Source organism: Hyperoodon ampullatus (assembly GCF_949752795.1).
Source record: "Hyperoodon ampullatus genome assembly, chromosome: 9".
NCBI lineage: Eukaryota > Metazoa > Chordata > Mammalia > Artiodactyla > Ziphiidae > Hyperoodon > Hyperoodon ampullatus.
In genome coordinates this window covers 10459073-10597083 of record NC_136922.1, presented here as the reverse complement: position 1 = coordinate 10597083, position 138011 = coordinate 10459073, and the positions used below count along the sequence as shown (strand labels likewise).

Below are 138011 nucleotides of genomic sequence, written 5' to 3'. Positions count from 1 at the left end.
CACAGTGAAAGCACTGAGTCCTAAACACCAGGAAATTCCCTAGAAAAACAATTTTTAAATTAAAATTATATCTGTATACATTTTATTGTTTCAGAAAGGTAAAATGAAGTTTATAGGAAATTTACTATTGCCATTCAGAATAACAAAGTATTCTTGGCATCTTTTCAATCTAAAGATTGAAAATGGATTGATCCATTTTAATATTATTTCATCTGTCAATATCGATTTCCGTGTAACAGAAATAAAGTAAAATTTATATGTAGAAATTTTACATTTAGACTTTGCTTTCATGTGAATTCACTTGAATTTACAGCCAAAGGCTTTTGAAAGCTGGATTCTTTGACATTGATAGCTTTTAGCAGTTTCAGTGGCTGTAAAGGTGGGACATCATGGAACTCTTCCCCATTCTGTCAGAAGGGGGCAGCAAAGCAAGCCAAGAGGAAATTTATAGGTACCAAAAAAAAAAAAAAAAGTCAGGAAAGGCACTCAAGAAAATTTAGAAAGCTATAGCCCAAAAGCTTCTTGGGGTGGCTTCACCGTTTTAGAGTGTTTGTGAAGTCCCTAATGCCAAGTGCCCCCCTTTGCAAGAGTCATATGCAAATCTTAAGGCATCAATACACCTTCATGCAGACTCAGGCCTATCTAATAAAAATTATTAACCTTGCTGAATGCTTACCAAATGCCAGGCCTTCTGCTAATCACTGAATACATTATCTTTCTTTTTTTTTTTTTTCAATACATTATCTTTCTTAATCTTCACAAAAACTTTGCCAGATGGACATCCCTGTTTTATGGATGACTCTGAGGAATACAGACTTTAGATAATTTAAAGTCACACAAAGTAGCAAAGCCAGAATTTAAACCTAGCTCCTGTTACAAAATTCTTGCACTTAATTACTGACACTACTATATGCCCTAGTTTTCAGAGAAGCTAGGAGTGTAGGCTTTAGCAGGCAAGAAATGTGTGTGCTAGTTAACTGACTACATTTGACTACGTAAGTCAAATGTCACTAATAGGCTTTAAAATACACAGCTTGAAAACTGATGAAGGGAACTTCCCTGGCGGTCCAGTGGTAGGGACTCCACACTTCCACTGCAGGGGCCGTGGGTTCAGTCCCTGGCCGGGGAGCTAAGATCCCATGTGCCACATGGCATAGACAAAAAAGGAAAAATAAATGTTAAAGAAAACCGATGAAGGCCATCTGCGTGCTTTTCCTTGGTATCTCTGTTTACTTCCTATCCTGCAGTAAATTTCTAGGGCAAAAGTATGGCACAGGAGTCAGAATCTGGAATTTTACCAACTTGGTCAATTTTAATTTTATAGTTAACTTGGTAAGCTATTGTGGCAGGTTGTAAATCATGGCTACAATATTTTCAGCTCCTCCCATCAAGGTGGAGTTTGTTTTCTAGTATCTGGGCTGGCCTTCTGCTTTGCTTTGACCAATCAAATGCAGCAGATGTGTTTCTAGGCTGACTCTTTGTGTAGACCTTAAGAGGACGGGCTGCTTCAGTCTCTTGGGTCCCTGCTGGCATGTAAAGAACCTCAGGCTAAACCACTGAACAATGAGAGAATGATGAGGAACTATGTGAAGAGCTAATCCTAGCCAACACCACGTGGAGAAGTGTCCAGGTGGCCTTCCTAATCCCCAGAACTGTGCGAAATAATAAAGTGTTGTTTTAAAGACATTATGTTTTACTGTAAAGTTTATTATGAAGCAATATACAACCAAAACAACTACAAACATGGAGAACAGAAAGTGCATAAGTCAAGTCTCAAAATATTTCATGTAGATTCCACATTTTACCTATTATCACTTTTCCACGGTTCATAGGTGTATATACAGTTGGTAATGAACTGAAAATGTCAAAACGCTGTAGCTAGAAGCCAAGGAATTTCCAAAGTCTTAAATAATGCCATACATAATTAGAAATATACTCATTTAATGAAACTCTGTAAGCAGCTCCTAGGGCTGGAAAAGCAGCATCTACCTGAGCTCTAAAATAAAAGGGCACACTAGCAGTCCTTTTAGCAATTATGTTCTTTAAGGCTGTAGTGATATACTTAAATTTGTAGTGTGAAAAGTCTTAAGCCCAAGGTTGGGAGTTAGCAGAGATCTAAACATCTGAAATCCTTCCCTTTCCTTATATGACTAAGAACAATCTTTTGAGATTTTCTACTAGATAGAGCTGTATCCATTATTTATGTAACGAACACTCATATGTTGCTGACTATGCCCATATACTGCTGTAAGTGACTCCCTTAATGAGTAGGTACTACCTTTAATATCCATTTATAGATGAGGAAATCGGTACAGAGAGAAGTAAGCTGTCCAAGGTTCCAATGCAGGGGCATTTTGCTCTCTCTGAGGGATGGAGGGGGAGGGGGAGGAGGCGGACATGGAGTTAGGTGGTATTAGGTATTCAAATAACAGCCCCCTTTAAGTGACTCTTCCCAGAGAAGTAGCTGTGAGAGCAGGGAGGCTTGTGCATGTCATTTGAGGTCCATGACATGGCTCCAATCGTAAAGCTTCATCTGCCACCACTGGCCCCTGCACCCTAAACTTCAGCTATAGAAAACTTAGCCCCCAAATATACCTTGGAGGAACTTCCCTGGTGGCGCAGTGGTTAAGAGTCCGCCTGCCAGTGCAGGGGACATGGGTTCCATCCCTGGTCTGGGAAGATCCCACATGCCGTGGAGCAACTAAGCCTGTGCGCCACGACTGCTGAGCCTGCGCTCTAGAGCCCAGGAGCCACAACTACTGAGCCGACAAGCCAAGAGCCCATGCTCCGCAACGAGAAGCCACTGCAATGAGAAGCCTGTGCACCGCAACGAAGAGTAGCCCCCGCTCTCTTCAACTAGAGAAATCCCACATGTAGCCACGAAGACCCAACACAGCCAAAAATAAATAAATCAAATATAAATAAATTTATTAAAAGAACAAAAGCAGAAACAAATATACCTTGGAATTGTTCTCCTCTGTGCTTTGCTCATCTGGTCCCACCCAACATCCAGCCCCTGCATAGAACCCTCTTCAAATGTAAAAGGGGAGTTATATACCTTTCAAAGTCCACCAGTAGTGCTTTCCCCGTAAAGCCTTCCTAATTCTCAATATATTACTCTCTTGACTTCTAGAATCAATTGCTCCTTCCATCATGTTTCCTTAGGTCTAGAATTCTTTTTTTTAAAATTTATTTATTTATTTATTTATTTTTGGTGAATTGTTTTTAGGAAGACAAGGTAGCATTTTGATTTCATAAGCCACTTGGAATCTGGAAAAAAAAGAACTTATATATATATATATATATATATATATATATATATATATATGCTTGAGTATTTGCTTTTAAAATTAATTTAATTAAAAACAAATGTAATAACACAATGTCAGCACCTAGTCCACAGCGAGGGTGAAAAGAAGTTGGTTTCCTTAGGACCAAGGAGGCGCCCTTGCACCTGCAGGACAACTTGCTCCATCCATAGGGAGGAATAAGCTTCCTGTTACAGCTGCAACTGCTAAGCAGCTGGCCCTGCTGTGGTTTCTCCCAGACGTCTTTCTAGATACCATGTGGCTGACAGGGTCTTGCTGCTCTGACTGGGTGTCAGGGCTGAGCCTCTGAGGTGGGAGAGCTGAGTTCAGGACATTCGTCCACAAGAGACCTCCCAGCTCCACGTAAAATCAAACAGAGAAAGCTCTCCCAGAGATCTCCATCTCAATGCTAAGACCCAGCTCCACTCAACGACCAGCAAGCTACAGTGCTGGACAACCTATGTCAAACAACTAGCAAGACAGGAACACAACCCCATCCATTAGCAGAGAGGCTGGCTAAAATCATAATAAGGTCACAGACACCCCAAAACACACCACCGGCCGCACTCCTGCCCACCAGAAAGACAAGATCCAGCCTCATTCACCAGAACACAGGAACGAGTCCCCTCCACCAGGAAGCCTACACAACCCACTGAACCAACCTTAGCCACTGTGGGCAGACACCAAAAACAACAGGAACTACGAACCTGCAGCCTAAGAAAAGAAGACCCCAGACAGTAAATTAAGCAAAATGAGGAGACAGAGAAACACACAGCAGATGAAGGAGCAAGGTAAAAACCCACCAGACCAAACAAATGAAGAGGAAATAGGCAGTCTATCTGAAAAAGAATTCAGAGTAATGATAGTAAAGATGATCCAAAATCTCGGAAATAGAATGGAGAGAATACAAGAAACGTTTAACAAGGACCTAGAAGAACTAAACAGCAAACAAACAATGATGAACAACACAATAAATGAAATTAAAAATTCTCTAGAATGAATAAATAGAAGAATCACTAAGGCAGAAGAACGGATAAGTGACCGGAAGATAAAACAGTGGAAATAACTACCGCAGAGCAGAATAAAGAAAAAAGAATGAAAAGAATTGAGGACAGTCTCAGACACCTCTGGGACAACATTAAATGCACCAACATTCGAAAGATAGGGGTCCCAGAAGAAGAAGAGAGAAAGAAGGACTGAGAAAATATTTGAAGAGATTAGAGTTGAAAACTTCCCTAATATGGGAAAGGAAATAGTCAATCAACTCCAAGAAGCACAGAGAGTCCCACACAGGATAAATCCAAGAAGAAACACACCAAGACACATATTCATCAAACTATCAAAAATTAAATACAAAGAAAAAATATTAAAAGCAGCAAGGGAAAAACAACAAATAACATAAAGGAATCCCCATAAGGTTAACAGCTGATCTTTCAGCAGAAACTCTGCAAGCCAGAAGGGAGTGGCAAGACATACTGAAAGGGATGAAAGGGAACAACCTACAACCAATATTACTCTAACCAGCAAGGATCTCATTCAGATTCGATGGAGAAATTAAAATCCTTACAGACAAGCAAAAGCCAAGAGAATTCAGCACCACTAAACCAGCTTTACAACAAATGCTAAAGGAACTTCTCTAGGCAGGAAACAGAAGAGAAGGAAAAGACCTACAATAACAAACCCAAAACAATTAAGAAAATGGTAATAGGAATACCATGTTGATAACTACCTTAAATGTAAACGGATTAAATGCTCCCACCAAAAGACACAGACTGGCTGAATGGATACAAAAACAAGACCCATATATATACTGTCCAGAAGAGACCCATTTCAGACCTAGGGACACATACAGACTGAAAGTGAGGAGATGGAAAAAGATATTCCATGCAAGGGAGATCAAAAGAAAGCTGGAGTAGCAACTCTCATACCACACAAAATAGACTTTAAAATAAAGACTCTTAGAAGAGACAAAGAAGGACACTACATAATGATCAAGGGATCAATCCAAGAAGACGATATAACAATTGTAAATATTTATGCACCCAACATAGGAGCACCTCAATACATAAGGCAAATGCTAACAGCCATAAATGGGGAAATCGACAGTAACACAATCATAGTAGGGGACTTTAACACCCCACTTTCACCAATGGACAGATCATCCAAAATGAAAATAAATAAGGAAACACAAGCTTTGAATGATACATTAAACAAGATGGACTTAATTGATATTTATAGGACATTCCATCCAAAAACAACAGAATACACTTCCTCCTCAAGTGCTCATGGAACATTCTCCAGGATAGATCATATCTTGGGTCACTAATCAAGCCTTGGTAAATTTAAGAAAATGGAAATCGTATCAAATATCTTTTCCAACCACAATGCTATGAGACTAGATACCAATTACAGGAAAAATACCTACAAAAAATATAAACACATGGAGGCTAAACAATACACTACTAAATAACCAAGAGATCACTGAAGAAATCAAAGAGGAAATCAAAAAATACCTAGAGGGCTTCCCTGGTGGCACAGTGGTTGAGAGTCCGCCTGCCGATGCAGGGGACATGGGTTCGTGCCCTGGTCTGGGAGGATCCCACATGCCGCGGAGCGGCTGGGCCCGTGAGCCATGGCCGCTGGGCTTGCGTGTCTGGAGCCTGTGCTCCGCAACGGGAGAGGCCACAACAGTGAAAGGCCCGCATACTGCAAAAAAAATAAATAAATAAAAATAAAAAATAAAGTTAAAAAAAATACCGAGAAACAAATGACAATGAAAACACGACAACCCAAAACCTATGGGATGCAGCAAAAGCAGTTCTAAGAGGGAAGTTTATAGCAATACAATCCTACCTCAAGAAACAAGAAACATATCAAATAAACAACCTAACCTTACACCTAAAGCAATTAGAGATAGAAGAACCAAAAAACCCCAAAGTTAGCAGAAGGAAAGAAATCATAAAGATCAGATCAGAAATCAATGAAAAAGAAATGAAGGAAACAGTAGCAAAAATCAATAAAATTAAAATCTGGTTCTTTGTGAAGATAAACAAAATTGATAAACCATTAGCCAGACTCATCAAGAAAAAAAGAGAAAATATTCAAATCAATAGAATTAGAAATGAAAAAGGAGAAGTAACAACTGACACTGCAGAAATACAAAGGATCATGAGAGATTACTACAAGCAACCATACGCTAATAAAATGGACAACCTGGAAGAAGTGGACAAATTCTTAGAAAAGCACAATCTTCTGAGACTGACCCAGGAAGAAACAGAAAATATACACAGACCAATCAGAAGCACTGAAATTGAGATTGTGATTAAAAATCTTCCAACAAACAAAAGCCCAGGACCAGATGGCTTCACAGGCGAATTCTATCAAGCATTTAGAGAAGAGCTAACACCTATCCTTCTCAAACTCTTCCAAAATATAGCAGAGGGAGGAACACTCCCAAATTCATTCTACGAGGCCACCATCACCCTGATACCAAAACCAGACAAAGGTGCCACAAAGAAAGAAAACTACAGGCCAATATCACTGATGAACATAGATGCAAAAATCCTCAACAGAATACAAGGAAACAGAATCCAACAGCACATTAAAAGGATCGTACACCATGATCAAGTGGGGTTTATCCCAGGAATGCAAAGATTCTTCAGTATACGCAAATCAATCAATGTGATAAACCATATTAACAAACTGAAGGAGAAAAACCATATGATCATCTCAAAAGATGCAGAGAAAGCTTTCGACAAAATTCAACACCCATTTATGATAAAAACCTTCCGGAAAGTAGGCATAGAGGGAACTTACCTCAACATAATAAAGGCCATATATGACAAACAGACAGCCAACATTGTTCTCAATGGTGGAAAACTGAAACTATTTCCACCAAAATCAGGAACAAGCCAAGGTTGTCCACTCTCACCACTACTGTTCAACATTGTTTTGGAAGTTTTAGCCACAGCAATCAGAGAAGAAAAAGAAATAAAAGGAATCCAGATCAGAAAAGAAGAAGTAAAACTGTCACTGTTTGCAGATGACATGATACTATACATAGAGAATCCTAAAGAAAACTACTAGAGCTAATCAACGAATTTGGTAAAGTTGCAGGATACAAAGTTAATGCACAGAAATCTCTTGCATTCCTATACACTAATGATGAAAAATCTGAAAGAGAAATTAAGGAAACACCCCAATTTACCACTGCAACAAAAAGAATAAAATACCTAGGAATAAATCTACCTAAGGAGACAAAAGACCTGTATGCAGAAAACTATAAGACCATGATGAAAGAAATTAAAGATGATATAAACAGATGGAGGTATAAACCATGTTCTTGGGTTACAAGAATCAATATTGTTAAAATGACTATACTACCCAAAGCAATCTACAGATTCAATGCAATCCCTATCAAACTACCAATGGCATTTTTCACAGAACTAGAACAAAAAATTTCACAATTTGTATGGAAACACAAAAGACCCCGAATAGCCAAGGCAATCTTGAGAAAAAAAACGGAGCTGGAGGAATCAGGCTCCTGGATTTCAGACTACGCTACAAAGCTACAGTAATCAAGATAGTATGGTACTGGCACAAAAACAGAAATATAGATCAATGGAACAGGATAGAAAGCCCAGAGATAAACCCACGCACATATGGTCACCTTATTTTTTATAAAGGAGGCAAGAATATACAATGGAGAAAAGACAGCCTCTTCAATAAGTGGGGCTGGGAAAACTGGACAGCTACATGTAAAAGAATGAAATTAGAACACTTCCTAACACCATATACAAAAATAAACTCAAAATGGGGGGCTTCCCTGGTGGTGCAGTGGTTGAGAGTCCGCCTGCCGATGCAGGGGACATGGGTTCGTGCCCCGGTCTGGGAGGATCCCACATGCCGCGGAGCGGCTGGGTCCGTGAGCCATGGCTGCTGGGCCTGCGCATCCGGAGCCTGTGCTCCGCAGCGGGAGAGGCCACAACAGTGAGAGGCCCGCGTACAGCAAAAAACAAAAACAAAAACAAACTCAAAATTGACTAAAGACCTAAATGTAAGGCCAAATACTATAAAACTTAGAGGAAAACATAGGCAGAACACTATGACATAAATCACAGCAAGATCCTTTTTGACCCACCTCCTAGAGAAATGGAAATAAACACAAAAATAAACACATGGGACCTAATGAAACTTCAAAGCTTTTGCACAGCTAAGGAAACCATAAAGAAGACAAAAAGACAACCCTCAGAATGGGAGAAAATATTTGCAAATGAAGCAACTGAAAAAGGATTAATCTCCAAAATTTACAAGCAGCTCATGCAGCTCAATATCAATAAAACAAACACCCCAATCCAAAAATGGGCAGAAGACCTAAACAGACATTTCTCCAAGGAAGATCTACAGATTGCCAACAAACACATGAAAGAATGCTTGACATCTCTAATCATTAGAGAAATGCAAATCAAAACTATAATGAGGTATCATTTCACACTGGTCAGAATGGCCATTATCAAAAAATCTACGAACAATAAATGCTGGAGAGGATGTGGAGAAAAGGGAACTGTCTTGCACTGTTGCTGGGAATGTAAATTGATACAGCCACTATGGAGAACAGTATGGAGGTTCCTTAAAATACTAAAAATAGAACCACCATATGACCCAGCAATCCCACTACTGGGCATATACCCTGAGAAAACCATAATTCAAAAAGAGTCATGTACCACAATGTTCATTGCAGCTCTATTTACAATAGCCAGGACGTGGAAGCAACCTAAGTGTCCACTGACAGATGAATGGATAAAGAAGATGTGGCACATATATACAATGGAATATTACTCAGCCATGAAAAGAAACGAAACTGAGTTATTTGTAGTGAGGTGGATGGGCCTAGAGACTGTCATACAGAGGGAAGTATGTCAGAAAGAGAAAAACAAATACCGTATGCTAACACATATATATGGAATCCAAAGGGAAAAAACAAGGTTCTGAAGAACCTAGGGGCAGGACAGGAATAAAGATGCAGACGTAGAGAATGGACTTGAGGACACCGGGAGGGGGAAGGGTAAGCTGGGACGAAGTGAGAGAGTGGCATGGACTTATATACACTAGCAAATGTAACATAGATAGGTAGTGGGAAGTAGCCACATAGCATAGGGAGATCAGCTCAGTGCTTAGTGACCACCTAGAGGGGTGGGATAGGGAGGGTGGGAGGGAGACGCAGGAGGGAGGAGATATGGGGATATATGTATATGTAGAGCTGATTTACTTTATTATAAAGCAGGAGAAAAGACACCACTGTAAAGCACTTATACTCTAATAAAGGTGTTAAAAAAACATAATGATATCCATTTCTAAGAACATGAAAACATGATTTAAAAATCACTGTATTCTACAATGGACTATTACTCAGCCATAAAAAAGAACGAAATAATGTCATTTGCAGCAACATGGATGAACCTAGAGATAATCATTCTAAGTGAAGCAAGTCAGACAGAGAAAGACAAATACATGACATCACTTATATGTGGAATCTAAGAAAACGATGCAAATGAACTTATTTACAAAACAAAAATAGACTCACAGATATAGAAAACAAACTTACGGTTACCAAAGGGGAAAGTGGAGGGAGGGATAATTAGGAATTTGGGATTAACCAATGCACACTACTATATATAAAACAGATAAACAACAAGGATCTACTGTATAGCACTATAGCACAAGGAACTATATTCAATAGCTTGTAATAGCCTATAATGGAAAATAAGCTGAAAAAGAATATATATATATACACACACATGACTGAATCACTTTGCTATATACTTGAAACATTGCAAATCAGCTATAGTTTAAAAAAAATCACTGTATTCTAAATAAAACATCTTTTGGCCTAAGGCAGTGTTTCTGAAACTTTTTTTTTCCATTATTGCCCTCCCCATACAGGAGAAAATTTAAATTAAATTTAAATTCTTCCTAGTGAGAGAAATAAGGAATAAGATTTTGTTGGGTAGAGTTGAGTTTTGGAGGGGCAGAATCCACTATCATAGCTAAGGGTCTTCTTGCCTCCAAGAACGAAGTTTCAGAATGCATGGTATAAGCCCATTAACAGAAAACTGCAAATTCAAGATTCTGCCCAACTAGTTTTAGACGCACTGATGGGCCAGGTGTCATCCCCTTGGCTGTATCTGAAAATATCAAGATTCTCAATGTGCTTCTCACCCTTAGCTCACCCTGCTGGGAGTGTGTTTTGGGTTTTTCCTCATCTTTAAAATGAGACAGTAGTTTCACGCTCTATCATAGTTTTAGGGACAAGGGAAAAATTTGAAAATATTTTGAACATTGAATCTGACGTTTACTTTATGGAATCTAACAAATCTGTTTTCTTGAAAGGAGATCTCTGATAATTTGCCTTACCCATTAATTAGCTGAGATGCCTAATGGTGTTCCTTCCCTGAAAGACTCTCTGCCTCCTTGTTCATTCCTAAGCATACTAAGTGTACTTTAAAATAGATATTTGTTTTTATCCACTTCCAGAAAGGCTGTAATAGGTGTTTCCCTTAATGAACACCATAATTTCCTTTTACCAAAGGATTGTTACAAGGATTAAATTATTTAACATACATAAAATGCCTAGCACAATAAACTTTCTCTTTAGTATAAAACACACGGACTTCCCTGGTGGCACAGTGATTAAGAATCCGCCTGCCAATGCAGAGACACGGGTTCAAGCCCTGGTTCAGGGACATCCCACATGCCGCAGAGCAACTAAGTCCGTGCGCCACAACTGCTGAGCCTGCGTGCCTAGAGCCCGTGCTCCGCAACAAAGAGAAGCCACCACAATGAGAAGCCCACGCACCGCAACGACGAGTAGCCCCGGCTCACCACAACTGGAGAAAGCCCCCATGCAGCAACGAAGACCCAATACAGCAAATAAATAAATAAATAAATAAATAAATAAATAAATAAATAAAACACGAAGCCATAAATTATGAAAGAAACAATATATAACCAACTGAAAAGCAAAGAGCTTATTGTCTAAGTGACTGAAACTATTGTTGACATAACCACAATACCATACCATTGTCGCATCTAAAAAAATTAATAATTCTTTAATATGATCAATTTTCCAAGTATTATACATGTTCAAATTTCCCCGAGAGTCTCATAAAATGTTTTTGACAATTGTTTTGTTTGAATCAAGATGCATACAAGGGGCTTCCCTGGTGGCGCAGTGGTTGCGAGTCCGCCTGCTGATGCAGGGGACGTGGGTTCGTGCCCCGGTCTGGGAAGATCCCACATACCGCGGAGTGGCTGGGCCCGTGAGCCATGGCCGCTGAGCCTGCGCGTCCGGAGCCTGTGCTCCGCAACGGGAGAGGTCACAGCAGTGAGAAGCCCGCGTACCGCAAAAAAAAAAAAAAAAAAAAAAAAAAAAAAAAAGATGCATACAAGATTCACACACTGCATTTACTTGAAACACCTCTTAAATTTCTTAATTTTAGGTTCCCCTCCCTTTTTTTTTCCTTTACCATTTACTTGTTGAACTGTGTCATTTGTCCTATAAAGTTTCCTACACTGGATTTTGCTGATTGCATCCCTGTGGTGGTGTTAACATGTGCCTCTATCCCTCTATTTCTTGTAAACTTGATAGTTGGATCTGGTGGCTTTCTCAGATTCAGGTTTGATGTTTTGGGCAAGAAGGCTTCATAGGTGCTGCCATGTACTCATTACACCCAGCAGAAGGGCTACAGTGTTTAGTAATGTAGACACTCAATGGTAATGTTAGATCAGTGAGTGCTGTCAGGCTGATTTGTTCATCAGAAAGTCTCCAACATTCTTTCATTTAATGCCACCCTCTTCTTAACATGCCTTCTTGGGCTTTAGTATCTAGAAGGCTAAAAATGCATTTCTCAAATTCCCTTGCAGCTAGAGTTATTGATGTGATATAAATTCCACCACTAGAGGCACTTATGTAGAGTGAACTAAGTGGGGGAGGGGCAGGTTATGAGGCATCTTCGTGACAGGGTGTATTGTAGTGAAGGACATATGGCTGTGGAACCAGTGGCTGTAGGGGTGGCTTCCCCATTCAACAGGTGGCCTTCTAGAATGGCCTGAACAACAGTCCCTTAATAGCTCGGTTCTATAGCCTGGATTTGTGAGTCACTCCTGAAGCTTAGCCCGCAGGCTGTTTTTTCAACCCTGCCAACCATTTGTAATAGACCATGTAATAAATCCCTTTTGGCTTAAATTACTGAAGAGTAGATTTTGTTTTCTGCTTTGAACCCTGACCAAGACAGCTCCTCTAAGAAAAAGTATTTTCAGCAGTTGTCAAACAGTTGCCTGATTTTATTTTTAAAAGTGAATTTATTAATAGTTAAACTTGTTAACAATTGCCTGAGTATGTAAAATAGATATTCTAGGAAGATATGCCTTTTTAAAACAAAAAAATCATTAGCAATTTCATATTCCCATTGTATAAACTTTCTAAAAAGAAACATGGAAGTGCTTTTCCCCCCCAGTTTTATTGAGAAATAATTGACAAACACTGCTGTACAAGTTTAAGTGTTACAGCATGATGGCTTGATTTACATATATTGTGAAACGATTACCACAATAGGTTCAAGTGACATCTATCATCTCATAGATTCAATAAAAAGAAAAAAATTTTCTCCTTGAGATGAGAGCTCTTAGGAGAGCTCTTAGATGAGACTCTCCTAACAACTTTCCTGTATGTCATACAGCAGTGTCAGCTATAGTCATCATGTTGTACAGCACATCCCTAGTACTTAGTTATCTTATAACTGAAAGTTTGTACCTTTGACCACCTTCCTCCAATTCCCCCTACCCACAGTGTTTTTTAAAAACATTTAAAAATTAATCCATGTTAAGAAAAATTAATCCATGTACATTAATGAAGACAACTTTATTGAAAGGTAATTTAAATATTGTCTTCACAAAATTTTAATTCCATAATGTGAAATAAAAAGTATAAATCTTCAGTCTAGTAAAGAGATTTTTATTCAATATTTTACTACATAAATGTTCAAACACAGAGAAGTTGAAAGAATTATACCATGACCTATCCAGTGACCTAATTATATATATACCTGTCACCTGGACTCTATAGTTAACATTGTTATATTTGCTTTATTACATACCTAACCATCTATGCATCCCTCTATCATACATTAATCCACCTTATTTATTTATTTTTTTTTTAAAGAAGATGTTGGGGGTAGGAGTTTATTAATTAATTAATTTATTTTTGCTGTGTTGGGTCTTCGTTTCTGTGTGAGGGCTTTCTCTAGTTGTGGCAAGCGGGGGCCACTCTTCATCGTGGTGCGCGGGCCTGTCACTGTCGCGGCCTCTCTTGTTGCGGAGCACAGGCTCCAGGCGCGCAGGCTCAGTAGTTGTGGCGCACGGGCCTAGTTGCTCTGCGGCATGTGGGATCCTCCCAGACCAGGGCTCGAACCCATGTCCCCTGCACTAGCAGGCAGATTCTCAACCACTGCGCCACCAGGGAAGCCCCCATCTTATTTTTTGATACATTTCAAAGTAAGTGGCAAACATGAGTACACTTCAGGCCTAAATACTTCAGCATAACAAAAGGATTTTTTTTTTCCAGATATAGTGTTTGGGCACTGAAGGGCTTCCCAATGACACAAAATGCATTAGAAAGTAAACTAGTCTATAATGTCCTGAACGGTCAAGTCCTGGCGAAGATCTAGGGAAGAGTTGCACGGAGTGTAAATGGCGTCAATCAGAGTGAGAGGCTCAGTCTGAAATCTAGCGAGACTGCAACGCTCTCTGCCGTTACCCTCAGAACTCTCCTCCTCTTTTTACAGTTACGTTAATTATAAAAGAGAAAACACGTGACTGGCCTCTCTCCCCCTCACACGATTTGTGCTAGTGAAGGTAGCAATTCTTTAGACCAGAATCTCAGAAAACTTGATGGAAATCGAGATGTTATATTTGCATCATGAACTCAATGTTAATTTGGTTATTGTTACTCTCCATGAGGGCGGGGGCTTAGTTTGTTTTATCATTTATCCCCAGCATGTAGAACACTGCCTGGCACATACTAGTGTTCCATACATATTCACTGAAGGAAGGAGTGAATTCAAGTGCTTGATTCCAAACATAATCTTTACATATTTCAGGCCAGTACTAATGAAAGAAGTTTTTCTAAAATAAAAATAAGCCTTAAAATAAAAGTAAGAGCATGGGTTGGTTACCTAGAGCTGGAGCTGCAATTACACAGAAGGGACCATGTTTTCCATACGTGCAGCAGGAACCTCAGCACCAGCCTACCGTGCACCCGCCGCTGAGGCTCAGCTGACTTGTGGGGCAGGTTGTGCCAAAGCCCATGGCTGGACAGAAGCAACACTGCCTTCTTTTCTTTTTTTTACTTTTTAGTCTTTACTGAATTAATTACAATATTGCTTTTGTTTTCTGTTTTGGTTTTTTGGCCCCAAGGCATGTGGGATCTTAGCTCCCCGACCAGGGATCGAACCTGCAGCCCCTGCACTTGAAGGTGAAGTGTTAACCACGGGAAGGCCGGGGAAGTCCCAGCCCTGCCTTCTGATTGGGGACCATAGGAAAACTTCCCAGAACTGTTCGGGCACTTTGCAAACACACCCTGGGACTGCCCAGAAACAAATGCGAAGTTTGTCTGTAAATCAGTGGGGGCAAGAGTCGGTGGAATTTGAATTATTACTGTTGATGTTACTCTCCTCTTGTACCTTCAGACTGGTGATACTTGAGGAAATTTAAATGTGCTGCAATGTTAAAATTACCTTTTTAAGGTGATAATTTTCTTTGAGATCTCCTTGACCTGGAAGAGCATTTCCATATTCAGCACAAGTTCATCAAGCTAGCACACATCTCAACAGCTACTGTGAGATTTTTTTAAAATATATTTTTGTCTCTTCAAGAGAATGAGAGACAAATTATTTTTTATTGTGTCTGTAGAGAGAGCAACATAAACAATAATTTCAAATCTATCAGTTTTCCTGTGAGAGATCACAATGGCGGCCTACCGAGATGGGAATCAAGGGACCGGAAAATTAGAAAGATTTAAAAACCATAAAATTACCTTGTATTTTATACTCAAAATAGGTATGTAGAGAAATTTTATGCCATAAGCTATAAAAGGTTAAATGTCCAAAGCAATCTCCTGCTACAGCTAGTGCTACCCTCTCACTAAATAAACATATGCTCTGCAGGTCCCCACAAGATTTTCAAATAGCCCAGTGACGACTGTCATTAAAACATACCTAAGAGAAATCACATTCTTCCAAGTGAGATATCAGAGGCTCCCTGCCACTTGGAAGAATGTGATGAATTCAAGCACTGGATATTGGTGGAAGGTGGTTGACTGAGACCAAATATTCATTTGCTTTTTCTAAGAATGTTGCTTCTCTATGTCAAGGTTTCCACTAGCCACTCGTACATTCAGAGAAATAAGAAACATGCAGTGAGGGACACTTTCATAAGAGTAAACGTACCCAACTGAATTGAATTTTCTTTCTCTCTGCCTTTATGACTTTCCTATTTATTTTGATGTTAAGATGTCCTTTTTGTTAGCAGTGGTGATGAATGATAGTTTTATATTTTCTTGCACTTACCTTGGCAAAAATGAAAGTAAAAAACTCCATGTTAGTCTCCGAAATTATCTTGAAAATTTAACTGTACATGAAAGTCCAATGTCTAGAAAAACCAAGAAGTCTCTTCCAAAATAAGATTCTGCAATGCAAAAAATAAATAAAATAATCAACAACTCTATGAATTCATTTTCCCTACTCAGGTGTTGGACATGAAACTGAACAAGTTGAAAATATTGGTTGGTAGGGCAGGAATTCCCCCATTTTCAACCCCCTAAAGCATCTCAAATTCCCTCAAGGGATGTAATAAAATTAACGAATCAAGATAGCTTCTGAAGTCAACTGCCTAAGTTTAATTCTTAGCTCTAACATTTACCAACTGTATTATCTTGGTCAAATTACTTAACCCACTCTGTGCCTTGATTTCCTTATTCACAGAATGGAGATAATAATAGTATCTACATCATAGGGCTGTTGTGAAGATTAAATCAGTTAATCCATGTAAAGATTTCATCATCACTTTTTCATCATCCTAAACTGAAATTCTGTACCTACTAAACAATAACTACCCATTACCCCTTCCCCCCAGCCCCCGGTGAACACTATTCTACTTTTCATCTCTATGAATTTGACTAATCCAGGCACCTTATGTAAGTGAAGTCATACAGTATTTGCCTTTTGTGCCTGGCTTATTTCACTTAGCACAAAGTTTCCAAGGTTTACTCATGTTGTAGCATGTATCAGAACTTCACTCCTTTTTAAGGTTAATAATACTCACTTCTATGGAAATACCACATTTTGTTCGTCCATTCATTTATCAATAAAAATTTAGGTTGTTTCCACCTTTTGGCTATTGTCACATTACATATTCTTAATAAATTACTTGAATTATTTATTAAGTTATAATTGACTACTTTTGGGAGGATCTTACATGCAAGCCACAAAATCAAGCAAGAATTTACTCTGAGTTTCACATCTCATCACCCCCAAGTAATTGGATTGTGCTGATAAAATTACTGTGATAGCTCTTAGTAATTCATCTTTGTGCAATATCATTGCAAGTCACTTAAGCTCTCTCAATTTCATCATTTTTAGAATAAGAACAATAGACACCAAAAGCAAAAGCAACAAAAGCAAAAATAAATTCAAGTGGGACTACATCAAACTAAAAAACTTCTGCACAGCAAAGGAAACCATCAACAAGATGAAAAGGCAACCTACTGAATGGGAGAAAATATTTGCAAATCATATATCAGATAAGGGGTTAATATCCAAAATATATAATGAACTCATATATCAGAAAACAAATAATCCAATTAAAAACTGGGTAGATAACATGAACAAGCATTTTTCCAAAGACGTACAGATGGTCAGCAGGTACATGAAAAGATGCTCTACATCATTAATTATCAGGCGAATGCAAATCAAAACCACAATGAGATATCACCTCATATGTGTCAAAATGGGTATTATCAAAAGGACTCAAAGATGATGTAGAGAAAAGGGAACCCTTCTGCATTGTTCGTGGGAATGTACATTGGTGCAACCGCTATGCAAAACAGTATTTAGATTCCTAAGAAAATTAAGAATAAAACTATCATATGATACAGAAATTCTACTTCTGGGCATGTATCCAGAGAAAATGGACTAATTCAAAAAGATAAATGCACCCCATTCATTGCAGCCTTATTTACAGTAACCAGGATATAGAAACAACCTGAGTGTCTACTGATGGATGAATGGATAAAGAAATTGTGGTATACACATATATATATATATGTACACACACACGCGCGCACACACACACACACACACACACACACTGGATTATTCAGCCATAAGAAAAGAATGGAATTGTACCATTTGCAACAACATGGATGGACCTCGAGTGCATTATGCTAAGTGAAATAGTGAGATGTCAGACAGAAAAAGACAAATACTGTATGATCTTTTAAAAATGTGGAATCTAAAATATGTATATAAAGCTAAGCTTATAGATACAGAGAATAGATTGGTGGTTGCCAGAGGTAGGGGAGTGGGAGGTGAAAGAAATGCATGAACTGCTTTTTAAGTTTTTTTTTTTGCCACACCACGCATTTTGCAAGATCTCAGTTCCCCGACCAGGGATTGATCCCAGGACACCGCAGTGAAAGCCCCGACCACTGGATGGCCAGAGAAGAATACACGTATCTGCTTTATAGGGCTGTTATAATACATGCAAAGTACCCAGAATAGTAAGTACTGTATAAATTTAAGTACTGTATGACTGTGTAAATGTAGTTTTTGTCATTATCAATTTGTCAGTTCAGTTATTTCAGGTACAATGAATAATGCTGGCTGCCCACCCAGTGTCTATGTTGCTCCTCCTCCTTTCTAACAGCTCCTTTGTTCAAATACCTACCCCTTGTCCTTGTATCCCATGAGATTTAGAGATGCTAGCCAAATTTCTAGCTCCAGGGAACTTATGTTAGCCAATAAAAATCCTATGGTTTAGGCCAGTTGGTGTGTTTACTTATTCATATCACTTGCAGCTGAAAGCATCCTAATTGACACAGATCAATTTTAACTTCCAAAGAGAATTCTAATACTAGACTGATTTCTGGTATTGAAGTTGGAGAGAGAGATCCATGGAAAGGGGAAAAAAGAAAAAAAAAAAGGATGAAAAAATGCGAAGGATGTGATTCTTAGATTATGTATTCAACAAATATCAAATGTATATCATCACCCAAAGATTACCAAAAAAACAATTTTTTATAAGAATGGCAAGAGCTAAAGGATGAATGAAGCAGTCCTAAAAATGTTAAAATCGTACCAGAATGAGGAATATCACGCATTTCTGCTTCACTGTGAAAAGTAATAATCAGCTAAATGAAGGAGAGAACATGCAGTTCTCCATCTCTATAGACAGAAGGGAGATTTATCTGGATGTAATTATTAGCATAAGGGGTACAGAGATAGTATGAAGTTCAGGCGGAAAGTAACTTGACCATTACATAACTGCTTAGGGAGTAAGTATTGGGTTGGCCAAAAAGTTCATTTGGGTTTTTCCATATTACAAAAAACTGAACAAACTTTTTTGGCCAACCCAATAATATACCACAATCATTGCTATTTACCTTGCCCCTGGCGAACTCATTATTATGAAAAAATGTCTTAGTTTTCTCATTCTACTCTGTTGTACAATAAACAATTTCTCTGGTCTTTGTTCTGAGTTCCTTTCACCTGGCCTCTAAATCTTTTGGAATTTTCTGAATGATAAGAGTGTCTTTGTTATTCATGAGTCCCTTGGATCACATCTGATTTTATGCTAATGACATGGCTCAGGATGGGGCCTGGTTACCAGGAAGACCAACCCTGTGTTTAGCAGGCTGGGGCTTTGAGTCAGCCAGAGCTCCAGAAAGGGGGGGAATGCTGGAGATGGAGTTCAATCATATGGCCAATGTTAGTTCCTAAGTAATGAAACCCCAGTAAAAACTCTGTAAGCTAAGGCTCAGTGGAGTTTCCTGGATGATGAACACATTGACATGCTGAGAAGGTGACATGTCCTGATTCTACGGGTAGAGGGAGTGAAAGCTCCGTGTCCAAGACCTTCCCAGACTTCGATTTTAACACATTATAATTTTCTTATAGCAAGTTAAACACTTGGTGTTTTTTTTTTTTTTTTGTTGTTGTTGTTGTTGTTTTTCAGGCTGCACCGTGCAGCATGTGGGATCTTAGTTCCCTGACAAAGGATCGAACCCCCTGCATTGGGAATACAGTGTCTTAACCACTGGACCACGAGAGAAGACCCAAAATACTGGGCTTTATATTTCTTTATTTGTATATTTTTCTCTCCTGTCTAGACTGTAATGTCCTAAAGGGCACTGATGGAGTCTTCTAGGATCCCCACAGTGTCTAAGATCAGGGCCCAGTGAAACAGGGGGCAGGGTGCAACCTTTAAAGGAATGACATAGCCGAGGGTATGACATAAACTGGTTAGAATCAATTAGGCCCAAAATGGTAGAAGATTTGACTTCCAGTAGAACTTGAGCCTCACTGTAATACATTAGCATGCTAAATGACACACCCACCAGCAACAGGACAGTTCTGAGGCTGACCATAAAAGGCCAAAAAGTGGGTGGGGCCCAACTCCTGGAAATCCCCGTCCCTTCCCCAAAATAGGTGGAATACTCTTCCCACTTGTTAGCCTATGAAACTACCCAGCCCATAAAAATGAACCACCCCATATTTTGGGGCCAGTCTCCTTTCCGAGACAGACCACATTCTGTCTGTGGAATATGTACCTTTCTAAATTAACTTGCTTCCGCTTCACTGTGGCTCGCTCTTGAATTCTTCCCTGTGTGAAGCCAAGGACCCTCACTTGGCGGCCCATCCCAGGGACTCACTTGAGACCTGGGACATGACCATCCTCTTGCACTGCATTTTTCCTGCAACACTAGGGATTAGAACCCTGAGGGACTAGGGAGGAACCAAACAACAGTCTCAACAAGCGGACGCTAACGCTCTTCTTCACAGCATGGCTGAAATTCTTGCTTTTTGGAGCATTCTTGGTGTTTGCTAGTTTCTGAGCATGGTTCTTCAGCCTACTGAAAATACGGATATCTTTCCAATAAATTCCCCTTTGCTTAAGTTGGCTGAAATTGGTTTACAGTGCTTACAGCTGAACTCTGATAGGAGAAAGCAAAGGCAGCCTGCTGCTTCTGCAGGTTTCAGCAACCTCTCCTGGTATCTAGCCATCTGAATCCTTTCCAGTTCACATCACAGAAATACTCTGAATTATTCAAGCCTTGGGGTCCTTGAGACCCAAGCACTAAATTCCACATTTATACCAATGGTTCATGGAACAATCTTTGAAGGAAAAATACATGGAATCCTCTTATGAATTTAACATTTAACTTTTAATATGCTACTGAGTTGCAACAAACATGGAAATACCGATTAAGACAGCCATGAGTGAAACAAAGCCAAGTGAGATCCAACAAGTATGGTTGGTGTCAAGTTGGATAAGTCTTCTCAATGCTGAAATGAGACAAGTACTTAATAGGACTGTATTAAGGCATATATGAGAAAAAGGAGAAAAGCAATTACTTTTGCTTTATTTGGCACTGGCCAGGCTTCAGTTGGATCAAACTATATTCAATTTTACATGCCATGTTATATACAGAAAAAAAAACTTGGAGAGTGTTCAGAGAACAGCAACTGATTAAAGGTTTGTTAAATTAGACCTATGAAAAGTTGTCAGAAGAACTGGGCATGTTCAGTCAAATGCAAGACATCTGGGCAGGATGAACAATTAAAGTACAAGTATGTGAAAAGATGGTTCCCAAATCTGAGGTTTAGGTTAAACAGAAAGTTAAAAATCATGGGATTAAGAACATAAAAGTCCACGGAAGTATGGATTAAATATTGTGAAAATCTTAAACTAAAAAGCTTTTAAGAAATTGATGAATGGAGGTATCTGTAAGTTAGAATTCTGCATATACTATTATTAAAATAAATTTAATTTTAGGGCTTCCCTGGTGGCGCAGTGGTTGAGCGTTCGCCTGCCAATGCAGAGGACACGGGTTCGTGCCCCGGTCCGGGAAGATCCCACATGCTGCGGAGCGGCTGGGCCCGTGAGCCATGGCCGCTGAGCCATGGCCGCTGAGCCTGCACATCCGGAGCCTGTGCTCTGCAACGGGAGAGGCCACAACAGTGAGAGGCCCGTGTACCGCAAAAAAAAATAATAATAATAATAAATTAATTTTATACTTAAATAGAAATAACCTAGAAAATAGAAAAATATTTTGATGGATTGCATTTAAAAAGTAAACAATATCAGATCAAGTATGAAGAATGTTTTTAAGGAAAAATGGTCTATCTGGGGGCCTTCTTTGGGACCCAGGTTTGCGAGAACAGAGAGGAGCTCTGAGATTAAGTCTCTCAGTTCCTGAATGAGGGTAATTCCTTTGTGTTGGTGTGTTGGGGGGGGGTGTTGGTGGGGGGGCAGTGTCATCAGCAGCCTGTCTGGCTTCTTGAGGTTCAACCCTCATTAAAGACTCCCCAGAAATCCCCACCATGAGATACATGATTCTCTGCAGAATGGTCCCTGTTAATTATCCTTTCTCTTTGTCCAATAGAAACAGTTCCTTTTCTGAAGTAACTTCTGCTATTTTTAAAAATATTTATTTCTTTATTATTTATTTTATTTTAAAATTTTTGGCTGCGTTGGGTCTTCGTTGCAACATGCGGGCTTCTCTCTAGTTGTGGCGCATGGGCTCCAGAGCTCGAGGGCTCAGTAGTTGCAACGTGTGGGCTTAGTTGCCCTGCAGCATGTGGGATCTTAGTTCCCTGACCAGAGGTTGAACCCGCGTCCCCATTGGAAGGCGGATTCTTAACCACTGGACCACCAGGAAGTCTCCACTTCTGCTATTTGGAGGTCTTGTTGGGCAAAGCATGTAGACAAATATTTCTTCTCCAGTTTACACTCTTTATTTCTTAAATGCAGAGGGAGAGAGATGAAACCAGGAAGTTCGTACCACTTTCTTTTACTTTAAAGTTGCTTTATTAGCCTCATAATGTGTTTTTAAATTAGATGTAGATGTTCTAACAGTAATCTCATTTAAGTGTCCTAGTTTTCTCTTTCGGTTTGGCACCTGAATCCTGCATCTATTTGTTTGTTTATTAAGATTCTGACACCAATGAAAATGTGTGGGTTTTCTCCCCACACCAACCAATTCTCAGTCACCAGCTGGGTGTCCTACAATTCAACACAGTTCTGACACTATTTACCTGGAGATAGCATCAGATCCCACAGGTTAAGGTTCACTCCCACCAGGCTGCCCCCTACTTCAGACACTAATCACAGGTCCAGGTGGTTACCTGTGCTTCTAACTGACTGGCTATAAAGAGGAGGTTCCCACAACGCCCTCCTGTGGTTTGATTAATTTGCTAGAGTGGCTTATAGAACTCAGAGAAACATTTTATTCCTAGGTCACTGGTTTACCGTGAAGGGATTTAACTCCTCCAAGGAGCCCTAATTCTTTCCTTCCTTTATACCAGTTCCACAGTACCTGCCTACAACACACCTGACAAAAGTTAAGTATCAATTCAGTTAATGCCAAGTTCTCACAATTTTCTTAGACCATAAATGGGCCTAGATCCAAGTTGTGAAAGTACGTAGCACCCTCAGGTCTGCAGTATCTTTGAGGATACCAGACCGGCAGCTCTGGTGATAGGAGAATAATATGCTCTACAGTTTCACAGGGCAAAGTCCTGACAGGACAGTCTGATGAAGCTGTTAACAAGATCAAAAAGGTCCCAGACAGCACTGGGGTCTGTTGGGCCTGTGGAAGACCAATAATTATTAGTGATAATGCAAACATGGTATTTGTAATATATTTAACAACTGGTGAAACCGAAATGAAGAGTGTTAATACGGATGTTCATTGTACTAATCTCTCAGTTTTTTTATTTAATTAATTATTTTATATAATCTTGTTTTTTTTGGCCGCACCGCAAAGCTCATGGGATCTTAGTTCCCAGACCAGGGATCGAACCCAGGCCCTTGGCAGTGAGAGCACAGAGTCCTAACCACTGGACCACCAGGGAATTCCTTCCCAGTTTAAAAAAATAAAAGTTGGGGTACTGAGTCTTAATTTCTTATTTGGGCCCCTTTTTCCTAATCCGGCTTCATTATACTGTTTTGATGTCTTCTTGACAGTAATTTTCTTGTTGCCATTATGTTATTACTATGTATGCTTGTTGGATAAATTAGATAAATCTTCAAGAACTAGACAAATATTTTAATGATTGAAAACCAAAATAAATACATCTTACTACAATTCAGGCAAGCAAAGTCTTCTTTTAAGTTATCACACAGTTAACTCTTATTTTTTAGACTTTAAATATGAACATGCAATGCATTCACATGGCTTAATATTCAATAGATACAAGAGGACATACAACAGAAGTTTCCCTCTCATGCCTGTTCAGGCCCCTCAGTTCCCCTTTCCAGAGACAACTAATGCTATTATTTTCTGTGGATCCATCTTCCCAGGAACAAAGAAACGTGTTTTAAATTTAATAAAAAGACATAGAAGAAAGCCAAAAGGTGATACAGGGGACTGTTTCTGGTGTTATGCTGTAAGCATTCTAAATTTCAGCAAATCTATAGAAATACACTTGTGTTATATTTTTCACTAGCAAAATATGGTCAGGACATTCCTGTTCACAAAAGATGCTGTACAACACTGGACATCTGGTTTTTATGTGACTACTCCTAAACAACTGCCTACAATCAGTTCATTGGCTCCACTGCTGGTTTGCAGCCTGCAGCTAACATGTTCCACGGGCACAGAGCGCACAGTAGTCAGGCGCTTACGGTTCAGGCCAATATCACATAATAGCAGCCTTTAAAAATGTACAGAAAAAAAATCATCTCATTTATATGGCATGGCAAAGAACTGAGTCTCAACCACGTGCATGTTCAAAGATTCAAAGCTTTGAGAGAAAAATACACGCCAAATAATAACCCTGTCTGGTGGCACCCCTCTAGTATAATTCCATAGCAAAGTGGGGTGGAATTTATCCAGATAAAAATATACATCAGACTATAAATTAAAAAAAGAAAAAAGAAAGACTGATGTAATAGTATTACTTTTAATAGCAGTATTTACAATAAATTAGAAATTATGTCCTTAGTAAATATTTAAACTCATGATGAAAATTTTGAACGTTAACTTAAAACTGTGTACGGAGGTGCATAGTTTTTTCAAATTCTTGGAGAGACACAAAACACATTTTTGAGGCTCACTGTTCTAACCTATAAATATTGGACTCCCAACCACTTCCGCCTCTGTGGGGGACCTCTGAGTGAGCGCTCCATTCTGGGCTTTAAAGGGGAAGAATGATTGACGGGGAGGGTGAGACTGGGGAAGGCGGGCATAATCAGACCAGCAACGAGTATCTGGTAAGGTCTCTGCTCAGTGTGGCCTCGTGATTATCCTCTCCTGGTGGCTGGGCCTGGTGCTGCCCTTTCCTTTGTTACAAAACTCACCACAAGGTCAACAAAGGCTGAGGGAGCCCTGAGGCTCAGGGGCCTTCAATTCACAACTGCATTATCCCAAGTGGACGGCGCAGCTCGGTTCTGCGTTATGGCTGAGGAAGCCAGAGCTTTCTCCCTGTCCGTTCTCCCCCTTCCCCTCCTCCGCTGCCTTTACATCTATTAGAGTGCACGAGGCACTGTTGTGCTCTGCTGACGTCACGCACACTCAAAACAAGTGTTGACTACCAAGTACAGAAATGGTGAAATTGGTCTGCCAGAGCTGGGGAACCTGGTGGAAAGGATAGTTTCCACCCCTGGTGAGATGCGTGTACATTTTCTCCTCAGGTGGATATGGGGGGATCAAAGATGCTAAGCTTCTCTGTCATCTCACTCTCTTACTTTGAGAAACAGTATCAGACAACGCCAGCGCAACACGATTCATTTCTGTGCACAGTGCCTAATTTTATTTTTTCGAGGGGCTTCTCACACCTTGCTGACTTTAAGAACCATCATTTGTGTTCCATGTTCCACGTTAGCGTCTGAGCCAGTCTCTATTCAGTTGGCCATTTCTCTGCAGCCAGGACTCTAGATACAGCAGATTGTCTGAGGTTTCTCAAGTTTGCTCTGCAGGTGATGTTTGCTTGGGTCTTATCTCAGAGTGGTGTCGTTCTACAGGGGGGCCTGGCCTGGCTGCTTTTGGCTCAGTCTATGGGATTGGCTGAAGCTTTTTGGCCCTTCTCGCTCTCTTCTGCCTTCTTTTTTTTGAGCATTCTTTTCTTTTTTTATTTATTTTCTTTTTTATTAGTTTCTGCTTTATAACAAAGTGAATCAGTTATACATATACATCTGTTCCCACATCCCTTCCCTCCTGCGTCTCCCTCCCTCCCACCCTCCCCTCTTCTGCCTTCCTGAAGTAGTTAAAACTTCAGAAGAGTATTTTTTTCTTGAACACACGTGCAGTGGTCTTTTTACCTTCTTACATATCTTCACCACCTGATAAGGCAACAAGGTGAGCCCAGAGGTCATTGGTTGGCAGAAGAGGAGGGGGCTGGGTGGGAAGGGGGTAGCTAAGGAGGAGGTCTGTGCCAGGCAGGGGCAGGATTATCTGGGGGTGGGTTGGGGGATAGAGGGCATAAAAGGGAAAGAAGAGGAGGAGCTTGGGTAGGGTCAGCTGGGGGTTCTGGGGAGGCCCAGATGCCCTGGCTAGAGAAAGTACCCACTAAAGAGCCTTCCCACACTGACCCGCTACCCCTCCGCATCTCCCCATGTTCAGTTCTGGTTGTACACAAGGCAGAGAGGGTGTTTCCCCATGAAACCATGGGGCTTCATTCCCCATGGTTCATTCTACTGTCTCCCACCCTTCACTGGCACCTAGTATTTTGGATATCTTACCTAAAATCAACAAGATACAGGTATGGCCGCCTGATCTGAAAAACCTAGGAATTAGGGACTTAGAGGAAAGTGTTTGAGGCATGGTGTCCTTCATTGTCAGTTTAGACAAGAAGGCTTTGAAATATAACTCAGGAAAAGGTGGGAGTGTGTGCATGTATGTGTGCACGTGTGTGTACTAGGGTTACTCATTCCCAAGAAATAAGATTAAAGTTATGAAACAAGATTAAATTTTGGTATCTGTCTATGTATCTATTTATGTTTACAGATACTGTATGTAAATACCTTAGGAGGTCAGATGGAATCTTTGGAATGAAATTAATCTTCAAAGAAGCAAGGAGTTTTCACTTCAAATTCTGGGATGGCAGATAAGCAGAGATCAGAAGTAGAAGCTCCCCTCCAGACCAGAGCTCACCTTTCTCCCCGTGTGCACCCGTCCCCTCTACAAACAGCACTAATGACAGATCTGTAGACAGAAGGTAGACTAGTGATTGACTAGGGCTGGCAGGAGAGGAGAGGAAAAAGGGGGTGACCGCTAATGGTACGTGGCTTCTCTGGGGTGATGAAAATGTTCTGCACTTAGATTGTGGTGATGGTTGCACAACTCTGTGAATATGCTAAAAATCACTGAATTGTTTAAAAAACCACTGGAGTATGATTGAGTTATATTAAAATATGATTTTAACTACAATTCTGGTTCAAGTCGGCTGACGGACAATGCATATTTATCTCTTCTTCCCCAAGAGACCCCAATACAATGATAATGAAGCATTTGTAAAACCACAAAATGAAGAGAATGGTAGAGGCTATACCTGGCTGAGAGATTACACTTCTGGAAGAAGGAAATCTGGTGGAGGAATAGCTAATGAAGAAAGAGGGCAGGGAACAGTGCAGCAGAGAAATGCAGAGAGTGGGGCCGAGGGGACAGCCACTCCTTTCTGCAGAACCTGGCAGTATCTCAGGAATGGGAAGCACCAGGTCATACCAAGAGCAAGGTAGTGAGAGGATGAGTACCCTAGAACTCAAAAGGAGGATCTTGATACTATTCTACCAGTTACGTAGAGGGCTTAGGCAAGGGGGAGAGGGAAGGGAATAGGGCGGTGATCTGGCTGTTAATTATTTTGGTTATTATTATTATTATTATTCCAGCAGAGGCCTGCCCACCTGGAGCTGGGGTTCCTTTAAGATCCAGGAGAATAAATTGGCAGTTATACAGGAGCAGACTGAGTTGCCTCATTAAAAAGGCTGCAGAGACTGGCAAATCTTAAGACAAAACTTGCCTTCACATGGGGAACTTTGTCTACGGCATCAACTAAATTTAACTCTTGCTACAGCTTCACTTTCTCTTACAGATTAAAAGATGGAAAGTGGTCCAGGCAGCCATTCCAAATTAAATTAAATCTTAAAATTCCAACAGTAGAGATCAGCCTTATTTGCTAAGGTTTTAGAGAGTACAACCACATACAATGGGTGGGAATAAGAGGGGAAGAATGTTTGGCTCAGTGAAAGAAATAACTTCCTAACAACTAGGGCAATTCAAAAGTAGAACAGACTACTCTGAGAGGTAGCACATCCCCATTCACTGAGAACCTAGGTGCTGATCAGTGTTATAAAACAACCGTTAGCTTTGCAGCTCCACTCAAGGTTATTTTTAGTATATGTTGGGAAAAAGAGAGTTTTGTCTTAATGTCCCTCTGAGTTCTCCACCAAGCAATCACTCCTTAGCTTCCCAAAGACTTCTCTGCTAGTACCAAGACTCAACTCTGCTGGTCACTCCCTAGAACTATGGGTAGAGGCCCCACAAAACAAGCTATCCCCTTACAGTAGTGCCAGAGGAGGTGTGAGAGGCGCAAGCCTTCTATAAAAGTCACCTTTAGTTTAAGTTGCATGGGTTTATTGAGCATAACAACATTTTAAAAATGATTTTCCCTTGCTTTTGCTTCTGTACGTGTGGTAAAATCTCTTCAAAGGGGATACTCACTGGGCATAAGTTGCTGTACAGTAGTAGATGACCAGAATGTTTCTCTGCCTTTTTTCCTCCATGGCATTGACTTTTTTACAAGAGCAAGTCTGTAATCTTGCAGAATAACCCACATTTCTGATTTTCCTTGCGACCTCACTTAGGATGGTCACTCCCTCAATAATACAAAGACCCAGGAGAAACTTTGAAATTATTTTCTTCAAGGGCTCGATTAAATTCTTTGCCAAAGGTTAATTTCTTTTGGGGCTTGGTCTGAGGGTTGAGGGGCAGTGGTAGTTCTAGGGATACAAAGATAAATCAGATACATTCACTTTGCTAAGATGCTGACGAGGTGAAATGCACAGGAAGTTAAACCCATTGAGCTTGGCTCTAACACACAGTCATTTAGTGATTTCTTTGATCTCCTTGTCTCCACCTCTACTGCACTCACGAACCTGGGTTTCCCTTCTTCCATTTTTGCTCGCCACCAAACAATTCCTCACACAGTTGTGAGTGATCTTTATAAAATGTAAATTAGATCCCCCAGTTTTTAAATTTTTTTTGCGGTACGCGGGCCTCTCACTGTTGTGGCCTCTCCCGTTGCGGAGCACAGGCTATGGACGTGCAGGCTCAGCGGCCACGGCCCACGGGCCCAGCCGCTCCGCGGCATGTGGGATCTTCCCAGACCGGGTCACGAACCCGTGTTCCCTGCATCGGCAGGTGGACTCTCAACCACTGCGCCACCAGGGAAGCCCCACACCCCAGTTTTTTTTAACAGGACTTGTTGTCTTCTAGATCTTGCCTACTTTTCCAACTTCAGCTTGTACTCACTACATCCTAGGTATACAGGTATTCCTTCAGTCATACACAAATACTTCTGTAGTGTCTATTATTTAAAATATTGTTCTAGACAAAAGAGAAAAATCTTTTCCTCATGGAACTTAACTTTCTTCTTGTTCCTTGAACAAGCCCACCTTCCTTCTCCCTCAGGGCCTTTGCACAGGCTATTCTCTGCCTAGAATGCTTTTCTTTACACTTCCCGTTCCTTTTCTGACTATTCTATTTAAAGTAGCTTCTTCTGGGGCTTCCCTGGAGATCCAGTGATTAGGACTCTGTGCTGTCACTGTGGTGGCCCTGGGTTCAATCCCAGCTTGGGGAACTAAGATCCCGCAAGCCACATGGCGCAACACCCCCCCCCGCAAAAAGTAGTTTAAAGTAGTTTCTTCTACTCCTGCTGTGGAACTCCATTTATTTCCTTCATAACTCATACCAGGGAGTATGTATGTGTGTGTGTGTGTATACATATATATAAAGAGTTTTTTGTGTAATACATCTATTCTCTAAGGCAGGGATCATGTTCATTTAGTCTGCCACTTTAAACTTAAAACTTAGCATAATGATTGTTAGCACATGGTAAGGGCTCAATAAACATTTGCTAAAAGAGTAAAGACTCTAATTATATTTTTATTGAAAAGAATCACTGATGACCAATTATCTAAAAAGCCTGTTATTTATATCCTTTTATACGTACACTTCAGAAAAAGGTAGGTAAGTCTCTAAATTGTGATTTATGGGCTGTCAGATTGGCCACCTGACCTATCTTGATCTTAAAAAAGTTACTCATCTAATAAATACCGTGAGTGTGAAAACTCTAATTCTGAGTCTCCACTGCTATCTCCTCTCCACATGGTGCTACTTTTTATAATAATCTAAGCAGATAAAAAGTGTACATAGTTCCAAATATTTATCAGCTTACAGCAATATGATTGTAAGTCACGGGTGAGGGAAAAAATAACCATGTACTAAACTGGACAAACAGGTTTTTGAGTTTATTAGAGTCCAAAGGTAGCAAAGGTGTAGTTAAATGAATAGAGCAAAACCAAAAATTGTTAAAAGAATGGGGTAAAAGCATAGAAAAGGAGGTCCCTTAATGAGAACAGTGGATATTATATTCTTGACCAAGTAGATATAGGTCACAGAGTGCTGTGTTGGTCACAAAGGGGACCAAATTAGAGACGACGGATGGATTCTTATAAATCCAACCCCACTATGGGAAAGCAACTCCAAGCATAGGCCCTGTGATCATAGGTCAGTAGCATATTTGTTATTCCTATCACGTAAGTTTCTTTTCATTCTGCTAACATATTAAACAGTGAATACAGAATATATATTCACAAAATACAGAACTTCCAGGCTAGATATAAGAAACAAAGATTTAAAACATCAAGGGTCTATATTTGGTCTTATGTGATGGAGTAAACTGCCTAATGTAGTTATTGCATATTGGACTTCCACATAAGAATTCATTTGAAGAATGGATTCTTTTAGAAAGTCCGAAAACTACTTGTCTAAAGGATGGCAGAACTATTACAATACATGGGGATTTTTTTTTTTTGTTTTTGCGGTACGCGGGCCTCTCACTGTTGTGGCCTTTCCCGTTGCGGAGCACAGGCTCCGGACGTGCAGGCTCAGCGGCCATGGCTCATGGGCCTAGCCGCTCTGCGGCATGTGGGATCTTCCCGGACTGGGGCACGAACCCGTGTCCCCTGCATCGGCAGGCGGACTCTCAACCACTGCGTCACCAGGGAAGCCCCATGTGGATTTTTTAAAAGGTAGTATTTCAAAATGCTTTAGTTGATTTGCAAAAGTAAGGCCAAAAATTATCAAATATTCCATGGCCCACAAAGATCTAAAATGCCCAAAATATAATACACAAAATATACTTTGTATTTTAATTAATTAATTAATGTATTGCTGACTTCTGGATTTTGCTGACTTAAAAACGGGCTTCAAATAGGTACATCTGAATTTAGGGTATTATTCCTGGCCTTGAAAACTCTCTCAATCACTCTCTTTTGGAACCTCAGGCAAGTGACTAACATATGACTTATATAAAAAGGACTGGTTGTGCTTAATACTTGAAGATTATATAGCTAGAATAATGCATGTTTTACCTACAATTCTCCTTGCACTGATTAAACTCTTTACAGCTTATGACTTCTGTTGGTAGGATCCTGTTTCTTAGTTCCATTTCTACCTAATGGGATTAAACGATACTTTTTTTTTTCTTAAATGTAACTTTTTTTCCCTAAAACTGTTGCATATTATCACCGTCTGTTTTGAACTAAAGGTATTTCCCAGTTCCTTCTTCCTTTACCATAAACTATACCAAACACAAATGCAAACAAGTTATTTGCAAACTATAATGTTTTAAAGAAGGAGAGTAAGAACTGGGAAGTCAAGAAATCAATTCAAGTTAAGTAAATTACTGAATTCTGAGACTGAATAATTACAGGACATAAATAATTTGGACTCTTAAACATAAACCAACTCTTCTATTGCTCCCCATCATCTAATCAGGGTCTCTAAACTTTCCGATCCCGTAGCATGGGCTCGTTTTCTAGGGCTGCCGTAACCAAGTACTACAAACTGGGTGGCTTAAACAACAGAAAATTGTCTTACAGTTTTGGAGATTAGGAGTCCAAGATCAAGATGCCGACATGGATGGTTCCTTCTGAGGGCTATGAGGGAAGGATCTGTTCCATGCCTCTCCCCTAGCTCCTAATGGTATGCTGGCAATCTTGGAGTTCCCTGGCTTGTAGAAGCATTACCCCCAAATCTGCCTTTATCTTCAAGGACACCATATTGGCTTAGGTGCCCACTCGACTCCAATATGACCTCATCTTAACCAATTACACCTGTAATGACCCTATTTCCAATTAAGGTCATACTTTGAGATACCAGAAGTTAGGATTTCAACATAAATTCTGTGGGGGGGACACCATTCAGCCCATAACACACCATAATACATGTATATTTATTTATTTATAAATGATTTACATCCAGTACTGCAGAAAATTATATACACTATAACCCCTACACAATTAGAAAATTTTAAAAAACAATACAAAGGTAAATATACTAGAAGTAGTAATATGTTCTTTATGAACCGTAACAGGTTGCCTTGCACACACTCTGGGTTATACACATCTCACCAGTTTCAAGGATAAGGTCAAGCCCTTTGACCTGGTACATCCCACCTTCTAACATCTGCCCTCTGCGTACCTCGCCTGCCTCTCCTGGCACCCACCACATACCTGGCATTCCAACCAACCTAAAGTATCTGCAGTTTCCCACATGTGCCAGGCTCTTTCTCGGTTCAGCAACTCTGCACTTGCTGTTTCCTGTTACTGGAATGTGCTCATTCTCTTTGCTTCCCGTGAACACATCGTGAACTCTCAACCATTTTCTGAAACTCAACTCAAATGTTATCTCTGGAAAGCCTTCACAGACTGCTCTAGGCAGCACAAAGCACTTTTGCAGGGCACGTAGCACCTTGTTCGTAATTGCAAATTTGTCTACATATACATTTACATATATATTTATACATTTCATGTGGTTCAACTTAATATTTCACTAGACAACAAGTCCATTGAGAGCATGGACGCTATTATTCATTTTTATATTTCCAGTGACTAAAATGGAGTTTGACATAAAGTCCGTAATATATGCTTCTTGACAGTAAGGGAAGGCTTACACATATACCTTCCACTTTCAGATTTTCCTTTTCAAGAATGGGTAAATATTGACTTGATCCTTCTTATAAAATAAACCATTGGTTTAAGCTTCATTGGCTTTATTTAGTTCAATAGTATTTTAAATTACTTTCCCATGCTTTTGTACCTCCATGTGTGGTAAAATCTCTTCAAAAGAGACACTCATTTTTTAAAAACAGAGAAAAAGCAGGAAGAAGCTATGTAAGTATTGTTTTGTAATCGATATAAATATGTTTTACAATTTACTGTTTTACTTTCAAAATATTTTTATGCTTTTGAACAAAAAATACAAGTAATCATAAGGAATATAAACAGGAGCGCTAAATAAAGAGATTAGTTGTATAAAACGAATATGATATTTTAAATTCCAACAATATTTTAGAGAGCTAATGTAAATCTAATTTTAGAATTTCAAATTTTTCCTAATTTTATTCAGTTTGTAGAAAAGCTGTGATAACTGAGATAGCATTTAAGCATTACACAGAGAGTTAAAAAGCATGGCCTGCAGAGGTATTCAGCTAGAGTTAGGAAGCAATACTTGGTGAAGCCTGCGAGAAATCAGAAGGAAGTGAAACACAGTTACATGAACATTTTCCACTCTTCCTCATTAAGCCCTTAAATTAACAAAATGCATGCACTGAGTCTTCAGCATGCCAAGGCAGTCATGAGCAACACCTTTCACGATCTGGTTCTTGTCTATTTTAGAGACTCCTCTCCTTTTACGGCATTTCATGCCCCTTATACTTGAACTACAATGAACTTCTCACAGAGAAAACCACATTAAATATGTCGTTATTACGTATCTTTTTCTAAATGCTCTTTCCTCAGCCTCAAAAATCTTTTTCCATCTTTTTGCCTTCTAATTGTTAAAAAGTCAGCTCAAATATCATCTTCTCTGGGACTTTCTTCCTCATTTCTCCAGCTAGTGTTGTGGACCTGCCTTCTGCATTTTCACTGTACATAGTTCATGCCACCACTGCATTATTTTAACCATAGTGCTATAATTCACCTGTTGACATCTATCTTCTCAATTATATTATCACACAGTGCTGGGTACACCACAGATACTCAATGCCGTTTGTTATACAAATAAATCAGTAAGAAATGTAATGACAGTCTTGAATAACAAAGCCCTAATGAAAAGCTTATCTGGAAACAGAAATTGTGACTACAGAGTGAAGCCTGTTCCACGAGGACAGAGACCACGCCTGCCTTGTCTACTGCTGTATTCCCAGCACTTAGTCCACTGCCTGGCAGCATGTGGATGCTTTGTAAGTATCTACTTGAGAGCTTGTTTGGAGGTCCTAGCAGGCGAGCACAGCTACTCCTACACCCTTGACCTAACAATGGTCCACCTCTATCGAGGATGGTTGTCCTCTTCGACCGAGCGCACAGCTTTGGGAGGGACACACATGCAGTAGTGAGGGAGGGGATACCTGCCTAGCCAGCCAGATGGGCCAGATCAACCCTGGTGGTTGATGGGGTGACAGAGGTTGCAGCCAGATCACCCTCACATCCTATAAATATTTACTAACTAAATACTTAATGTATATGGAAAATAAGAAAAAGCAGACTACATATTAATTGAAGATAAACTGAAGGGCATCCATAAAGAGGTAATAAGAGAAGCACCTCTAGCATAAGAGATAGTATATCAAGGACTAAAGAAACTGTAGAAAACAATAAGACTATTGATTAGCAAAAATTTTTTTTTTTTTTTTTTTTTTTTTTTTTGCGGTACGCGGGCCTCCCACCGCTGTGGCCTCTCCCGTTGCGGAGCACAGGCTCCGGACGCGCAGGCTCAGCGGCCATGGCTCACGGGCCCAGCCGCTCCGCGGCATGTGGGATCTTCCCGGACCGGGGCACGAACTCGTGTCCCCTGCATCGGCAGGCGGACCCCCAACCACTGCGCCACCAGGGAAGCCCCAGCAAAAAATTTTTTAAAAAATTACTAAACATATTACAAACATGAAAGAATACTGAGGGGGAGAGGCAAATATAAGTTCATGTAAATATGATTTATGTTTTCAGTTAGTCAGAGTGGTCATAGACATGAGCCTGACCACAGAAATAAAAATAACAACGTCCTTCACATCTGCAAAAGATTCTGTATCATTTGCCACTATGCATTTGGGTTTTCCTGTTTAATACCTCTACCTGGGGCATCAAAAGTGGTATTTAATCTCCAAATGGAGTTAGTTATTCATTTACAAGCATACCACATTATGACTGCATACCTGTAATTTATATTGGTGATGCATTATTTTAGGCTTGCTTTCCTATGATACACTGAAGCACTTAACTTGGTATCATCATCAAACAATATTTAAGAGGACCTGTGTGCCCCTAATACCTATGCCCACGTACTTACAGTTCACTATGAAGAAGCTGAAATCTCTAAATGTCCATTCCACTCACACTATTATATTTTTTTTTGGCCACGCCACACAGCATGTGGGGTTTTAGTCCCCTGACCAGGGATGGAACCCATGCCCCTTGCATTGGAAGTGTGGAGTCTTAACCACTGGACCACCAGAGAAGTCCCTATACCACTCACACTTTTGACCTAGATCAAGGTGATGGTCAAGGTACACTGGTAGTATTTGTAAACTCAGATGGCAAGATTAAGACTTCAGGGCAAACTCCACCCAAGGTTATAAGAAGTCTACGCATAGAAAGCTTACCCTCTTTGCTTGGCACTTGGAATTGCCCATCTGTGCTGGCAAGGTTGGATGTGGCAACCCCTGACCCCAGGGTTCATGCCGTGGTAGTCAAGGTTTCCAGGTACCTGATTTGTACCTCCTTTTTTGGTCCTCTTTCACTAACAGATGTAAAACTCCCAGTGAATTTATTCTAGAATTTAGTATTTTCTACTTATTGAAATCAAACATAGGGATAAAATGGGGCAAAGACTAGGATTAAAATCCTAAAGATAGAAATTACAATGTAAATAGACTTAATCAGAGCTTGGCTTGGATTTAAAAGTTAACTTAAAAAGTGGGTATTTATTTGATGGTTTTTTAGTTTAGCTGTTTTAGTTATACATCTATTTTTCAATCTAATGGTACACAGAACTAGTCGTTCATCCAAGGGGAAACAGGAAAAGCTAGCACTTGCACCTGAGGCAAGATGCATGTCACTTCATGGCACTGTTCATTAATTATTCAGACAAGCTTTTCAAATTAGAATCTGTGAAACCAAAATATTGAAATGATAACTTTGTGACAGTCATAGTTTTGTAATTTCCTGGCTCTACTGACAAGTGCAGCATTTGCACAAAATTGTTCTTCTGTGGGTCATCCTTTCTGGGAATCTGTTAGACCGGCTTCAGGATATTCAGGGTACCCAGACTTTGTCTGGGAAACTGAATTATAAAGTGTCTTGAGAAGTTCAAGCCACTGCTTATATAGGTCTGTCTGTCCCTACCCTCTTCCACTCTCACTCCTTCCCCGAAAAATACTCTTGGCCTAGTATGAGATAAAAGCACTTGTGTCTACCAGCACCCTAAGAAACACTGCATCTTTTCTGAATGTGTATTTTTGAAACCTAATTTAATTAACTGAAATTTCTAAAAAGGCATGATCGATGTTTAGATTTAAAATTTTGACACTTTAGACTTCTGCTTCCTCTTGCAAGATAGGCTACATTAGAAAATTAGTTTAGTGTCAGGATGAACATGGAATTCCGGTTCATTTGTGAAAAATTCCTTGTAAGGCTTTTCAAAGCATAGGATGAGGTAAAATGTCCACAAACATGAGGCTTACACAAGACACTCAGTAAACATTATCCCCCTACCCACAGTGATGGTCTGAAAGTGTGGCTGAAACAATGAAGCAGAGAACGGTTATTCTGGAGGTGAAGTTTTCCTGTTCAAGAACAAAGTAAAGTATAAGCGGCAAATGAAATTCACAAATTGGGTACAGGGCTGGGTTTTCAATCTAGAAATTCCATGAATTTATCATCTTTCTTTACACCCTTTGCCACACTTAGGTTTCAAAGTCATAATATATACTTTACCCTCTACCCACCAATTCTTAGCTAAAATAGTTCCCTCTTTCCAGAAAACTGACTAGTTCCATAAAACTTATGCTTGTCTTTTTAGAGCTTTACAACACTGAGTAAGGCTCCTGTCATACATTTTACAGGCTTCTTTTCCCTTTCTTAAAAATAAGTATCAGGGCTTCCCTGGTGGCGCAGTGGTTGAGAGTCCGCCTGCCGATGCAGGGGACACGGGTTCGTGCCCCGGTCTGGGAAGATCCCACATGCCGTGGAGCGGCTGGGCCCGTGAGCCATGGCCACTGAGCCTGTGCTCCGCAAGGGGAGAGGCCACAACAGTGAGAGGCCCGCCTACCGCAAAAAAAAAAAAAAAAAAAAAAAAAAAAAAAAAAAAGTATCAAAGGAGTTCCCTGGTGGCACAGTGGGTAAGACTCCTTGCTCCCAATGCAGGGGGCCCGGGTTCGGTCCCTGGTCAGGGAACTAGATGCCACGTGCATGCAGCAACTAAAGAGCCCTCAAGCCACAACTAAGGAGCCCACCTGCCACAGCTAAGACCCAGCACAACCAAATAAATAAATAAGTATCAAAATGATCTGATGTCCTTCCATACAAAAACTCTGGCAGCAAAATTAACCTGCCAAGAGATGTTACAGATGGTTTCTATTTACTCTGTTTGATCCCTTTTATTCTTCCTGCCTTCTTCCTGCTCCGTGGTGGCTGCTGACTCTCCAACGAAGCCTTTAAGCAGCAGCCACTGCCTCACCTACAATTTTCAACTTCCTCCAAACTTGATTACATACGCGAACTGGAAAGGCTGTGATTGAGCAAGCAGTTAAGTCATATTTGTTGTAAAGTATCAGTGGTTAAGAGGTGAGAGTTCAACTCACCTGCATTGTTGAATTAGAAAAATATGGGCTGAAAGTTTCACATCTTGATCATTAAGGCCCTTTCTTTTCCCCCTTAACCCAGTTCCAGGCAGGAGAGAAAGGGGGAAGGGCAAAGGGGTTAAGGGCCCCCTCCCACCCTGAAAGGAGGTGTCCTGAGAGCCTCACCCAGACTTCCATGACACCACTGCCATCCCTAGGAATAAGGGAGGTTGGGCAGTCTACATTTTTGTTTGTTTGTATTTTTTTACCTAGGCACGTTGCACCTGAATGCAGTAAAGTTCAGGTAGTAGGAAGAAGGGGGAAAACAGATACTAGACATCTCTGCCACAGACATACTGAGTTTGAGGTGCTTTTGATATATCTGTGGAAGATGCTGAGTGGTTAGGTCACAAACACAGAGGACCAGCCAGGTTTACAGATATACGCTGGGGAGCTGTCACTATAAAAAACAATTTACTGACATTATGGGCATTTTTGAGATTGGCCAAGAAAAGAAATAATGTGAGGGAAAAAATGCCCTTAAATTGAAACTTGAGAGTCTCCAGAGGATGAGCCTATAAAATGTTGTGAGAAGGAGCTGATATGATGAGTCTGAAATGTTTCTGAGATATTCAAGTGAACTAATAGTTGCACTTGAATTTGAATGATAATTTTCTCCTGGTGTCCCCACATCCATCCTTTATTTATTAAAATTTTTTATTTTGGATACTATGTGGCTAAACAAATGCTATTCGGGTACTTTGACTTTTTCTTGTAACCTGATCTCATAATAATTAATTGCCTTTTATTTTTTTAACCGGAGTTACTTTAATTATTTCTGTATGCAACACCTCTACTTACAACACAGAGTATATCTCAACTCCGGGACCTCAAATAGGTTGTTTTTTACCTCTTAAATTTAAGAATGATTATAACCAGGGTGAGGGAAAAGATTTACATAATCATCACAGAGCCCAATGTTGGTGGATGCCAGAGAAATTAATGGTGAATCTATGGTTCAGTGGGTTCCTTTGTCATATATGTATACATGGATTCAAACTTGAGAGGGATCTTATTTGTCAGCAGAAAAGGCAAAAATATAATGTTATGCACGTTAATACGTTTCCTTTTCTATAGTTAATTCCAATAGTTCTTTTAACAGGTTAGGTGTGGACGGATGCAATGCTGGTCAATAGGTTTTTTGCTTCAACAGTATAACAGAAAGTTTTCAGATGAATACAAAGAAACTGGTCCTAGATATTATGTTTTGTTCCAGTTTGACAGAGTTCTTTTTGAAGTTTATTCAGAGTTGCTTAACTCCAAGATTCTGAAGACAGCTATGGAAGAATCAAAATTGACCCTCTTACTCCTGTTTCTACTCTGTTATCTAAACAGACCTTTCTTCCTACAGGACAAGATTATGTCAGTGTTTTTCTTACAGCCCTGACCATCCCTGTATGAGGGAGACACCCATAAAATCTCATGCTATAAACCTGGCATTGTTTCACTATTCAGATCTGCAGCTAGAGCTATTCTGCACTTTTGGAAAAGAGTTATAGAAATGTATTCTGAGTTGTATGAATTTTCAATGCATCACTGTACTAATATCAATACATTAAGAAAGAGTGAAACTAATAAACTAAGAAACAGTCACTATGACTGAAATGCACATGTATAACTAGATTCATCAGAAAGCTAAAATTTTGACTTTTTTTTTTTGGCTGCACCATGTGGCATGTGGGATCTTAGTTACCTGACCGGGGATTAAACCCGCACCCCCTGCAGTGGAAGCGTGGAGCCTTAACCACTGGACTGCCAGGGAAGTCTATTGATTTTTTTGTGGATATACTGCTGCATCACTATAGAACTATTTTATTAGTTTCTGGTGAAAAAACAACTAAATTAGTTAATCAAAATTCAGGCTGAGTCATTAATTGATTTATCCATTCAATAACCATTTGGTGGGTGTCTAATGTATACAAGGCATTTGCTAGATTCCAGAGACACAGTGGTGAATAAGAGTGAATAAGAAAGATGTGGTCCCTGTCCCCATGGAGCTTACTATTTACTGAGGGAGACAAATGATAAAAAGCAAGGAAATAATTTTAAAATAATTATAAACTGTGATTGGTGCTCTGAAAGAAAGAGAATGCTGTGACAGAGAATAATGAAAAGAGGAAGGCCTGTAATGACATCTGAAAGAAGAGTTAGACGTGGGAGGGAAGAAGCGTTCCAGGCAGGGAACTAGCCTGGGCCAAGGGTCTTAGGCAGGACTGGGCATGATCAGGGAACAGAGAGAAAGCCATGTGACTGATGCAGCAGGAGCAGAAGGGAGTGTGGACGAGATGTTCAACTATCTTTTCACATGGTATAAAGGCAGAAATCAAAATCCTAGAGCAAGAGTCAGCAAACTATATATTGCAGTCCAAATCTATCCTGCCTATTTTTATAGTTTTACTGGAACACAGCCATGCCCACTCATTAATATATTGTCTATGGCTGCTTTTGCGCTACAAGCAGTAGTTGCTAGAGAGACATGTGGTCTGCAAAGCCTAAAATATTTACTATCTGGCTCTTTACAGAACAAGTTTGCTGGCTTCTGTTAAGTGTGGACTAAATTAGAACTGACAACATGGAAGCTGAAAAGATCAGGCTTTCCTAAAGCATAGAACCACCCTTTATAACTGGTCAATGTTGACTGACAAAAGAAAGACACATAAAGATGTGCAAGTCAGTGTGATAGAGGTAGGACTTTGAGATTTCCATGCCAGAAGGGTAGAAGGGATGTCTTTAAGGTTAATACAGGGTTTCATAAAGCAGAGGGGGGGACTTCCCTGGTGGCGCAGTGGTTAGGAATCCGCCTGCCAGTGCAGGGGACACGTGTTTGAGCCCTGGTCCGGGAAGATCCCACATGCCACGGAGTGACTAAGCCCGTGCGCCACAACTACTGAGCCCACGCTCTAGGGGCCGCAAGCCACAACTCCTGAGCCTGCGTGCCGCAACTACTGAAGTCTGCGCGCCTAGAGCCCGTGCTCTGCAAAAAGAGAAGCCACTGCAATGAGAAGCCCGCGCACCGCAAGAAAGAGTAGCCCCCGCTCACTGCAACTAGAGAAAGACCGCGCACAGCAATGAAGACCTAACGCACCCATAAATAAATAAATAAATAAAGAAAGAAAGAAAGAAAGAAAGAAAGCACAGGGGGTCAGGAACCTGGACAAGGCCAGAGGATAGTATACTGCAGAGCAAAAATGCAGTTAGGCTCAGGAATATTGGAGGACATTATACACAGAGAAAACCAGATTCTAGGAGGACAGCTCTAAACACTGCTAACACACATTTACCATGGCTACAAGTTCACATATATTTGCTTAGTATCTATCTATTCTAGCAATTGACAAAGGAAGGGCCCTGAGTTAACAAACAAACAAAACTCTCAAAGGCTACCTTATCCGAAGTTAAGTCACTTTTTTCTAGATCAGAAGTCAGACTGGCTTATGTGACCCACAGATATGTTTTGTCTGGCTTGCATAGTTTCTTAGGAAACCTCACATTAAAAAAATCTAGATATTTAGCAAGTAGGCCTGCTTCATTTCCATATAGGGACAATCAGCAATGTACCTTGTAGATAAGGCACATAATTCCCAGTTTCCACAGTCCTCACCACTTCCTATTATATTATAGTCAACCTGCCTTATTATTTTTTTAACCTATCAAGACCATTTGATTGTAACCTCTGATCCTCATCTTATCATAAAGATCACAAACTGCTCTTTATATACTTCTTTTCAACATTTGTTTTCTAACCATGTCCCAGATACTATGCATACAAATATAAATAATGCATCATCCCTGCTCTTAAGGAGGCTCTCAGGCTAGAAGCAGAGACCACTGAGTTAAATGCTCCTAGGCAGAATGATGATGGCACAAAGGAACGATCAACTCTGATTTGGCAGGTCAGGAAGCACAGTACTAGGGAGATGCTTGAACCCAATCTTGGAGGGGTATGACAGGCAGAATGCTCAGAGCGACAAAGAGTGCCACTCTTTCGGCAATTACACATAGTTCAGAACAGATGAAGCAGAGGAAAGCTGTAGGAGAGTGAGAGAGAAAGGAGTGCTGGGGTTATATCAAGAATGGCTTGGGCTTCCCTGCTGGCGCAGTGGTTGAGAGTCCGCCTGCCGATGCAGGGGACACGGGTTCGTGCCCCGGTCCGGGAAGATCCCACATGCCGCGGAGCGGCTGGGCCCGTGAGCCATGGCCGCTGAGCCTGCGCGTCCGGAACCTGCGCTCCGCAGCGGGAGAGGCCACAGCAGTGAGAGGCCCACGTACCGGAAAAATCCAAACCAAAACAAAACAAAAGAATGGCTTGTATTTACACTGGAAAGTGTGACTTTTATCCCATATGCCAAAGGGAAATAGTGAAGAGACTGAGGTGTAATCAGGTTAATATTTTAGAAATATAATTTTGGAAGCAGCATGGAGGATAGTTTAGAAGATGGAAGACTTACAGTTAGGAAGGGATCATTGACAAAATCCAAGCTGGCTTGAGGCCTGAAGGCAAGAGGCAGCAGTGGGAATGGAGAAGAGAAACTGGCTAGAGACAGTGACTGACTAACGCAGAGGGTGAGAGAAAAAAAGAAGTCAAAGAAGACTCCCAGGCTTGTAGCTTGAATGATAAGGTGGATAAAAAATGCAGGAGAATGATACATGGGAGGATGAGAATGCATGGTATAAAATCTGAGATGTAAGTGGCTACAAAAGCGGCAACATACATTTAGCATCTGGATAAGAGTCAGGAATCAGGCAGAAGGTCAAGGCAGGAGAGGAAGACTTGGGAATTGACAGCACTTCTGATAAATCAGAAGACACTGCTATGCCTAATACCACATAGAGGTATTCAGAGTCAGATAAAGAGCAATGACATATTCCTAAGAATCCCCAACTCCCCAATAAAAATTAATTAAAAAAATAAAATAGCGTATGAAAGAGAGAAAAAAAAAGTACAGTCTGTGTCCTCAGAGGGCAGCCAGGTGTCAGACAAGAAGATGGAGAACCAGGGTACAGGGTAGTATGTTTTCAATACAGCTGTTAGCTGTTAGAGGAGGAATGAAAAGAGGTGGGAGAGATAATAAGTGAGTAAACAACAAGCAAGAAAAGGAACCAGCAAGTTAGGAATCTAGTCTTGACAGGGAGAGAAGGCTTCTCCAAGGAAGTGAGGCTTAGCTTGAGCTGAGATCCAAAGGATGTGATGTCTCATAGGTACCCCATGTTCATCAGGCCCAAGATCAAAGAGCATCCCAAACTTGTCAGTCACTCTTCCAGTGTTTCCTAGCTCAGTGAATGGTCCCACTGTCCATCAAGTCACACAGGTTAGAAATGTAGGAGGTATTAATGACATCTGCCTCCCTTATGCCCATTATCCAAATCATCACATAAGCATCAGGTAAAGAGAAAAGCAGTCGGGTAGAGGAAACAACATAAATAATATTCCTAAATTGTAAGACAGTATGGTGCATTCTGGAAATTGAAGACCTTTTACTTTGAGATAGAAGAGGAAGGGGCTAGATCATGATGGGTTTTGTTGGCCAGTTAAGGATTTTGTTCTTTATCCTAAGAGAAATGGAAGCCACTGGGTCTGAAGCAAAGAAAGTGACAAGATCAGATTTATCTTTTGAAAAGTGCATTCTGGGTAGAATGGCAGGCAGACTGGAGAAAACTGGAGTATAAGAAGACCAGAAAAAAAGGCTACTGTAGTCATCCAGGCGAGAGGGGTGGTACTTGGAATAGGGTACCTACAATGGACATGGAGAGAAGTGGATGGTTTTAGTGGTAGGAGAGATTATGCCAGTAGGAACTGGTGACGGTAGTGGGAATTCTCTCCTAGTTCAATGTTGTTAGGAATGGCTGATTACATGGGAGAAAAGACAGATACTTGAGCATGTTTTGTAACAGTACTGCCCTTAGACCTGAGTGAGTACCCTCCTCCTGCTGCCAAGGACAAGGAGTCCATGAGGTCAAGGGGCCATGTCTGCCCCTTGAGCCTGCACTCCTCTTTCAGAGTGGCTAGATCTGAGGGCAGATGGAGCAGCGGATTACACGTCACTATTTGCAGGGGGTGCAAGATGTGGACATAGCTTGGACATGCTGGGTGAGGTGGGCGAAGCAGCTGGGAATGAGAAGAGAACAGGGTCAGTGTGAGGACTCCAGAAGTCTGAGAATTCTGAATTTAAACCTGGCTTTCCAGATCGTTATTTAAGTAGATTTGCCAAGGTAGGAGAGTAGAATATATTTTTAATAATAGTTTGTTATCTTGATTTATAACTGAAATATTTAGACACACGGTCTGTGAACCTCCATAACCACACTCTTGCTCAGGCTCCATAAATTTAGGGTCTGCCTTGATGAGAGTGTATAAAAGAATCTAGTGCAATTAGCAACGAATTCAGGTGAGGGTCCACTTTAGCTGGGCCCTTAAGAAGTCAGATTTTCCAGACTTCTGCAGGGAAGATAAGGGTATAAATGGTGCAAATTTACAGGCACTACATTATGTATATAAGAGACACTCTCATATCTGGAGGGCCCACAATTAAGACGTTATTTTAATTGTAATGATTTCAGTGTGATTTTGAAAAGCTTCTTAAATACAGCCGAAGTTTAGAGTGCAGAAGTGTTCTTAGTAATCATGTAATCAAATATACTCACTTAATAAATGAAACAGAAGTTCAGACAGATAAAGAACACCCTGACTGAGGTCACAAAGCTAGTCAGTAGCAGATGATTTCCAGCCCCATAATCTCTGTCCACACTTTTCAGTAAGACATCTACTGTCAGTCAATTCCAACTACACAGCTTACACTTGCTTTCATTGCTATGCATTAAAGTACAGTGAACAGTTTTCATTACTTTAAAAATTTGACGCACCTCAAAAAAAGTCTATAAACCAACATTAAATTTTGACTCCAAAATATTCTTAAAACCAATCCCCTTTACCCCTCAAAAGTGAAAACAAAATAAAGAATTCCAACTTCATGAGGTCACGAGAACTGGTAATTCTGGAAAGTTACTTTTACTTGTTTTCCACAAAGTTACAGGCAGCTTAGGGCACCTTTTGGGACTCAAAATATCCTCTGACTGGTCATCTCCTCATTTGACTACTTTTATTTTTACATCCATTCCTTTGACTTCTTGGTCTCATGTAAGACCTTAGAGTAAAATTATAATCGTACTCTTCACTTGGTTGCAATTACTGTAACCCATCTCCTCAAATTCCTTATCTTCTAAGCTACAAATCAAAGCACGCGCGCTTAGAAAACATCGAACACTCAGACTGCTAACTAAACGCTAAAATACACACTTAAAAAAAAAACTTGCTTTTCAAACATCTATAAATATCGCTAATGAATTTTTCTTAGCGAATCTGAGTTACAACAATGATAATAAAATTAAAATCTTTAACGGTCTAATCACAAGAGCTTAAAAAAAAATTCTCCAGGAGAGTCTTACCTTCAAGCTCGGTAGTAATCCGAAAGTTCTAGGTGTGCAGAAGTTATCTCCCTCAAAGCATTAGAGATGACGATCTTAGCAAAAGAGTAACACATCTTGTCAGGACACCAAGTGACTTTTAGCTCCTCCCATCAATCGACTACTGCCTAACAGAAGGAAGGATTTAATTTCCGGCAAAATTTTCTCCTCGGAGCTGAGAATCTGCGAAATTCGGCTTTCTGAGCGGGAAAAGGCAGGGGAGGGACCGAAAGGACCCCCCAGGGAAAAAGGAAGGGAAAGTGGTATAAGACAAAGTCGACGAGGCAGAGAGGAGCGCGGGGCCGGGGCAGACTTTGGGGTCTGGAGTTGGGGTTCTCTCAGACACTCACTGGGCACCCGCGTTCACGCTGACGACAACTGGACGACCCTCCCCTCACAGCTTGCTCCGCCATTAGCCGCGCCCCGCGGACCTGTGACCTCCAAAACTGGTACGCTTGGCGATTCCCCCCACAACTTCGGCTCCAGACTCGCGCTTTTGATTGGTTCTTAAGATATCCCTCAGCGTGGCTCGCCCAATGGAGGGCCCGGCCGCTCCGCCCCTTCCCTGCCCCCTGAGGAGAGCCCGCCCCTGCCCCGCGCCTGGGAGCGGAGGAGAGTAAATACAACAGGAGCGCAAAATGGCGGAACCGCCGAGCCTAGTGCACTGCGACCCCGCCGCCGTCTCGGAGAAAGAACCGTTTTCCAAGCTGCAGCCCCCCTCCCGGGACCCGCCGGGTCCTCTGTCCGCCAAGAAGATCCGGACTGAGGAGAAGAAGACGCCGCGGAGACTGAACGGAGAAGGAGGCAGCGGCGGCAACAGCAGGCAGCTGCAGTCTTCCGCGGCACCTTCGCCTCAGAGCTATGGCAGCCCTGGGTCTTGGAGCTTCGCCGCTCTGTCTGCTGCCCCTTCCCCGTCCTCTGCTCGGAGCAATTTCTCTTTCTCCGCTGGCACGGCCGTCCCCTCCTCAGCCTCTGCTTCCTCGTCCCAGCCGGTGCCGCGCAAACTGCTGGTCCCTCCTACGCTGCTGCACGCTCAGCCTCACCATCTCCTGCTGCCGGCCGCCGCCTCCTCCGCCAACGCCAAGCCGCGCAGACCCAAGGAGAAGCGAGAGAAGGAAAGGAGGAGGCACGGCCTCGGCGGGGCGGGCGAGGCCGGCGAGGCCGGCGGGGCAGCCCGCGAGGAGAACGGGGAGATGAAGCCGCTGCCGAGAGGTGGGTGCCGGCGCCGGGTGGGGGGAGGGGAGGGCGCCCCGGGTCCTCGCCACCCGCTCGCGCCTGCGGGGCCCAGGCAGGGGGAGCGCGGGGGCCGCTTTCGCCAGCCTAGAGGGGGCGGGAGGCGTCCAGTTCTCCGCCGGAGACTTTGCGGTCCCCATGGGGACAGGAAATGGAGCCTGTAATTTCGGTAGCACCGAGGGGGATGGCTGAAATCTATTTTCTGTATCGTTTCTGCCTCGATAATGCGCGGCAGGATTTGTAGAACCCGATGTGGAGGACCCGCCTAGGTGTGTTTCGCTACGGAGGGAGGTGGGAGGGGATGGGATCTCGAAGGGTTTGGTCCTGTAGAAGATGCTTGATTACTAGACCGTTTAGACGTGATCACGGAATTTGTATTTGTGACACAGGCTCCAGCGCCAGAAAATCCTGTCAAAAAAAGGGGTGTGGAGAGCATTGGCGTCAGCTGGAAGCTGCCAGAGGCCTGAGCTTTTCCTCCCTATTAGGGAAATGAGGTAGTGTGCAGGGCCCGGAGTGTGCTGTTTCATGAGGTACCCTCCCTCCACCCTCCTCTCCGCTCCGTATTCTTAAGTGTTGCGAGTGGTCCTGTTTGAAATACCAGCCTGCAGAATTTTCAGCCATATTCTTTTTTTCCTGCAGCAAATGATAAAATCAAGAGCATTGACGTTTTTTGGCCAGACCAAGTACTTGCTGCAAAAGGTTTTAGCATCAGAGAAAGGCAAATTCTTAAGCGTTCTTTTCAGACACGACTGCGCGGTTTTCTTTTTTTTTTTTTTTTTGCGGTACGCGGGCCTCTCACTGCCGTGGTCTCTCCCGTTGCGGAGCACAGGCTCCGGACGCGCAGGCTCAGCGGCCATGGCCCACGGGCCCAGCCGCTCCGCGGCATATGGGATCCTCCCAGACCGGAGCACGAACCCGTATCCCCTGCATCGGCAGGCGGACTCTCAACCACTGCGCCACCAGGGAGGCCCGCGGTTTTCTTTTAAAAAGTAGGCTAGTCATATAATTTTCAGGAAGTATTTCTATAAAATAAATGGTCCTACCTATTTAGATGTTTGATACACAGTTTTGACAGTGGTACAACGTGGAAACTGGTTGAAAATTAGATCTTTATGTGATCAAAAGCTTAAAGCACGTAGTGATCTTTATTATAAATGTACATTGCTACACAGTATTGTGAAAGTATTTTTGTTGGTTTTAGGAAAAACGAAATGTCGAGCAGTTTTAGCGTTGCTGATCTAATGGTAGCTTAGATCATGAAAACTTCTCCGTATGTTTGAATTGGAATGGCATATTTTTTGCAGTTTTTAAAAATGTTGTGCACGAGTATGTAGCAACAGCGTTACTTTTTTGATATTTTGCCTGTAGCAAAGCTGTGACATCTAAGCATAGGCATCAGGTACTCTGGCACAAGGTAAAGGATCTCTCAGCTTTGGAGAGTGTTGTTTCTAGGAAAGTGGTTTTGAGGATGGCATTTGTACTACTTTTAGTCTGAGATTTTAGGTGATTAGTATTTTAAAGCAATTTTGTTTTAATAATTACATTTAAAATTTGAAAGTGCCTGGAAGTCAGCATTTGCAGCTCAATATCAGTCTTATTTGTGATGTGTAAACAGTGTATTTGCACTTCTGAGTTCTTTGAATGAGAACGTGAATATGGGTATAACATTGTCGATGTATTGGAATGGCTGAAAATACATAAGTAAGCATTCTTTAACAATTCTCTGGAGCACATAAATTGCTTTTAAAGTGAAACGGCTGTTAAAGAGAAAGTTTTCTAGTCTTTGAAATTACATTTAGAATTCTCCTTTTGAAGGCTACAGCTTACATTATTAAGCCTGAATATAAGCAATGATAGCTTTTATTCCATGATTTATGTAGGTTTTTTGAGTAATGACTAGATGGTAACACTATGGTAAGATTTTCTTTTCTTTCTTTTTTCTTTTTTTTTTTTAATGGAAATGCTGCTATTTTATAGAGAAATAACTAAAAATCAATGAGAAGGATTGCTTTTCAGTGTCTTGGTGATACATTTAATGGTGAAAATCTTTACCTCTTAATTTGGGAAGTACTCATATCCTTCTGAAGTTCAGATTTAACTGAATTGAGGTTCTGTTTTATCCAACTAAGAAAATTTTTAAGCAACAGAAGTATTAAAATAACAAAGTTATATACATGCATTTAATATAGATATAATTGCAAATATAAGAGTCCTAATTTGCAATACATTTCTCATTTTTCTGCGTTTTTTGTGAAAGTCTTAGTGAATGGATGACCACGTGTCTGTAGTTTTAGGTATATACCTCTTTTTGGTATTGCTCTAAGTTGGATAGTTGATAGGATAGCGCATAGGATAGTTCAGTGACTCCCACAATTATCCCATAGATCATTGAGTGACCAGTCTTGATCAGAACTGGAAATTAGTTATAAAGACACCAAAGCAAGAAAAATAAATCCTTCTCTCAAAAAACAAACAAAACCCCCCAAACCATCCAAAAGATGCAGCCCCCAAACTCCATTAAGCAATTAAACTCCTGTATTTATTTATTTATTTATTTATTTTTTTGTGGTACGCGGGCCTCTCACTGTTGTGGCCTCTCCCGTTGCGGAGCACAGGCTCCGGATGCGCAGGCTCAGCAGCCATGGCTCACGGGCCCAGCCGCTCCGCGGCATATGGGATCCTCCCAGACCGGGGCACGAACCCGTATCCCCTGCATCGGCAGGCGGACTCTCAACCACTGCGCCACCAGGGAGGCCCTCCTGTATTTATTTGTAGTAGGTTTTTTTTTAAGTCTTTAGTCAGAACTGCTAAATTTTTACATTGACTACCATTCGAACAGAAGTTATTTGGATTAAATGAAAGTGTGTGTATGAAAGGCAGGGCATTTAGTAAATGTTGAGTCAGAAGCATGATGATTTTTTTTTTAACCCCAGAGTAAATAAAAGATGGGTCAATCCAGATAGAGGAAGGATCATTGACAGTAGATCTGAAAGTTAAGAGTGATGAACAGGAAGGTTATAAAAGCATACCAGTCTAGGTCCATTTAGCATAAGGGCTGATGCCTTCCAGACCTAAAACCTCTGAGGCCATCTAATCATAGTACTGTAGTCCACTTGCGTGACAGCCTGAGTCATCAAGTAAAAGTTAAATTTATTTCTTATGAAAAGAAAAAGTGCAAAACATTTTAGATTTTTTTAAAATTAGTTTTATTTTTTAATTTATTTTTTATTTTATTTTTTAAAATTTATTTATTAATTTTGTCTGCGTTGGGTCTTCATTGTTGCCCACGGGCTCTCTCCAGTTGTGCCAGCAGGGGCTACTCCTCACTGCTGTGCGCAGGCCTCTTACTATGGTGGCCTCTCTTGTTGCAGAGCACAAGCTCCAGGCGCCTGGGCTTAAGCCCTTGTGGCTCATGGGCTCTAGAGCACAGGCTCAGCAGCTGTGGTGCATGGGTCCAGTTGCTCCACGGCATGTGGGATCCTCCTGGACCGGGGCTCGAACCCGTGTCCCCTGCATTGGCAGGCGGACTCCCAACAAGTGCGCCACCGGGGAAGTCCTAGATTTTTAAACCTATGAAATAAAAGTTTTGGTGTATAAAGAGGTAAACTACTAAAGAGTTCGCAGCCCATTTTCCTGTAAGACTGAATAAATTATTAACTGGTAAATGTGGAAGGTAAAAGCGGACATGTGCTGAAGGTGTCCAACATTTAGAATTACAACAAACAGGGACTTGTGTGGCGGTCCAGTGGGTAAGACTCCGTGTTCCCAGTTCAGGGGGCCCAGGTTCAATCCCTGGTCGAGGAACTAGGTCCCGCATGCATGCTGCGACTAATAAGTCCATATGCTGCAACTAGAGATCCTGCATGCTGCAGTAAAGATCAACTAAAGATGCCACATGCTGCAACGAAGACCCCGTGTGCTGCAACTGAGACCAGGCATAGCCAAAATAAATATAAATAAATACATAAATATTAAAAAAAAGAATTATAGCAAACAATAAAACAAACATATTATTAGATAATAAGCTGCCTTAACTGATTCCAGTAACCAATAAAACTTGTATAGATCTTCTAATTTTTGTTAGCGTTTTTGCTTTGCATTTATTACCTTATTTCCTTAAAATGACCCTGTGAAGTAGCCCAAGACAAAACCAGTGCATTTCACTAAATTTTTGCCTTGAAAGTGTAGTTACAGAATTTAATGAAAATAGAGGCTTTCCTTAGAATTGAATAATTTGAGGTATGTAATTATCAATGATTTTAAAGGGATAGATGTTAAAAGATTTTTCAAACTAGGCTTTTCTTCCATCTTTCTGATACTGTTAATTCTGCAATTTCAGGTTAAATTCATGTTGAGAGTTTTCATCATTCCAACCACATATTTGTCACTGCTGAGATAGTAGTTTACTATGATTTCGTTTTCTCGTGTAACCTTTTGCTTTTCATGCCTTGTTTATTCATTTGCTTAGTTTTGTCTTTCTATATCCTCCAGCAGCTCGGTAAAATGCTTCTCAGTACAATTTTCCACATGGTCAAATCTGTCACATAAACTTACCACTTCCACTTATTCCTGTAGTCATCCCTTCTGTAGCTGTCCTTCCTGCTTTATTCTGGATTGTTTTCTGTTTAGGCCTGCTGCAAAGCTGTTATCTTGGGACATTCTGGGAATTTTTTTCACTTTTGTTGAGTCCCTTTTTTCCTGGATCCCATGCCTTCCTTTTAGTTTATTCCTTCTTTTTGGTTTCTCTACTATTACTGTGAAAGAGTGCATGAGATATTTTGGGGGGGTTTCATTTTTACCCTCACACTTGACTGTTGGGCTGTTGAGAGATTTCTGTATTGGAAATCATTTTTCCTTAAAAGTTTGGAGGTGTTCCTTTATTGCTTGGCTTCCAATGTTGATGCTGAGAAATTTGATCTCCAAAAAACTGTCTTTTGTCCTATCCGGGAGATTTCAATCCTTTCACTGAATTTTAAAATTTCAGGTATCTTTTTAAAAAAAGTGTTTTATGAGCTCTTCTCTATTTCTGTATTATAGCATCTTGTTTCTTTTTCAGGGGTACAGCATCTTCTGTTACCTCTTCAAGGATATTAATTACAGTTTCTTTGACATTTTCTTCCCTGCCTTGCATTGTTTTTGGTTCCTCTTTTTTCTGTTTGTTTTGGTCTCTTTTTTTTGTTGTTGAAGGCTTTCTTCAGATCTGTGTGATCCTCAGCAGTTCCTTCATATTCAAGAGAATGTTGCAGAACTGATTGAAAGCTCACTGGGCATGCATGAGCATAGCTTAGTGACTAATGAACTCCCTTGTTTTTATTTTTATTTTGTCTTCTCTAGGTGGTGGGTAAGAAGGCTTTCAGTTTCTTCAGATAATGGTCCTTCGTTTTTCTGTCCGTCTGCGTAAGTGGAATAATGGAGCGAGGAGAGGATTGGCAGGAGTAATGAGTATTGATGGCAGAGTTCTAGTGCTGGGTGGAGGAAGAAAGCTACTACAAGTCTCACCCGTTTCTAAATTTTCACTTAGTCTCCTTGTTTTCTTACCAGCACTCGCTTCTCCCTTCTTCTGTGTGTGTCGCCCCTGAGGCTGGGGCCACGCTCTGATTCAGTTTTGCTGAACACCTCTCATTCCCTTAGGAGTGTGGGGGTGGGAGCGGGGGCGGGGGGTGAAGCAGTGCGGTTCTGTCATCTTGCCTTTCCCAGCACCTCCCATTTCTAAGCCCTTCTGGGGTGCTGCGGAGTAAACAGGGTTGTTTGTCATTATTTCTCTCTATAGGGACTTACCTTAACCTTCTTGCATTTATGCCAGGTCATTTACCATTCCACCATCGACGTTCTGTCTTTATAAATTATATTTCAGGTTACAGTTACAGTATCTCCTAGTTACCTTAAAGGTGGAATTTATGTTTCTAGTTCTTTTTCTCCCTATTGTTGTGGTATGTTTTTCAAGAAGACATCTTAAATTTTAGCCTTATTTTGATTTGTTCCTATTTGTGGGACACTGGTGAAATCACTTAATCTTTTTGAGCTCATACTCATCTATTATTATTGGTGTCCACAGCATGATTGTTAGAATTACATGAGCCTGGTATATGGTAGGCATTTGTAGGGATATTAGTTCCTAACCATTCTTTCCTGTATAACACATTGGACACGTTTAGTTTCACTGAATTCATGGGTATGTATGACCTGTATAGTTTTCCCATTGGTATCCTGGTTTCTGAGAATTTTTGGTATTAGTATGAACCATACTAACTTGCTGAAAGAAGTTTATATGTCAGAGGTTTACAGTTATTACAGTAAATGTCATTAATTTTTCACCATCCTCAAATGAATTAAAGTTTTAAATTACGGATAAACTACTTAAAATAGGATATTGAAAAAATAATGATACTTTTTCAGTTAGAGTGTTAGAGTAAAAAGAATTCTGCTGAAATAATTGTGGCTTATATAAAATCTTTGTGTGTGTGTGATTAAGGAGAATTAATAATGTACACTCTTACCAAATAAACTAATTTTTTTATCACCTTAAACATTTTTATTTCTGAAGGTACATTAAACTTTGTACATTTTTTTGAATTGTAGATTTAAAATATTTAACTTTTTATCATGAAAAAATTTTAATTAATACAAAAGAAACTAGAACAGTATAATTTTGGTTTTCTCCTTTGAGGATAATGAAAAGGTCAGAATTAGTAAATTCTGTCAAGCTTTTTTGAGATGGGCCACAAGCTGATGCAGTGAGTACTTAGGTGCAATTTGTGCTAGAATATAAGCTTCTTGAGGACAGAAACAACAAAAATAAGAACAAGGGTTAACACTTATAGAACTATATACTCAGCACTTTATATAGATTTTTATTTAATTTTCACAACTTCTTTAAAGTTTAGTTAGATAGTAGACTTTTGAAAGTGCTTTATGGAAGGTCAGAATAATTTAAGTGACTTGCTGAAGGATATGAAATAAGTAGTAAATCTAGGTTTCAGATCTTTAGATAGTTTGACCTCAGAGCTCTCTCTCTAAACTGCTGTGCAAACCATGTTAATATTTTTAAATCTCCTTCATCCAAAATTGTACCTTGCATTGTGAGATAGTTTGCCAAGTAAATGAACTGGGCTTTGATGGAAAATTAGGACTTACGTAAATGGAGATGATAGAGTCAGGCTTGTTAGGCAGGAGGGGTGGTATGAGCAAGATTGTAGAGACAGTAGTGTGTCTGGCACGTTCAGTGGTCTGTGAGAAGAACCATTTGGCTGGGATTGATGATTTTGTACAGAGTTGCGAGATAGGACTGCTTGGCAGTTGAAAGTCTGCCATAATCTGCTTTCTATTTGTCTGGATAAGGAGTTCAGACTTCATTCTGTGGGCAACAGCAAGGCACAGTTTTTTAGTAGGGTGATAATGTATTCAAACTGGTATTTTAGGAATATTACTTTAGTAGCATTGTATAGGAGAGATTGGCTGAGAAAATTATAGAGTCAGGGGTATTGGAGACTACTGTAGTAGTGAAATGAAGTCATTTTAGTGGTGAAATGATTGGTACTCCTGGACATGAAAAGGAAGATTTTAAGAGGGATTATATGATAGAGCATCATGGTTTTCAAATATATAGCAAGAAAGGAGAATTTACATGTTATTTTATGCTTTCAGATGGAGAGAATAAGCATTTTTTGAAAAAATGTGGGTATGCCTGTAAGAGAACTGTTTCAAAAAGATGGATGTGAGTTTGAGATGCAGGCAAGTACCTTATTAAAGTTTTGTTATCAGATGCATGTCAAATTAGTAGTGAGTCCAAGGGTGAGGTTTAAAAATGTTGCTCTGTATGTAGGAGATTCTGTTCAGTTAACATGTGTGCTTCAGTGTGTGTATGTGGAGGGCTTTTTCTGTGAGGAGCAAATAATCTCAGATCATTAATTCTTAGGTAACCAGCTGTTCACAGTCTTGAAAAGGTCTCTAAAAACTCCAAGATTAGGCATGGTCCCTTAACCTTCACTCCACTCAACAGTTTAACAATTTACACTCCATTTGTCCTTCCCCTTTTAGCGTCCCCTGCCATTTTCCTCATCTCTGCTGCAGCTATTTTAGCATTTGGTTTAGTTTGGGGCCCTTTTACAGTAGGAGTCTCTCTGGCTTTGCTAATGACCCTGTTCGTTTTCTTATGTCTGTTGGCTTAGTCCAGAGGTTTAGATCTGTGTGTGTATGCAGTTGCCTCCTTGACATGACCACTATTAGGTGGTCCATAGAACCGTAAGAGTAATATGTTCACAACTCTTTGTCTTCCTTACCCAAATTTGTCTTTCCACGTATGCTCCTTATCTCAGCGCTCAGGTTTGAAAACTGAATTCTCCACTTTAACTTTATCACACCTGTAGCCAGATCTTTTTGCTTCTAGCCACTGTCTTTCACATCTATCTACTTTTACGCCTTCCTTTCTCTTAGTATTCGTTGAAAGCTAATTATCTCTAGCCTAATTATCTCTAACCTCAATTATTGTATAACTGCTTCCTTATTGGGCTCTCTACTTCACATCTATGATCTTTCATTTCATTTTTCATTCTACAGCCTAAGTGATAACTAGAGATCCAAATGCCTATTTGATGTCTCTTTTCTGTTTATGAGATGATGTTCAAATTCCTTAAAATGTCCCCTAAGGTTCTGGATGATCATATCCTCGTTCAGCTCTTCAGCTTCTCCTCCGTGCTCCTTGCTCCCTAGAACTTTCTCCATCCATTATCCTTCCATCTCTGGTTCCACACTTCTCCTCCACTGAACTTACTCATCTTTCAGGCCTGAACTTGAAGGGGAGGCCTTTGCTACTCCCTGGACTAGATTAGGTCCCCTTGCTGTCTCTTCCCGTATCACTTTGCCATACCCTGACTTTTTTCACTTCATTTTTAAAAAAATTTTTATTGGGGTACAGTTGATTTACAATGTTGTGTTAGTTTCAGGTATACAGCAAAGCAAATCTATTATATATATATATCCACTCATTTTTAGGTTTTTTCCCATATAGGCCATTACACACTATTGAGTAGAGTTCCCTGTACTATACAGTAGGTCCTCATTAGTTATCTATTTTATATATACTAATGTGTATATGTCAGTCCCAATCTTCCAACTTATTCCCCCCACTTACCCCCTGGTAACCTTAAGTTTATTTTCTACATCTGTAACTCTGTTTCTGTTTTGTAGATAAGTTCATTTATAGCCTTAAAAAATGAAAAAAAAATTTTTTTTAATTCTATTTATTTTTTTTGTGGTACATGGGCCTCTCACTGCTGCGGCCTCTCCCGCTGCGGAGCACAGGCTCCGGACGTGCAGGCCCAGCAGCCATGGCTCACGGGCCCAGCCGCTCCGCAGCATGCGGGATCCTCCCGGACCGGGGCATGAACCCGCGTCCCCCACATCGGCAGGCAGACTCTCAACCACTGTGCCACCAGGGAAGTCCTATAGCCTTTTTTTTAGATTCCACATATAAGCAATATCATATGGTATCTGTCTTTCTCTGACTTCCTTCACTTAGTATGATAATCTCTAGGTCCATCCGTATTGCTGCAAATGGCATTATTTCATTCTTCTTCATGGCTGAATAATATTCCATTTTATATATATACCACATCTTCTTTATCCATTCCTCTGTTAGTGGACATTTGGGTTGCTTCCATGTCCTGGCTACTGTAAATAGCACTGCAGTGAACAATGGGGTGCATGTATCTTTTCGAATTATGGTTTTCTCCAGATATATGCCCAGGAGTGGGATTGCTGGATCATATGGTAGCTCTATTTTTAGTTTTTTAAGGAACCTCCATATTCTGCATAGTGGCTGTATCAGTTTACATTCCCACTGACAGTGTAGGAGTGTTCCCTTTCCTCCAAACCCTCTCCAGCATTTATTATTTGTAGACTTTTAAATGATGGCCATTCTGACCGGTGTGAGGTGATACCTCATTGTAGTTTTGAGTTGCATTTCTCTAATAATTAGTGATGCTGAGCATCTTTTCATGTGCTTTTTAACCATCTGTATGTCATCTTTGGAGAAATGTCTCTTTAGATCCTCTGCCCATTTTTTGATTGGGTTGTTTGTGATATTGAGCTGCATGAGCCGTCTGTGTGTTTTGGAGATTAATCTCTTGTCGATTGCTTTGTTTGCAAATATTTTCTCCCATTCTGAGGGTTGTCTTTTCATTTTCTTCACTTCATTTTAATCACATGTTTAGTTGTCTTCTTCACCAGACGGTAAGCTCTCTGGAATCTGGGGCTGTGATTATCTTGTTTCAGGTCAGGCCTTCAACTTTTGGGTACTTGATAACTTTGAGAAGTGAATAACTTACACTACGTTACGGCTGTTTTTGCCTCCTCAGAAGAGATGTCTGATTGTTGTTCAGGAAAATCTTGGCAGGTTATTTCAAATGTGCAAACAGCAGAAGGTGATAATGGGATGAGAAGTTGACCAGCTGCTCACAAACAATGGGCAGATTGTTAGGTGAGCACAAGAGGCAGGTATTAATGGCATGATAACTAGAAAGAAAATGAACTGTGTGGATAATAATAATTGAATGTTTGACTAATCTTGAATTACCACAATTGCTGTTTTATATATTCTAACCTCAAAAAATTAAACTGACTACACATTGTACAAACAGGATATTTTATATTTTTAATCTGAGCTTGTTTACAAAATCTGTAATGCAATTATAAATGAAAACCTTTGCTCTGTTTGGAATTTATTTAGACATAAAATTAGGTAGGAATCATAATTAATTTTGTTCCAGTAATTAGTTTTTAATACCATTTACTGAATAGTTTTTCCTTTCCACACAGATATAGAATGCCAGCTTTTATTACGTACTACTAAAAATCAAAAAGTTCCCTCTTTGAAATGCAAATCAAAACTACAATGAGGTACCACCTCACACTGGTCAGAATGGCCATCATTAAAAAGTCTACAAATAGGGACGTCCCTGGTGGCACAGTACTTAAAAATCCGCCTGCCAGTGCAGGGCCACGGGTTCAAGCCCTGGTCCGGGAAGATCCCACATGTCGCGGAGCAACTAAGCCTGTGCGCCACAACTACTGAGCCTGCGCTCTAGAGCCTGCAAGCCACAACTACTGAAGCCTGCATGCCTAGAGCCCGTGCTCCGCAATAAGAGAAGCCACTGCAATGAGAAGCCCGCACACTGCAACGAAGAGTAGCCCCCGCTCGCTGCAACTAGAGAAAGTGTGCACCCAGCAACGAAGACCGAATGCAGCCAAAAACAAACAAACAAATTAATTAATTAATTTTAAAAAGTACAAATAATAAATGCTGGAGAGGGTGAGGAGAGAAGGGAACCCTCCTGCAATGTTGGTTCAATTGGGTGCAGCCACCCATGTAAATTGGTGCAGCCACTATGGAAAACAGTATGGAGGTTCCTTAAAAAAACTAAAAATAGAGTTGCCATATACTCCTAGGCATATACCTAGACAAGACTATAATTTGAAAAGACACATCACATGCACCCCTATGTTCATAGAAGCACTGTTTACAGTAGCTAAGGCTTGGAAACAACCTAAATGTCCCATCAACAGATGGCTGGATAAAGAAGATGTGGTGTATATATACAGTGGAATATTACTCAGCCATTAAAAAAGAATGAAATAATGCCATTTGCAGCAACATGGATGGACCTAGAGATTATCATAGTAATCAAAGTAAATCAGAAAGAGAAAAAAAATACCATATGATATCACTTATATGTGGAATCTAAAATGCGACACAAATGAACATAACAAAATAGAAACAGACTCACAGACATAGAGAACAGACTTGTGGTTGCCAAGGGGAAGGGGGGATGGGGGAGGGAAGACTGGGAGTTTGGGATGAGCAGATGCAAGCTATTATATATCGGATGGATAAACAAGGTCCTACTGTATAGCACAGGGAACTATATTCAATATCCTGTGATAAACCATAATGGGAAAAGATACGAGAAAGAATATATGTAACTGGGTCCCTTTGCTGTACAGAAATTAACACAATGTTGTAAATCAACTGTAGTTCAATAAAATTTAAAAAAAAGTTCCCTCTTGCCACTTAGTGCTCTCCCACTACTTCCACTCTGGGGGTGATCTGTTTTATGTCCCAATGGTTTTGCCTTTTTCAGAATGTCTTTTAAGTTGAACTATCTAACTTTTTTTATGTTTGGCTTCTTTCACTTAGCATGTTGCTTTTGAGTTGTTACATTAATCAGTTCATTCTTTTCTATTTCTAGTAGTAGTTCATTGTATGGAGACACCACACTTTGTTTTTTCGTTTGCCAGTTGATGGACATTTGGATTGCTTCTGGTTTTTGATAATTATTTAAAAGCCTGCTACAAACATTTACATACAAATCTTGGGATAGGTATATGTTTTCATTTCTCTTCAGTAAATACCTAGAAGTAGAATTGCTGGGTTGTATGGTTAAGTGCATGTTTAACTTCATAAGAAACTGTCAAACTTTTCTAAAGTGACTGTACCATTCTTCATTCCCACTAGCCCTTTGATATTGTCAGTTTACTAAATTTTAGCCATCCTAGTGGACATGTAGTAGTATTTCATTGTGGTTTTAATTTGCAATTCCTAATGATTAGCGATGTTGAACATCTTTTCATGTGCTTATTTTCCATCCCTATCTCTCTTTTGTGCAGTGTCTGTTCAAATTGTCTATTACTGGGTGTTTTCTTATTATTAGGAAATTGTGAAAGTTCTCTACACTGTGAACAAATTCCATATGAGATACGTATTTTTGCAAATGTATTCTCCAATTCCTTGGCTTTTCTTTCTCTTAATATTGTCCTTACACTTTTTCACAGCAGAAAATTTTAATTTTGATTAGGTCCACTTTATAGTTTATTTCTTTTATGGTTTGTGCTTTTTGTGTCTGAATTAAGAGAGCTTTGCCTAACCCAAGGTCATACAGGTTTTCTCTTATGTTTTCCTTTAGATACTCTATAGCTTTAGGTTTTACATTTAGGTCTGTGATGCATTCGGAAAATTTTTGTATGTGAGTTTTGGATCAAGGTTCCTTTACTCTTATTTTTCCTTTTTAATTAAGAGTTATTTGGTAAAGTACCCCCTCCCCCCATCCCATAGAGATTTTTATTAAATATATTGATTGAATTAGGGGCAAACTGTAATGGTTACAGAATTATCTTTGTACTTAAAAGCTACATGTATATCTTTACCTATTCTTTCATATCTCTGTAAAATTGATTGATATTTAATACATATTATGAGTTTTCTTGTATTTTGTTTTATTTTGGGGAGTTTTTTTTCCAGATTATTACTGGTATATAAGAAAGCTTTTGGTTTTTCTACACGTACTTGATAATTGGGTATATAATTTTATAACAGTGAAAGGTTATCAATTATAATCAGGAACAGATTGAATTACAGTAAGATTACTTTGTAATGTTCAGGAAGTGATTTGTTTGTGGTACATCACGCATTGTGTTTGTCTTTAAAATCTGAGATATCTAGTAGCAGAGTGTATAATTATTCAACTTAAACCTTTTTAGTACTTAGATGCTGTGGTAGGTGTTAACAAAAATGACTAAATCAGTAATTTGCAGTCCATGCCTTCAAGTAACTTAAACAATCTAGCAGGGTACTAGAAAAAGTAGTTATAATATTTAGTACAGTAAGTTAAATACCACAAGGCAAATGGAAAGTAGCGGTGGTAGCTAGTGGGAGTGGGCGCAGGTGGATGTTAAGAAAGGGAGAAGAGATGCAGGAGGAAGGAGAGGGTGTTTTGAGAGAAACTTTGAAAGACAGTGTGGTAGGATTTCAATAAAGAGTTAAAGAAGTTCTAGGTAGAGCATTATATGAAGTGTAACATTCATGGGAACTATATAGGAAAACTGAGCTATGCAGTGTCACAGATACTGAGGCAGGAAGTAATTTATAGATGTTTGATTCTCTTTATAGCTTTGACATTATATATTGCTAAACATCTTTATTCTAGCCCTTCATCTTAGATTTTAAAATATCAGTTGTTTTTATAAGATACTCTGTTTTAACATTTCTCTGAAGTCATTGCGTGTCTTGTACATACATAACTTAGCCCAACTTCTTTGAGCATAAGAAGATTTTGTGAAGGCTGCATTAGGTATTGCTGTGTCACAAACTAACCTAAAACTTGGAGGCTTAAAACAACAACCATTTTATTGTATCTAATGATGTTCTGGGTCAGGAATTCAGCAGAATTGGCTAGATAATTTTGCTTCATTCGGGGCTGACTGGGGTTACTCAGTGGTGTTCATTTGGTGGCTAGTCTTGTCTGGTGAGTCCATGATGACTTTACTCATGTGCATGTTGCCTGTCAGGGATGATGAGATGCTGAGCTGGTCCCCTCTCTCTTCTGTCATCTCAGTGCCTTTTTACATGATCTCCTCATCAGGATAGTAGGATTTCTTACATGGCAGAAGGAGACCAAGAGACCTGGGTGGAAATAGCAAGGCTTCTTCTAACCTAGCTTTGGAAGCTTGAAACAGTTCCTCCCTGTATACTTATTAGGGCCTTAATAGGTATATTTGTTTTGTAAAATTTTATTAAGAGCATATTCTACATTGAACTGAAATAGATAAAGCACCTATAGGAGAGTTATTTAGTGGTATTAGCTAAATACATAACTTTTAAAAATTTAGAACCTTAATTGGTTGTATGAAAAAATATAATTAGGAGTGTATAAAAAGAGCATTTGTTCCCACTTATGTTATTACATTAACCGGAAAGAACTATATGATTTACTGTTTGCATTATAGAGTATAATTTTAACTAAATAATTGCATAATGTCGACTTGAGGTCTAGAATGTCCCAGGTTTTATGTGTCACTTTTTTTTTTTAAAGGGAAATTGGGGCTGGATAGTGAAGGGTCTTTTATAATGCATTTCTTTAAAAAAAATAAATTTATTTTTTAAATTTATTTATTACTTTCGGCTGTGTTGGGTCTTCGTTGCTGCCTGCAGGCTTTCTCTAGTTGTGGTGAGCGGGAGCTACTCTTCGTTGTGGTGCTCGGGCTTCTCATTGCGGTGGCTTCTCTTGTTGTGGAGCATGGGCTCTAGGCCCGTGGGCTTCAGTAGTTCCGGCACGTGGGCTGCAGTAGTTGTGTCTTGCGGGCTCTAGAGCGCAGGCTCAGTAGTTGTGGCACACGGACTCAATTGCTCTGCGGCATGTGGGATATTCCCAGACCAGGGCTCGAACCCGTGTCCCCTGCATTGGCAGGCGGATTCTTAACCACTGCACCACCAGAGAAGTCCAATATGTGTCACATTTTATATAACAACTATAGTGTAAGATTCAGTAACTAGAGTGGTTTAATTCTGTAACCTAGATACCAATTATAATATCTCACTACTTAATATCTTTGTTTTACAATATATTGAAAAAAGAAGAAGTAATTATACTTCTGCTTTAGAGGCAAACTTTTCCTGCTAGGTCAATGAAGAAAACCTGACTTGAAATCTTTTGCTATGGCAGGAGAGGTAGCCCAAACCACTCTTCCATGTTATGCCTGGCTTGGCTTTCACGTAGGTATATAAGTATTTTTGTTTTCCTGTTACTTTTTTGGTGTTCTTGGGACTACTATTGCTATACTATTTTGTCACTCTATGCATGTTACTAGAGGCTTTACTTATAAAATTCTACTATTTGTTCTTAATAATAATGGCTGCATTTATCAGGTGCCTTTAATATACTGGGCATGTGTTGGAAATAATGCATATGTTGCCTTTAATTCTTCTAAAGATAATCTAAAAGATAAATGCTGTTGTCTTTGACAGATGAGAATGCTAAGGCACAACACAATTCAGTAGCTTGTTTGTGTCAGTTGGTCAGTTGGTGGTAGAGCTGAAATTTGAACTTAATATGTCTAACTGCAAAGCCTGAGTTATTTCCACCGTACAGTAGACCACCTGTCCGAGGTTTCATTTTCTGTGGTTTCAGGTACTTGGGGTCAACCACCGTCTGAAAATATTAAATGGAAAATTCCAGAAATAAACAATTCATCAGTTGTAAATTGCGTGCTGTTCTGAGTAGCATGATGAAATCTTGCACCGTCCTACGCCATCCCTCCTAGGTAGTGAATCGTGCCTTTGCCCAGCACATCCACACACTGCATGCGCTACCCACCTGTTAGTCACTTAGCAGCCATCTCAGTTATCAGATCTACTGTCATATTCATGTACCCTTATTTTCCCTAATAATGGCCCCAAAGCATAAGAGTAGTGATGCTGGCAATTTGAATATTCTCTTGCTGTGCCTAATTTATAAATTAAACTTTATCGTATGTGATGTATAGGAAAAACATAGTATACATAGGGTTCGGTACTATTTGTGATTTCAGGCATCCAACCGGTTTTAGAATATATCCTCCCAGGGTAAGGGGAGACTACTGAATTACAATCCATTTAAAGTTTCTTAATCTCCAGCTGTCTTAAACTGTCCCATTTTCAACATTCTGTTCCTTTTTTTTTCTTTTCTTTTCTTCTGGCCTCTAATGTATTAGCCAAAGCAACCTGCCTATTCCCTTTTTTTTTCTTTCTTTTTTTGGCCTATTCCTGAGTAGTAGGAGACATAAGAATTGTACAGTTTGAACTTCCTCTTCATATCTTGAGGCAGAACCATTTTTTGCACTGCTGTACAAAACATAGAAAGTTGTTACTGTATGAGTCATTGTACTATTTCCCCGTTATAAAAAAAAAAAGAAACATAGAATTAAGGAATACTAGAAAAGGAGTCTTCAGAGGTCATTGCCCCTGATTATATAAGCACAAGCAGCAGAAGCTCCACAACACTCCCTCATTTCAGCAGTTCACAAGTCCTTGTGTTCTTAGTCGACTAGGTCTGCATAAGTTTTTCAAATCTCGGGGTTCTTAGTGTATCAGTTTTTACAGTTATGTCCATAAGGACAATTCACCCTGATTTCAGCAGTTTCCCTCAGTGTGGATGGGTAAACAACTCTAGAGGAGGAGGAGTCAGGTGTTTTAAATACCATCTGCCTGTCAGATCTCAGCCATCCCTTAAATAGGAAGGAAAAGTTTTCTTCCTTTCCTTCCAAGTTTCTGTAGCCTGTTTATACATTATTTCTTCCCCTATCATACAGCTCTATTTACTGGGCAAGACTTGATGCAGAAGAGCCAGAAGTAGTGCTTTTATATGTGCAGGTTATAAGTTAGAAACTGTCTCTTATTTTTAAATATCAAAAAATATTCGTGGTAAGTAATTCTCTTTATAGTTACTGGTTTTCTTTCCTAATGTGTGGTATAAGAGTTTTCAACTGGAAACAAGGGGACCTGATTAGGAGTTGTCTTGGTTCTGCCATTTAGCGTCCGTTCCTGGGAAAATATTTTAAGTGCACTGAGACCCAACTTTTTCCTCTGTAAAATGAGGATAGTAGGTGAGATTTCTAAGTTGTTCCTATGAAAAAACAAATTCTGTGGAAACTTTTCTGACAACTGCCCCACTCCAACACTATCTTATTCTTCTCTTGTTGTATCTCCACTATACCCTGCTTATTTCTAGAGTTTTATAAAAGAATTTATGTACTTTCTTATATTACATCATGATTTCTCTAATTTGCCCTGTACTTCTTTCTTTCTATGTGGATTCAACAAGCATTTACTGCCTGCTGTACACTTGGCACTGTGGGGGGAATGCAAGGAGGAAAGCTATTTATATTTCTTTTTTTTTTTTGAAAGAATTTTTTAAATTAATTAATTAATTAATTTATGGCTGCGTTGGGTCTTCGTTGCTGCACACGGGCTTTCTTTAGTTGCGTCGAGTGGGGGCTTCTCATTGCGGTGGCTTCTCTTGTTGCAAGCACGGGCTCTAGATGCGCTGGCTTCAGTAGTTGTGGCTCGCGGGCTTAGTTGCACTGCGGCATGTGGGATCTTCCCGGACCAGGGCTTGAACCCGTGTCCCCTGCAATGGCAGGCAGACTCCCAACCACTGGGCCACCAGGGGAGCCCTATTTATATTTCTTGCTTTTAGAGTATTTATAATTTAATTGGAGAGATAATTAGCTGCAGTGTAAGCAAGGCTCTGTATTGTTACTCATCTTGTTTCTTTTTTCTGTATATTGACCTTTTTTTTTGTCTTCTGTGACTGCTGGCACTTTAGATGCTTATCACTAGCAATTTGTTTCTATTTACTTGAACTATTTTCTTCTTTTCCCCCTGGAAACTGCATTCATATTGAACATCATTTATATGCAAAACACTCTTCTAGGTTCTGTAGAAGATAACAAAGATGAGTAAGATATGATAACTACAAAAGAGTTTATAATCCAGTAGGGCAGATGGAGCAGCTACACAATCAGAATTCAAATCGTAAGTGCTTAATGAAAGAAACTGAATTTTACCTAGATCTTTCAGGATGTGTAGGATTTGGGTAGGCAGAGTTGGGATGGGCAAGACATTCCAGCTCAATGGTATTAGCAAAAATACTGGAGTAAGACATTTGAATAATAATGAATCAAACATTCTGGAATTTTGAGTATGTATACATGTGGATGAGTAGTAGAAAAAATTATTAAAAGATAAGGTGAGTCTTGACTAAGATTCTTGAATGGCATACTATGGGAATTTTCTTTTTTTTTGGTAGGGTTTGTTTGTTTAAAGCAGAAGAGAGTGCCATAATAAACTATACTTTCAAGGAATATTTGGTCACTCTATGCTTAGTGGACTGGTGGGGAGGAGAGAAACTCTAGGTAGGAAGATCACTTTTTTTCAAAAGGTCATTACCTTTTGAAATGGTGGTGGTAGCTATGGAAAGCGAAAGGAAGATAGACATATTTTAATGGAAAAATAGACTGAACTGAGCAGGTGACTTAATGTTACGGGGAAGTGGAAGAAGGAAGTATTATAAAGGTTTTTGAGAATTTTTTGAATTTGAATGTTAGGATGTTGTGCCATTAACATAAAGAGAGAATTAAAAGGAGAGCTTGAACTTTAGTTATATGATAAAGATGATGATTTTGGTGTTAAATATTTCTTATGGAGATGAAGGCGTGGAACTTGGTAGAAGGGTTGGGTTGAGAGATTAGTTTGGGGATTCATTTGCCTAAAGTTATAGTTTAAGTCATAGGATTGCATTCTTAGAGGAAACAGAAGAGAGGAAGCATGCCTAGGGTATACCCTAGGGGAATGTGCAGGTTTGGGATGATAAATTGTGAGTTATTGAGTAGTCATGTAGGATAGTGCAGTTTCACTGCAGCTTAGGGAGAATTTTGAGTTGGAGGTCAGTAATGTCTGTTGCAGTAAGGACTGAGGAAAAAGGGCTGAGAAAACATTGGACTTGGTGGTCTTGATGAGCTTTGTTGGGGGAGGAGGTGTGGTGTCTTCCTTCCCCATCCACTGTATGTGCAGTCCTTTCTCTTTTTATTGTATCCTTCATCTTCTTCTTTCTGTTGATGTCCTTATTTTTGTAATTTACTTTCCATTCTGCCTCCCCACATAAATTCTGTATCATTTCTCGTATTCTTCTGCTTCCTGCTTGTTCTCAGATCTATTTCCAGTTATACTTATTCCCATGTGGGGAAGGATAATAGAGGAGGATATCCGTGTTGTTGCTGGACCCATCAGTTTCATGGACTTCATTATTGCAGTGTGAATTATGGCACATATAACAAAGCAAGTAAAACTGTGATCACATGGAGCCTATTTGAGGTTTCTGATACACGAATGTATTGCAGCTGAAAGCTTTAGCATGAAATTCTACCAACATTTCTTAAGAACTGCCAGTGTGGATTTTTTATGACACTTCTATTTAAAAAAAAAAAAAAAAATCTGAGGACTTCCCTGGTGGTCCAGTGGCTAAGACTCTGTGCTCCCAACGCAGGGGGCCCGGGTTCAATCCCTGGTCAGGAACTAGATCCCTCATGCCACAACTAAGAGTTCACATGCAAGTAAAGATCCCACATGACACAAGGAAGATCCCTCATGAGGCAACGAAGAGCCTGTGTGCTGCAACTAAATACCCGGCGCAGCCAAATAAATAAATAAATAAAAATAAATATTAAAAGAAACCTAATGAGCCTGTATGAATATCCTTCTTTATAAAAAAATCTGTGGTTTAATGAGTCTTAATATTGTATGGGATTTCTATTTTTCTCTTAAAAACTATTAAATCTAACATATGTATATATGTATACATATTCAGAATACATATATAATTGTGTTATATTTTCTTTTTTTCTTTTGTTCTTCTCTTTTTTAATTATAACATAACCTTGAGATAATGTGTGTAAAGTGAGGCAGAAATGCATTTGAATAGTTGTAACTGAAGGGAGGACTTGGGAAAAAGTAAGATTATTTGTGTGTGTTTGTTAGTTTCTAGTATATTAACTCAGTGTTTTATTTTGAAGTATTTTTTACTCATCTCTTTCCTTCTAATATGGCTTAAATGATTCTAATTCTTTCTTAAAAATATTTGTCTGAAAATAATTATCAATTATTTCAGGGAGAAGATTTAGGCTAACAACTTATTTACACATGTGATACATAAATATGTATCCCTTTCTGTTGCAGAAATTTTAAATAATTTAAAAGTACATGAAATAAAAACCAAGAGCTCCCTTTGTTCCTTAGGTGTTTGTGTCTGTCCTTCCAGACCTTTTGCTGTGCATTTACATACATACATGCTTACAGATATACACTTACAGAAAAGAATATTCAGTTTATTTTTTAAAACCTAAATATCCTATATGCATTTTTCTGTAACTTGTACTTTTTAACTTAGCAGTGTGTCTTGGAGCTCTGTCCATTACATAGTGTTAAATTTATGTACCCATGTACACAACCAGTATGTGTCTGTGTGTATGTTTTTCTTTTAATTAACTAAGTTTTGCCTTTATAAATTTATATAAAGTATAGATTTCAGTAAGCTTTTAATTTTAGAATAGTTTTAGATTTACAGAAAAGTTGGGAACTTTGTACAGAGTTCCCATATATGCTATACTCACTTTCTCCTATTATTAAAAATCTTAAACCTGTATAGTATATTTGTCACACTTAATGAACCAGTATTGATATATTATCATTAACTAAAGTCCATATTTTATTCACATTTCCTTAGTTTTTACCTAATTTCCCTTTTCCGTTCTAGGATCCTATTGAGGCTACCACATTTTAAATTAATTAATTAATTAATTTTTGCTCTGTAGAGATGTTTTATTTTTTAATTTAATTTAATTTTTTTCAGTTATACATACACATGTATCTATTCTTTTTCAAATTCTTTTCCCATTTAGGTTATTACAGAGTACTGAGCAGAGTTCCCTGTGCTATACAGTAGGTCCTTGTTGGTTATTTATTTTAAATATAGCAGTGTGTACGTGTCAATGTCAAATTCCCAGTCTTTCCCCTTCGCCCACCCTCCCTTGCTGGTAACCGTAAGTTCCTTCTCTAAGTCTATGAGTCTGTTTCTGTTTTGTAAATAAGTTCATTTGTATCATGTTTTTAGATTCCGCATATAAGCAGTGTCATATGATATTTGTCTTTCTCTGTCTGACTACTTCACTTAGCATGATAATCTCCAGGTCCACCCATGTTGCTGCAAATGGCATTAATTCATTGTTTTTAATGGCTGAGTAATATTCCATAGTATATATGTACCACATCTTCTTTATCCATTCATCTATTGATGGACATTTAGTTTGCTTCTATGACTTGGCTATTGTAAACAGCGCTGCAGTGAACATTGGGGTGCATGAGGATACCACATTATATTTAGTCATCATGTCTGTTTAGGCTCTTCTTGGCTATGGTAGTTTCTTAGACTTTTCGTGCTTTAGATGACCTTGACAGTTTGAGGAATACTAGTCAGGTATTTTGTAAAATGTCCCTCAATTGGGATTTGTCTAATGTTTTTCTCATGATTAGACTGGGGTTATGGGTATTTGGGAGGCAGACCATGGCTTTGTAAATTATAAAAATAAAATTTAATTTAAAAAATCAAATAATACTGAAAGGTTTATAGTGAAAAATGGCCATAACACTCTCCATTCCTGTTTCCAGCCCCCTGTCCAGCTGTAACTCTTTTTCTTTTTTTAAATATATTTATTTATTTATTTTTGGCTGCATTGGGTCTTTGTTGCTGTGCGTGGGCCTTCTCTGGTTGCGGCGAGCGGTGGCTGCTCTTCTTTGTGGTGCACAGGCTTCTCATTGCCATGGCTTCTCTTATTGCGGAGCATGGCCTCTCTTATTGCGGAGCATGGCCTCTAGGCGCACGGGCTTCAGTAGTTGTGGCACGTGGGCTCAGTAGCTTTGACTTGCGGGCTCTAGAGCACAGGCTCAGTAGTTGTGGTGCATGGGCTTAGTTGCTCCACGGCATGTGGGATCTTCCCGTACCAGGGCTCGAACCAGTGTCTCCGGCACTGGCAGGAGGATTCTTAACCAGTGCACCACCAGGGAAGCCCTGTAACTCTTTTTTAAAAAATTTATTTTATTGAAGTATAGTTGATTTACAACGTTGTGTTAATTTCCATTGTACAGCAAAGTGATTCAGGTATACGTAAATATATATATACACATATATATTCTTTTTCATATTCTTTTCCATTATGGCTTATTGCAGGTTATTGAATATAGTTCCCTGTGCTATACAGTAGGACCTTGTTGTTTATCCATTCTGTTTATAATAATTTGCATCTGCTAATCCAAACTCCCTATCCATCCCTCCCCGGGCTATAATTCTTAATTCTCATCTCCTTTTAATTCCAAATTTCTAAATAAAATGCTCATACTGCCTTTTATTTTTGAATCGATCAGTTTTAGACATATATTGCATTCTTGTTAAGATAAATAAGAATTTAGCACTTTTATAATTTAGCTTCTTTCCTATCTCTAATAATTTCATAAACCTTGGTTGAAGCAATAATCAGGGCTTATTGTGACTTTGTAAATACTGTTCAGTGCAGATCAGAGATCCTTTTCTCTATGGCTTTCTTGGTTTTCATGTAGCTAAAAATTGCCTCTCTTTTTCATTTACATATATACTTATTACTTCATTTTCTGTCTTATTCTCTGTTGTGTGGTAAGAGGTAATCTGGCCATTCCCCTTTATTCCTGGGGGGCCTTGTTTCTGCAGTTCTCCATTCCTGTGTTTCGACCTGAACTGTTACCCTTTAAGCCAGCTGCACAGCTTTCATACTGATATTTTCTTGTGTTGCTCTCCTGTGCTCTGGGTCCCGTGTTTCCTGGGTCTCATGTCTTCTTGCTTCTTTGTTTACTCCTTTACTTAGCATGCCCTCATGTAACTTCCTCCGAAAGGATGCATGTGTGGTAAAAAATTTTGAACTTTAGCTTGTCTGAAAATGTCTTCCATCATGCTTGATAGTTTGGCAGATTTTAGAATTCTAGGTTAAAAAGTATTTTCATTACGAATTTTGAAGTCACCGCTGTATTACTTTCTAGCGTCTACTGTTGCATTGATGGAGTCCAGTTCCACACTGTTACCTGATCTTTTATATGCGATCTTTTTTTTTTTTTTTTTCCCCTTCTTCTGGAGGCTTTTAAGATCTTTTCTTTATCCCCAGTGTACTGAAATTTCATGAGGGTGTGCCTGGTGTGTTTGGGGCCAGAGGGGCTACAATGGTGAAGTCCATTGTTTGTACTCATCCCTTGAAGAATCTTCATTCTGGAGACTGATCTTTTATGGGAATTATTTATTTGTTTGTTTGTTTGTTTATATTTTTCTTCCTTATGCAGTTTTCTTTTTCTGAAATTTCAGTTAATTTGATATTAGATCTCCTGAATAGATCCTTTGTGTTGCCTTATTTTTTGCTATTTTTCACTTCTTTGTCTTGTTGCTCTGCGTTTTGGAAGATTATCTAAACTTTATCTCTTCCAACCTTTGAATTAAGCCTTTCAGTTTTGCTATTGTATTTTTAATTTTTAAAAGTTCTTGTTCTTTAAATTTCCTGATTCAATTCAGCTTGAGTATTTTAGGGAAGTACAATCAGCTTGTCTTTGCCTTGCCTAGGGTACCTGAGCCTTAAGGCCTGTTCAGTTCCTCCAGAAAATGAAAGTTTCAGTGTTTGTCTTAAAGGGTGAGATTGAAATGATCACTTGAATGTTTGGGGTGAGGGTGGGAGAACTGGGAAGTCCAACTGTTTCTTACATAAACTTTTAAACAATTTCCGTTGTTTTAAGATCCCTGTATGTGCGTATGTGTGTGTGTATACATACATATACATATACAGATGTATACACATAAATGTGTGTATGTGTGTGTGTTTATATATATACACAAAGTATACATATATATGTCAAATGTGGGATCCTTTTATAGATTTACATTTACATATATCAACTTGCAGTTTTCATCTAACATATCATGAACATTTTCCCCATGACGTTAACTGTTATTTAAACATGATTTTTAATGGCTTCATAATTTTCCATTTCTGAATATAACCAAATTTATCGAACCAATCTTCATTATTAAACATTTGTTATTTACAGTTTTTCACTGTTAAAAATAATGTGGGATGAAGACCGTTGTATGTGTATTGTTGCGCAGGCTTGGTTTTCTTTTTATTAATCTTAGTTGTGGAATTGTGGGATCAAAGGAATGATGAGTTTTAATATTTTTCCAACATACTGTTAAATTGCTCTCCAGTAAAGACTATCAGTTTATGCTCATCACTGTGTAGAAGTGCCTATTTCGCTTCACCTTTGCCAAGCAGCACTGGTTACTGTTTTTTGTTTTTTTGTTTTTTTTCTGCGGTACGTGGTCCTCTCGCTGTTGTGGCCTCTCCCATTGCGGAGCATAGGCTCCGGACACGCAGGCGCAGTGGCCATGGCTCATGGGCCTAGCCGCTCCGTGGCATGTGGGATCTTCCCGGACCGGGGCACGAACCCGTGTCCCCTGCATCGGCAGGCGGACTCGCAACCACTGCGCCACCAGGGAAGCCCGGTTACTGTTATTTTTAAGAAAAATGGTCTTTTTAAAAATTTTGTGTCCATGTAAGATGATGGATATTCACTAAACTTACTGTGGTAATCAGTTCGTCCTATATGTAAGTCAGATCATTATGCTGTATACACGTTAAACTTATTCAGTGCTGTTTGTCAGTGATATCTCAATAAAAATGGTCAATTTGATAGGTGAAGAAATGATTTCATGTTATTTTAATTGAGATTTTTTTCATGTTTGACATTAGCATTCTTTGAAATTTGCTTGTTTTGTGTCCTTTGTATCTTTTCCTATTTACTATTTTTTAATTTTCTTTTTAAAATTTTATTTTTCTATTTTTTCTTTTTTTTGGTAGTAAATTGTGAAAGTTCTTTATATAAAAAGAACTCTGCATAAAAAAGAAATCAGCCCACTGTCTTTTGGGGAAAATTATTTGTCTTTATTGAGACTTACCCGGAAAAATTTTGGATCCCTACTGTTACTGGAGGAATAGCTTTATTAAATCTTAAAACTGTGTGTCAGAAATGACCAGGTCAGTTAGAAAAGGGATTTGAAGAACTACTACTGAAAGGCTTTCAGGACTAAGAATTCCCTTCCTTGCCATGGAAAAGAAGAAAGGATTAACAAAGATCAACCTAGAGCACCTTACCGGAGAGAAAGTCATGATGTAGTGTAGAAAATAACAGTAATTTCTCCCTTTATTACAGGACTTGTTTCATGCATTGAGCAAGCATTTATTGAGGGAGAGCCTTCTCTACCCTCAAGGAATGTACACTGGTTGGGTCAGGAATGATGCTAAGAAGAAAGATACGTTTGTAACTAACTAGAATATGGTGTGAGATAGAGAACCTGCTTGCTGTATTATAGCACAATGGACCTGGTCTAGTTTCTTAGCACAGAACAAATGAGAATGAGCCTATCAGTGACTGCCAGAAGTTAAAACTATCACCTCTTTTACCTGGAGTGGTAAGAGACAGCTGAGTCAATAAAAGTGAAATGGTTCTCAGCTGCTATTTAGTTTTGAACAGTTAATTTTTTCTTCTGTTTTTGAGGTCAATATGAGTATGACAGTGAGAGTTAAAATTTTTGTCAAAATGAAAAGAGTAAATTATATTTTTGAAAGCAGGGATGTATGTAGTACATTTTTTTTTTTTTTTTGCGGTACGTGGGCCTCTCACTGTTGTGGCCTCTCCCGTTGCGGAGCACAGGCTCCGGACGCGCAGGCTCAGTGGCCATGGCTCACAGGCCCAGCTGCTCCGCAGCATGTGGGATCCTCCCGGACCGGGGCACGAACCCGTGTCCCCTGCATCGGCAGGCGGACTCGCAACCACTGCGCCACCAGGGAAGCCCTGTAGTACATTTTTTAAAGTAATTAGAACTGTTAAAAAATGGGTGGCAATCTCCTGTTATCTGGAAATCTGTGAATTAATTCTGAAGATTCCAGATGAATGGTTTGTTGATGTATTATTTGATCAGTCTCTTAAAAGTATTCACAAAGCTTTTAATGTTTTGCTTTCTTATTGGAGCAGTTCATATAATACTTGTGTGTGTGTGTTTTTTCATCCCTACATTATTATAATGACATTAATACTTGTGGAGACAAGTGAATTTTATTATAATCAGATGAAAAAATTTATTTTGTTCTTTAAGAACTGGTTTCCAAAGTGGTACTTATAGTAAGAATCAACTGATACCTTGTCGATTTTAAGATTCTTTAGTGCAGCACTATTACTCATTTTTATCTCATACACGTAAATGCTCAATAGAAATGTATTGGGTGAGTGAAATACGTGTTACATTGATGCATTTGTGGCATATACTGCTAAATCATAAGTTGACCATATGTTTGAAAATCCCATTTATATTTTGTTTGAAATTATTTTCATCAGCTTTCTTTTTTATATCTTAACTTCTCCGTATAGGTATGTCTTTAGCCCATGTGTGTTTTTCCACATATATAATTTAAAGTATGTTGTGAGTTGATAATGACTTATTTATTCCTTCTCTTTCCCTCCATTCTTAGATTCCTTTTGCATCTTTAAATTCAAACCGTATCATGGGTCTCTTAGCATCTGTGTTCTGTCTGTCCCCTATCCCCCTTTTTATTGTCAAATAGTGTCCTTATGTCAAATTGGGCTTTTCAAAACAGATAATTTGTTGTTTTTATGGTGGAATAATTCTCACTTTTATTCTAAGAATTGTGATGGAAAGATGAGCTAGAAATTCTTTCCAAGCCTTAGATTAAATCATGAAGGATAAAACTACAAATTCATGGTCATGAGAAGAAGTAAAAACTAAGAATGACACTTGTTAAAGAACAATGTATAACTGTAAACTTGATGCCAGGGAGTCTTTTCCTTGTGAAAAGACCTCGAAGTGGCTTTTATAAGTATGAATGCATGACAGTGTGGTAGCAGCAGACTTGAGGTTTTATAGACAGTGGGGTTCTGACTTGTTATGGCCTCAGCTAGAGAGCCTGCGTGCCACAAACTACAGAGCCCATGCGCTCTGGAGCTCCGGTGCCACAACTAGAGAGAGAGAACCCTTCAGGCCACAACTAGAGAGAAACCCACGTACCACAACTAAGACCCGACGCAGCCAAAAAATATAAAGTCTTTGTTTAAAAAAAAGAAAAAGAGAAAGAAATGCTTTTCTACTCTGTATATATAGACTGATTTGTTTTTGCTTCCTTTGCTTTGAAGGTTTTGGGTGTAGTATAGGGTAGGAGGTAAATGCAGTTATGTCGTCAGTCACTCTTATAGCCTTGACTATGCCACTGTTTTTGTTTCCATAGGTGTTTTTTGTATAATGACTTCACACCTTCAACTTATTTTTACTTGAACTATTTAATACCATACTTGAAGGCATATTTCAAGACCCCTTTTCCTGTATTACAAAACTAATATGCTCCTATTGCAGAAACTTAGAAACTTTTTGCCACTTAAAAGTAATGGCTTACAAAGAGAAATGAAATTGAGTTATTTCTAGTGAGGTGGATGGACCTAGAGACTGTCATACAGAGTGAAGTAAGTCAGAAAGAGAAAAACAAATACCGTATGCTAACACATATATATGGAATCTAAAAAATAAAAAGGTTCTGAAGAACCTAGAGGCAGGACAGGAACAAAGACGCAGACGTAGAGAATGGACACGGGGAGGGGGAAGGATAAGCTGGAACAAAGTGAGAGAGTGGCATGGACATACACACACTACCAAATGTAAAATAGATAGCTAGTGGGAAGCAGCCACATAGCACAGAGAGATCAGCTCTGTGCTTTGTGACCACCTAGAGGGGTGGGTTAGGGAGGGTGGGAGGGAGATGCAAGAGGGAGGAGATATGGGGATATATGTATATGTATAGCTGATTCACTTTGTTATAAAGCAGAAACTAACACACCATTGTAAAGCAGTTATACTCCAATAAAGATGTTAAAAAAATAAAAGTAATGGCTTTTAATGATTTGCACTATTATCTTTCAGTCTGTTTTCTGAATGTGTATATTAATTATAAATTTTAAAAAATTGTGATGTGTAGAGGCAGGAGGTATATATGAGAAATCTCTGTCTTCTGTTCCATTTTGCTGGGAACCTAAAACTACTCTAAAAAATAAAGTCTATAATGTCTATAAATAAGTATATTTATAAATAAAGTCTATAAAAATTGGGTCATATTATATTATAGTTTTATTTCCTGAGAAACTAGTTTAATTTTATTCTGAAAAAAATTGTTTTGTGACTGTGGCAGGTTTATAGTGTATCATATTCTTTATATATGTCTATATATTTGTCATTAAAATTCTATAGTTATTTTAATCTGTGGGGTTAGAAGTCAGGATCGTGGGTACCCTTAGCAGTGCTGCATAATAAAGACTGGAAGGGGATACCTGAGATGGGTTCTGGGTGCTGTTCATTTTTGTGAAAATTGAGCTGTATACTTACGTGCTTTTTTCTGGATGTATATTATACTTTAATAAACTTTTAAAAGTTTAATAATTATTGAAATAATACTTTTAGGTTAATAAGATTAATAGGGATAATAGGGAAAAGAAATGCGGAGACATTTCAGATGACTATTTTCTTCAGTTGTGATTAATGATATATAACTAGTTCACTTAAAAATGTGTAGCTACTTAAGGCAATATTAACTTATATATGTGTCTGAGCTCCAGCTATTTGTACTGACATTTTATGGCTGGATTACAGACTATGACATGTTTTCAAGGACTTTAAAACACCAAAAAGTAAGAGTAGTGAGCCAGTCTGAAGTGTGAGAACAGCTTAATCTATTTTAGAATTTTAGAATAAGTTGTATATGAACATATGAGGACTTTATCTAGCTGTTTCATCTCTGTATCTCTAACTTTTTCTTATACTCAGCAATGCGTATTTGTTAAGTCAGTGAATCCCTGTTTTGGTTTGCTCAGCCATCAACTGTCCTCTCATCTGCTTTGAGTGTTATCACTTTAAAAAAAGCACTTTGTCAGTTTGATAGGTGAAAATATCTTATTTGAATTTGTGTTTTTTAAATTAATAAGTTTTAAAATGTTTATTAAATACGTAGATTTAACTTTTTTGAGAATTATCTAGTTAAGTAGCTTGGAGAGTCGTTCAGTATGGTAGCCCCTAGACTCATGTCTTTTTTTATTATTATTTAATTTATTTAATTTTTGGCTGCGTTGGGCCTTCGTTGCTGCACGCGGGCTTTCTCTAGTTGTAGCGAGCGGGGGCTGCTCTTTGTTGCGGTGCGCAGGCTTCTCATTGTGGTGGCTTCTCTTGTTGCGGAGCGTGGACTCTAGGCGAGCGAGCTTCAGTAGTTGTGGCACGTGGGCTCAGTAGTTGTGGCTTGCCAGCTCTAGAGCGCAGGCTCAGTAGTTGTGGCGCACGGGCTTAGTTGCTCCGCGGCATGTGGGATCTTCTCGAACCCGTGTCTCCTGCACTGGCAGGTGGATTCTTAACCACTGTGCCACCAGGGAAGTCCTCATGTGGCTTTCGAACAGTTAAAGTAGAGCTACTTTGAATTGAAATGTGCCGTAAGTGTAAAATATAGACTGGAATTTGAAGTCTTATTATGAAAAAAGGAATGTAAACTATCTCAGTAATTTTTTAGTATTGCTTCCATGTTGAAATGATGTTTTAGATATATTGGCTAAATAAAATATTATTAAAATTAATTTCACTGGTTTTGTTTTGTTTCTAATGTGACTACTAGAAAATTTAAATTTACGTATGTAGTAACCATTATATTTCTGTTTGACAGAGCTAATCTAGACAGTAATCTAAACATTAGGTGACTAGGACCTGAACTTAGGGTAGTATTTATAGAAAGAGAAGTAAGGAGAGATTTTAAGAAATTATGCAATTGGCATATATGTTATATAATCTCGGGTGTTACATTACAGGCTTTTTGCAGTTTTTTGTGTTTCCATCATAGCTTTGTTATCAGTAGTAAGCTTTTTGAAGACAAGGATTTCATCACTATTTTAAAATTCTCCTCTACGTTTTGTCTTTTGCTGGGTGCATAGGAGCTTGATTGAACAACAATAACTAAAAGGACATCGAATAATTTTATACACACAAAGTTTGAATTTTTAGAATGCAGGTCAATGATTCTTAGAGTTCCTATACCCTTTATTTTAATATCATAATATCACCAGTTAGCCATGTCAGTCATATCTTTTTTAAAAGGTGCAAGTATAAGGGAACTAACATCTAGTCTTATATATGTACCAGGCTCTGGGTAGTCATTTTATATCTTTCTTCATTTAGTCCTTGTAGTAACCCATGAGAAAGATATCAACCATTATTTTACATATTAGAATATTGAGAATGAGTATTTTTTCCAGTGTTATGTTAACCAATCCAGATATGCCCAGCTTCAAAATTAGCCCCTTTTCCTTTGTAGTTTACTCTCACGATTAAAGTTAGCCACTTATTTTAAGTGATTTGAAGTTAGTTTGATGCTGTATTGGATATGAAGTATGTAAAGAATAATCTTTAGAATAAAATGTGTTGTGATAAATTTTGATAGTTTAGGAGGTATTATGTATTCCAGTGTTCAATATATGAAAGGAAATTTATAAATAACTAAAACCTTAGAGAAAGAAAAAAAGGCATGTTTGTTTTTCATTCTGATTTTCTTGGTGTGTTGTAATTCTAGAAATTTCACTGTAGTTCATGAATAAAATAAAATTTTAAAATAGTTTTAAATATTTATTTTGTCTTTTAGATAAAATCAAAGACAAAATTAAAGAAAGAGATAAAGAAAAGGAGAGAGAAAAAAAGAAGCATAAAATAATGAATGAGATCAAGAAAGAAAATGGAGAAGTAAAGATTTTGCTGAAAAGTAAGTTTATATTAAGTGATTTCAGTTGTACTGTGTTATATTGTTCAGTATATATGTATTGGCTTAGTGATTAAAATAAGAAATGTTATTTGGTGCTGAATTTTGCTGGGAATAAACATTTGTGGTCAGACTATGAAAAGTAAATATAATAGTGGGGTTTTCTAATCTGTGTAGTAATATGTCTTTAGTATATTTATTTAGTGAGTTATTAGAAAGTAGTAAAGGTAATTATTAGGTTCCTTAAATTATTTGAAAATAGGTTATCTAACTCTGTGTTTATATTACTAGTCTTTATCCATATTTAGATAATCTAAAATAAAAGGCTAAAGAAATTTTTAGCATGATGGGTATGGTGGAGGAAGTGATCTTACCAATATTTGATGATAATCACCATAGCATAGTCTGGGATTTAGAGGGAGCATTTTACTCTGAGCTAAATAAGAAGGTGTACTGTTTTACTGTATGTTTCTTGCATGCTTAAGAATATCCTCTTTTTGTTCCCTGTTTTTTTCTCATTACAACTATTTTTAGTTGTTGTTTATACATAGGGGTGGATGGTGAGGTAATAATATAAATCCTGTCAATAAATCTGAACTTTTCCAGAGAGAATTTATGATAGAAGGATAGTTTTAAATTCACTCAGATAGCAAGGTAAGAAGAATCAGTGGCATTTGGTTGCTAGATAGCTAGCAAATTCATTTGCTGCCTCATCAAGTTAATAATTTGTGGATCAGAACACGTTGACTTTGATTAATTTCATATTGAATTTATGTGTGGATAAGCCTTTCTATCTACATAAGGGAGAAAAGGCCATAGCACTGTAGGTGCAATGAAATTACTGGTTAATTTATATTATTTAAGGTAAACAGTATTAGATTCTATAATTTCATTCCATTCTTTGTCATGTTTCCAGATGTTCTTTGGTGGCACTTTGTCTAAGCTCTATTTTCTACTTGTCAGAACTTTATTTTCTATAAAATTATTTTGACCTTGAAGAAACATGTCAGAGCTTAAGTTGATGGCTACTTGGTGAATGCTCATGGTCCTTTTGTTCTATTTTTTTTGCCAGTGTGTTTTATCTGTGTTGTCTAAATAGACTGTAAGCCTTTGAGGCAGTAATATAATCACACTACTGCTCTACAGCAGCTAATGATTAACACTTGAAATGTTTTCTTATCTTTACCCTCTTGGTTTAGTCAAATAGTCATTTTTTATTGGTTTAGTCACATAGTCATTTTGTTATCCGTTTGTACAGTGATTTGTACAGTACAGTAAATTCCTGTCACTTGGTTGAATGTTAGATTCCTAACATACCATTAATGTGAAGTATGTGAACCTAGAAATTACATATGCAAGTAGAATTTTAAATAGCCTAAAAAGTGGAGATTTTCCAGTAATATACAGTGGTAACCTTGACTTTGAAGTAATTGAAAAATTTAAGAGGTATTTTGAACCGAGCTAAACTGAAACCTAGTGATGATAGAGGGAAAAAAAAAGAGATAGATTTGGAAATAAATTGGTGACCTTTGGGATGACCATAGGAAAATCTATTTACTGTAAATTGGAGGTAAATAATAATTTAGTTACTGTCTTACAGGGTTGCGGAGATTAAATGAGGTAAAGTAAGGGGGAAGTGCCAAGTACAGTTGTCTAGCCCACAGGTATTCAATAAATAGCTATGAATGTTACTTATAAACACATATGAAAGATTAACTCTGTGATTAAAAACCATGACAAAACTATCTCCCCTCCTCGTGGGTAGTATATAGATAATTAAATGAATAAAAACATGATTAATTTGAGAAATTGTGCCTGTCCCATGGTAAGCACTGAGTAAGGGTTAGCTATTGTTACTATCCGGCAAAAAACAATTTGTTTGCTTGTGTGCCGGCCATTTCCCAAGTGAGCCTTATGATCAGGGAGAGGCATCCTTTGTTATTGGTGTCCTGGAGCAACAAGAGAATCAGTTAGGTGGGGGCAGTACGTATCCTATTATTTACTACTTTATGTCCCTTTTTTGTTTATGACTTTCAACTTTTATTCTCTCCTTAAAATTTTCTCCTTCTGATAATGCTAACATTGCAAGCTATGGCAGACGCAGGCATTGATCGATTGGTGATGACACTTGACTATCTGACAGTAGATGCTAACTCTTACTCCATGGGACTTCCCTGGTGGCCCAGTGGTTAAGAGTCTGTGCTTCCATTGCAGGGGGCACGGTTTGATCCTAGTCCAGGAACTAAGATCCCGCATGCTGCGGGGCACGGCCAAAAAAAAAAAAAATTTTTTTTTAAAAGAGGGAAAAAAATAAAGTAACTAACTCTTACTCCACACCAGTCTTATTTCTTCCACATTTTCATTAAAAACTGCGTTATGACTAGAAATATATACATGATTATATACATTCCAGAAATGTTTTATTAATGCAGAAATGTTGTAAATGTTTTTCACTGATAAAATAGGAGTTTGCTTTATTAGAAGCAAATAATGTTTGAAACATAAGCTTATTTAGCTCATCCTTTTATATCTAATATCTACCAACTACTTTTTCTGAGTATACTTATGTGTTTCAGCCATTTTATGTTGTTTATTGATAAGGTGTGAGAACATGGATGTTATGATTATAATATTCTTGAGAGTAAATTTTACCATTATAACATATCAGCGAAGCTTGCTGGCGAGCAGGTAGAAAGGGGATGAAAAGAAGCCAGTGTTCAAGGTTATTGGAAGTGTACTAAAGGTCACAGGTAGGTAATTCATGACAGGAGGAGCGAAGATGTTGCTGTGCCAAAAAAGGAAAGTCATTCCCCAAAGACCAAAGGTTGAAAATAGCTAAACTAATTACTGCTTTGTTTCTGTGTATGATAATGGAATTTTATATGTATATATATATATAATATATATATAACTTCCCATATTAGATATGAAATCATATCCAGTATTTCTGGGCAACCTTTATTTTTCCTTTATTAACACTAAAAATATACTAAGGTTATGAGTGGAAATTAATTCCAGTGATTTTGTGATTTTTAAAGATTTTAAAAAAATAATTTGCCATTAACAACGCATGCTGGTTTTTTTATCTGTTTGTGTGTGTGGTTTTTTCTGTCTCTGTATGAGTGCCTCTTTCTTCTGACTGTGTGTGTGTCTCCATTTCTCTTTGTCAGATTCTCTCTTTGGCTATCTGTGCATGTGTGTGTCTACTTGGTGTATGTGTGTGTGTTTGAGGTCCACTGTGCATATGTCTGTGGATCTTTGGGGGGAGGGTCTCCCATCAACCTTATACTTTTATACTTTTTGAGGGTCCAAATTACTTAGCAGTTCTTTCCGTTTTGGGTATTCACCAGGATCCTTTAAAAAAAAACACTACAGTTCTGATTTATTGGGCTCTGTTTGAAGAATTATGAATTTAGAGTACATATGTACTTTAAATACCTTTTAGTATAAGAGAAAAACATCAGTATTCAAAATGATCTTATCTCCTTAAGTATTTAAAAATTTCCTACATGTATCTGTTGCATTTCATGTATCATTCCAAGACATTAAATGACTGAGAGATTGTATAAAACTTAAAAATAAATTACCTAGTAAAGGCTAGTGCCTTGATTTGATTTAAATGTAAAGAATGCATTTTACCTGTACCCATTGAGGGGGGATCCCTAAGACTACCCCCAGGTTTGATGATTTGCTGGGAGGACTCACAAGACTCAGCATAAATTTGTACTCATGGCTGTGATTTATTATAGTGGAGGATACAAAGTAAAATTAGTAAGGAGAAAAGGCACATGTGGCGATTTCTGGAGGAAGCTAGGCACAAGGTTTCAAGAGTCCCCTCCTAGTGGAGTCACAAAGGATGCACTTAATTCTTCCAGCAGTGAATTGTGATAAAATATGTGAGATGTTGTCTACCAGGGAAGCTCATTAGAAACTCAATAGTCAGGGTTTCTACTGGGAGCTGGTCACATAGGCACCCCCTGTGTAGCATGTAGCAAAATTCCAGAAGGAAAACAGGTGTTCAACATAAACCATATTGTTTGCACAAACAGTTTAGGTACAGTGAGCCACTCTTATCAGGGAATGGTAGTAACCTTCCCAAAATACAAGTTCTCAGATACCAGCCAGAGGCCACCCTTGCAAGCAGGCCTAAGGGTAGCAGTCTCAGGTATGTTATGTTTAACTCTTTTCTGCACACTGTGCTCACTTTAGTATTTAATTACAGAGTAGTTTGTCATGGAAGTTTAATTACTTGATGCTCAATATAACAGTCTCTTGACTAATTTCTTATTAGTTTGTAATTTTCAGTTTCTATTATACTACTACTGTTTTCATCCATCCTTGTGACTAAGAAATAGATAGACTGTTGTACCTATTTTATTTTAAAGTAACATGACTGGATATTTACTATTTTAACTTTAAAAAATGTGTTAGTTGTAAATATAATAGGATATTAAGCTTATATTTTCATTCAAATGAAATTCTGCTTATTTTGGCAAACCATTTAATTTGTACAATTTTACATGTATTTCCAGTTTAGTTATTAATTATACCTAAGCCTGTTAAACTTTAAGTCCTGTTTTTTAATACACTACAGTCTTTTTTGCTTGACTCATTTGGATTTTACTTACATATATTGAATATAAACCTCTTTTATCTTTCATTTTGATTAACTCCCTGTTTTAACTTTTTATTATTAATTTTTTCCTAAGATTTTAACCTAAATCTGATGTTTTGATAGTTTATACCTGGGTAGCAAGTATGAATTTGTTAATATATTTTAAAACTACTTACATGTAGACTCGAAAATTAACACTTTATTAAGGGTTGCATTTTATGACTTTGCAAACCTGCATAATCAATAATGCTGACAGATTTTTAGTTTTGCTTTTCATAATGATACCAATTTGGTCTCCATTGCATACGTACGAATTTTTAGAAGAGATAGTTCATTATTAACATTAAACTTTCCTTTTTCAAGAATTGCTATGAACTTGAGAGAATATTTATGGTTGTTGTTTCAGGGTTAGGATTTAGTGATAGTATTCATATGGTGAAAAACTGACTGAATGGGAGACAGGGAAAGAACCTATAAACTTCAGGTAGTCTGTTGGTGAGAGAAATCTTTGCATTCATGGAGTCATTAAATGTTCATCTGTAGCAGTGTACTAGATGCCAGGAGGGATTTGATGATTGGTGAAAAAAAGTGTTTCACTCTGAATTCATCAAAGTTATTTGTTTCACTCATATAGTATCCTGAAGGACATATATTATACAGGCATCCTATGAATGAAAAAATAATAACTTTATATGACCATATCATATATATTCATAGATATAGAATATATAATAACATGAATTTAGAGTGAAGTGATTTCAGTTCCAACTACAAAGATGAGGGAAAACAAAATGAAGAAGATGATGTACGAGTAGTCTTTAAAGGATGGGTAAGAAAGAGTTCAGTAGTAAGTACTAGGCAGGGCAAGGATATTTTAGGGAAAGGAAATGCCTTTGCCAGTAGTAGATAAAGTAGGACTAGGTATGTTTCATAAGAAATTGTAAGTAGTGCAAATTGGACCAGCGCATGGCGTACTTGAGGGCATTGACTCTGGATTCCAGACTGAAGAGGTTGTATTTGAGAACCCTTGAAAGCAGTTGAGTCAAGGGATGAACATGATCAAAGCAATCTATAAAACTTATAGAATGATTAATATGGCTCCCTCATTAAGGATGAGAGATAGTCATGAGGCTTTTAGACCAAAAATTAAGGCAGTAGTATTATGGAAGTAAAAAATAAGGATGAGTTGGGTAATTACATAAAACATTGGAGAGATCAGGAAGAGTGATTTGAGAGAATATCATTGGATTTGGTATATGAACATTCTGGGAAAGTAAATTTGAGTAGACTGGAAGCGGACCTAGAATTTAAGGGATAATAATGGTCAGTTAATAAAGGGAAGGCACTGGGCATTGCAGTTTTTTATAAGAAGTTTGATGGTCAAAAGAAGAGGATAGAGAACTTTAAGCAAGGGTTTTGGAGTTGGTGGGATGGACTTATTTTGGGGAAGTAGGCAGGACATCTCATGCACCAGAGACAGAAAAGAGTAATAGAGATATGTGAGGATGGAAGAATTAAGCTAAAGAAGCAGGTTGAGAAAACTTAATTCATGACAGGTTATCTATAAAAGTGAAATAACAGATGGAAACAGTGAATGCCTTCTTTCCTCAACTGTTCTTAATAGCTTTTTTCATATTATCTTAGGAAGCATAATATTTTCTTGTGAGGATGTTTACTCTTTTCTATTTTTCTTATCGTATAGAAATAAGTAAACTGTGATAATGTTGTGTTTATATATGTACACTTAAATTCTATAGCTGTATAGCCTCTGTGTATTAATCTTTTATTCTTTGGATTTCTGAATTACTGAGCCCAGGGTCTACTTGCCTTTGGTTACAGAAACTCATTAATATATAAACTTACTATGACCCATGTCTTTTTCTTTCTTTCTTTCTTTTTTAAAATTTCTCTCTTTACCAGTACATGGATATCATTTGTACTTAGGACATGATAAATGATTCTAATTTTGTCATCTCTTATGGTACCTTGTTAGGTCTTCACTGGAAACTTTGTAGACTCTAGTAGATCTAACATAGCCCATTTTGGATGAAAGAGTACGAAGGAGGACATATGGTAAAAAGCTAAGGAATTTCTATGTTTGTTGCTGATACACTATGCAAGTATTTTTCTCCTTTTATGATTTGTAAGTCTTGACACCTATATACAGTTTTTAAGAATTTAAAGTAAAAATGATATATATCGATGGGAAACATCTGCAGGGCATTGTTCATATTGACTTTTGTTCAGCTTTCCATTTCTGACTTTCTATATTTAGAATTTGAAGATTATGCTTTCTAAAACATTCGTTTCGTTACTTCAGTAAATACTGATTGAGCATCTGCTACAGGTCCGAGTGGTACCATGCACTCTAGGCATAATTTGTCTTAAGGCTTCCTCTGTGTGTGTGTGCCTGTGTGTGTGGAGAGAGAGGGAAAGAACCTGACTAAATTATGATTATCAATACTGTGTGAAACAAGTCCCAAATATAAACTTCATTCTGAGTGAATTTTGCTTATTTATTATAAAACAATTCCTAAAGCATGGTTTTTAAAGAAACTAAAATACGGAGTTTCAAAAAAACTGTTTCCCAACAGGTGGGAAGGAGAAACCAAAAACAAGTGTGGAAGACTTACAAATTAAGAAGGCAAAGAAGAAGAAGAAAAAGAAACACAAAGAGAATGAAAAACGGAAGCGTCCAAAAATGTATAGCAAATCTATTCAAACCATCTGCTCAGGATTGCTGTCTGATGTTGAAGATCAAGAAGCTAAAGGCATCCTAAATGATAACATAAAGGATTACAGTGGAAAGAATTTGGATACCAAGAACTATGATTCCAAAATTCCAGAGAACAGTGAGTTTCCATTTGTCTCATTAAAGGAGCCACGGGTTCAGAACAACCTCAAAAGGTTGGACACTTTGGAGTTCAAACAGCTCATTCATATTGAGCATCAGCCTAATGGAGGTGCATCAGTTATCCACGCCTACAGCAATGAACTCTCCCACCTGTCTCCTGTGGAGATGGAGAGGTTTGCAGAAGAGTTTGTGGGTCTGGTGTTCAGTGAAAACGAGAACTCTGCAGCTTTCTATGTAATGGGTATTGTTCATGGGGCAGCTACTTATTTACCTGATTTTTTAGACTACTTTTCATTTAATTTTCCCAATTCACCAGTGAAAATGGAGATATTGGGAAAGAAGGATATAGAGACAACAACTATGTCCAATTTTCATGCTCAGGTAAGAGGTTTTAGTTTTTTTATTTTAACTTTTAATTATATGTTTTAGGCAAGTTTCTGTTCTTTGTTCCTCATTTTGCTATAGGTTTAAAATAAAAAGATAAGAATATAATGAAACCTTTTGGGAATATTAAGAATAAATTACTTTCTTGATGTGAACGCTAGAGGTTAAATTTCAGCTTCTATTTATCTGTGGTATTTTTTTTTTGAAAGAAAATCAGTGAAATAATTAAGATTCTGTTGTCCTTTTTACCGTGGATTTATTTTGGAAGTGAAATGAATTTCGCTATGTATTTTTCCAGTCCATACAATAGTTCTCTTACTTGAACATCACTTAAAATTGTCTTCTTGCTTTATGCAGTAATGCTTTAGTGCTTACTTAGCATTGGATTCATCATGTGGAAGGTGCTGAATAAATGTTGGCTATTAAATATATTGTGATACAAAGGAATTATCAGTTAGGTATGTGATTATGTGAGAAAATGAGCAGACCAGTGTATATATTGAGCTGCTTTCTATTTCCTACCCTTCCCTGTGTTGTAGAATATAGGTTATTTTAAAAGCAGAGGCAGAATCCAGTCCACTGGCTCTTGGAAGTGAGTGTAGGCCCATCTAAGTCTGGTGCATTGTTACTCATTCTCAGAGCAGAGACTGCTTAGGTCAAAGATCAGCCAATTTTCACATTTATTTGTGCTAAACTTTCTGTATTGTAAGTAATAATTGACATTCTAGTTTGGAAAGAGGAAAAAAGTGAAGAAAGTTTCTAAGGGATCTTTTAGTGATCATCTATCCCGACCTTTCTCAATTTAAACAAATGTAGATAGGAGTAACTTAGGGTTTTAAGGTTGGCAACAGTGCCAGGAATAGAACAAAATTTCCTTAAACTTCATCCAGGTCTCTTTTCCTTACTTTGAGTATATTTCTTTTTTTGATATGTGTTCAAGTTATAGTCTCCACCTTAAATGATAGTCTGGACATGCAGTAACATCCACTCATACCAACCCCCCACCCCACAGTATATTTGGTGTATATTGTGTAATATACTGAAGTCTGGAAAATATGCTGGTATTTAAAATTTTAATGTGTGTGTGGGGGGGGTACTTATTGCCTATGTAACATGTTTGAGAATTGGAATGTAAATATTTTTTAGAGCCGAAAGGGAGGTGTACAGCATCTGTCACTAGCCCTGTCATTTTATAGAATTTCAGAGTGGCTAGTAATGTGTCTGAGATTACACCTGTGTTTAGTGGTGGAACTAGACTGGCATCTAGTGATAGTATCTACTGTTTATTGAGTGCTGACTGCCAGGAACTATTCTAAGCACTTTATATGTAATAACTCATTTACTCTTCATTACAATTTAATTTTAGCAATGAGGAAACAGTGAGAGAAGAAATAATTGCCCAAAGTCCTTTGGTATTAGATCATTCATTTGTTTTTCATTTATTACGTCTCCTAAGTGCTAGGTTTTATGGTAGGCCTCTTGACTTCCAATGTGATTTGTTTCCACTGTATCATAAACTGTCTGCTGCCATACTATGCAAGTTTTTTCCGACATCTTTTAAATGTCACAATACTTAATTTGCTTTTCAGATAGCTTTTAAGGTTAGGAATTATTAATTTTTTATTAAATGATAATTTTCATCCTAACTTGTGCAGTATGTACAACATGAAATCCGTGCTTCCTTTTATTAAATACAACATGATGCTGGGACTTGTTAATCATGCCAATGTGTGGCTAGGTTGTGGGTCTCAGGTCCTTGAAGAGCCACCTACCCTGGTTGCCATTACCTCTTAGGGTTCTTGGATAATACGTATGGCACAGAAGAAACTCTAGGCAGATGCATCCTCTTTGTTACCAGTTGTGGCTCTGGCCCTGTATCTATGTGATCTGCTGCAAGGACTGCTTTTTAAAAATTAATTAAGTAATTAATTAGGCTGTGTTGGGTCTTCGCTGCTGCGCGCAGGCTTCTCCCTAGTTGTGGTGAGCGGGTGCTACTCTTCGTTGCGGTGCACGGGCTTCTCATTGCGGTGGCTTCTCGTTGTGGAGCATGGGCTCTAGACGTGCGGATTTCAGTCTTTGTGGCACGCGGGCTCTAGAGCGGAGGCTCAGTAGTTGTGGTGCATGGGCTTAGCTGCTCCGCGGCATGTGGGATCTTCCTGGACCAGGGCTTGAGCCCTGTCCCCTGCATTGGCAGCTGGATTCTTAACCACTGTACCACCAGGGAAGCCCAAGGACTGCTTTTAGTTCTGCAGCTTTAGATTTCGTGGCAGGAAGCTGCCTGTGCACGGTCCATGAGCCTTTACCTCAGTATCCTCCAGATCCAGCCATTCCTATGGTATGAAGAGGAGTATCTAGCGAAAAGCTTTCCTGAACTGGTCATTTGATATTTCCCCAAACTGGATTTTTACTTTGCTTGTTTTTTTAAGAGCTTAGAAGACTGAGGAAGTTGTTTTCTGCAGACCAGTTTTTTTTTTGTTTGTTTGTTTAATTAAAACCAGAGCAGCGAAAAGAGTTTGCCCTAAATTCTGTAGAAACTAAAAGAGGACAGTATAGGTAAGATGTAGCTGTTTCTATGATCTTTATAGTGATAATGCTTATCTTTGTGATAATACTCTGTAGTTTTCACAGAAATTCATTTTTGCATCTGTTTAGCCTTTATCCTTGAAACATGTTAACTTGAGTTTTTTTGTGCGTGTATGGGTGTGTATATGTATACACACATGCACACACACACACAATACTGACAAAAGGATCAAGACATCCTGTTCTTTGATTTTGGAATTCTTTTTACTTGCATAATTCTATTTTTCGTCTTCATCTATATCCCTGCCGATTGCCTGAAGAATCTGAAGACATGGTGGAATTATATATTGTCTTGTAGGTCATGTCATTTTTCTGATGTTAGTGGTATAATATCAATCAAACTGTATGAAATAAAATTCTATTTGAGAATAGAAATGGGTTTTCGTAGAAAGTTTGTAACCTATCTGTATCAGTTATTTTGCTGCAAATCAAACCGAAACCCTCAAAACTAAGTGGCTTAAAGATTTTTCTCACAATCTGTTGGACTCTCTGGACAGTCTTTGTCAGCTCAGCTGGGGGCCGGATGGCCTCAATCATGTCTGATGGTTTGCCAATCACTGGGTCTTAGGACGCCTCGCTTATTTGTCTGGCGGTTTGATGCAATGTCGATTGGGGTGATAATCACATTTTTCTCATCATTTAGCAGGTTAGCCTGGGCTTGTACACATGTTGATAGTTGCAGGGTTCATAGAGCAGAAAGAGTGCCCTCTTTCTGGAAAGGATAACAAAATATCTGCTTGTTTAGTGTTTGCTGATGTCCCATTGGCCAAAGGAAGTCATGAGGCCAAACCCAGATTCACTTCTTTTTTTTTGTTTGTTTGGTTTTTTTTTTCCTGGTACGCGGGCCTCTCACTGTTGTGGCATCTCCCGTTTTGGAGCACAGGCTCCGACGCGCAGGCTCAGCGGCCATGGCTCACGGGCCCAGCCACTCCGCGGCATGTGGGATCTTCCCATACCGGGGCACGAACCCGTGCCCCCTGCATCGGCAGGCGGACCCTCAACCACTGTGCCACCAGGGAAGCCCCAGATTCACTTCTTGATGATAGGAGTGACACAGTCACATTGCTCAGAAGGGAGCATACATGCTTGGGAAGAGTTTTTGGCCATTTGCACTCATCCACATCTGTCTTAGTTTTTCTACCATCTCTATTTTCTTCAAATACTCATTTGGACATTGATCGTTCTCCTGTGCCTTTGATGGTAGGGAAACAGAAAGGCAAGTAAGACAGGAGTTTTATCTGTCAAGAAACAATTGAGATTTTTGTCTTGCCATGCAATATTTAATCAGCATGCACTCCAAACTCTGTAGTAAGAACTGTGAGAACATGAAAACTGGGGCAATTATCTTCTAATCACCCTTTTCCCTCCCCCAAACTCTAAATAATATTGTTTATTTTAGCCTGGTTCTGAGTTGCTTGTAGCAAATAACTTATGTCAAGTGTTAACTTATAATTAAATGGCTGATATTTTAATAGTGAAACAGTTATTAAATCTGATTGGATCTGTTAGCCTTGCCTCTCTGCAAAATGAGGGGAGAGAACTAACATTTATTGAATTCATGCTGGGGTCATTCACCATGCTAGGCCAATAAAGATGATTTGACATACCATCTTTGACCACTGCCAGCCTTTGTACTGAATTTTCATTTTGATCAGTTGTGCTTGTCGTGTCCTACTTGAATGCTTTTGAACTGATCTGTTATGGCAGGTACCAGATGTTTTAATTGAGAGACTTTTTCCTTTTTGTACTAGTTTAAAAATGATTAATAACAATTTTATTCTTTTAGTTATAGTTATATGGATATTTTTGAAATGTTGATTATATGTTATTTCTTGTTATATGTTTTAATTTGAAAGGATATGCCAGATGTGATGGGGAATGGCTCCCCCTTGTGGCACACTTATTTTTGTTCGATGTTCAGATTGCCTCAGTAGGAATGTGGTGAGCTGGTCTTGTTTTCTAAAATACGAGACTCCCTCCTTTCCTCTTGCCCTCCCCCCAAAAAGCTCACCAGAATTGAACCAATAGCCTCTTCTGCCCTCACCCCCTCAATTTTTTGCTGTAATAACTGTCCTGTTTTTGTGTTTTCTTTGGATTAATGATGATACTTGCTAGAAGCATCTATCATATCTTCTATACTTATTATGGATAACTATACTGTATAAAGTATAAAGTATTTATAACGTATTCTGTGGAATTTTTACTATCTTGGGATGTTGATAGGTATACTAAAAGAAAACAAGTAAATAAGAAAAACAGGTTTTGAAGTCAAAATAGTTTGTCTAATACTGGGCCAAATACGTTATGTTTGTTTACTGTGAGACTTCTCAGAACCTAGCCTTTAATAGTGTGTGGTGAACCTCTCAAACAGGAAGAGTTTTCCAAACTTACTGGACTATAGAATCCTCTCTTCAGGGACTGACATATCAGGGAATACATTTTGGGAAACAGCATTATTTCAAGTGAGTCATGCCTCATGGTTTTTTGAATTGCATGTGTCCATATTTGCTTCCCTTGGTGCAGCAGTTTTTATAAGTAAAATAAGAGAAAGCAGTATTGAGACTTATAGATTTACTTTTGGCAATGTATTTCCTGTCATAAAGGCTACTTTTTTCTTTGTAGCAAGCCAAACTCAGAATCATAAGGTTGTGTTTTTTGTTTTTTAAAGATTATTTACGTGAAGAAAAATGAATAGGGTTTAGTTTAAACGTAATGTAACAGTTCTTTTCCCATTAACCAAAACTTCTGAGATTTTGTTATTGACACTTACTGGCAGAGGGTTCAAGAAGTCTTTTATTTCCTGCTCTCCAGTCTCCCCCACCCCCACTTTAAAACATTTATAGAGAATAAATGAAGGGAACTGTTAAAATACAGTCATGATGGTGGTAGGGTTTTTGCTGAGTAGGGGGACTCTAGGGGAGGTTTAGATTTAAAATGTTACATCTGTCAACAGCTTTTGCAAATATATGAATAAGTATCATTTCTGTCTTTTATTGTGTTTTTTTTGAGAAGTATACCTAAATTGGGAGGAACAATATGTGTCCTCTTTGTAACTCTACATTTCCCTTTTAGGAAGCATATAGGATATGTTTTAAAACAGTGACATTTTTTGGTATTTCCAGTTTAATTTTTTAACTGCATCAGAAAACTGATAGTGTGATGAATGTTTACTGAAGCAAATACAGTAATTTCATGTCAAGCGTCATCAGGATGTGACATTTTCCAGATTAGTGGTTTTTCTAGATAATGGAAGCATACAGTTGTAAGGACCAAGATTTATCCTTTTCCTGAGCATATACAACATAACTTACCTCTTTATTTTCAGTCTAGGCTTGTCATTATGATATTATAATAGTGATGACCTCGGGGAGCTGCAGCTGTGCTCACCTCTTGCCCCCCCTTCCTCTTCTAAACTTGTGGTTTCTTATCCTTTATGATTTTAGATGTTAGTTAGAATTATGCCTGGTGTAGAAACATATATGTAAGAAGAGTATCCTTCTGTGAATCATGGCCTTTGTGACAGTAATTTTGACTATTTAGAGATTCTTTCAACTCTTATCTGTTTCCTTCTCCCATCCCACTGCTTTTGAGTTGTAATTGTTGGATAGATTATTTTTGGAGAATTGAGGCTTTTTTCCTTATGATTATTATAGATTTACTTTTATTCCATGTAATAGAGGAAACTGGATTATTTGCTATATAATATTGCCGTATAATAGGTATCACATAAATCAAGGTGTACTGTTTACTTTTTTGTGAAAAGTGTGTGGATTATATTCTTGTCATTTTTTTAAACAACTTAAATGGTATCTGTATGTTTCATCAAGAAGTATATACTTTTTGAATTTGAATACATTGTTATGTGTAGTTTTCCATTTTTGAAACATTAAATTAATGGTTCAAACTGATTTAGTATATGTTTCAAGTATTGGGTTATTAATCTAGAAAGTTGTATTAAATGGTATATAATTAAAAGTTACATTACAGTGTGTTTGTTTATTTTAATTGGGGGATAGTTGATTTATAATGTATTAGTTTCAGGTGACAAAGTCAGAATTTTTATAGATTATACTCCATATAAAGTTGTTAAAAAATATTGGCCATATTCCCTGTGCTGTACATTATATCTTCGTACCTTATTTACTTTATCCATAGTAGTTTGTACTTCTTAAGTCCCTGCCCCTGTCTTGCTCCTCCCTCCTCACCCTTCCCCCTCCCCCTCTGTACAGGTAACCACTAGTTTGTTTCTGTATCTGGTGAGTCTGTTTCTCTTTTGTTATATTCATTCATTTTACTTTTTAGATTCCATATATAAGTAATAATATACAGTATTAATCTTTCTTTGTCTCACTTATTTCACATAGCATAATATTCTCCAGGTCCATCCATGTTGTTGCAAATAGCAAAATTTCATTCTTTTTTATGGCTACATAGTATTCCATTGTTTGTATATACCACATCTTTGTTATCCATTCATCTGTTGTTGGACACTTGGATTGCTTTTATATCTTGGCCATTGTAAATAATGCTGCTATGAACATTGGGGTGCATATATCTTTTTGAATTAGTGTTTTCATTTTCTTCAGATATATACCTAGGAGTGAAATTGCTGGATCGTATGGTAGTTCTGTTTTTAGTTTTTTGAGGAAACTCCATACTGTTCTCCATAGCGGCTATACCAATTTACATTCCCATCAACAGTGTACAAGGGTTCCCTTTTCTTCACATCCTCTCCAACATTTATTTTTGATCTTTTTGATGATAGCCATTTTGACGGGTGTGAGGTGATATTTCATTGTGGTTTTGATTTGCATTTGCCTGATGATTAGTGATGTTGAGCATCTTTTCATGTGCCTGTTGGCCATCTGTATGTCTTCTTTGGAAAAGTGTCTATTCAGGTTTGCCCGTTTTTTAATTGAGTTATACTGTATTTTAAAATTCAGATTACTTTCACAAGCTAAGATTATGATTAATTTTTAAAATTTAGTTTTAAATTTATTTATATCCATCCTATTGAGTCATCAGATTATTATCTTTAATATTTGGAGAATGAATGTCTTAGAAGAAAATTGCTGTTTTGTTTTAAACCTGATAGCTAAGTATATGTAATTTATATAGAGACCATACTTAGTGGAATATATCTGTGTTGTGGGTTTTTGTTTTTTGTTTTTCCTGTACTGCGTGGCTTGCTAGATCTTAGTTTCCGGGCCAGGGATTGAACCCGGGCCCTTGCCAGAGAGAGAGCATGGAGTCCTAACCACTGGACCACCAGGGAATTCCCTATCTGTGTGTTTCTTTTTTTTTTTTTCCGGTAGGTGGGCCTCTCACTGTTGTGGCCTCTCCCGTTGCGGAGCACAGGCTCCGGACGCGCAGGCTCAGCGGCCATGGCTCACGGGCCCAGCCGCTCCGCGGCATGTGGGATCTTCCCAGACCGGGGCACAAACCCGTGTCCCCTGCATCGGCAGGAGAACTCTCAACCACTGCGCCACCAGGGAAGCCCCCTATCTGTGGTTTTAATAGTGGACAAACAGAATGTACTTTACAGTTCTAGCACATTTTGGTGAAAAGGGGAGAGAATTGTGCTTTTATTATAGCAAATTATGTGTGTACGTGAATTTACATATAGTATATATGTATTTTGCCATGAGGTGACCAGAACTACGAAGATTCAAATACCATATTTAACGTTATAGTCCAACAAATAGAGTCTGTATTACTTTACTCTTTAAAATTCAGTTTCTTCCAAATATCCTTTGAAATATTTATGAATTTTAATAAGATACACTTAAAAAAAATCATCAAAAGATATAACCTCCTTTTAGGTAGCCTCAAAATAGACATAGGAGAGGAGGAAAAGTCAAATTTGTTTTAATTTAGTCTATTGTGTTAAAATTTCTAATATTTAGACATATTTCATTTTATTTTACTTGTAAACAAAGAACAACATTTGTAAACTTGGAAATTAATGTAAAGGTGTAATTTGAATGAAATGAGATGGCTAGGTCAGTAATGTTCTCTTCAATCAATGAAATGATCATTCCAACCTAAAATAGCAACATCTGGTTAAATCAAAGTTAGTTAAGTACTTAAGTTATAAGTCATTTGTCTTTAATATTACCACCCAAGAAGCTTTACCCATTTTTTCTGTTACTAAGCAATACATGTTTTTACTTAACATTTAAACACAGAAATTTTACTCTAAGAGTGCTGAATGTTAAACTTGTTAATAACTAGTTCTGTTTTTTTTTTTTTTTAATATTTATTTATTTATTTGGTTGTGTTGGGTCTTAGTTGTGGCACGCAGGCTCCTTTAGTTGCAGCTTGAGGGCTCCTTAGTTGTGGTTCGCCTCCTCCTTAGTTGCAGCAGGCAGGCTCCTTAGTTGTGGCATGCAAACTCTTAGTTGTGGCATGCATGTGGGATCTAGTTCCCTGGCCAGGGATCAAACCCAGGCCCCCTGCATTGGGAGCGAGCAATCTTAACCACTGTGCCACCAGGGAGGTCCTACTAGTTCTGGTTTTTTAATTATTAATTGTATTTATCCCTTCTCTATAGTTAAATATTGTTATAGTAGGGTTTTTGTTTGTTTTTTTTTAGAATGGAAGTAGTTATTTGAATTGCGTGGCAACCACTAGGTAGAACTCCAAAATCTATTTCAGTTATTTGAGAAATGAGTTATTTCATGTTTTTGCCTGTTAAATAAACTGTTATAATTTCAGACTTTACATTTCCTCAGAGTAGATTGTCTCTGACTCCTAAATCCTAACATTCATATTAAAGAGCATTCTTTCTTTATTGGTGTATCTTTTGTATGCATGTATTTAGTTCTTGCACATACTCTCTTGGAAAAAGAGTCCAGTAGACCATATATGCATTTGACTTTTGCTTTAAAAGTATGTTTAGGGCTTCCCTGGTGGCGCGGGGGTTGGGGGTCCGCCTGCTGATGCGGGGGATGCGGGTTCGTGCCCCGGTCCGGGGGGATCCCGCATGCCGTGGAGCGGCTGGGCCCGTGGGCCGTGGCCGCTGGGCCTGCGCGTCCGGAGCCTGTGCTCCGCAACGGGGGGGACCACGACAGTGGGAGGCCCGCGTATCGTGAGGGAAAAAAGAAAAAAAAAAAAAAAAAGTATGTTTAAAGTACCCATTTCTTTGCGAGAGCTCATAAATTCAGTTGTGCTTAGTATTTTGGAAGGATTCCCTCACTGAACATTCCTCCCTGCCCTAATTATTTAGTTGATAATTGAGTCACTGCCCAAATTATTCAGCTGATCCTTGATGATGTTGATAATTGAGTCACTGCCCAAATTATTCAGTTGATGTAGTAGAATGAACCAGCTGGATGGCAAAGACTTTCTTGATTCTGGCTTTGTTAGAACTGGTTAATGATTTAGATGAGTTATCTAAGTTTAAACAAGACAGAGAAGATTGAGGCACAGAAAATTTACTTATTTGTATGAAGTGGAAATATTACCTAATGTGACTTGTAAGTCAAATGAATATTTCAAAGCACTTGTAAATTTGTGTTTTACAATAGAAGGTGTTTGATTTCACTGAATGGTCTTGAGGTCTCTCAAAAACTCATGTGACCATTTGCAGATCCAAAACTGAAGCCACAAACTCAGAGTCACGTAACAGAATTGATATCAATTCTCATAAATTTGCTAAATTTCAACTTGATATTTTTAGCTTTGTTAGACTGCATCACAGAAATGCATAGTGATGACGAATTTTCCTGTTGCAGTACTCTTAGTATATCTAAACATCTAAAGCCTAAATATTGTTGTAGAGTCCGATTTTAACTTTTAGCTCTCTCAGTACTGGAGATGCTAGGAACTTTTGGGAGACAAGAAGAAGGTCAGATCATGAGTACAAAATGGAGACACAGACCCCAACTTTTTTTTGAAACTTGGGGATTGGAGCAAGGTTTTATGGTTCTGAGAAGTGAATTTGGGATAGTTCATGAAAACTTAACCTTGGAATTCTGGTAAATGTATTAAGGAATTAATGTATCATTGTTATACTGTTTTGCTTATTATGCTAAAAAATAAAATTCTCTAATGTTTTAGTCAAATGTTCTATTATGATAGAACTTTTATTGTCATGTTTTTGATGTGGGTGGGGGCTTAAATACATTGATACAGAATACTATCTGTATCAGCTGCAATTGTGGGAATTCACCTTGTGATATGAAAATATTTTAGAGTCTGTGTCCCTGATGTGATGAAAGCTCATCCATCTGGGTTTGCCTGGTACGGGACTTTCCATTTTAAAACTGGGATAGACCCAGGCAAACTGAGACAGTGTAATTTCCCTACAGTTAGTGGCCATAAAGGCTAATCCAGAGAAAAAATAATTAGGATTTTGCTTGAAGTTTGTTTATGAAAGGAAGTTGTTTTGCTTTAAAAATACTTTTGTTTACTACTGTTAGTATATGAGGTTTCTTTGCAAGATTTAAATGTGCTTTTGAAAACTTAGGTACCAGTGATTCTTGAGGTATTTAGGTTGTTTTATTTTGGTTGATATTCAAATGATACCCATTTGCTCACACTGTACAATTATTGTTTTCTTCAGCAATCCGAGGTAAATCTTTCCGGTTAAGGAAACTCAGACTCAAGGAATTTAAATGATTTCTGGAGGTCACATAGCTGGTAGATAGCAAAGGTAGATAAGATTTGGGACCTAGGACTTTTGGTTCTCAAGCTCTAGTAGACTTTCATTAGAAAAATGTAAACTGGATCCTAGTTAACATGCTAAGATCTAGAAGGGAAGATCATTCCTGGTGGCCTTTTGGACATACAAACTACTGGTGATGGTTAAATGCAACATTTTCAGAGGGTCTACTTTTGAAAATTCTGACAAAAAGATAGGAACCATTTAGGAAAATATAGGTACAGGAACTTCTGAATATAATTTCAATGGCACTGTAGATCAAATAATAAACTCCTCTGTTATAAGGAGAAATTATAGTTAGTTGCCTGGAATTATGCTGTTTATCTCAACTGTGTTTTCATAAGCAGTGTGTAAGAATAGCTAGAGAAGGTAAAATAGCTTGATTTTGTGCCGATCTTTTCTTTTTTCTTTTTTTTTTAAGTGCCTTATTTTTTTTTTACTGTTTGTGAAAGGCTTTTTTTGTTGTTGTTTTGCTTGCCACACATTATGTTCTAATATTTTCAGACAACATAATTTAGTGTTATCCAGTGATAACAGGCATTGTCTTATGTTTAACTTAATTAACTCCATATCCTTCAGGTAAAAAGAACGTATTCTCACGGTACTTATAGAGCTGGCCCAATGCGACAAATCAGCTTGGTGGGAGCAGTAGATGAAGAAGTGGGAGATTACTTCCCTGAGTTCCTTGACATGTTGGAAGATTCACCATTTTTAAAAGTAAGAGAAAACAATATCAAACAGTCTAAGTTGTGGAAGTTACTTTCATGCTACAAGTGATAACAGATCATGGCTGCTTCAGAACTATAAAAACTTTGATTTCATTTGAATTATAAGGAAGGAAAGGAAGAGATGACAAAGTAGAAGTAATTCTTGTGTGGTGTGTGTGTGTGACTTCTCAGGTACTAATTTTAATGGCAAAGCTAAGTGATGGACCAGAAAATAACACTTGCCTGTAGCTGCCACTTTAGGAAAATAAGTTCCATCCGTTTATCAGCTTTTTATAAACTGAGTGCCAGAGGATTTAAGAGGTACAGGAAGGATGTCTAGACAAGGGAATGGCAGTTTGGGTTTGTGGAAAACTGGCCTGGGAAGTTGTATAACTGTGTTTCAGTCTTGCGAGATCCTAGCTGGGTTGGGCAAGCTGTTTAAACTTTCTGGACTTCAGTTTCCTCATCCATAAAATAAGGTATTTAAACTATGCAGCTTTAAGGCCCCTTTAAATTCTTTAAATGATTTTTAGTCAGATTCTGTTTTCTTTTTTTTTTCCCCCCCAACAGTCCCTGCATTCCAGAAAATATTTCTTCTTAAGGGCGGCTGGGGCTATCCTATTGAGAGAAAAATCTCTGATCTGTGTAGTTAGGTCAGTTATTTAATCAGTAATTCAGAGGTCAAAATGTGACAAGATCAGTTTATCTCTAGTATTTGCCACATAATCTGTTAAACATCTCTTCTTTTTTCACTTCTACATGCTGAATTTTCCAGTCTATATGTGTGTATATATCTTTTTCTTCCTTTTCTTTTTCACCCTACTCCATTCCCCTTTTATTTCCCTTTTTGTTCCTTTTAAACCTTTGGTTCCTTGTCTGTTTCTCCCAACTAGTGACATGGAATTTGGTTGCATTTATTTTGAGTGCTATTTTAAAAACACCATCATTTAAATATTTATGTTTCAGATTTTAATTTTAAAAGCAAATGAGCTAAATGCATTCTTTCTGGAGAAATTTAATTTGACAAGCTCCCCTTTTTGAAAAGAGGGTATGTTTTTTTAAAAAATACCCATTTTGTCACCATTCCATGGATAGTGGCCCTTGGTCATTTCTCTTTTCTTTTCAAAGATGTTAATTCCTGCTTTTAGACCAGCAGCCTTTTCAAGAAACTACTACACAGAAATAAATGTTGATTTTGGTTTAGTTTTCCTTTTTGTTTTGTTAGATTTTGATTATAACTAATCAGAGGTATATCCCCCCCTGTTTTTGAGGTATCCATTTTTTAAACTCAGTTGTTCATTTTTATAGATTCTCATGGAAGACACTTACTTTGCCAACTAATTAACATCATATGACCCATATATTTGGTAGAAGGAAGAATAATAAATGATAAATACAGTGAATCATACCTCTGGCAGGGTTGGGGAAGTGGGGGAAACCATCCAAGAATAATTACTCTCTTGTTGTGTTTGAAATAGAATATTATGAAGGAAAATTTATGAATATATATGAATATATTTAAAATAGGTATGTATTTCAAATGTATATATGAAATGTATATATGAAAGCAAGGGGACAATAGTCTTTAATGTATATTTGAAGATACATTTTAAAAATAATTAATTTCTCTGTAATTATTTGCCTCTAGTGTACACTGCCATGGGGGACACTATCTAGTCTAAAATTAGAGAGTCGAAAAGATAGTGATGATGGTCCCATCATGTGGGTACGCCCGGGAGAACAAATGATCCCTGTGGCTGATATGCCAAAGTCACCTTTCAAAAGGAAAAGGTATGTTGGATATAAATGTTTTTTGCTGGGGATGGGTGTTTGTACATTGGTATGTGTATATTTGTTGAAATTTGGAGGAAGAAGGAAGGGAAAATTTAGAGTGTAGTTGAAATGTAAGTTCAAAAATGGTTGCTGATATAATTTCTTATAAGTATCAAATATAAATAAAACATGAAAAATGTAGGCAAATGACAATAAATTGTAACTAGGAATGGAAAAAAATATCATTCACAACAGAGACATAAACGGTTTTGGAATAAATTTAATAAATATTCAGAAATAAATTTAATATTCATTTTAAGAAAACTAAAACATCTTATGAAAGATATAGAATAAGATCTAAACAAATGTTTAGATCTATGTTCTGGATTGGACAAAAATGATAGTCCTTTGGAAATTTTAGCATTACAAATGGACTCACACTTCCAGCACTGGATAAAATAATTTTAAAGTTCATAAGGAAGAATAAATAAAGTCAGTCTATAAAGCTGTGAAAAAGAAGATAAGTATGAGGGGGACCTTGTCTTACTCAATATTAAAAAGTACTATAAAGCTCAAAAAGATCATTGGAATAGGATAGAGTACACAAACAGATCAAAGTATATTGGGAACTTAATGAGATAAGTGGGAAAAGAAAAATTTATTTAATGAATAATGCTGGCATAAATGGGAGTCCATTTGAAGGAAAACAAAGCCATACCCCAATGTTATACAAGAAGTAAGGGATTTGAACATAATAAATAAAAAATAAAAATATTAGAATAAAATGCTTAAGCTTAGGAGAGATCTTCCTAAGCAAAGATTAAAAGATACAATGATAATACTATTTGTGAGAGAAAAGACATAAACAACAAAGTTCAAAACTATGATAGACTGGACTAAAACATTTGTAACATGTGACAGACTAAAGTTAATATACAAAGAGCATTTCTAAATTGAGAAGAAAAATGTAGAACAACCCAATAGAAAAATAGGCCCCAGGTAGTCGATTGTATATTAAGTATATATTAAAAAAATTATGAGATACTATTTTTACCCATTACATTGGCAAAAATTATTAACAGAGCGAGTATATTACAGGCTGGTAGGTACGTGAGGAAACAGGGTAATATATATTATTGGTCGATGGGTGAGCTTCTATAATCATTTTTTAGAAGTAATCTAAAATAGCTCATAAAGTTCAACATATGTATACTCCTTGAACCAGGACCCCTACTTTTGGGAATTTGTCCCAAGAAATAAAAGCACTAAAGGTAAATGTATAAGAATGTTAACTGAAGCATTTATTATATTGAGATAAATTTTAAAATGGTCTGAATGTCCATTAACAGGAGAATGGTTGAATACATTTTGGTACATTCTTGTTAAAGAATGTGGTGAAATAGTTAATTTCATAATATGAAATTTTGTCTGTTGAGCTGGATATCCATGATATTTGAAAAGAGCAAAATGTAGAGTATATGTCCAGGATGATTCTATTTTTATGAAAAGAAATTAAAAAAACATGTATAAGAGTATATTTAGGGCTTCCCTGGTGGCGCAGTGGTTGAGAGTCCGCCTGCCGATGCAGGGGACATGGGTTCGTGCCCCGGTCCGGGAAGATCCCACATGCCGCGGAGCGGCTGGGCCCATGAGCCATGGGCGCTGAGCCTGCGCGTCCGGAGCCTGTGCTCCGCAACGGGAGAGGCCACAACAGTGAGAGGCCCACACAGAGCAAAAAAAAAAAAAAAAAAAAAAAGTATATTTATGTAAGCACAGAGAAAAGTGTAGAAGAATGTACACTAGCTTAACATTGATGGGAATGGAGTGGGTGATCCTGGGGGAGATAATACTTTTTTTAGATGTCTAAAGATGGTCTCACTGGTTATAAATTTAAGAAGAAAAAACAGAACAGGGAGAAATGGTCATAGAGCAAAATGTAGGTTATATGAGAGCAGGGACAATGTTGTGCTTGTTACTAATGTGTCTCTAGCACCTAAACAGAGTGTCTGTTTAATAAATACATTTTGGTTCAATGAAATTTTTACAAGTTAATTTTTAAGTTGGTAGTAAATGGTAAACTTGGTGTGTATCTCAGTGATTCTTAATTTGGATTTACAAATCATTTTGAGAATCTGAAAGACTCTCCCTAGAATAATGCAGATATATACAAACTTTTACATGTAATTTAAGGGAGTTCACCAGCCCCTTGAGGAACTTGTAATCCTGAGGGATTACAATCTATGGTGTATGTGGTCATTTCACATCACGTTATAGTCTGACCAACTAATGACAACACTGCCCTAGGTGCTGTGCCAAATGCTTTAATGAAGTCTTAATTCATTAGAATGTGGAACAATGAGGCGAGACTTGGTTTGAAAGCCTGTTAGCTTTACACAGAAAGCAACATCATCACCTAGCTTTCTAATACCTGTAAAACATTAGTCACAAACAGCAAAAAAGTATGTTAAAGCATTGTGTGTGTGTCTGTGTGAAAGTTTATATAAAACTGTAAGACAAGAGTGCACAAAGAGTAGCGAAGTAGTAGAGGCTGAGGGTGGGAAGTTAGAGAACCAAAAAGGAAGAGTGACCCTAGGGGATAGACTAGGATGAGACGAGAAAATAATGGGGGCAATCCTGATCTGTCTCTGGAAGCAACAGAAAAATCATACAGGGAGATAAATAAGATGATGCCTCCCAAAATAAATTCTTCTCACCCAGTTCCCCTTCTGCAGCAAAATTGGAGAGGGTTTCTGCAGTGAGTGAGGCCAAGTAGTCAGCAGCTTCTGTATGCCTATGGATTCTAGAAGGTGAGCGCTGAAGGAGAGGCCCAGTGGGAGATGTCTGTCCTCCAGGGTGGAGCTAAAGTGTTTTTTTCCCCTTACCTCCAATAAACCGTGCGTGTTTTATGGAAGCACTTATTGCCTAGTGTTCTCTTGTTTATTTTTTGGTCTGTCTCTCACTAGAATATAAACTCCTACGAGAGTAAGGAACTTGTCTGTCTTATTCACTACTGTCTTGTTCAGTAGCTCCAGTGCCTAGGTAGTGCCTGACACAGAGTAGGTGTTCTGTAACTATCAATGCATTTAAAAAAGTTAAACCTGTCAATACATCAGTACAAATGTTTGAAGGCAATTAAGCCTTAATATACATAAGCCTGCCTCTCTCTGTCTCTTTATATATATAATTCTGTTTTAACAGAACTACCAATGAGATAAAAAACCTGCAGTACCTACCTCGAACTAGTGAGCCTCGTGAGATGCTCTTTGAAGACAGAACAAGAGCTCATGCAGATCATATAGGACAAGGTTTTGAACGACAGACTACAGCTGCTGTTGGAGTGTTGAAGGCTGTGCACTGTGGAGAGTGGTATATATTAACTACTATTTAATGGCTTCCAAAATTTTTCTTGGGAAGTTTTTCAGTAATTCTTCTTACTGTGGGGTAAAAAGTTTCATTTTCCCCTGTATTTAGATATCCTAGTTGTATAATTGTACTAAAGAAGATTTTCAATTGCTAGAATCTAGATTTTATCTTTTGGGCTTGACTGAAGTAGTTTCATTTTCTGCGTGACTAGAGTTGAAAACAGTTGTCTTATCTAAGGTAATGGAAAACCTAAGGTTCACTTGGTGCTTATTGTATGCCCATTTACAAATGTTCGGTTAATTTTCTCTACTTTTAGGCCTGTATTTATTGCACAAGGAGACTGAGGCTCAGGACTATCACGTAATGTTGTCATAGTCATATAGTTAATAAGTGGTAGAGCTGAGTCTGATTTCAGAACTGACTCCAGATTCTTGTGTTTTTTCTTTATACTGTTTTAACTTGCTATCTTTCTAAGGTTTGGTATCGACTAAGTGTTACCTTACTATATTAATTTTTTCAGGCTTTGCTTGTAAGTTTCACTGACTCTTTTGATAGATTAGAAAAATGGATAATTTTCTTAACGAAAATGGATAATATACTTAGAGGTGGTCATCCCTTACATTAAAAAAATTTCCATATATTAAATTGATAAAACCCATAGAGCAAAGCTATATTTATACTGTAAGGTAACTTTGCTCAGTTAGGTTTTGTTTTCAAATTGAGTATTGTTTGGGTATGAAACTTAAGATGGAATATGCTGTTTTGCTTATTAAAGCAGTTGAATTAGATACTAAGTATGCAAGAAATTTTTCTAAGTAAAAAGAAACTGTTTTTAATTCTGAAAGTATAAAATGTCAGTATTGTTGCATAGATTCCTAAGATGTTGTGAAAAATATTGCCTGTATTTTCTGTACAAGGAAATTTTTTCAGGGGCTGTGAATACAAGATTGACCCTTTGTTCAAAAGGGAAAATTTAAAGTAATATTTTATAAATTAATACTGAATGGGGAGGCCACTGTAAACTGACCTTCTTTCTTAACATAAATGAAGCTTTATCAATTTCAGATATACAAAGTGACTAGTACTGAACTAACCCTAAGAGGTCCTTAGGAAAATGACATTAATAGTTTATAATTCAATAATAATAATTTATAATTGTGTTTAAGTTAAATGGTAATTATCAAATATCTGTGGTTGTTTCCATATAGTTTCTAATTCCTTACTATAATGTGGTTTAAAATACTAATTTTGTCAAAGAGTAAAGGCACATTTATCTCTTTGGAAATCATTACAACAACACCCTGTTTCAAATTAATGAGATTTTTCTTGAATGTTTGGTATAAAGGATTTAAGAGTGGCATCAAAATTTATTTAGGGTGGGGCTTCCCTGGTGGCGCAGTGGTTGAGAGTCCGCCTGTCAATGCAGGGGACACGGGTTCGTGCCCCGGTCCGGGAAGATCCCACATGCCGCGGAGCGGCTGGGCCCGTGAGCCATGGCCACTGAGCCTGCGCGTCCGGAGCCTGTGCTCCGCAACGGGAGAGGCCACAACAGTGAGAGGCCCGCGTACCGCAAAAAAAAAAAAAAAAAAAAAAAATTATTTAGGGTGAACTCTGATTTATAGATGGTATTTGTTAAAGTTAGCCATATAGTTACATTTTTTTTTCAGAGATAAATATTCTTGCTTCTTGACCTTAACTTTGTTTAAATCTCTCTTAAGCTCCTTTAAATTATTGTTGGTTTATGCTTTCTTCTCCACTTTATATGTGAGTTGATGTTAGAGATCGTGTCCTGTCCTTCACAGGTCCGTCATAGTTCCCTATGAATAGTTACTGAATGAAAAAACACTTGAAGCTAACAATTTCACAGTGAAAAAGACTGTTGCCAAAGTATGAATATATTAGGTGGCCAGATTTAATTTGAGACAGATTTTGGAATGAGATGTTGCTAGCTCTGAGTTTTCTCAGTATTGTAAAATACAGTTTGCTTTCTGTACCAATGCTGCTTTAATCTCTTAGTATTAAAGATGGTAAGAAAATAATTGGGTTGATGCTTTAAGAGGGTTTCATGGCTCTGATGCATACGTGGTCTATGATCCCTTTATTGTTACTCCTTGTTGTTAAATTAAGCTGTACTAAGGAAATTGGTGCTTTCTCTTAGTGTTTTCCTTATCTTAGTGTTTTGAGTTCTGCTCTTTTTCTCAAGGAGACATTAGGCATTAGAGTATTAGATTCTTTTTTTCATTCATTAATTAATTTTTTTATTTATTATTTTTGGCTGTGTTGGGTCTTCGCTGCTGCACACAGGCTTTCTCTAGTTGCCCTGAGCGGGGGCTACTCTTCATTGCGGCATGTGGGCTTCTCATTCCAGTGGCTTCTCTTGTTGTGGATCACGGGCTCTAGGCGTGCAGGCTTCAGTAGTTGTGGCTCACCGGCTCTAGAGCACAGGCTCAGTAGTTGTGGCGCACGGGCTCATTGCTCCATGGCGTGTGGGATCTTCCCAGACCATGGCTTGAACCCGTGTCCCCTGCATTGGCAGGCAGATTCTTAACCACTGCACCACCAGGGAAGTCTAAGATTCTTGACTTTATCTTAGAGCCAGGCTTAACACCAATTTGAGATAAAGGACTGGGATTGATTGAGACTACAAAGAAACCTTAAACTAGATAGACTTGTGAAGTGTTGATGAATTTTATATCACTTTTTAGTATTAGGAAGATAGAATTCACATAGATTTATATATTTAAGGTTGCTTCTTGGAATCTAGTTTTTTGAAAAATCAACTATGGAAGTATAATTTGTATTCAGTAATACACACACTTGTTATAAGTGTACAGTTTGATGTGTTTTGACAAATTTATACAGCCATGTTACCATTACCACAACTAAAATATAGAACATTTTGTTTCCTTCATATACCTTGGCAGTTAATCTCCCCGCATTCTTACCCCAGCTCCAGACATCTATAAATCTATTTTCTGTCTTTATAGGTTAGTATTGCCTAGTCTAGAATCTCATTTAAATAGAATCATAAGTTGCCTGACTTCTTTCACTCAGCATAATGTTTTTGACATTCATCTATATTGTTATGTGTATTAGGAGTTCATTCCTTCGTGTTGCTGAGTGGTATGTCATTGTATGGATACATCACAATTGATTTATCCATTCACCTGATAAACATTTGAATTGTTTCCAGTTTGGGGTTTTTATGAATAAAGCTCTTATGAACATTCCCTTTCAAGCCTTTGTGTGCACATAAAATTTCACTTCATTTCAGTAAATACATAGAAATGGAATTACAGGGTCTTAGAGTAAGACAAAATAATTGTGTATAGAGATAGTTCTAAGTCTACAAAAGAAGTACTAGAATTTATCTAAGTCACAAGATAAGAATATTGAAAAGTCACTTGTATACATTTGAATTCTATATATTAGCAATAAACACTTTGAAACATTTTGAAAATGAAAAGAATAATGCCAACTTATAAAAACATAAAAATTATGAAATACTTAGAAATACATTTTTAAAATAAATGACATACTGAAAACTACAAAACACCAATGAGAAAAATTAAATAAGACTTACAGAAATGTTAGAGATATACCTTGTTTATGGATTGAAAGACTCAATATTATTAATATGTCAGTTCATTCCTTTTCCCCACTTTTCTTTCTTACCTTTTTTAGCGTTTCATTATACCTCCACTATTTGTTTACTAGTATGTGTGCTATAACCATCCCCCCAAATATGTTGCTTTCTTTGGCATTAAGGAATTATTTCTGAAGAGATTTTTAAGATGAGAATAAAATATCGTTCATATTTACTATTACTTGCACCCTACATTCCTTTGAATAGATCTACATTTTCATCTAAATATCATTTTCCTTCAGCCTGAAGAAGTTCCTTAACATTCTTTGTTGTACTGGTCTTCTGGTGACAGATTCTCTCAGTTTTTGTTTGTCTGAAAATGTTTTTACTTCACGCTTTCTTAAGGATATTTTGGGGGTTATAGAATTCCAGACTGACTTTTTCTTTCAATACTTTAAAGACAGTGTGCTCTTTTCTGGCTTGCATTGTTTCTGATGAGAAGCCTGCAGTCATTCTTACCCTCTTTCCCTGTGTATTAATGTGATGCATGAGTTTTAGATTTTCTTTTTATCACTGTTTTTTTAAAATTTAGTTATGATTTGCCTTGGTATGATTTGGGGGGGGGGTTGGTATTTATGTTGCTTGGGATTTTATTCCAAAATCCATTTTGAGCATCTTTTATAAACATGTATTTGTATATTCTTAATTAATTGAAGAATTTGGGGATTTTTTTTTAGAATTATATTTAAAGACTATTAACCTCAGCAAGTAGGATGGTAACAGTTTATTTTATAAGTACTTTTCTAACTAATGTCTCTTAATTTTTAGGAGTCATTTAGGGATTTTTGGTATCATTGCAGTTATATATGTCTGTATTGAAAGAATGTATTCCCTTTCCCCTATATTTACCTCTAAATTTTATATTATATAGTATTTTTAATTTAGTACTTAATTTGTTGAAGTATTGACAACAAATTAAAGACTTTAAGTTAAAGTCTTAACTTTAAGACTAAACACTTAGTTTTTTGATTTGCATAATTAACCAATTCAGGTCAATTTAAGTTTTCAAAATATGGTTACACATAGCTATAATAAAATGAGGTGAGGCTGCTCCTGGAAATCTCCACCCCTTTGCAAGAGCCCTGATGATATGTCTACCTCCTACCCCTTAAAGTTCCCTTACTCTTCTCCCTTCAGGGAGAAAGTGTTTTTAGAGCATGAGCTCTCCCTTCTCCATTCCTTGATTAATGAATAAAGTTTCTGCTCTGCTATACCAAAACGTGTGTGTGTGTGTGTGTGTGTGTAAATAATAAAATGAGTTGTTTTTATCCATATTTAGGTTGAAACTCATGGTGTTATCCCTTTGTTTAAATATGTAAAGTGGTCTTCTAATTACAGTTCATTTCTAAGATAATACTTTGGTTTTTACCATAAACTATTTTTGCTTTGAATTTAATAAGGACTTAGCAGAGTGAAACATTAATGGAAGACTGTTTATTATCTCATGTTCTTTTTTAGGCCTGATCAACCCCGAATAACCAAAGATGTAATTTGTTTTCATGCTGAAGATTTCTTAGAAGTAGTTCAACGAATGCAGTTAGATTTACATGAACCTCCACTGTCCCAGGTATATTTTAAACTATTATTATCTTCAATTTAATTTTTATTGTGGAAAAGACTTATTGGTATTTCTTGTTTTGTTTTGTTTTATTTTAGTGTGTCCAGTGGGTTGATGATGCAAAACTTAATCAACTGAGGAGGGAAGGCATTCGCTATGCCAGGATTCAGCTGTATGATAATGACATTTATTTTATTCCAAGGAATGTTGTTCATCAGTTCAAGACAGTTTCAGCTGTATGCAGTTTAGCATGGCATGTTCGTCTCAAGTTATATCACTCAGAGGAGGACACTGCTCAGAATACAGTTACTCACGAAACATGCACATCACCAGATTCCACATCATCAGTTCTTGGACCTCACACTGACAACATGATTTGTGCTGTAAGCAAAACCTCCTTGGATTCTGTTTTTTCAGACAGACTTCATTCTAAATATGAATTACAGCAGATTAAACATGAACCTATTGCAACTGTAGGAATCAAGGAAGAACCTGTGAATGTTTATATTCCTGAAAAGACTGGAGCACCAAATAATATGGATGGCAAGAATGTTAAAGCAAAATTGGATCATGTTCAATTTACAGAATTTAAGATTGATGTGGACTCTAAACTTGAAAAGAGCAACAAAGATTTAAAGGAAGAAGTGTGTCCTGGAAGTCTCATAAGTCTAGTTGATACAAGGCAACATAGTTCAACGCATTCAAATCAAGAGAGAAAAGATGATAACATTTTGTGCTAAATTTGTATATACCATTTAAAATTGTTTTTTTTCTTAAACTTAATAATGTAATAAAGATTCGTGAATTCTGAAAGCAAGCCAAGAACTTGCTCCCAAGTCTGTTACAAATTATAGTTTATGTAGCTTTGTAACATTCCTCAGTGCCTGTCCGTAACTGTGAAGTATCAAAGCACTTAGGGCCAGATGCACTGTAAACATTGCAGGTTTAAACAAAAGGAGTCTTTAAAAAAATCATTTGAGTTGGAGTTGTAGGTTTTAGAATAGAGCTGACATTAACATATATATATATATATTTTGTAATATGAGCCAGAATTCTTTTTTGACAATTTAAGGCTTTTCCATAGAGCTTATTTATACCGATTTTTTCTTCATTTTAAATGTGTCAGCACTGTAGTGTAAATAGCTTTAAAAAAACCTTTTTAGTGTGATTTATACTGAAATGTGAGCCACTTAATAAAGGTTCATAATAATATGTTTTCTGTTGGGTCTGCAAAATAACCCCACCAAACTGACAATTCAGTTAAATCATTTATTTGATCTATTATGTTTCTGCTGGTGTATCCACTTAGAGTGCTAATGGAGTGCAAATGTATGTATTCAAATCTTGTGAATATTTAAATTCCCCACACTGTGCAAGCATTTTTAAAACCAAGATTCAGTTATGAAAGCATATTTATATGTGTGTGTGTATGTATGGGAATATATATATATATGTTATCATATTTTGCATAACTTCTTAAATTGCTGAATAAGATGAATATGTGAAACTTCCTATACTCCCTGGAATACATTTTTAAATATTTATATTCAACATTAAGAGAGCAGTTTAGGTAATAGAAACAGTTTTATAAGTTGGGAGAAACAAGGTCTGTTAGTGATATTTAACCCTTTAACTAATGAAGTTATGTGACCGGATTATATAGCCCTATAACATGAATTTTCTTTGTAGTGTATGGAATAAGAAGTTGAGAAAATTTTCTTACTAATCAGCACCCATACTATACCTAATAGTAGCTGAGAAAAAATGTTCAGTTACAGAAAGTTTAATTCTGAGAAGTTAAAATCCTCTATTACATTTTTCTTGAGGAACAGAAGGAAAATATGGCAAATACAAAATATTAAAATAAGGGCAGTGACTCAACTGCCATATACAAAGAGATAACTAACAAAATAAGATTTGTTACCTCATCTTTCTAAGCATCCCTCTCCCTACCCTAGCAAGGTAAACAACTTAGAGTATTTTTTTCTTTTTTCAAAAGAAGCTCTAGAAAATAAAATTGGGATAGGAAACAGGATTGCCAGTGCCTAGCTAAAGATGATTAAAACAAATCTCTTCAGTAATGGACTTCAGCACTGTTTCAGATTGCTTCCACTACTGTAATTAAAAGTCAAACAAATGTCTTCAGTGTATGCTTTGATGTTAGGAACTCTGCTGGTTGCAAATCTATTTTCTTTTACTTGAATTTGGTATTTTTCTGGGCTCATACTTTGGTTGATTACTTTCAAATGGGGTTCTTTGTGCTGCCTTTTGAGCTAGTGTTGCTATTCCACTTTGAGTGGTTTCTGCTCCAGCTTCATTTGTGGTACCCATAAAACTGCTTTATCTCTCTGGTTAGGGAGAAGCTTACTTAGAGGCATTTCACCAGAAAAAATAAACTGCAGCAATGATGTCATTTCTGGCCTCCAGTTTAAAAGGGTAGGCAAATATTGTAAGGAAATCTCAGTGGTTAGTAGAAAATCAGTATATTTGCAACATAGGAATTTTCATGACGTAAGGAAAGTATAAATCATGCAAATGTAAATAGGGATTTTGTTTTATATATTACTTATCCTGCTCCTCACCACCTTTATCTTCTATTTTTAGCTAAATTTATGTATTTTCACCTGCCTTTTGGGGAGACAAAAGTTTATAACAAACCAGTATTGAAAATTGAGAGAGAATGTGGTAAAAATGTTTAGGTTTTTCTTTCTTTAAGTGAAGGGTAACATATTTAACAAGGTTCGTTTTAGCTTCAGTTTTCCAGTGTCATACACATAGATGCATGAGACCATACTGTAATAAAATGTCTTTAGGGTATCCCTCCAAAATATATGAGCCTTAAACTTTTAACTTAAAGACATACCTAAAACAACCAGAGTGGTCGCTTTTAAGTGTCGTTTCCTATATAACCTATAGTCAAACTTCTCCATATTTTGGAATTTTAATTGTTTTGTAAAATGCATACATCTCTGTGGAGGTGAAATACAAGTTAGTGAACACAGATTTCAAGATACAGCCTTGTCACCTTGAGTAATGCTTATGTTCCTGTCTTATGGGTTATAATTTAAAAATTCTCTTCAGATGCAATCTGAGAAGTTGTTGGCTACGTTTGTTACATACAAACAATTTTTATTTCAATATTGTATTATATTAATGGTTTCCTAGTTAGTACATTCCAGTTCTTATCTGAACACAACTTTTTTTCTGTTATTTCCAGTTTCTTGGACCAGAATAATGAAGCACTTAAGATACAGCTTCTATGTGAACTTATACTATATAGAATAAATAGTTGTTATGTAAATTATTAAATTGCCATACAGACCTTTACAAAAAAAAAAACTAAGGTACCTCAGTGGTGTCTGCTACAGTGATTTTTTTTCTTTTTAATTATTTTTGTTCATATCCTTTTAGCTAAGTAATATATATTCCATACTCAGGTTAGCTGGTTAGCTATCAAAAGAATTAAGCATTTGTGATATTTGGTTGAAAACTTTACTAAAGCCATATTCATTATCGTCTTTGTCACTACAGCTGTTGACCTTAAATAAAGATTAGGTTGATCTAGCACAACACTCTGTGTGTGTGTGCATGTGCCTGTGCACGTGTATGTGTATAAGGTTATTGGAAATACTGTTTGTTTCCGCATATATTCATTTTTAATCCATTCTTTAACTTTGTGGGGGCGGTGGTCATGGAGGGTAGGAAATATTTTATTTCTTGGATTAAGTCTCCAAGGTATTTCATTAGTGTTCCTGAGTGTAAAATAGGTTTTTCCCAAATACTTATGGCAGGTAAGATCATCTTTGTAAATAATAGATTTGCACTGTTTTGGTAAATTTGGATTCAGTTATTTTTTGGATAGTTTCATTGTCATGTAAAGCAAATATCTCAGTTCATTTTGCGTTTTTAGCGAAGGTGCAGGATTTATTTTTGGAGTTTGAGAGGAACTTTCCTTGTCTTCCACCTTTCAATAAATACTAAAATTGATAACCATAATCTTTTTCCATGTTTTGTAATTATTTTCTTATATTTGACATTTTACTTTCATCTTGTCATATTTAAAAATTCTTGTTTCTCTATCTTCAACAGAAACCATAAGATCTTGAAAGTGATTCCAATCTGAAAATCATTTTTTACTCTTAAAAATATCAAAAATTGACTTAATGCCAACAGAGAAGAATGTTAAAGATCACCTTAAACAAGGTCGCTAAGCTAGTAAGGTATGGGTTCTGGGATGGCATGGTAAACTGCCTCCCTTCCCTCTGGATATGACTATTTTTATCCCAGGAGGAGAGGACAAAAGTACCATTGATTTCAAAATACTTTTAGGCTGGTAAAAAGTGACATGATGGGTTTTATCTTTAGAGTGGTAGAACAGCTCTTTCTTCATCTTTCTTCCTCCTGTTTAACTACTTTGATATGTACACAAAATTTTACTGGTTTTAGAATGTGCTATTTCATGGAAGAGTTCTGTTTGATATGATTGGCTCTGGCAATATACCTCAGATAAGAAAATTAAGAGGACAACTCAGGAGAGGTATAACATCCTTAATCTCTGTCCTGGCTTTTCTGTTCAGTTTTTCCTGTAACCCACTGCATATTGCAGATGGGAGTGACAGCTTTCTAAAACGTTAAGCACAAGGAAGCTAAAAGCAGAGATGTCTTTCCTTTTTAAGTTCACAGGCGTTGTATATCATATTTCTACTAGGAGAGCAGGGAAAGGAGGGGGAAAACATCTTGCATTTTAGATTATCTTCCCTTCGGGATTTCAGACCCAATCAGGGAATGTGAATGACCTGAGAACAAAATGTGGGAAACAGAATTATGTTAACTAGAAATTAAAACTTACTACTCGTATGCTCTATTACCATTATCTACCTTCCAAGAACTGCACTGTTAAAATATGAGAACTTTGGATCCTTCAGTACATTTTGAAGTTCAGAATTTATGCATTTGTTTTGAAAATGTTAAATCTTTACACTTTCCTATAAAGGTCATTGCTATTGTACTACTGACTACTACTAAGTGTGCAGACTCGCAAGTCAACATAGTTGCAAATATTTTGCATAATAGTGTTTAAAATTTTATTTAGACAGTTCAGTCCCCACCCAGCTGTCAAGTTTCTTCTTCAGATGCAGTTTTATGTGAAAAATCTCGTCTGTCATAAAAAAAAAAAAAAATCTTGAGTATGACTTTTATGCTCTTTTTTCCATCCGTCTTCCTGACTGACAAAGTTCTTAGAAATCTGTCTGCTTCACTTCCTCATCTCACTACAATTTCACTTTAATCCTCATATTTAACCTTTTAGCTGAAGTGATTCTCTCAATGGTCACCTTTTGACTACCACATCCAGTGGGTGCGTTTCTTAATACTTCTGTTTAACCCCTGTAACACTTGTTATCAATCATTTACTCATTAAAGCTCTGCATGACCTGTTGTGGGTTTTTTGTTGTTGTTGTTGTTTTCTGTTTCTTCGGATGGCTTCTTTTACCTCTCCACCATTGTTTAATGCAGTCTCTATGGTTCTTCCCCTTAGGTCTTTAGGCTTTGTCCCTGAACTATCTTCGTGACCCCATGACTTCAGTCAGCCTTGGTTTCTCAAGGCCATCTCTAATGACCCATGTAATCAAATCTAAATTCTTCTCCCTTGCTCCCAAGAATTAGCTGTTCCATTCCCTCCTAATTTTGTTATTGCATCACTGTCTCTCTCTCTGTGCGGTCATCTCATGGTAATCTGATTTCTCTATCTTTTCCTCTGTGTACAGTTGACCCTTGAACAACATGGGCTTGAATTGCGAGGGTCCACTTACACACATATTTTTCAACAAATACGTACCACAGTACTATACAGTCCGTTGTTGGTTGAATCTAAGAGTGTGGAACCTTGCATATGGAGGGCTGGAGGGCCAAGTGTAAAGTTATAAGTGGATTTTCGCCAGCGTGGAGGTCAGCGCTCCTAACCCCCACGTTGTTCACACGTCAACTCTACAATATACCATGAGATTTTCTCGAGTCGACCCCAGAAATGTTCGTCTACTCTTCTTGTGGTAGTAGCTGTTCACAGTCATAGTAGATGATCATCTCACCTAGACTCTCACAATAGCATAACATGTTCTAGGCTGCCTGCAGTCCTCTGACCCTACCCCCATTCCAGCCCATTACGTTACCACCAGATTAACCTTTCTAAGACAGATACGGTTGCTACTCTTAGAAATATTCCATGGCTCCCAAGAGCCTTTAAGATGGGGCCCTTCTTTTTTCCAGCCTTATCTACTATAATCTCTTCCATTTGATGTGCTCAATTTTCAGCTTTACCAGATGGCAGTACTTGCCATTTCCCTTGTGTACTTTTAAAATTCTTTGCCTTTGCTGGGGAAAATCTGCCTCGTATACAACATGGTGAAATCTTACTTCTCTCTTCAAAACTCCAGTTAAACCATCTCTTCTGTGTATCTTTTACTGACCTCATCTGTGCCAACGGTCCCCTCACCTCACAGCTGATATAGATCCAATTATTTCCTCTGCTGCTTGTGTCCTTTCTTCACATCATTAACATTTGTTAAGTGTATGTCAGGCTCTAGCTAAACCATGAGTTAGAAGTTACAAATTTTCTTTATCCCTTTGTGTCCCCAATACCTAATATATATATAGTACACTTGGTGTTCAATAAATATTTGAAGGAACAAAAGTTGAACCTTAACTTTATTGGGATGGAAAAACAAATTATGTAGGTTTCTATAATTTAAAACATCCATCTCTGACTTAATTCGTAATGTAATTCTAGAATTGCAACAGAAAGAAAAGTGGAGAAAATTAGATCAGTGGGCACTATAAAGAGATGAAGTTTCTATTTTGTACTTACTACAGCCTTATAGATAGTTTAAGAAGCTACCTGTTAGCTATCTAGGCCCATTGGGCAATGTGGAGAGAGTAAGTATTGTAAAGATAATTATACCTATAAAACTTGTTCAACTTTTTTCCCTTCAACTAGAGATACACTGAAAATTATTACAAATTAAGGATAAATTTTAACTATACCTAAAATGATAAAAATAGCAAATATAATTTTCTTTTAAATTATTATTATTTTTTGGCTGTGTTGGGTCTTTGTTGCTGCACATGGGCTTTCTCTAGTTGCGGCGAGTGGGGGCTACTCTTCGTTGTGGTGCGTGGGCTTCTCATTGCGGTGGCTTCTCTTGTTGCAGAGCACAGGCTCTAGGCGCGTGGGCTTTGGTAGCTGTGGCTCACGGGCTCAGTAGTTGTGGCTCACAGGCTCTAGAGCACAGGCTCAGTAGTTGTGGCACAAGGGCTTAGTTGCTCCGTGGCATGTGGGATCTTCCCAGATGAGGTCTCGAACCTGTGTCCCCTAGCATTGGCAGGTGGATTCTTAACCACTGCACCACCAGGGAAGCCCAGCAAATATAATTTAAGAAGCATCTTAATATCTCATAGTCTGAAGCAGAATTTAAGTATTCTAAGTCATATTTGGCAAGATAAAGTCTGGTTATCTGGTTGTCAGGCATTCTGATTAAGCTTGTGTTGTTCTCCCTATTGATACTATGAATAAACATTCAAAAATTGAAAATATTGAAGCAAGATGATAACATGCACTAGTTTTGTCTTTATTCTGTTACAGGAGTGGGACAAGGACATACAGGTGGCACATTTTCACAAAGTTCTGTAAAGCCACTTCACTGGGATGATATGCTGAGGGCGTTTGTAGCAGTACAGCTGTGGGTCATTAAAGGGGGATAGTACACTTGTATAATGCTGAGAAATTTCTTCACTAGTCTGTATTTCTCATCTATAAAATAGGGGGTAATACCTATTCTGTTAATTGGTGGTGAAAATTAATGACAGCACATGCCAAATGCTTATCTAGCACATTGCTTGGTATATCAGACACTACAAACGTTAGCTTCTGATCCTGGAATTAACATAGTAAAAAGAATAGTTAGAAGAGCTGTGTGCTGGGTCACCCTAATTTCACATCTTCTTCACATCACTTCTATGTATTCCTGTCTCTAATTTTGGGCAGAGCATAGGCATCTGGCAAGAGGAAAAAGTTGCATCAAGGGGTCAAAGGTGAGGTATGGTGGAGGTAGGACATCAAAAACAAACTTCTTCCTAGTTCACTATTTTGCTCAGGGATGGCAATTCAAAATCATGTCACAGACTGTGGTAGTAAATTTGCTTTATGGTATAGGATTACCAGTATGGTTACAGTATGATTGGCTAACTTTAATACAGGGCAAGCAAAATGAAAGTAAAATATTGAAGTGTAGATCCCTCTCAAGCTTTTAATCCAGTGTTGTCTTTATGTAGCATCTGGTAACTGGTATCTTCTGTTGATGCTTTCTATTTTTTTTTTTTTCTTCAATAGGAAACCTATTTTTGGAAATAGCATTTGGAGTTAAACTTCTCCATTTACCAATGACCATGGGCTAATTTCATTTCATTTACCTGGGCTTTAGTTTTTCTATCATGAGGAGGTTTTTTGTTTTTTTTCCTGTGTACCTTCTTTATCTAAGTTATGAATTCTTTTTTTTTTTTTTTTTTTTTTTTTTTTGTGGTACGCGGGCCTCTCACTGCTGTGGCCTCTCCCGTTGCGGAGCACAGGCTCCGGACGCGCAGGCTCAGCAGCCATGGCTCACGGGCCCAGCCGCTCCGCGGCATGTGGGATCTTCCCGGACGGGAGCACGAACCCGTGTCCCCTGCATCGGCAGGCGGACTCTCAACCACTGCGCCACCAGGGAAGCCCCTAAGTCATGAATTCTAAGGACACCAATAATACTTTGAGGAAGAGTGATGTTTACTCTGCAAACATGATCAATCAAGGATAAAGGAAACCCCTTTGTTTAATGTAATGCTAAAAGAACTCTGCTAATTTTCCTCTCAATAGAGAGAAATAACTTTTCTTTATGATGCAGGTGCATAGTAATATGCCTGCCCCTATTTGAAAATGGCTCTGTGGTTTCCTCTCCTTTTTTGGCCATCACTTCTGTTCATTAATCAATATCAGTTCCTCTTATTTGCTGCACTGTGAAAAAGCAAAGTAGAAACCAGATGACCAAATACTAAGGTTAATAACTCTTAAAATTACAGTAAGCTGTAGCCCACGGATGGATCTCTGCTCCTTGAAGCTTTATGCAACTATTTTTCTTAATGCTTGGAAGCTCTCCATTGGTGGATTTGTGGTCATGTTTCATGTGGTAATGGATGGTGCCACCACATCTGGTTTCTATGTTCATGAAATGTTGAATAAGTCATGGTTCCTTTGAATATCTATTTCCTACTTTTCATATTTTTAATTGCTATAGAAAGTTATTTTGTTCACATGTTGCTTTTACTCAGAATTTTTTTTTTAAATAAATTTGTTTATTTTTGGCTGCATTGGGTCTTTGTTGCTGTGTGTGGGCTTTCTCTAGTTGCAGCGAGCGGGGCTCCTCTTTGTTGCGGTGCGCAGGCTCTAGGCATGCAGTCTTCAGTAGTTGTGGCACGTGGGCTCAGTAGTTGTGGCTCGCAGGCTCAGTAGTTGTGGCGCACAAGCTTAGTTGTTCCGTGGCATGTGGGATCTTCCCAGACCAGGGCTTGAACCCGTGTCCCCTGCACTGGCAGGCGGATTCTTAACCACTGCGCCACCAGGGAAGCCCTTACTCAGACTTTTTGATAAGTATTTGCCCAAACCAGTTTAAGTTACTTCTTCTCTGTGTTGACCTGGAAATTAATGACTTAACTAAAACCTTTCAAATTTAAGTTTCTTTCTTAAGGCAGAATGTGTTCTTTTTATAAACACCATCAGTAAACATCTCTATTATAAAGGAGGTATCTTATAGCTAAAACCAAGGGGAGTATATTTTTCTGCAATACTTGTTTATGTATTATGAACATGTTTTGCTTTTTCCGTCTGTAAGCATAATTTCTTTTATGTCTCTCATTCCTTACCGTTGTAAAGTAGGCTGTGATATTGTGATTTATAATAGGAAATATGTATCTAATCTTCATCCCTGTTCCTGGCATAGGAATCAGATACCCTTGGAATTTCCTAAGTGATTAGTGTGATTAAGGTGTCTTTTGAGCTTATGTTAGTGAGGAGACTCTTGGAAAGCTCCTAGGTAACCTATGGATTTGGGCTGGTTGCCAGGGGAACCAACCTAGCAATTAAAGAGTTGAACCTTTCAGTCCCCCTCTCCTCACCAGGGCTGGGGGTTGAGTTCAATCACCAATGGCCAATGATTTAATTTTAATTAATCATGCCTATGTAACAAGTCTCCATAAAATACCAAAGGACAAGGTTCAGAAAGCTTCTAGGTTGGTGAACGTGAGGAGATGGGGAAGAGTGGTGTGCCCAGAGAGCTTGGAAACTCTGCACCCCTTCCCCATACCTTGCCTTATCAATCTCTTCCATCTGGCTGTTCCCGAGTTAATATCCTCTTACAATAAACTGGTGTTCTAGTAAGTCAAATGTTTCTCTGAGTTCTGTGAGCCGCTCTAGCAAATTAATCAACTTCAAGGAGAGGGTCATGGGAACCTGCATTCTAAAGGCGGTAGGTCAGAAGCAAGGTGACAACCTGAATTTGTGCCTGGCATCTGAAGTGGCAGAGGGGGTGGGGGTCACGTGCAGTTTTCTGGGACTGAACCCTTAACTTGTGGTATCTGATGCGATCTCCAGATAGTGTCAGAACTGAGTTAATTCCTTGGTGATGTAGGGAAAAAACATACACATCTGGTGTCCGAATCGGGGAGGCACACATTAATAACTTACTGCTGCTTCGGGTTGTTTATTTAGTGTGGCAGTATACCAAGTTAAGTAACAAGAGTTCTACTTCCTGGGATTCTTTCAGATACTATTACAATGGATTGATCCTCATGTGTGAACAAGCTGGTTATTGTGTTGCCTATTACATATAATTCTTACTGAACTTTTCTCTCTTTTCCTTGGAGACCAGTCCCACATTTCCTCTTAGTAACGTCATATAGAATTTCTGCTTTTGCTTGTTTCATGGCCTAGCTCAGGGGTCAGGAAATACTGCCAATAGGCCATATTTAGGCCACTACCTGCTTTTTGTATAGCCTGTAAGGCAAGAAATGTTTTTACAGTTTTAAATGGTTGAAACAAAAATCAAAAGAATAATATGTTGTGATATGTGGCAATCATACAAAATTTAAATTTCACTGTCCACAAATAGTTTTATTGAGATATAGCCACAGTCTATGGCTTCTTTCTCACCACAAGAGCCAAGCAGTTGTGACAGAAACCATATGGCCCACAAAACTTTAAGTATTTACTATATAACCCTTTACAGAAGTATTTTGCTGACTCCTGGCCCAGCTGATTGTTTACATGTGGTGCTGTTCCTTCTTTTCTCTGTGAGAGCTTATACTTAGATGATACTTTCACAAATACAGGTTTTCCTAAACTACAAAACCCTCCTATCTGGTTTCTCACAGAGATTACAGCTTTCTTCTGCTTTGAATGTATTAATAATAGATTCCAGTGACCAAATAGTTTAGATCTCTCAATTGAATTAGGAATACCTGATCAAGTCTTGGAACATTATGTTCCCCATATTAACTATCCTTCTTAATCCTATTTTTACATACCCCAAATACTAATATATACCAATTATAAGACAGGGAAATATTTGTAACTGATCAGTTTTTTATTTATTTACCCTACCTCTGTAGTTTCAAACAAAGAGTTAAGCAGTATTCATTTGTAGTGTTGTGGCTGAAACTTTGTCATATTATCTGTCTTTACAAAAGAGAACTAGATCAAAATGCTATATTTAAGCAATCCTCTCAAGTATTAGCAGCCAGAAACCACTTTTTTGTTAGATATTTTTTAAATGAACAAAATACTATTTTAGATACTCCCAAAGCTAAGTGAGAACATCACCCTGACCCTGCTTTAGGGTTATAAGACACTTAAGACTCTTGGGAATGCTTGTAAGTACTGCCACCTACACTTCACTGGAATTGGTTAAGTACCCTCATAGGGTGATCTATAATTTTTCAAACCAGGACACTTCTAAGAATGAAAGGGGAACTAACTCCCTGAGACCCCAGGACAATAGGCATAAACTGGACTTTCCTGACGTAACTGGGATGTATAGTTCCCCTAACGTTAGAAAGAGGCAAGCTTCTGCTCTGTTTTAATATGCTACCTCTAATTTATTTGTTTCAAATAGCAGGCAGAGGTAACAATGAACTTAGCCTAGATAAAAAACTGTCAAACTCTCAGATTCTTTCTGAATGTAAACATGAAGTGGTGCCCCTAATTATTTCAGTAACTGTGTTTTTCCTTCATAATCGAGAAGCACTATTTACTTTGGTAGTAATGGGGCATGATATATTAAACTTCTACCCAAATATGTAGGTTAAAGGCTTTATATTTACTTTAAATGTTGATCACATACTTAAAACAGATTATTCAATAGTCAAGTAGAAAAATTAAGATCCAAAACAAACTTTATTTACACAGGACAATAAGGGTACTAATAACTCAAATATTGAATAATTAAGTTTTGGGTTGACTAGAAGTCCACGATTCAACAAGACTACTTTATGGAAGCAGTATAAAATTACATTTGATATTTTTCTCAGTTCTCTGGCATTCTTCAAGCTTGCAAGGATTCAGAACACTTTAATGATAGCTTGTTGAACAGCAATAAAATGAGATGATGTCCTTAGAAGTCAGTCTCTCACAAAAAAGACGTTATATCCAAGCTCTATCAAAGCCCCAGCCAGTAAGGCCCATAAAGGAATGAAGACATAGGACAGGTTCATGGTAGTAAACTGTTCCAGTTTAGCACACAGTGCAAGGCAGAAGGCTAATTTAAGTAACATTGCAATGAGGTACCAGGCTTTTTTTTTAATATTGTGTGATCCATGTCGAGGGTCAAAGCCAGACTTACATCGCCCAGCCATTTTCACAATCAGCATGACAAGAAGGATAGTATCAAATATCCAGACTGGAATAAATATGAGGAACCAGTTCCAAGGTGCCTTCTCATCCAGTTTCAGCACCAACATGATCAAGAAGAGTAATGTGAAAAGCCAGGTGAGTAGTACTCTCTGAGCCAAGGACATTCTCATTTAAACAGTTTAAAGAGGTTGTTGCAGAGTCGAAAAAAGGGAAATATACCCTAAGAGAAGGAAAAAAAGTCAAGATTGTTTTGATACCAGAAAAAAAATGTTTTATTCCTGGTTTACAAAGCTGGCTCTTTCCCACTCACATATTTCCTAATTTTGAAAACATCCTACCAGTCTTACTTTCATCATCTATAAAACCTGTAGCCATCTTTGACAACATATCCATCACTCCTTATAGCTGTGACAAAATACAATTTTTAGTATATCCACTGGGTATAAGCTCTATTCAAAATGTCTCAAGAACAGTCTGCTCCTTTTCACTGCTGTCACACAAGTCCAGGCACTCATGATCTTTTTCCTGCACCTAAGAGATGTTCTTAACCTCTTTTTGTACACTTGCACACCTATTAATTGTCATTCAATTTCAAGGAATACTAAGAAAAAGCATTCAAAATTAAAGTGAAAAAGGAAGGGGTGGTATCAAGCCAAGAGAGGAGAGTATTAATAAGACGGAAACAGTTAATAAAAAATTAAGAGATTAAGTAGAATTATGATTTTAAAGAGGTCATTGGGTTAAATAAAATAGAACACATTGATAACACTGGATTTTCACATAGCTTAATCTATGGGTCTTGCATTTTTTAAATCAAATTTTCTCAAAGGTTTTACAAATACCTGTTTTCTTAGTCTAAAAATTTGTTTTTTAATAATACTTATATTTCTGGTTTGTGGTATCGATCATGCTTTTTTATTACTTGCTATCCAATAATCAAAACCACTTTAAATACTTGATATTTTGTGATTTTAGATGCTAAATTATTCAATAATTGGGGCTATTTCTTATAGTCTTATTTTGTCTTACTAATCTATATTTCTGTTTTGTACTAGTACTGTGTGACTGTTACTGGATATGTTCTAATATCTGTGAGGTCTAGTACCTATTTACCATTTTCTTTTCCAGAATATTTTCTACTATTTTGACCTTCCATGCTTTTCAATGCTAAAATCACTAATTCTTAAAAACTTGGAATTTTGATAGGAATGCATTCATCTCTAATACTTAGGTATAAGCACTTATTTAATCTTCACATATAGGTTTACAGTATGTTCCATACTTACTCAAGTTTTTTTTGTCAACCTTGTGACCATTTGGAAAAGGGTAAATAGAATGGGAAATCAGGAGCCAGGCTGCATGAAGTTGGGTGAGGAGTTAACAGAAGATAATGAAATGCAAACAGCTGACAACATTTTATTCCTTTGAAACATTTGGAGAAAAGAAGATGAAAGGTCAGACATACAATGAGGATGACAAAGGAAGGTTCAAGAAGAAATTTTCAGTAAAGGAGGAATCTAAGTATGATTATAAACAGAGGGAAATAAGCCACTGGGCAGTGATAGACTGAGGATGAGAGAGGACACTTGATGGCAACAGGAAAAGATCAGAAGGTAATGGGGATGGTAACAAAAGCATGGGTGATAGGAGTAAAAATGCAGGAAGATAAGAAACAGGGAAAAGGTGAGGATACTGGCTAGATAAATCAAATGCCCTAGACTATCATGTTTTAAGTAATTATATTTTAGAACTAACTTTGCTACATCTCTACTACTTCAAACAGTGGGTGACTGTCATGGTGCAAGAGTATAGATCTGTTTTATTTCAATAGTGACCTGTGAGTCTCCTAGCTCCCTTCTTTCCCTTGTACCCATCTGCCTGCACTCAACTTGTTTACTGGGCTGGCAGATACTTCATACTGCAGTATGAAAAACAGATGCTTTTGCTCCCAGGAAGGCATTTTCCGTGCTGGTCTCCTTTCCTGGCCAGAGGCTGCCATTGTGGAATGTGGGACTGACTTTGGAAGAAGTGGAGAGGTACGTACTGATTGGTAACTACAGATGGGCTTCACACTGTAAACTGAATTTGCTCAATTCCCATTTCCAATCGATCTGGCCATTTTCATGGACTTTTAAAAGGTTTACGATAACACAGTTGCTTAAACGTCACTTTTCCATCAGCCAGCCACTGGATGAGTCAAGCTTCATTTTTTCTCGTAAAGAACTGAGTAGCAACTGGTCATAGGAAGGGAGCTGCATTCAACACAGGTACTTGAAGACTGGAGGTGAAAAGGCTGCAAAGAACACAGTCTTGTGGCTACAAGCTCTGTTATGTGGGATGCAACAAACTTTTGTAGGCACTTTTACTAAAATGCCCTCCATTGGGAAGCACTCTGTTGATATTTAAATGACACTTGAAGCATTATGGATGCTGGGGTTCAGTGATGACCTACAACTCCGATTTCATTATTAATAAATCTCCGTTAACTTATTATATTTGTTTCCTGCTACTACTCGTCTTTCTTCTTAAAGAAAGGCGGTGGGGGGCAGGGTGGAGGGAGCTGCATACTCCAAAACAAAAATGTGTTCAACTGAAGTATTGCTCATTTGAAGTGGTTATTTCTTGCACCTGCAAAACAGTTAAGTCTATGCTCCTTATCCATTGTTAAAACCTGCGCTTCCCCTAAACGGCAATCTAAAGGTCCCTGCCCACAGTTCAGCGTCTCGGTACCAGGTGTGTGGACTGCATCATTTGTCCATGGTGTTTGCCACACCATCTCCCATTTCCCTTCTCTCGCGACTGCCAGGACGCTTCCCAGTGAACTCGCCCCATCCCGAAGACAGTTTTGTTTAATGGGCCCCCAATACAGAACTATTCTAAACAATGAGTCCCTTTCTAAAGGTTCCTGCTGCAACAGCCTTGGCCAACCTGACCGTCCTCCAAAGGAACAGCGTTCTGCTTACACTTACCTGATTTTCGGGCCTACTTGTCTCAGAACTTCAGGACGTTCCTAAACTATCCTTGCCCTTCGTCTTCGAATGCCGACGGTCCGCCAGCGGTGCCCTATTCGGACTCCCCCCATTCTGCACTGTGGGACCAGTACATTCTGGAGTCGAACGCAGTTCTTGTACGATATGATCCACAATGCAAACAGAATCCTGGTGCCAAGAGGTGTATGTGCGTTTGGGACCGGGAGTGTGAGAGTGTGAGGGGGTGAGGGGATGAGGGGCGGCGACACGGCCCACGGAAGCATCGGGAGGCCAGGGCACCGGGGTGTGGGGGCGCGGGGGGCGAGAGCACTTCGGAGGATGCCGGCTCGTTGGAGCCCCGGACTCACCTGGCAGCGCCGCTGGCTGGAGAGCGCAGAGGGGCGCGAAGATTAGGAAACTCGCCAGTTTGGATCCTTGGCCTTTTCCACCACGCTTTTTCCCCCATTAAATCCAGAACCCGTCACATGATAATCAAGAAAAAGATCTCAGCTCCGCCTCTCCAAACAGCCACAGTGGAACCTCTCTCAGGTCCACCTCGGGGCCGCGCCCACATCCGGGGCAGGGTCTCACCGCCCTGGGCCTACCCTATAGGTAGAGAGAACGCCAATCTGGGTTGAGAGGCCCCTTCCCTGCGGTAATTGGACCATTTGGCCGCCAGTGCCAACCAACCGACTTTTCCGTGCGATCGGGTTTGTCAAAAAGGCGGCAATAAAAGAAGCCAGTAGGCCCGCCTCTCTACTGCTACGGGCTAGGAGGGAAGTCAGTCTAAGCATAGCCGGGAGAGTCCGCGGTCCCATTGGGCCCACAGGTGCCAATCAGACTTGCCAGCTCTGGGCCCCGCCTCCACGGGGCGCCCCGCCCCTCCCCTCGGTCTCCCAGTCAGCGCGCGGAGACTGCAGGCTCCGGCGCAAAATCCTGCGGGAGAGGGGGTGGGGCGACGGCTCTGGAGGCAGCGCGCCCGCGGGTTGCTTCGTTGTGGCTCGTCAGGCTCCCGTGGCGGCGGCGGCGGCGTTTGCCTCGGTGTCTCCCGCGCGCACTCCAGCCGCCTCCTAGCGGCGCGGCGCCCTTTCCTACGGTAAGAGTCGGCATCACCTCCGCGCTGAGGCGGGCCGCGTGGAGGTCGTTGGGTTCTGACAGAAGCGGAGGATGAAGCTGGACGAGGGAGGGGAAGAGCGGTGGGTGGTATGGAGGTGGGGGGTGTGGGGGCAACGCGTCGTCCTCCCCGCCCGTGACTTCCTCGGCAGCCGCCGGCACCTGCGCTCCGGGATACTATCATTTGGCCGGTGGCGGAGGCTCAGCCTCCCTCCTCCCGAACCCGCGCTGTCCTCGAGCCTTGATGGTGATGGGCCGAAGCCCAGCGCCGCCTCCCGCCCCTCCGCCCCCTCCCAAGGCCCCTCTCTTTCGCTTCCTTCCCCTGGCGCTATGTTTGGGGCGCGTCGGGTCCTGGAGGGAGTGCGGGGTCATCGGGTGGCCGAGCCGGGGTCGGCGGGGAGCGGCCAGCTAGCAGCCGGAGGAGCGGGCTCGGGAGGAGGGGGCGACTCTGCGCGCGCTGGACGCCGACTGGAGGGGGTCGCTGCCCTGCTGCCACTGAGCGGGCAACAGTTTAGTTGTCTGATTCCAGCACTGACTGCGGAGCTGGCGCTGAAATCCTTGGCATGGGCCTTAAAGGGATATTTCTTGTCTGGAAACAATGCCGCGGTCCATCAGCGTGCTTCACCTTTTCTTATTTTTATCTGCCTGATGTTGACAGCCAGTGTTCTGGTATTGTTCCTTCGAGTCAGGGCTTTCTAACGCAACACCTCCTTGTAGAACTTCAGAGATTATTCTGTCACTAATCCGTCACCCTATTAATTTTTAGCCCGGCCAAAAAAAAAAAAAAAAAAAAAGGGCCCTGCTTTATAACAACATATACTGTCTAGGGAAGTACAGAATCTGGAACCATTTATTAATCTCTGTATCTACGTACCAAGTAATTTTAAAATTCGTGGTGACTGTGTTAGGTATTTTGTTATGCACACTTGCTCACCATGTTCATGGTATATTCTGCTTACTTTGAGATTAGTTGTTATTTATGGTACTTTGATTTTATAGCTTTTGGTTAGCTTTAGCCAACTACGCATTTGAAGAGTTTTCTTTTTTTTCCCCCTTTGAGACTGTGGTTATAGCCTTAGTGTTTGCTCTTGTTTCTAGGGATTATGTATTTTTAAAAACTTTTTTCTCCAAAACTGGGCTTTTTCGTAGATTTTTAAAATTTTAAGGGGGAATTCTGATCATTTGGAAACTAGGCACTTTCGCCTAAAGAGCCATAACATAGCATAACAGTATAAAATCCTAACTTTTTGGAGTAAGGGTTGATAAGTTGAAGAGAAGGAAACGGGTATCCTCTTGTCAGGTGTAGTGGCTTAGCCTCTAGATTCCAGACCAATATGGAGGTGTGGGGAATATGAGCCATGCCTGAGACCAGACACAGGTGGTTCCAGGAGCGTTTTCTTGCAGGGGAAATAGCCTGCCTCCCACACAGATTAGTTGTCTTCCTGCGTCAGGTAGTGTTAAGTTAGGTGGTAGTAAAGTAGGAAGTGTCTGTGTTCCAATTTTCAAACTTGCTGGTAGGGCTTGAAAATGTGGTGAGCAAATAAAATACAGTATACAATGGGGGCACTCTTGCATAGTCAAGCCTCCAAGAATAAACTTTTTTTGAGTCCAAACTGGCACTGGACAGCTGGCCCTAAAAGTCAAGGAAGCGACCTGAGCAATTTTTAAACCATGAACCTTTTTGGCTAGTCCATTTCATTCAAAATTGCAAGGACATTTTTTTTTTTAAGTTTTTATTGGAGTATAGTTGATTTACAGTGTTGTGTTAGTTTCAGGTGTACAGGACAGTGAATCAGTTATACATATATCCACTCTTTTTTAGGTTCTTTTCCCATATAGGCCATTACAGAGTATTGAGTCGAGTTCCCTGTGGTACATAATAGGTCCTTATTAGCTATCTATTTTATATATAGTAGTGTGTATATGTCAATCCCAGTCTTCCAATATACACCCCCCCCGGTAACCATAAGTTTGTTTTCTACGTCTGTAACTCTATTTCTCTTTTGTAGATAAGTTCATTTGTACCCTTTTTGAAGATTCCGCATATAAGCGATATCATGTGATATTTGTCTTTCTCTGTCTGACTTAACTTCACTAAGTACGATACTCTCTAGGTCCATCCATGTTGCTGCAAATGGCATTATTTCATTCTTTATTATGGCTGAGTAATATCAAAATTATAAGGAATTTGTATTGAAAAAGGCTACACTAGACTGAGCCGAAGAAAATTTAGGGTAGCATGTAAGAAAAGATGAGGATTGTCTATGTTACCTCATTTAATCCTTTTAATCCTAGGAGGTAGCTACTGTAATTACTGTCCTCGCATGAGTTAATGTAGGTTAACTCAGGTGTTCAAGATTTCTCAGCTAATAAGTTGGTGGAGGTGGAATTCACATCTAATCAATCTGATTACAAAGCCTATATTCCAAGCTGTTGTGCTTCCCATCACAGTAAAAATGGCTTCGTAGAGATTTGGTTGAAGGAGACTAATCAATGGAAAATAGTGCTGTAAAACCATAAACTGAATATTCAGTAACACTTTGAGATCACTGTATAATAGGCACTGTTGAGTGTTGCTGGGATGTAGGGATGGAGTCACCTTCCCTGTCTTTGAGGAACATCCCTTTAGTGGGAGAGAGAGATATTTGAACGAATAACGGTAACACAGTGCAGTATATACTATAAGAGAGTGCCGTAGAGTGTGTGGTTTCATGGAAAGAGAATTCAGTTAAAGTTCAGACAGACCAGCGTTTGAATTCCTGTTTTGCTTTGTGACCTTGAACATGATGCCAAACCTTTTTCATCTTTAGTCTCCTTATCTGTTAAGTGGAGAGAATAGTGCTTCAAAGGGGAGTATTAGTATTAAACAAAATATGTAAAGTATCGTCACATTGGTAAGCCCTGAATAAAGAAGAAGGAACAGATAAATTGAACGGAGTTGAGAATGGGTTGGAGGTTTAGCAGGGAGCTATCTCTGGAACCTAAAACTGTGACTGGTAATTTTGATTAGTGGGGAGGGAAGGCATCAAACACTGAACACACAGAACTGGAGGCAGGAGAACCGGAATATGGGTTGTTGAGGGAGTGGCAAGTAATTGTGGCTCTGTACAGAAAGTAGTTTTGAAGGCCAAATTGAAATGATCATTGTGTGGAAATGTGGCTGGGCAATTTTAGTGGTTATGAATTGCATTCTTAGATACTGAAATTATAGGAATATCTCAAGAGTTTGTGCATTGTTACCTTCTTCTTTAATATTTACCTTTGAATACTTATTTTCCCTACTGTCAGTTAAAATTTCATTTCCAAACATGTTCAGGCAAGCAACTATTTCATTATTTCATTGGGATACTTCATCCTAAGCTGTAAAAGAAGACTAAGGCAATTGCACCAAATTTGTGAGATGTGTTTTGGGATTATTTAAAAAAGATGAAGAATCTTGGGAATTCCCTGGAGGTCCAATGGTTAGGACTCCGTGCTTCCACTGCAGGGGCCCTGGGTTCAATCCCTAGTTGAGAACTAAGATCTGCAGGACGCATGGCTTGGCCAAAAAAATAAAAATAAAGATAAAATAAAGTAAGGTAAAGTGAAGAAGAGTCTTAAGTGATTGATTGCCCTCCCTTAACCCCCACCCCTTACCTACTCTGTTGCCATATAGAGTCCATATTGCAAACTACCCTTTGCATGTGTCTACCCTTTGACTGTCTTTTCTGAACTGAAACTTGAGATGTGACTGTTGGACAGAATATTTTAAATTGGGACTCTCCTTGAAAAATCTGAAAAAAAGTCCCATGGTTATGTCTTCCCCTGAGGTTAGCACAGAACTGTAAATACTCACATTGGATTTATTTATTTATTTTTAACATCTTTATTGGAGTATAATTGCTTTACAATGTTGTGTTAGTTTCTGCTTTATAACAAAGTGAATCAGCTATACATATGTTCCCATATCCCCTCCCTCTTGCGTCTCCCTCCCACCCTCCCTATCCCACCCCTCTAGGTGGTCACAAAGCTCTGAGCTGATCTCCCTGTGCTACGCGGCTGCTTCCCACTAGCTATCTGTTTTACATTTGGTAGTGTGTATGTGTCAGTGCTACTCTTTCACTTTGTCCCAGCTTACCCTTCCCCCTCCCCATGTCCTCAAGTCCATTCTCTACGTCTGCGTCTTTATTCCTGTCCTGCCCTTAGGTCCATCAGAACCATTTTTTTTTAGATTCCATATATATCACATTGGATTTATAAATGTGGATCACTTTATAACCAGAATCATATGACTAAGTTGAAAATATTAAATGACATTTAGGAAAGCTGCATTTTTAGTCCAACTTGTTAGCTTCCTGTAAATTGCTAAAATGACAGAAAATAATAGAGGTGAGTTTTCAGATGAGAAAAGAAAAATTGCTTCCTAGAGCAGGTAATTTTAGAGGACTAGGAAAGAAAATATGCTGGACTTCATTTTGAACAGGAACTGAAGCAGGAAATGACCGTGGCTGAACCACAACCTGATAATAATCGTAACATGATTAAATTTGACATTTAATGAGAGGAAGTAAAGGCAAAAAAGTGTACTGTATGCAGCTTTCCAGTTTCAGAAACAGTAGGGGAAGGGACTATTAAAAGTGTATCTACAGAAAGTTTGAAGACATGTAGTAGGCACACATGTTTGTTGCATGAATGAAAGCACCTTAGTCATACATTCAGTAAAAGGTCTCTTACAGGTAACAAAAAGCTTATGAAAGTTATGTGGCACAAGTTTTGGTGCTCAACAGACCTAGGTTCAAGTTTCAGTTCTACAGTCCACCAGTTTTCTAACTTTGGGCTCATTACGTAATCTTTTCTTTTTTTAAAAAGTTTTATTTATTATTTTTGGCGACGTTGGGTCTTCGTTGCTGCGCGCGGGGCTACTCTTTGTTGTGGTGCATGGGCTTCTCATTGTGGTGGCTTTTCTTGTTGAGGAGCATGGGCTCTAGGCGCGTGGGCTTCAGTATTTGTGGCACGCAGGCTTCAGTAGTTCTGGCTCTTGGGCTCTAGAGGGCAAGCTCAGTAGTTGTGGCTCACGGGCTCTATCGCGCAGGCTCAGTAGGTGTGGCGCACAGGCTTAGTTGCTCCACGGCATGTGGGATCTTCCCGGACCAGGGCTCGAACCCATGTCCCCTGCATTGACAGGCGAATTCTTCACCATTGCACCACCAGGGAGTCCCCTCATTATGTAATCTTTTTGATGTTCAGTTTTATCTAATCATAAAATGGGGATACCTACTTTGCAAGATTTTGAAAACTAAATGAGCTAATATATGTGAAGCACTTGATTCATTGCCTGGCTTATAAGACTTGCTCAAAAAAAAAAAGGTTGCTGCAATTGTTCAACTAAGTTGAGCAGGTATACTTTTAAAAAAAATACAATTCTCAAATAGAGTAAGGAAAGGCAGAAAATGGCAAACAAAGAAAACCTTAAAAGGAGGCAATGGATGTTATATAGGTAACAGGCAGTGTTGAATAAAGAAATGAATCATTGTAGCCACATACAACAAAAAAAGGGAAAAGATAGGGAGAGAGCTTCACGTTCTCAAATTTTTTTCTGAAGAAAGGAGGTGAGACTGATTAAACCAAATAGAGCAAATAAATAGGGTTTTGCTGTTCTAAATGACAGTAAAAAGATCACTGAAATTGGGTCTCTTGTACTGTCAATTAAGTATATAGGGAAAGGGACTTATCTTCTCAACTCTTAACTACCTTCTTACTCCTCAAGTTCTTTTAACAGAGAAAAGCCATTGTGCAGTTAATTGTACAGTTATAGAGAAGGCTTTAATTGCAAGTAATCCTGGTAGATAGAGCAGCTTAATTTACACAGATTCCCTAAATGTTGATTCTATGGATTATCACATTGCCTACTGACCTACCTTTTGGTCACTGAATGTCTAAATGTACCGTATGTTGAAGAATTAAACATACCTTCTTGTTCTCCTCTTGTATTCCCTGTTCTAATGAATGGTTCTTCTGATGTTCAAGCCAAGAATCATGGAACATCCTTACTCTTTTACTCCCCATACCTTTCATGTCCAGTCCATCACTGCATCTGGTTATTCTCTCTAGTAATTATCTATCTTTCAATCATGCCCTATCCCGACACCTACCCCAAGTTAAAATACAAACGCTCATTGCCCACAACTAGAGAAAGCCCACGTGCAGCAGCGAAGACCCAACCAGCCAAAGAAAAACAAAATAAATAAATAAATAAATTTAAAAAATGCTCATTGCCACTGACTTATTTCATGCCCTCATCATTTCATTATTGTCACTAGTCTCTTTACTTTTTTTTTCCGGCCGCGCGGCATATGGGATCTTAGTTCTCCCACCAGGGATGGAGTGTGGGCCCCCCTGCCGTGGAAGCATAGAATCTTAACCACTGGACCTCCAGGGAAGTCCCAGGTCTCTTTACTTTTAATTTAGCCTCGTACTAACCAGTTCTCTACACAGCTTCCTTCCAGAATGATTTTGTTGAAATACTAACATAACCATATGAAACTCATATATCCATAGTGCCTGCACATGATAGTTAATAAATACTTGATCTCTCCATGTATCTTAAACTTAAGACAATATTAAATGACTTGCATACTTATGCCTGGAGTTTTCTTTATGGGAAAGATTTTAACTACAAATTCAATTTCTTTAATAGACAAAGGGCTTTTTATTTATTTCTTTTTGAGTGAGCATCTATTATCATTTGTATCTTTCAAGGAATTTGTCAATTTAATCTAAGTTGTTAAATTCATGGACATAAAATTGTTCATAATATTCCTTTATTATCTTTTTAATATCTGTAAGATTTGTAGCAATGTCCCCTTTCTCATTCCTGACTGTAAATTTGTGTGTTTTCTCATTTTTTTCCTGTTCAGTCTGACTAGGAGTTTGTCTGTTTTATTGATATTCTCAAAGAACCAGGTTTTGGTTTTCTTTATTGATTTTGTGTTCTCAATTTCAATGATTTCTATTCTTTATTATTTCCATTTTGCTATTTACTTTGCATTTTATTTGCTCTTGATTTGCTAGAATCTTAAAATGTAAACTTAATTTGTTAATTTATTGTCTTCTAGTATAAATGTTTAATGCTATAAAATTCCCTTCTGAATAGTGCTTTGGTGGCCTCTCACAAGTGTTGATATGTCGTGTTGTCATTTTTGTTCACTTCAAAAATCCTTGCTGATTTTGTGATTTCTTTGTTGACCCTGTTGGTTATTTAAAGGTACATACCCAAGTCTTCCAATATTTGGGGATTTTTTAGATGTTGATTTCTGATTTAATTTCACTGTGGTCAGAGAACATACGTTGTGTGATTTGAATCGTTTTGAATTTATTGAGACTTGTTTTATGGCCCAGAATATAGTCTCTCTTGGTAAATGATTCATGTGCACTTGAAAAGAATGTTGGGTGGAGCGTTCTATAAATGTCAGATCAAGTTGATTGATAGAGTTTTTCAGATCTTCTCTATCCTTACATATTTTATGTCTGCTCGTTCTCTCAATTTTTAAAAGTAATTTTATTTATTTATTTATGGCTGTGTCAGGTCTGAGTCGTGGCACGTGGGATCTGCGTTGCGGCAGGTGGGCTTCTCTCTAGTTGTGGTGTGTTCCAGAATGTGTGGGCTCAGTAGTTGTGGTGCACAGGCTCTGTAGTTGTGGCTCACAGGCTCCAGAGCGTGTGGGCTCTGTAGTTGCAACACGCAGGCCCAGTAGTCGCAGTGCCTGGGCTTAGTTGCCCTGTGGCACGTGGGATCTTAGTTCCCTGACCAGGGATCTAACCAGCATCCCCTGCATTGGAAGATGGATTCTTAGGTGCTGGGCCACCAGGGAAGTCCCTGTTCTCTCAATTTTTGAGGGAAGGGTGTTGAAATCTCTGACATAACTGTGGACTTGCCAATTTCTCCTTGCAGTTTGATCAGTTTGGCTTCATATATTTTGAAATTCTGTTACTAGACACATGCATATTTAGGATTGTTATCATCTTTTGATGAAATGGATCTCTTTATCGTTGTGAAATGGCCCTCTTGTAATGTGCTTTTCTCTGAAGTCTACTTTATCAGTATTGCCACTCCAGCTTTCTTTTGATTAGTGTTAGTGTGATATATCTTTTTACATTTTTTAACTTTTTACCTACTTGTGTGTTTGTATTTAAAGTGGATTTCTGGTATATAGCATATAGTTTGTCCTTGTTTTTTTTTTTTTTAATCCAGCGTCCTAATCTCTGCCTTTTAATATAGACCATTTACATTTAATATGATTATTGATTTTGATGGGTTTAAATCTACCATCTTGCTATGTGTTTATTTGTCCCATCGGTTCTTTTGTTTTTTTTTTTTTTGAAAGTGAGTATTTATTAAGAATGAGAAAAGAAACCACAGCAAATTACGAATTTTTAAATGTTGACAAATGTTACAAATAGCACAAAATCCAGAAAAATATCCTAATCTTTTTGTTAATTAACTGGCGCATCAGTTCTTTGTTCCTTTTTACTTTGTCTTCTTTTGTATTATTGGAGTATTTTTTTATGACTGTCCCCTTTATTGGAGTATTAATTATCTATAGCTCTTTTTTTTACTGCCTGTCTGTAGTGGCTGTGTACATCTTTAGCTTATCACATCTACTTTGAGTAAAACACAGCTTCCTATATCATATAAGAACCTTGTAACAGTATACTTCCATATTCCCTTCTCAGCCTTTGTGCTATTGTCATACATTTTGGTTTTATGTACGTTATAAATTCCACAATATAGTTCTACTTTTTTAGCTTTAAATGGTCATTTGTCTTTCAAAGGGATTAAAAATATTTTTTTGTTTTTTGTTAGAAAAAACGCTCTTAAATTTACCCACATATTTACCATTTTCAAGGCTCTTCATTCCTTTGGAATTCTTTTTTCATCTGGTATCATTTTCCTTCTTCCTAAAAGACTTCCTTTAGTATTTATTGTAATGCTGTACTACTGATGAAATTTTTTCAGCTTTTGTATGTGTGAAAAAAAACTATGTGTGTATATATATAATATTTTTTACATTGAACACTTCAGGAAAGAAAATAATTAAGTGATGATTCAAATGCATGAATGATTCAAATTCAAAATGCAATCCCTGGATTCAATAAATATCCTTTATAATTATACCCAATCAATATTAGAAATGTATGTAGGCACTAAGTCAGCTAACAAAATAAGTAAAATAACTATATAAAGTATATATCTCAGGACTGGGGAACATGCATGATCAGTTAAGTCACTTTGCCACTGTAGGTGCTTTTCAAAAAACATGATTCACATTTGCTTCAGTCACATACACATTCATTGCAGGTGTTTCCACCCCCCACCCCAGCCACACTGCATGGTATGTGGGATCTTAGTTCCCTGACCAGGGATTGAACCTGTGCCCCCTGCATTGGAAGCACAGAGTCTTAACCACCGGACCACCAGGGAAGTCCTGCAAGTGTTAAATTAGACCATTGATGCTAACAACTTAAAACTATGATCTTAAAAGAAAATTCAGTTTAATACAAAGAAACTCAAGAAGAAAATCTCAGGACCCTTGATCAGAAGTTTTGATGCCTGTCATACTACTCTGGTATATATACAAAGGTTCAAGTAAGGCTGAGAAAGAAGAATTGTTTCCTTTTCCCTTTGAAGACATGATCCAAGAAATAGAGGAATTGCACATTCTATAGCAACTAGCTATCCATCCATACACTGCCAATAAAGGACTCCTTACGTTAGTAACTAACCAAGTTTTAAAAGCCTTGGCCAATGTTACAAAAACAGAACATTTAGAGTAATATTTACGAATACAAGCATAATTGTTTTTTTGCCTTCTCTAAGTAATAATCTTTGAAATGCTAAAAGTGAGTTCCAGCTGTGGTTCTTTTCTGGTGTGGGGATCTGCAGGTGCACATGGGATGGTCTACTGATTTACCTTCTCAAAGTATTCTTTGGAAGCAGTTGGATGGGGCTTGATTGTAGGAGAATCTGGTGTCCAGTTGGCTGGGCAGACTTCTCCATGGGTTTCCACAAACTGAAATGCCTTCACCAAGCGGAGGGCCTCTTCCATGCTTCGGCCCACTGGGAGATCATTGACGCTCAAATGCTTGATGACTCATTGAGGTCAATTATGAAGAGACGTCGTAGTGCAAGGCTGGGACCTGCTAACAGCACACCGTAGTCTCGGGAAATCTGTTTAGTCAGATCTGACAAGAGCGTGATTTGCATGTGGCCCAAACCGCCATTCTTCCTTGGTGTGTTTACCCAGGCCAGGTGGGTGAAGTGGGAATCCACTGACACTGTAACGATTTCACAGTTCACATTGTGAAATTCATTGGCTTTGTCACTGAAAGCAATACTTTCTGTAGGACACACAAAGGTGAAATCCAAAGGATAGAAGAAGAGCCCTAAATATTTCCCCTTAAAGTCATCAAGGCTTATTTCTTTGAACTCTCCATTGACAACAGCTGTACCCTTAAAATAGGGCACATGCTGGGTGATGGCAGGGGCATGGTATGAGGAACTGGTGCTAAAGGCGAATTTTGCTTGACCAGAACCAGACACAATGCATTTGTCAAGCACGTTCTTCAAGAAGCAGCAGGCCTAAGGGCTGCAGCAGAAATGCCCCAAGGAATAGCACTCACGTGTTGGACAAGTGAAGCCTGGGGCAACCTTCCTGCCGTGGCTGCCATCTTCAGGGTGCATGGGACCCGCGGGGCAGACGGAGAAGCAGAGAGCTGAAAAAATATTTTTGACTTTATTTTTGAAATATATTTTTGCTGGATATAGAATTTTAGATTGACACGTTTTTTCTTTCAGGACTTTAATGATACTGCACCACTGTCTTCTCATTGCATTTTTCCAATATGAAATCTACTGTTATCCTAATTTCTTTATATTGAAAGTGGTTTTTTTTCCCCCCCGTGGCTGCTTTTTAAGATGATCTCTTTACCATTGGTTTTAAGCACTTTTATTATGATGTGCCTACAATGTGTTTTATGTTTCTTATGCTTGGGGTTTGTTGAGCTTCTTGGTTTGTAGATTTACCATTTTCATCAGATGTAGAAAAAGTTTGTCCATTATTTCTTCAAATAGGTTTTCTGTGTTTCTTCACTCCTCTCATTCTGGTACTCCAGTTACGCGTATATTATGCCACTTGATATTGTCCCACAGCTAACTGATGCTCTGTTCATTTTTTTAAAATCTTTTTTTCACTCCTTGTTTCAACTTGGATAATGTCTCCTGCTCTGTCCTCAAGATTAGTAATCTTTTCTTCTTTTCAGTTTCTGATCTGCTGTTCTCTCATCCAGTGTATTTTTCTTATTAGACATTTTTCATTTCTGTAAGTTTGATTTGAATTTTGTCTATATCTTACATATTTCTCCTTTACATGTTCAATCTTTCTTCTGTCTTTTTAAAAAAAATATATTTATTTATTTATTTATCTGGTTGCACCTGGTCTTGGTTGTGGCAGGCATGCTCCTTAGTTGCAACTTGCTGGCTTCTTAGTTGCAGCACATGGGCTTCTTAGTTGTGGCATGCAAACTCTTAGTTGTGGCATGTATGTGGGATCTAGTTCCCTGACCAAGGATTGAACCCGGGCCCCCTGCATTGGGAGCATGGAGTCTTATCCACTGTGCCACCAGGGAAGTCCCTCTTCTCCCTTCTTGAATACAGTTGACCTTTGAATGATGTGGGCGTTAGGGGTGCTGACCGTTCACACAGTCGAAAATCTGTGTATAACTTTAGAGTTGGCCCTCCACATCCACGGTTCTGCATCTGCAGATTCAACCAATCATAGATCATGTAGTACTGTAGTATGTTTTTATTTTTTTAAAAATCTGTGTATAAGTGGAACTGCGCAGTTCAGACTGTTGTTCAAGGGTCACCTGTATATGTAGAGTCTATACTAGCTGAGTTTTCAAAAAATTGTAGTAAATAATACATAACATAAAATTTATCATCTTAATAATTTTTTAAGTATATAGTTCAGTAGTGTTGATTACATTAATATTGTTGCGAAACAGCTCTCCAGAACTTCTTCATCTTGCAAATCTGTAACTCTGTATCCGTTCAACAACAACTACTCTTTACTCCTTCCCTCATTCCCTGGAAGGCATTCTTATGTTTTCTGCCTCTATGAATTCGACTATGCTAGGTACTTCAAATAAATGGAATAATACAGCTGTGGTCTTTTTGTGACTGGCTTATTTCACTTAGTGTAATATCCTCAAGATTCATCCATGTTGTGGCATGTGGGAGGATTTCCTTTAAGGCTGAATAATATTCCGTTGTATAATTTTCTTTATTCATTCACCCATTGGTGGACATGTGAGTTACTTTAATCTCTTTGCTATTGTGAATAGTGCTTCTGTGAACATGGGTATGCAGATATGTCTTCAAGACCATGCTTTCACTTCTTTTGGGTATATACCCAGAAGTGAGATTGCTGGATCATATGGTAGTTCTATTTTCAATTTTTTGAGAAACTTCCATACTATTTTCTGTAGTGATTGCACCACTTCACCATTGCACTAACAGTGCACAAGGGTTCCAGTTTTTTCACGTCATTGTTAACACTCGTTATTTTCTGTTTTGTTGATAGTAGCCATCATAATGGGTATAAAGTGATATCTCATTATGGTTTTAATTTGTATTTCCCTAATGATTAGCGATGTTGAGCATCTTTTCACGTGCTTGCTGGCCATTTGTATATCATCTTTGGAGAAATGTCTATTCAAGTCATTTGCCCATTTTTAAATTGAGGTATTTGATATTTTGTTGTTAAGTTGTAGTTCTTTATATATTCTGGATATTAACCCCTTATCACATACATAGTTTGCAAATATTTTCTCCCATTCCATAGGTTACCTTTTCACTCTATTGATTGTATCCTTTGATGCACAAAAGTTTTTAAGTTTGATTTAGTTCCATTTGTGTATTTTTGCTTTTATTTTCTGTGCTTTAGGTGTCACAACCAAATAAGTCACTGCCAAGTACAATGTCATGAAGTTTAACGCTACATTTTCTCCAATGAGTTTTATAGTTTTAGGTTTTACTCTTAGGTCTTTAATCCACTTTGAGTTAATTTTTGTATGTGGTATAAGATAAGG

At 38.3% G+C, this 138011-nt stretch overlaps 2 protein-coding genes and 1 pseudogene across 3 annotated transcripts; 1 reads left to right on the top strand and 2 right to left on the bottom strand.

Moving 5' to 3' along the window:
• Positions 1–45858: 45858 nt before the first annotated feature.
• RSBN1L (round spermatid basic protein 1 like) lies at positions 45859–108614 on the top strand (the record flags this gene model as incomplete). Its single annotated transcript, XM_079711179.1, has 8 exons — positions 45859–46432; positions 77612–77728; positions 84935–85575; positions 97406–97543; positions 99182–99324; positions 102505–102672; positions 107774–107882; positions 107972–108614. 8 exons carry the CDS (start codon positions 45859–45861, stop codon positions 108611–108613), a joined length of 2532 nt encoding a protein of 843 aa, XP_079567305.1. The 3' UTR covers position 108614.
• Positions 108615–120326: 11712 nt separating this feature from the next.
• TMEM60 (transmembrane protein 60) lies at positions 120327–120971 on the bottom strand (the record flags this gene model as incomplete). Its single annotated transcript, XM_079711207.1, has 1 exon — positions 120327–120971. The coding sequence occupies one exon, from the start codon at positions 120969–120971 to the stop codon at positions 120570–120572; it is 402 nt and encodes a 133-aa protein (XP_079567333.1). The 3' UTR covers positions 120327–120569.
• Positions 120972–134820: 13849 nt separating this feature from the next.
• LOC307058222 (thioredoxin-dependent peroxide reductase, mitochondrial-like) lies at positions 134821–135590 on the bottom strand (annotated as a pseudogene). Its single transcript has one exon. The product of its transcript is annotated as a thioredoxin-dependent peroxide reductase, mitochondrial-like (transcript).
• Between the last annotated feature and the right edge of the window lie 2421 nt (positions 135591–138011).